This window comes from Phyllobates terribilis, unplaced genomic scaffold, assembly GCF_046119375.1.
Source record: "Phyllobates terribilis strain yellow unplaced genomic scaffold, ASM4611937v1 Scaffold_10__3_contigs__length_209671492, whole genome shotgun sequence".
Classification (NCBI taxonomy): domain Eukaryota; kingdom Metazoa; phylum Chordata; class Amphibia; order Anura; family Dendrobatidae; genus Phyllobates; species Phyllobates terribilis.
Genome location: NW_027362770.1, coordinates 83164672 through 83308850, shown reverse-complemented (window position 1 = coordinate 83308850; position 144179 = coordinate 83164672). Strand labels below are relative to the sequence as shown.

General features: G+C 47.0%; 1 protein-coding gene and 1 long non-coding RNA gene across 4 annotated transcripts; one reads left to right on the top strand and one right to left on the bottom strand.

Annotated features, from left to right (window-relative positions):
- Positions 1–42812: 42812 nt before the first annotated feature.
- On the bottom strand, positions 42813–56065 carry LOC141164136 (uncharacterized). The gene is made up of 3 exons (XR_012250841.1): positions 55289–56065; positions 55098–55196; positions 42813–43324 (listed from the first exon to the last, which is right to left on the bottom strand). It is a non-coding gene; the product is annotated as an uncharacterized lncRNA (long non-coding RNA).
- An 18303-nt stretch (positions 56066–74368) lies between these two features.
- On the top strand, positions 74369–131997 carry LOC141164418 (mitochondrial fission regulator 2-like). 3 transcript variants are annotated; one of them, XM_073649615.1, is made up of 7 exons: positions 74369–74489; positions 74653–74739; positions 93029–93127; positions 107781–107885; positions 112687–112901; positions 113005–113326; positions 129443–131996. In XM_073649615.1, exons 3-7 carry the CDS (start codon positions 93099–93101, stop codon positions 129747–129749), a joined length of 978 nt encoding a protein of 325 aa, XP_073505716.1. In that variant the 5' UTR covers positions 74369–74489; positions 74653–74739; positions 93029–93098; the 3' UTR covers positions 129750–131996. The 3 variants fall into 3 exon arrangements, with proteins under 3 accessions (XP_073505716.1, XP_073505717.1, XP_073505718.1); XM_073649616.1 differs by lacking the exon at positions 107781–107885 and having other exon boundaries at positions 129443–131997; XM_073649617.1 differs by lacking the exons at positions 74369–74489; positions 74653–74739 and having other exon boundaries at positions 93102–93127; positions 112665–112901.
- The last annotated feature ends 12182 nt before the right edge of the window (positions 131998–144179 follow it).

The window sequence follows — 144179 nt, the reverse complement described above, 5'->3', positions numbered from 1 at the left end:
AAAGACAATATCAATGACCCTTGCAAGAGCTGTGGAGTTGAGAGTGTTTTAAATTGACGGTTTTAATGCCCCTTGGAAGAGACGTGGAGGTCACAGTAGATAAACAAGACTGTTTTAATGGCCCTTGGAAGAGTGGTGGAGGTCGAAGTGGATTAAAAAGACAATGTCAATGCTCCTTGAAGTAGTGGTTGAGGTCTCAGTGGAGTAAAAAGACAATATCAATGCACCTTGGAAGAGTGTTGGTGGTTCCAGTGGAATGAAAAGACAATATCAATGCCCTGTGGAAGAGACATGGAGGTCACAGTAGCTTAACAAGATGGTTAAAATGCCCATTTGAAGAGTGGTGGAGGTCGCAGTGGAATAAAAAGACAATATTAATGCCTCTTGGAAGAGTGGTGGAGGTCGCAGTAAAATAAAAAGACAATAACAATGCCCCTTGGAATAGTGGTGGAGGTTACAGTGGAATAAAAAGACAATATCAATGCCCCTTGGAAGAGCTGTGGAGTTCACAGTGGTTTAACCAGAAGGTTTTAATGCCCCTTTGAAGAGTGGTGGAGGTCACAGTGGATTAAAAAGACAATATCAATGCCCCTTGGAATAGTAGTGTAGGTTGCAGTGGAATAAAAAGACAATATCAATGCCCCTTGGACGAGTGGTGGATGTTACAGTGGAATTAAAAGACAATTCCAATGCCCCGTGGAAGAGACGTGGAGGTCACAGTAGCTTAATAAGATGGTTTTATTGCCCCTTGGAGGACTGGTGAAGGTCGCAGTGGAATAAAAAGACAATATCAATGTCCCTTGGAAGAGTGGTGGAGGTTACAGTGGAATAAAAAGACAATAATAATGCCCCTTAGAAGAGCTGTGGAGTTCAGAGTGGAATAACCAGACAGTTTTATCGCCTCTTGGAAGAGACGTGGTGGTCACAGTAACTTATCAAGACGGTTTTATTGCCCCCTGGTAGAGTGGTGGAGGTCGCAGTGGAGTTAAAAAAGAATATCAATGCCCCTTGCAAGATTGGTGGAGGTTACAGTGAAATAAAAAAACAATATCAATGCCCCTTCGAAGACACGTGGAGGTCACAGTAGCTTAACAAGATGGTTTTAATGCCCCTTGGAGAGGGGTGGAGTGCGCAGTGGACTAAACAGACAATATCAATGCCCCTTGGAAGAGTGGTGGAGGTCGCAGTGGAATAAAAAGACAATGTCAATGCCCCTTGGAAGAGTGGTGGAGGTGAGAGTGAAATTACAAGACAATACAAATGCCCCTTGGAAGAGCTGTGGAGTTCAGAGTGGTTTAACCAGATGGTTTTAATGCCCCTTGGAAGAGACGTGGAGGTCACAGTAGATAAACAAGACTGTTTTAATGCCCCTTGGAAGAGTGGTGGAGGTTGAAGTGGATTAAAAAGACAATGTCGATGCTCCTTGAAGTAGTGGTTGAGGTCTCAGTGGAGTAAAATGACAATATCAATGCCCTGTGGAAGAGACATGGAGGTCACAGTAGCTTAACAAGACGGTTTAAATGCCCATTTGAAGAGTGGTGGAGGTCGCAGTGGAATAAAAAGACAATATTAATGCCCCTTGGAAGAGTGGTGTAGGTCGCAGTAAAATAAAAAGACAATAACAATGCCCCTTGGAATAGTGGTGGAGGTTACAGTGGAATAAAAAGACAATATCAATGCCCTTGGAAGAGCTGTGGAGTTCATAGTCGTTTAGCCAGAAGGTTTTAAGGCACCGTGGAATAGACGTGGAGGTCACAGTAGCTAAACAAGACGGTTTTAATGCTTCTTGGAAGAGAGATGGATGTCGCAGTGGATTAAAAAGACAAAATCAGTGCCCCTTGGAAGAGTGGTGGAGGTTACAGTGGAATAAAAAAACAATATCAATGCCTCTTGCAAGAGCTGTGGAGTTCAGAGTGGTTTAAATTGACGGTTTTAATGCCACTTGGAAGAGACGTGGAGGTCACAGTAGCTTAACAAGACGGATTTAATGCCCCATGGAAGAGTGGTGAAGGTCGCAGTGGAATAAAAAGACAATATCAATGCCCCTTGGAAGAGTGGTGGAGGTTACAGAGGAATATAAAGACAATAATAATGCCCCTTAGAAGAGCTGTGGAGTTCAGAGTGGAATAACCAGATGGTTTTAACGCCTCTAGGAAGAGACGTGGAGGTCACAGTAACTTATCAAGATGGTTTTACTGCCCCCAGGTAGAGTGGTGGAGGTCGCAGTGGAGTTAAAAAACAATATCAATGCCCCTTGGAAGATTGGTGGAGGTTACAGTGGAATAAAAAGACAATATCAATGCCCCTTCGAAGACATGTGGAGGTCACAGTAGCTTAACAAGACGGTTTTAATGCCCCTTGGAGAGGGGTGGAGTGCGCAGTGGACTAAACAGACAATATCAATGCCCCTTGGAAGAGTGGTGGAGGTTAGAGTGAAATTACAAGACAATGTCAATGCCCCTTGGAAGAGCTGTGGAGTTCAGAGTGGTTTAACCAGATGGTTTTAATGCCCCTTGGAAGAGACTTCGACGTCAGAGTAGCTTAACAAGACCGTTTTAATGCCCCTTGGAAGAGTAGTGGAGGTCACAGTGGATTAAAAAGACTATATCATTGCCCCTTGGAAGAGTGGTGGAGGTCGCAATGGAATAAAAAGACAAAATCAATGCCCCTTGGAAGAGTGGTGGAGGTCGCAGTGGATTAAAAAGACAATATCAATGCCCCTTAGAAGAGAGGTTGAAGTTGCAGTGGAATAAAAAGACAATATCAATGCCCCTTGGAAGATTGGTGGAGGTTAGAGTGGAATAAAACGACAATATCAATGCCCCTTGGAAGATTGGTGGAGGTTAGAGTGGAATAAAACGACAATATCAATGCCTCTTGGAAGAGCTGTTGAGTTCAGAGTTGTTTAACCAGACGGTTTTAATGCCCCTTGGAAGAGACGTGGTGGTCACAGTAGCTTATCAAAACTGTTTTAATGCCCCTTGGAAGAGTGGTGGAGGTCGCAGTGAATTAAAAAGACAATATCAATGCCCTTAGAAGAGTGGTGGAGGTCGCAGTGGAATAAAAAGACAATATAAATTCCACTTGGAAGAGATGTGGAGGTCGCAGTGGAATAAAAAGACAATATGAATGCCTCGTGGAAGAGACATGGAGGTCACAGTAGCTTAACAAGACGGTTTAAATGCACATTTGAAGAGTGGTGGAGGTCGCAGTGGACTAAAAAGACAATATCAATGCCCCTTGGAAGAGTGGTGGAGGTCGCAGTAAAATAAAAAGACAATATCAATGCCCATTGGAAGAGTGGTGGAGGTTACAGTGGAATAAAAAGAAAATATCAATGACCGTTGCAAGAGCTGTGGAGTTGAGAGTGGTTTAAATTGACGGTTTTAATGCCCCTTGGAAGAGACGTGGAGGTCACAGTGGAATAAAAAGACAATATCAATGCACTTTACAAGAGCTGCGGAGGTGAGAGTGGTTTAAATTGACGGTTTTAATGCCCCTTGGAAGAGATGTGGAGTTCACAGTAGTTTAAAAAGACTGTTTTAATGCCCCTTGGAAGAGTGGTGGAGGTCGAAGTGGATTAAAAAGACAATGTCAATGCTCCTTGAAGTAGTGGTGGAAGTCTCAGCTGAATAAAAAGACAATATCAATGCCCCTTGGAAGAGTGTTGGAGGTTACAGTGGAATTAAAAGACAATATCAATGCCCTGTGGAAGAGACATGGAGGTCATAGTAGCTTAACAAGATGGTTTTAATGTCCCATGGAAGAGTGGTGGAGGTCGCAGTGGAATAAAAAGACAATATCAATGCCCCTTCGAAGAGAGGTGGAGGTCGCAGTGGATTAAAAAGACAATATCAGTGCCCCTTGGAAGAGTGCTGGACATTACATTGGAATAAAAAGACAATATCAATGCCCCTTGGAAGAGTGCTGGACATTACATTGGAATAAAAAGACAATATCAATGCCCCTTGGATGAGTGGTGGAGGTTTCAGTGGAATAAAAAGACAATATCAATGGCCCGTGGAAAAGACGATGAGGTCATAGTAGTTTAGCAAGACGGTTTTAATGCTCCTTCGAAGAGTGGTGGAGGTCACAGTGGATTAAAAAGACAATATCAGTGCCCATTGGAATAGTAGTGTAGGTTGCAGTGGAATAAAAAGTCAATATCAATGCCCCTTGGACGAGTGGTGGATGTTACAGTGGAATTAAAAGACAATTCCAATGCCCCGTGGAAGAGACGTGGAGGTCACAGTAGCTTAACAAGATGGTTTTATTGCCCCTTGGAGGACTGGTGAAGGTCGCAGTGGAATAAAAAGACAATATCAATGCCCCTTGGAAGAGTGGTGGAGGTTACCGTGGAATAAAAAGACAATAATAATGCCCCTTAGAAGAGCTGTGGAGTTCAGAGTGGAATAACCAGATGGTTTTAACGCCTCTTGGAAGAGACGTGGTGGTCACAGTAACTTATCAAGACGGTTTTATTGCCCCCTGGTAGAGTGGTGGAGGTCGCAGTGGAGTTAAAAAACAATATCAATGCCCCTTGGAAGATTGGTGGAGGTTACAGTGGTATAAAAAGACAATATCAATGCCCATTCGAAGACACGTGGAGGTCACAGTAGCTTAACAAGACGGTTTTAATGCCCCTTGGAGAGGGGTGGAGTGCGCAGTGGACTAAAAAGACAATATCAATGCCCCTTGGAAGAGTGGTGGAGGTCGCAGTGGAATAAAAACACAATGTCGATGCCCCTTGGAAGAGTGGTGGAGGTTAGAGTGAAATTACAAGACAATACAAATGACCCTTGGAAGAGCTGTGGAGTTCAGAGTGGTTTAACCAGATGGTTTTAATGCCCCTTGGAAGAGACTTCGACGTCACAGTAGCTTAACAAGACCGTTTTAATGCCCCTTGGAAGAGTGGTGGAGGTAGCAGTGGATTAAAAAGACAATATCAATGTCCCTTGGAAGAGTGGTGGAGGTCGCAGTGGAATAAAAAGTCAATATCAATGCCCCTTGGAAGAGTGGTGGAGGTTACAGTCGAATAAAAAGACAATATCAATGCTCCTTGGAAGAACTGTGGTGTACAGAATGGTTTAACCAGACGGTTTTAATGCCCCTTGGAAAAGACGTGGAGGTCACAGTAGCTTATCAAGACTGTTTTAAAGCCCCTTGGAGGAGTGGTAGAGGTCACAGTGGATTAAAAAGACAATATCAATGCCCCTGGGAAGAGTGGTGGTGGTTACAGTGGAATTTAAAGACAATATCAATGCCCCTTGGAAGAGTGGTGGAGGTTACAGTGGAATAAAAAGACAATATCTATGTTCCTTGGAAGAATGGTGGAGGTTACAGTGGAATAAAAAGACAATATCAATGCCCATTGGAAGAGTGGTGGAGGTTCCAATTAAATAAAAAGACAATGCCCCTTTGAAGATCTGTGGAGTTCAGAGTGGTTTAACAATACGGTTTTAATGCCCCTTGGAAGAGACGTGGAGGTCACAGTAGCTTAAAATGACGGTTTTATGCCACAAGGAAGAGTGGTGGCGGTCGCACTGGATTAAAAAGACAATATTAATGCCCCTTGGAAGAATGGTGGAGGTCACAGTGGAATAAAAAGACAATATTAATGCCCCTTGGAAGAGTGGTGGAGGTTACAGTGGAATAAAAAGACAATATCAATGCCCAGTGGAAGAGATGTGGAGGTCACTGTAGCTTAACAAGACAGTTTTAATGCCTCTTGGAAGCGTGGTGTAGGTCGCAGTGGAATAAAAAACAATGTCAATGCCCTTTGGAAGAGTGGTGGAGGTTAGAGTGGAAGAAAAAGACAATACCAATGCCCCTTGGAAGAGCTGTGGAGTTAAGATTGGTTTAACCAGACGGTTTTATTGCCCCTTGGAAGAGAATTGGAGGTCACAGTAGCTTAACTAGACGGTTTTAATGCCCCTTGGAGAGGGGTGGAGTGCGCAGTGGACTAAAAAGACAATATCAATGCCCCTTGGAAGAGTGGTGGAGGTCGCAGTGGAATAAAAACACAATGTCGATGCCCCTTGGAAGAGTGGTGGAGGTTAGAGTGAAATTACAAGACAATACAAATGCCCCTTGGAAGAGCTGTGGAGTTCAGAGTGGTTTAACCAGATGGTTTTAATGCCCCTTGGAAGAGACTTCGACGTCACAGTAGCTTAACAAGACCGTTTTAATGCCCCTTGGAAGAGTGGTGTAGGTAGCAGTGGATTAAAAAGACAATATCAATGTCCCTTGGAAGAGTGGTGGAGGTCGCAGTGGAATAAAAAGTCAATATCAATGCCCCTTGGAAGAGTGGTGGAGGTTACAGTCGAATAAAAAGACAATATCAATGCTCCTTGGAAGAACTGTGGTGTACAGAATGGTTTAACCAGACGGTTTTAATGCCCCTTGGAAAAGACGTGGAGGTCACAGTAGCTTATCAAGACTGTTTTAAAGCCCCTTGGAGGAGTGGTAGAGGTCACAGTGGATTAAAAAGACAATATCAATGCCCCTTGGAAGAGTGGTGGTGGTTACAGTGGAATTTAAAGACAATATCAATGCCCCTTGGAAGAGTGGTGGAGGTTACAGTGGAATAAAAAGACACTATCTATGTTCCTTGGAAGAATGGTGGAGGTTACAGTGGAATAAAAAGACAATATCAATGCCCATTGGAAGAGTGGTGGAGGTTCCAATTAAATAAAAAGACAATGCCCCTTTGAAGATCTGTGGAGTTCAGAGTGGTTTAACAATACGGTTTTAATGCCCCTTGGAAGAGACGTGGAGGTCACAGTAGCTTAAAATGACGGTTTTATGCCACAAGGAAGAGTGGTGGCGGTCGCACTGGATTAAAAAGACAATATTAATGCCCCTTGGAAGAGTGGTGGAGGTCACAGTGGAATAAAAAGACAATATCAATGCCCCTTGGAAGAGTGGTGGAGGTTACAGTGGAATAAAAAGACAATATCAGTGCCCAGTGGAAGAGATGTGGAGGTCACTGTAGCTTAACAAGACAGTTTTAATGCATCTTGGAAGCGTGGTGTAGGTCGCAGTGGAATAAAAAACAATGTCAATGCCCTTTGGAAGAGTGGTGGAGGTTAGAGTGGAAGAAAAAGACAATACCAATGCCCCTTGGAAGAGCTGTGGAGTTAAGATTGGTTTAACCAGACGGTTTTATTGCCCCTTGGAAGAGAATTGGAGGTCACAGTAGCTTAACAAGACGGTTTTAATGCCCCTTGGAAAAGTGGTGGAGGTCTCATTGGATTAAAAAGACAATATCAATGCCCCTTGGAAGAGTTGTGGAGGTCGCAGTGGAATTAAAAAACAATATCAATGCCCCGTGGAAGTGACGTGGAGGTCACAGTAGCTAAACAAGATGGTTTTAATGCCACTTGGAAGAGTGGTGGAGATCGCAGTGGATTAAAAAGACAATATCAATGCCCCTTGGAAGAGTGGTGGAGGTTACAGTGGAATAAAAAGTCAATATCAATGCCCCTTGGAAGAGTGGTGGAGGTTACAGTCGAATAAAAAGACAATATCAATGCTCCTTGGAAGAACTGTGGAGTACAGAATGGTTTAACCAGACGGTTTTATTGCCCCTTAGAAGAGACGTGGAGGTCACAGTAGCTTATCAAGAATGTTTTAATGCCCCTTGGAAGAGTGGTGGAGGTCGCAGTGGTTTAAAAAGACAATATCACTGCCCCTTAGAAGAGTGGTGGAGGTTACATTTGAATAAAAAGACAATATCAATGCCCCGTGAAATAGACATGGAGGTTACAGCAGCTTAACAAGACAGTTTTAATGCCCCTTGGGAGAGTGGTGGAAGACGCAGTGGAATAAAAAGACAATATCAATGCCCTGTGGAAGAGTGCTGGAGATTACAATAGAATAAAAAGACAATATCAATGCCTCTTGCAAGAGCTGTGGAGTTCAGAGTGGCTGAAATTGACGGTTTCAATGCCCCTTGGAAGAGAAGTGGAGGTCACAGTAGCTTAACAAGACAGTTTTAATGCCCATTGGAAGAGTGGTGGAGGTCGCAGTGGAATAAAAAGACAATGTCAATGCCCCTTGGAAGAGTGGTGGAGGTTAGAGTGGAATTTAAAGACAATATCAATGCCCAGTGGAAGAGATGTTGAGGTCACTGTAGCTTAACAAGACAGTTTTAATGCCCCTTGGAAGAGTGGTGGAGGTCGCAGTGGAATAAAAAGACAATGTCAATGCCCCTTGGAAGAGTGGTGGAGGTTAGAGTGGAATAAAAAGACAATACCAATGCCCCTTGGAAGAGCTGTGGAGTACAGAATGGTTTAATCAGATGGTTTTAATGCCCATTGGAAGTGACGTGGAGGTCACAGTAGCTTAAAAAGACATTTTTAAAGTCCCTTGGAAAAGTGGTGGAGGTCGCAGTGGATTAAAAAGACAATATCAATGCCCTTTGGAAGAGTGGTGGAGGTTGCAGTGGAATAAAAAGACAATATCAATGCCCCTTGAAAGAATGATGGAGGTCGCAGTGGAATAGAAAGACAATGTCAATGCCCCTTGGAAGAGTAGTGGAGGTTAGAGTGGAATAAAAAGACAACACCAATGCCCCTTGGAAGAGCTGTGGAGTTCAGAGTGGTTTAACCAGATGGTTTTATTGCCCCTTGGAAGACACGGGGAGGTCACAGTAGCTTAACAAGACGGTTTTAATGTCCCTTGGAAGAGTGGTGGAGGTCGCAGTGGAATAAAAAGACAATATCAATGCCCCTTGAAAGAGTGGTGGAGGTTACAGTGAAATAAAAAGATAATATCTATGCCTCATGAAAGAGCTATGGAGTTCAGAGTGGTTTAACCAGATGGTTTTAATGTCCCTTGGAAGAGTGGTGGAGGTCGCAGTGCATTAAAAAGACAATATCAATACCCCTTGGAAGAATGGTGTAGGTTACAGTGGAATAAAAAGACAATATCAATGCCCCTTGGAAGAGTGGTGGAGGTCGCAGTGGATTAAAAAGACAATATCAATGCCCCTTGGAAGAGTAGTGGAGGTCGCAGTGGAATAAAAAGACAAAATCAATGCCCCTTGGAAGAGTGGTGGAGGCTACAGTGGAATAAAAAGACAATATCAATGCCCCTCGGAAGAGCTGTGGAGTTCAGACTGGTTTATCCAGACGGTTTTAATGCCCCTTTGAAGAGACGTGGAGGTCACAGTAGCTTAACAAGACTGTTTTAATGCCCCTTGGAAGAGTGGTGGAGGTCGCAGTGGATTAAAAAGACAATATTAATGCCTGTTAGAAGAGAGGTTGAAATAGCAGTGGAATAAAAACACAATATCAATGCCCCTTGGAAGAGTGGTGGAGGTCGCAGTAAAATAAAAAGACAATATCAATGCCCCTTGGAAGAGTCGTGGAGGTGACAGTGGAATAAAAAGACAATATCAATGCCCCTTGGAAGAGCTGTGGAGTTCAGAGAAGTTAAACCAGACGGTTTTAATGCCCCTTGGAAGTGACGTGGAGGTCACAGTAGCTTAACAAAACGGTTTTAATGCCCCTTGGAAAAGTGTTGGAGATCGTAGTGGATTAAAAAGACAATATCAATGCCTCTTGGAAGAGTGGTGGAGGTCGCATTGGAAAGAAAAGACAATATCAATGCCCCTTGGAAGAGTGGTGGAGGTCGCAGTGGAATAAAAAGACAATATCAATGCCCCGTGAAAGAGACGGATGTCACAGTTGCTTAACAAGACGGTTTTAATGCCCCTTGGAAGAGAGGTGGAGTTCACAGTAGATTAACAAGACTGTTTTCATGCCCCTTGGAAGAGTGGTGGAGGTCGAAGTGGATTAAAAAGACAATGTCAATGCTCCTTGAAGTAGTGGTGGAAGTCTCAGTTGAATAAAAAGACAATATCAATGCCCCTTAGAAGAGTGGTGGAGGTTACATTGGAATAAAAAGACAATATCAATGCCCCATGGAATAGACATGGAGGTTACAGCAGCTTAACAAGACAGTTTTAATGCCCCTTGGGAGAGTGGTGGAAGACGCAGTGGAATAAAAAGACATTATCAATGCCCCTTGGAAGAGTGCTGGAGGTTACAGTGGAATAAAAAACAATATCAAAGCCCCTTGCAAGAGCTGTGGAGTTGAGAGTGGTTTAAATAGACGGTTTTAATGCCCCTTGGAAGAGACATGGAGGTCACAGTAGATTAAGAAGACTGTTTTAATGCCCCTTGGAAGAGTGGTGGAGATCGCAGTGGAATAAAAATACAATATCAATGCCCCTTGGAAGATTGATGAAGGTTACAGTGGAATAAAAAGACAATATCAATGCCCCGTGGAAGAGATGTGGAGGTCACTGCAGCTTAACAATATGGTTTTAATGCCCCTTGGAAGAGTGGTGGAGGTTAGAGTGGAATAAAAAGACAATACCAATGCCCCTTGGAAGAGCTGTGGAGTTCAGAGTGGTTTAACCACATGGTTTTAATGCCCCTTGGAAGAGAAGTCAACGTCACAGTAGCTTAACAAGACTGTTTTAATGCCCCTTGGATGAGTGGTGGAGGTCGCAGTGGATTAAAAAGACAATATCAATGCCCCTTAGAAGAGAGGTGGAAGTCGCAGTGGAATAAAAAGACATTGTCAATGCCCCTTGGAAGTGTGGTGGAAGTTAGAGTGGAATAAAAAGACAATACAAATGCCCCTTGGAAGAGCTGTGGCGTTCAGAGTGGTTTAACCAGATGGTTTTAATGCCCTTGGAAGAGAAGTCGACGTCACAGTAGCATAACAAGACGGTTTTAATGCCCCTTGGAAGAGTGGTGGAGTTCGGAGTGGATTGAAAAGACAATATCAATGGCCTTTGGAAGAGTGGTGGAGGTCGCAGTGGAATAAAAAGACAATATCAATGATCCGTGGAAGGGACGTGGAGGTCACAGTAGATTAACAAGACAGTTTTAATGCCCCTTGGAAGAGTGGTGGAGGTCGCAGTGGAATAAAAAAACAATATCAATGCCCCTTGGAAGATTGGTGGAGGTTACAGTGGAATAAAATGACAATATCAATGCCCCTTGGAAGAGTGGTGGAGGTCGCAGTGGAATAAAAAGACAATATTAATGCCCCTTGGAAGAGACGTGGAGGTCGCAGTAAAATAAAAAGACAATACAAATGCCCCTTGGAAGAGTGGTGGTGGTTACAGTGGAATAAAAAGACAATATCAATGCCCCTTGGAAGATCTGTGGAGTTCACAGTGGTTTAACCAGAAGGTTTTAAGGCACCGTGGAATAGAAGTGGAGGTCACAGGAGCTAAACAAGACGGTTTTAATGCTCCTTGGAAGAGTGATGGAGGTCGCAGTGGATTAAAAAGGCAAAATCAATGCCCCTTGGAAGAGAGGTGGAGGTTACAGTGGAATAAAAAGACAATATCAATGCCTCTTGCAAGAGCTGTGGAGTTCAGAGTGGTTTAAATTGACGGTTTTAATGCCTCTTGGAAGAGACGTGGAGGTAACAGTAGCTTAACAAGACAGTTTTAATGCCCCTTGGAAGAGTGGTGGAGGTTACAGTCGAATAAAAATACAATATCAATGCCTCTTGGAAGAGCTGTGGAGTTCAGAGTGGTTTAACCAGACGGTTTTAATGGCCCTTTGAAGAGACTTGGAGGTCACAGTAGCTTATCAAAACTGTTTTAATGCCCCTTGGAAGAGTGGTGGAGGTCGCAGTGAATTATAAAGACAATATCAATGCCCCTTAGAAGAGTGGTGGAGGTCGCAGTGGAATTAAAAGACAATATCAATTCCACTTGGAAGAGATGTGAAGGTCGCAGTGGAATAAAAAGACAAAATCAATGCCTCGTGGAAGAGACTTGGAGGTCACAGTAGCTTAACAAGATGGTTTTAATGCCCCTTAGAAGAGAGGTGGAGGTCGCAGTGGAAAAAAAAGACAATATCAATGCCCCTTGGAAGAGTGGTGGAGGTTACATTGTAATAAAAAGACAATATCAATGACCCTTGCAAGAGCTGTGGAGTTGAGAGTGGTTTAAATTGACGGTTTTAATGCCCCTTGGAAGAGACGTGGAGGTCACAGTAGATAAACAAGACTGTTTTAATACCCCTTGGAAGAGTGGTGGAGGTTGAAGTGGATTAAAAAGACAATGTCAATGCTCCTTGAAGTAGTGGTTGAGGTCTCAGTGGAGTAAAATGACAATATGAATGCCCTGTGGAAGAGACATGGAGGTCACAGTAGCTTAACAAGACGGTTTAAATGCCCATTTGAAGAGTGGTGGAGGTCGCAGTGGAATAAAAAGACAATATTAATGCCCCTTGGAAGAGTGGTGGAGGTCGCAGTAAAATAAAAAGACAATAACAATGCCCCTTGGAATAGTGGTGGAGGTTACAGTGGAATAAAAAGACAATATCAATGCCCTTGGAAGAGCTGTGGAGTTCATAGTGGTTTAACCACAAGGTTTTAAGGCAACGTGGAATAGACATGGAGGTCACAGTAGCTAAACAAGACGGTTTTAATGCTTCTTGGAAGAGAGATGGATGTCGCAGTGGATTAAAAAGACAAAATCAGTGCCCCTTGGAAGAGTGGTGGAGGTTACAGTGGAATAAAAAAACAATATCAATGCCTCTTGCAAGAGCTGTGGAGTTCAGAGTGGTTTAAATTGACGGTTTTAATGCTTCTTGGAAGAGAGATGGATGTCGCAGTGGATTAAAAAGACAAAATCAGTGCCCCATGGAAGAGTGGTGAAGGTCGCAGTGGAATAAAAAGACAATATCAATGCCCCTTGGAAGAGTGGTGGAGGTTACAGAGGAATATAAAGACAATAATAATGCCCCTTAGAAGAGCTGTGGAGTTCAGAGTGGAATAACCAGACGGTTTTAACGCCTCTAGGAAGAGACGTGGTGGTCACAGTAACTTATCAAGATGGTTTTAATGCCCCCAGGTAGAGTGGTGGAGGTCGCAGTGGAGTTAAAAAACAATATCAATGCCCCTTGAAAGATTGGTGGAGGTTACAGTGGAATAAAAAGACAATATCAATGCCCCTTCGAAGACATGTGGAGGTCACAGTAGCTTAACAAGACGGTTTGAATGCCCCTTGGAGATTGGTGGAGTGCGCAGTGGACTAAACAGACAATATCAATGCCCCTTGGAAGAGTGGTGGAGGTTAGAGTGAAATTACAAGACAATATCAATGCCCCTTGGAAGAGCTGTGGAGTTCAGAGTGGTTTAGCCAGATGGTTTTAATGCCCCTTGGAAGAGACTTCGACGTCAGAGTAGCTTAACAAGACCGTTTTAATGCCCCTTGGAAGAGTAGTGGAGGTCGCAGTGGATTAAAAAGACTATATCATTGCCCCTTGGAAGAGTGGTGGAGGTCGCAATGGAATAAAAAGACAAAATCAATGCCCCTTGGAAGAGTGGTGGAGGTCGCAGTGGATTAAAAAGACAATATCAATGCCCATTGGAAGATTGGTGGAGGTTAGAGTGGAATAAAAAGACAATATCAATGCCTCTTGGAAGAGCTGTTGAGTTCAGAGTTGTTTAACCAGACGGTTTTAATGCCCCTTGGAAGACACGTGGAGGTCACAGTAGCTTATCAAAACTGTTTTAATGCCTCTTGGAAGAGTGGTGGAGGTCGCAGTGAATTAAACAGACAATATCAATGCCCCTTAGAAGAGTGGTGGAGGTCGCAGTGGAAAAAAAAGACAATATAAATTCCACTTGGAAGAGATGTGGAGGTCGCAGTGGAATAAAAAGACAATACGAATGCCTCGTGGAAGAGACATGGAGGTCACAGTGGCTTAACAAGACGGTTTAAATGCCCATTTGAAGAGTGGTGAAGGTCGCAGTGGAATAAAAAGACAATACCAATGCCCCTTGGAAGAGTGGTGGAGGTTACAGTGGAATAAAAAGACAATATCAATGACCGTTGCAAGAGCTGTGGAGTTGAGAGTGGTTTAAATTGACGGTTTTAATGCCCCTTGGAAGAGACGTGGAGGTCACAGTAGATTAACAAGACGGTTTTAATGCCCCTTGGAAGAGAGGTGGAAGTCGCAGTGGAATAAAAAGACAATATCAATGCACTTTGCAAGAGCTGCGGGGATGAGAGTGGTTTAAATTGACGGTTTTAATGCCCCTTGGAAGAGATGTGGAGTTCACAGTAGATTAACAAGACTGTTTTAATGCCCCTTGGAAGAGTGGTGGAGGTCGAAGTGGATTAAAAAGACAATGTCAATGCTCCTTGAAGTAGTGGTGGAAGTCTCAGTTGAATAAAAAGACAATATCAATGCCCCTTGGAAGAGTGTTGGAGGTTACAGTGGAATTAAAAGACAATATCAATTTCCTGTGGAAGAGACATGGAGGTCATAGTAGCTTAACAAGATGGTTTTAATGTCCCATGGAAGAGTGGTGGAGGTCGCAGTGGAATAAAAAGACAATATCAATGCCCCTTCGAAGAGAGGTGGAGGTCGCAGTGGAATAAAAAGACAATATCAGTGCCCCTTGGAAGAGTGCTGGACATTACATTGGAATAAAAAGACAATATCAATGCCCCTCGGAAGAGTGGTGGAGGCTACATTGGAATAAAAAGACAATATCAATGCCCTTGGAAGAGTGGTGGAGGTTTCAGTGGAATAAAAAGACAATATCAATGGCCCGTGGAAAAGACGATGGGGTCACAGTAGTTTAGCAAGACGGTTTTAATGACCCTTCGAAGAGTGGTGGAGGTCACAGTGGATTAAAAAGACAATATCAGTGCCCCTTGGAATAGTAGTGTAGGTTGCAGTGGAATAAAAAGTCAATATCAATGCCCCTTGGACGAGTGGTGGATGTTACCGTGGAATTAAAAGACAATTCCAATGCCCCGTGGAAGAGACGTGGAGGTCACAGTAGCTTAACAAGATGGTTTTATTGCCCCTTGGAGGACTGGTGAAGGTCGCAGTGGAATAAAAAGACAATATCAATGCCCCTTGGAAGAGTGGTGGAGGTTACCGTGGAATAAAAAGACAATAATAATGCCCCTTAGAAGAGCTGTGGAGTTCAGAGTGGAATAACCAGATGGTTTTAACGCCTCTTGGAAGAGACGTGGTGGTCACAGTAACTTATCAAGACGGTTTTATTGCCCCCTGGTAGAGTGGTGGAGGTCGCAGTGGAGTAAAAAAACAATATCAATGCCCCTTGGAAGATTGGTGGAGGTTACAGTGCTATAAAAAGACAATATCAATGCCCCTTCGAAGACACGTGGAGGTCACAGTAGCTTAACAAGACGGTTTTAATGCCCTTTGATGAGGGGTGGAGTGCGCAGTGGACTAAAAAGACAATATCAATGCCCCTTGGAAGAGTGGTGGATGTCGCAGTGGAATAAAAACACAATGTCGATGCCTCTTGGAAGAGTGGTGGAGGTTAGAGTGAAATTACAAGACAATACAAATGCCCCTTGGAAGAGCTGTGGAGTTCAGAGTGGTTTAACCAGATTGTTTTAATGCCCCTTGGAAGAGACTTCGACGTCACAGTAGCTTAACAAGACCGTTTTAATGCCCCTTGGAAGAGTGGTGGAGGTAGCAGTGGATTAAAAAGACAATATCAATGTCCCTTGGAAGAGTGGTGGAGGTCGCAGTGGAATAAAAAGTCAATATCAATGCCCCTTGGAAGAGTGGTGAAGGTTACAGTCGAATAAAAAGACAATATCAATGCTCCTTGGAAGAACTGTGGTGTACAGAATGGTTTAACCAGACGGTTTTAATGCCCCTTGGAAGAGACGTGGAGGTCACAGTAGCTTATCAAGACTGTTTTAAAGCCCCTTGGAGGAGTGGTAGAGGTCACAGTGGATTAAAAAGACAATATCAATGCCCCTTGGAAGAGTGGTAGTGGTTACAGTGGAATTTAAAGAAAATATCAATGCCCCTTGGAAGAGTGGTGGAGGTTACAGTGGAATAAAAAGACAATATCTATGTCCCTTGGAAGAATGGTGGAGGTTACAGTGGAATAAAAAGACAATATCAATGCCCATTGGAAGAGTGGTGGAGGTTCCAATTAAATAAAAAGACAATGCCCCTTTGAAGATCTGTGGAGTTCAGAGTGGTTTAACAATACGGTTTTAATGCCCCTTGGAAGAGACGTGGAGGTCACAGTAGCTTAAAATGACGGTTTTATGCCACAAGGAAGAGTGGTGGTGGTCGCACTGGATTAAAAAGACAATATTAATGCCCCTTGGAAGAGTGGTGGAGGTCACAGTGGAATAAAAAGACAATATCAATGCCCCTTGGAAGAGTGGTGGAGGTTACAGTGGAATAAAAAGACAATATCAATGCCCAGTGGAAGAGATGTGGAGGTCACTGTAGCTTAACAAGACAGTTTTAATGCCTCTTGGAAGCGTGGTGTAGGTCGCAGTGGAATAAAAAACAATGTCAATGCCCTTTGGAAGAGTGGTGGAGGTTAGAGTGGAAGAAAAAGACAATACCAATGCCCCTTGGAAGAGCTGTGGAGTTAAGATTGGTTTAACCAGAAGGTTTTATTGCCCCTTGAAAGAGAATTGGAGGTCACAGTAGCTTAACAAGACTGTTTTAATGCCCCTTGGAAAAGTGGTGGAGGTCTCATTGGATTAAAAAGACAATATCAATGCCCCTTGGAAGAGTTGTGGAGGTCGCAGTGGAATTAAAAAACAATATCAGTGCCCCGTGGAAGGGACGTGGAGGTCACAGTAGCTAAACAAGATGGTTTTAATGCCACTTGGAAGAGTGGTGGAGATCGCAGTGGATTAAAAAGACAACATCAATGCCCCTTGGAAGAGTGGTGGAGGTTACAGTGGAATAAAAAGTCAATATCAATGCCCCTTGGAAGAGTGGTGGAGGTTACAGTCGAATAAAAAGACAATATCAATGCTCCTTGGAAGAACTGTGGAGTACAGAATGGTTTAACCAGACGGTTTTATTGCCCCTTAGAAGAGACGTAGAGGTCACAGTAGCTTATCAAGACTGTTTTAATGCCCCTTGGAAGAGTGCTGGAGGTCGCAGTGGTTTAAAAAGATAATATCACTGCCCCTTAGAAGAGTGGTGGAGGATACATTTGAATAAAAAGACAATATCAATGCCCTGTGAAATAGACATGGAGGTTACAGCAGCTTAACAAGACAGTTTGAATGCCCCTTGGGAGAGTGGTGGAAGACGCAGTGGAATAAAAAGACAATATCAATGCCCTGTGGAAGAGTGCTGGAGATTACAATGGAATAAAAAGACAATATCAATGCCTCTTCCAAGAGCTGTGGAGTTCAGAGTGGTTGAAATTGACGGTTTCAATGCCCCTTGGAAGAGAAGTGGAGGTCACAGTAGCTTAACAAGACAGTTTTAATGCCCATTGGAAGAATGGTGGAGGTCGCAGTGGAATAAAAAGACAATGTCAATGCCTCTTGGAAGAGTGGTGGAGGTTAGAGTGGAATTTAAAGACAATATCAATGCCCAGTGGAAGAGATGTTGAGGTCACTGTAGCTTAACAAGACAGTTTTAATGCCCCTTGGAAGAGTGGTGGAGGTCGCAGTGGAATAAAAAGACAATGTCAATGCCCCTTGGAAGAGTGGTGGAGGTTAGAGTGGAATAAAAAGACAATACCAATGCCAGTTGGAAGAGCTGTGAAGTACAGAATGGTTTAATCAGATGGTTTTAATGTCCATTGGAAGTGACGTGGAGGTCACAGTAGCATAAAAAGACATTTTTAAAGTCCCTTGGAAAAGTGGTGGAGGTCGCAGTGGATTAAAAAGACAATATCAATGCCCTTTGGAAGAGTGGTGGAGGTTGCAGTGGAATAAAAAGACAATATCAATGCCCCTTGAAAGAATGATGGAGGTCGCAGTGGAATAGAAAGACAATGTCAATGCCCCTTGGAAGAGTAGTGGAGGTTAGAGTGGAAAAAAAAGACAACACCAATTCCCCTTGGAAGAGCTGTGGAGTTCAGAGTGGTTTAACCAGATGGTTTTATTGCCCCTTGGAAGACACGGGGAGGTCACAGTAGCTTAACAAGACGGTTTTAATGCCCCTTGGAAGAGTGGTGGAGGTCGCAGTGGAATAAAAAGACAATATCAATGCCCCTTGAAAGAGTGGTGGAGGTTACAGTGAAATAAAAAGATAATATCAATGCCTCATGAAAGAGCTATGGAGTTCAGAGTGGTTTAACCAGATGGTTTTAATGTCCCTTGGAAGAGTGGTGGAGGTCGCAGTGCATTAAAAAGACAATATCAATACCCCTTGGAAGAATGGTGTAGGTTACAGTGGAATAAAAAGACAATATCAATGCCCCTTGGAAGAGTGGTGGAGGTCGCAGTGGAATAAAAAGACAAAATCAATGCCCCTTGGAAGAGTGGTGGAGGTTACAGTGGAATAAAAAGACAATATCAATGCCCATCGGAAGAGCTGTGGAGTTCAGACTGGTTTATCCAGACGGTTTTAATGCCCCTTTGAAGAGACGTGGAGGTCACAGTAGCTTAACAAGACTGTTTTAATGCCCCATGGAAGAGTGGTGGAGGTCGCAGTGGATTAAAAAGACAATATTAATGCCTGTTAGAAGAGAGGTTGAAATACCAGTGGAATAAAAAGACAATATCAATGCCCCTTGGAAGAGTAGTGTAGGTCGCAGTGGAATAAAAAGATAGTATCAATGCCCCTTGGAAGAGTGGTGGAGGTGACAGTGGAATAAAAAGACAATATCAATGCCCCTTGGAAGAGCTGTGGAGTTCAGAGAAGTTAAACCAGACGGTTTTAATGCCCCTTGGAAGTGACGTGGAGGTCACAGTAGCTTAACAAAACGGTTTTAATGCCCCTTGGAAAAGTGTTGGAGATCGTAGTGGATTAAAAAGACAATATCAATGCCTCTTGGAAGAGTGGTGGAGGTCGCAGTGGAAAAAAAAGACAATATCAATGCCCCTTGGAAGAGTGGTGGAGGTCGCAGTGGAATAAAAAGACAATATCAATGCCCCTTCTAAGAGTGGTGAAGGTTACAGTGGAATAAAAAGACAATATCAATGCCCCGTGAAAGAGACGTGGATGTCACAGTAGCTTAACAAGACGGTTTTAATGCCCCTTGGAAGAGAGGTGGAAGTCGCAGTGGAATAAAAAGACAATATCAATGCCCCTTCTAAGAGTGGTGAAGGTTACAGTGGAATAAAAAGACAATATCAATGCACTTTGCAAGAGCTGCGGAGATGAGAGTGGTTTAAATTGACTGTTTTAATGCCCCTTGCAAGAGACGTGGAGTTCACAGTAGATTAACAAGACTGTTTTCATGCCCCTTGGAAGAGTGGTGGAGGTCGAAGTGGATTAAAAAGACAATGTCAATGCTCCTTGAAGTAGTGGTGGAAGTCTCAGTTGAATAAAAAGACAATATCAATGCCCCTTAGAAGAGTGGTGGAGGTTACATTGGAATAAAAAGACAATATCAATGCCCCATGGAATAGACATGGAGGTTACAGCAGCTTAACAAGACAGTTTTAATGCCCCTTGGGAGAGTGGTGGAAGACGCAGTGGAATAAAAAGACAATATCAATGCCCCTTGGAAGAGTGCTGGAGGTTATAGTGGAATAAAAAACAATATCAAAGCCCCTTGCAAGAGCTGTGGAGTTGAGAGTGGTTTAAATAGACGGTTTTAATGCCCCTTGGAAGAGACATGGAGGTCACAGTAGATTAAGAAGACTGTTTTAATGCCCCTTGGAAGAGTGGTGGAGGTCGCAGTGGAATAAAAATACAATATCAATGCCCCTTGGAAGATTGATGAAGGTTACAGTGGAATAAAAAGACAATATCAATGCCCCGTGGAAGAGATGTGGAGGTCACTGTAGCTTAACAATATGGTTTTAATGCCCCTTGGAAGAGTGGTGGAGGTTAGAGTGGAATAAAAAGACAATACAAATGCCCCTTGGAAGAGCTGTGGAGTTCAGAGTGGTTTAACCACATGGTTTTAATGCCCCTTGGAAGAGAAGTCGACGTCACAGTAGCTTAACAAGACTGTTTTAATGCCCCTTGGAAGAGTGGTGGAGGTCGCAGTGGATTAAAAAGACAATATTAATGCCTCTTAGAAGAGAGGTGGAAGTCGCAGTGGAATAAAAAGACATTGTCAATGCCCATTGGAAGGGTGGTGGAAGTTAGAGTGGAATAAAAAGACAATACAAATGCCCCTTGAAAGAGCTGTGGCGTTCAGAGTGGTTTAACCAGATGGTTTTAATGCCCTTGGAAGAGAAGTCGACGTCACAGTAGCATAACAAGACGGTTTTAATGTCCCTTGGAAGAGTGGTGGAGTTCGGAGTGGATTAAAAAGACAATATCAATGCCCCTTGGAAGAGTGGTGGAGGTCGCAGTGGAATAAAAAGACAATATCAATGATTCGTGGAAGGGACGTGGAGATCACAGTAGATTAACAAGACTGCTTTAATGCCCCTTGGAAGAGTGGTGGAGGTCGCAGTGGAATAAAAAACAATATCAATGCCCCTTGGAAGATTGGTGGAGGTTACAGTGGAATAAAATGACAATATGAATGCCCCGTGGAAGAGATGTGGAGGTCACTGTAGCTTAACAATTTGGTCTTAATGCCCCTTGGAAGAGTGGCGGAGGTCGCAGTGGAATAAAAAGACAATGTCAATGCCCCTTGGAAGAGTGGTGGAGGTTAGAGTGGAATAAAAAGACAATACAAATTCCCCTAGGAAGAGCTGTGGAGTTCAGAGTGGTTTAACCAGATGATTTTAATGCCCCTTGGAAGAGAAGTCGACGTCACAGTAGCATAACAAGACGGTTTTAATGCCCCTTGGAAGAGTGGTGGAGTTCGCAGTGGATTAAAAAGATAATATCAATGCCCCTTGGAAGAGTGGTAGAGGTCACAGTGGAATAAAAAGACAATATCAATGACCCGTGGAAGGGACGTGGAGGTCACAGTAGCTTAACAAGACGGTTTTAATGCCCCTTGGAAGAGTGGTGGAGGTTGCAGGGAATTAAAAACACAATAACAATGCCCATTAGAAGAGTGGTGGAGGTCACAGTGGAATAAAAAGACAAAATCAATTCCCATTGGAAGAGTGGTGGAGGTTACAGTGGAATAAAAATGCCCCTTGTAGAGCTGTGGAGTTCAGAGTGGTTTAACCAGACGATTTTAATGCCCCTTGGAAGAGACGTGGAGGTCACAGTAGCTTAACAAGACTGTTTTAATGCCCCTTGGAAGAGAGGTGGAAGTCGCAGTGGAATAAAAAGACAGTGTCAATGCCACTGGGAAGAGTGGTGGAGGTTACAGTGGAATAAAAAGACAATATCAATGCCCCGTGGAATAGACATGGACGTGACAGTAGCTTAACAAGACGGCTTTAATGCCCCTTGGAAGAGTGGAGGAGGTTGCAGTGGATTAAAAAGACAATATCAATGCCCATTGGAAGAGTGGTAGAGGTTGCAGTGGAATAAAAGGACAAAATCATTACCCCTTGGAAGAGTGTTGGAGGTTGCAGTGGATTAAAAAGACAATATCAAAGCCCATTGGAAAGGTGGTAGAGGTCGCAGTGGAATAAAAAGTCAAAATCAATGACCCCTTGGAAGAGTGGTGGAGGTTACAGTGGAATAAAATTACAATATCATTACAACATGGAAAAGTTGTGGAGGTCACTGTAGCTTAACAATATGGTCTTAATGCCCCTTGGAAGAGTGGTGGAGGTCGCAGTGGAATAAATAGACAATGTCAATGCCCCTTGGAAGAGTGGTGGAGGTTAGAGTGGAATAAAAAGACAATACCAGTGCTCCTTGGAAGAGCTGTGGAGTTCAGAGTGGTTTAAATTGACGGTTTTAATGCCCCTTGGAAGAGACATGGAGGTCACAGTGGAATAAAAAGACAATATCAATGCCCCTTGGAAGAGTGGTGGAGGTTGCAGTGGATTAAAAAGACAATATCAATGCCCATTGGAGGGGACGTTGAGGTCACAGTAGCTTCACAATACGGTTTTAAAGGCCCTTGGAAGAGAGGTGGAGGTCGCAGTTGATTATTAAGACAATATCAATGCTCCTTGGAAGAGAGGTGGAGGTCGCAGAGGAATAAAAAGACAATATCAATGCCGCTTGGAAGAGTGGAGAATGTTACAGTCGAATAAAAAGACAATATCAATGCCTCTTGTAAGAGCTGTGGAGTTCACAGTGTTTAACCAGATGGTTTTAATGCCCCTTGGAAGAGACGAGAAGGTCACAGTAGCTTAACAAGACTGTTTTAATGCCCCTTGGAAGAGTGGTGGAGATCGTTGTGGATTTAAAAGACAATATCAATGCCCCTTAGAAGAGTGGTGGAGGTCGCAGTGGAATAAAAAAACAATATCAATGCCCCTTGGAAGATTGGTGGAGGTTACAGTGGAATAAAAAGACAATATCAATGCCCCTTGGAAGAGTGGTGGAGGTTACAGTGGAATAAAAAGACAATATCAATGCCCTGTGTAAGAAACTTGGAGGTCACAGTAGCTTAACAAGACGGTTTTAATGCCCCTTGAAAGAGTCGTGGACGTCGCAGAGCAATAAAAAGACAATATCAATGCACTTGGAAGAGTGCAGAAGGTTACTATGGAATAAAAAGACATTGTCAATGCCCCTTGAAATAGCTGTGGAGCTTAGAGAGGTTTAAAAAGACGGTTTTAATGCCCCTTGGAAGAGTCTTGGAGGTCACAGTAGCTTAACAAGACGGTTTTATCCTAACCTCTGCAGCTAGACTAATTCACCTGTCCCCCAATTATTCCGCGGCCTCTCCTCTCTGTCAATCTCTTCACTGGCTCCCCATTGCCCAGAGAATCCAGTTCAAAACTCTAACCATGGCATACAAAGCCATCCACAACCTGTCTCCCCCATACTTCTGTGACCTAGTCTCCCGGTACTTACCTGCACGCAACCTCCGATCCTCACAAGATCTCCTTCTCTACTCCCCTTTTATCTCCTCCTCCCACAATCGTATACAAGATTTCTCCCGTGCATCCCCCCTACTCTGGAACTCTCTACCCCAACACATCAGATTCTCGCCGACCGTGGAAACCTTCAAAAGAAACCTGAAGACCCACCTCTTCCGACAAGCCTACAACCTGCAGTAACCACCGCAGCACGACCAGCTCTACCCTCACCTAATGTATCCTCACCCATCCCTTCTAGAATGTGAGCCCTCGCGGGCAGGGTCCTCGCTCGTCCTGTACCAGTCGCTGACTCGTTTTGTTAAGATTATGTAAATGCTTTTGTTATGTATATCCCTATCACATGTAAAGCGCCATGGAATAAATGGCGCTATAATAATAGATAATAATAATAATAATAATAATAATAATAATAAAAAGACAATATCAATTCCCATAGGAAAAGTGGTGGAGGTTACAAGTGGAATAAAAAGACAATATCAATGCCCCTTTGATGAGCTTTGGAATTCAGAGTGGTTTAACCAGATGGTTTTAATGCCCCTTGGAAGAGACGTGGAGGTCATAGTAGCTTAATAAGATGTTTTTAATGCCTCTTGGAAGAGTGGTGGAGGTCGCAGTGGTTTAAAAAGACAATATCACTGCCCCTTAGAAGAGTGGCGGAGGTTACATTGGAATAAAAAGACAATATCAATGCCCCGTGGAATAGACATGGAGGTTACAGCAGCTTAACAAGACAGTTTTAATGCCCCTTGGGAGAGTGGTGGAAGACGCAGTGGAATAAAAAGACAATATCAATGCCCCTTGGAAAAGTGCTGGAGGTTACAGTGGAATAAAAAACAATATCAAAGCCACTTGCAAGAGCTGTGGAGTTGAGAGTGGTTTAAATTGACGGTTTTAATGCCCCTTGGAAGAGTGGTGGAGGTCGCAGTGGAATAAAAAAACAATATCTATGCCACTTGGAAGATTGGTGGAGGTTACAGTGGAATAAAAAGACAATATCAATGCCCCGTGGAAGAGATGTGGAGGTCACTGTAGCTTAACAATTTGGTCTTAATGCCCCTTGGAAGAGTGGTGGAGGTCGCAGTGGAATAAAAAGACAATGTCAATGCCCCTTGGAAGAGTGGTGGAGGTTAGAGTGGAATAAAAAGACAATACAAATTCCCCTAGGAAGAGCTGTGGAGTTCAGAGTCGTTTAACCAGATGGTTTTAAAGCCCCTTGGAAGAGAAGTCGACGTCACAGTAGCATAACAAGACGGTTTTAATGCCCCTTGGAAGAGTGGTGGAGTTCGCAGTGGATTAAAAAGACAATATCAATACCCCTTGGAAGAGTGGTGGAGGTCGCAGTGGAATAAAAAGACAATATCAATGCCCCGTGGAAGGGACGTGGAGGTCACAGTAGCTTAACAAAACGGTTTTAATACCCATTGGAAGAGTGGTGGAGGCTGCAGGGGATTAAAAAGACAATAATAATGCCCATTGGAAGAGTGGTGGAGGTCGCAGTGGAATAAAAAGACAAAATCAATGCCCCTTGGAAGAGTGGTGGAGGTTACAGTGGAATAAAAAGACAATATCAATGCCCCTTGGAAGAGCTGTGGAGTTCAGAGTGGTTTAACCAGACGGTTTAATTGCCACTTGGAAGAGACGTGGAGGTCACAGTAGCTTAACAAGACTGTTTTAATGCCCCTTGGAAGAGTGGTGGAGGTCGCAGTGGATTAAAAAGGCAATATCAATGCCCCTTAGAAGAGAGGTGGAAGTCGCAGTGGAATAAAAAGACAATGTCATTGCCACTTGGAAGAGTGGTGGAGGTTACAGTGGAATAGAAAGACAATATCAATGCCCCGTGGAATAGACATGGACGTGACAGTAGCTTAACAAGACGGCTTTAATGCCCCTTGGAACAGTGGTGCAGGTTGCAGTGGATTACAAAAGACAATATCAATGCCCATTGGAAGAGTGGTTGAGGTAGCAGTGGAATAAAAAGACAAAATCAATGCCCCTTGGAAGAGTGGTGGAGGTTACAGTGGAATAAAAAGACAATATCAATGCCCCATGGAAGAGTTGTAGAGGTCACTGTAGCTTAACAAGATTGTCTTAATGTCCCTTGGAAGTGTGGTGGAGGTCGCAGTGGAATAAATAGACAATGTCAATGCCCATTGGAAGAGTGGTGGAGGTCGCAGTGGAATAAAAAGACAAAATCAATGCCCCTTGGAAGAGTGGTGGAGGTTACAGTGGAATAAAAAGACAATATCAATGCCCCTTGGAAGAGCTGTGGAGTTCAGAGTGGTTTAACCAGACGGTTTAATTGCCACTTGGAAGAGACGTGGAGGTCACAGTAGCTTAACAAGACTGTTTTAATGCCCCTTGGAAAAGTGGTGGAGGTCGCAGTGGATTAAAAAGACAATATCAATGCCCCTTAGAAGAGAGGTGGAAGTCGCAGTGGAATAAAAAGACAATGTAATTGCCACTTGGAAGAGTGGTGGAGGTTACAGTGGAATAAAAAGACAATATCAATGCCCCGTGGAATAGACATGGACGTGACAGTAGCTTAACAAGACCTCTTTAATGCCCCTTGGAAGAGTGGTGCAGGTTGCAGTGGATTATAAAGACAATATCAATGCCCATTGGAAGAGTGGTTGAGGTAGCAGTGGAATAAAAAGACAAAATCAATGCCCCTTGGAAGAGTGGTGGAGGTTACAGTGGAATAAAAAGACAATATCAATGCCCCATGGAAGAGTTGTGGAGGTCACAGTAGCTTAACAAGATTGTCTTAATGCCCCTTGGAAGAGTGGTGGAGGTCGCAGTGGAATAAATAGACAATGTCAATGCCCATTGGAAGAGTGGTGGAGGTTAGAGTGGAATAAAAAGACAATACCAGTACTCCTTGGAAGAGCTGTGGAGTTCAGAGAGGTTTAAGTTGACGGTTTTAATGCCCCTTGGAAGAGACGTGGAGGTCACAGTGGATTAAAAAGACAATATCAATGCCCCTTGGAAGATTGGTGGATGTCGCAGTGGATTAAAAAGACAATATCAATTGCCCTTGGAAGAGTGGTGGAGGTCGCAGTGGAATAAAAAGACAATATCAATGCCCCGTGGAAGGGACATGGAGGTCACAGTAGCTTCACAAGACGGTTTTAATGCCCCTTGGAAGAGAGGTGGAGGTCGCAGTTGATTAAAAAAACAATATCAATGCCCCTTGGAAGAGTGGTGGAGGTCGCAGTGGAATAAAAAGACAATATCAATGCCGCTTGGAAGAGTGGTGGATGTTACAGTCGAATAAAAAGACAATATCAATGAGTCTTGTAAGAGCTGTGGAGTTCAGAGTGTTTAACCAGATGATTTTAATGCCCCTTAGAAGAGACGAGGAGGTTACAGTAGCTTAACAAGACTGTATTAAAGCCCCTTGGAAGAGTGGTGGAGATCGTTGTGGATTTAAATGACAATATCAATGCCCCTTAGAAGAGTGCTGGAGGTCGCAGTGGAATAAAAAGACAATATCAATGCCCCTTGGAAGATTGGTGGAGGTTACAGTGGAATAAAAAAACATCAATTCCCCTTGGAAGAGTGGTGGAGGTTACAGTGGAATAAAAAGACAATATCAATGCCCTGTGTAAGAAACTTGTAAGTCACAGAAGCTTAACAAGACGGTTTCAATGCCCCTTGGAAGAGTCGTGGACGTCGCAGAGGAATAAAAAGACAATATCAATGCACTTGGAAGAGTGCAGAAGGTTACAATGGAATAAAAAGACATTGTCAATGCCCCTTGGAAGAGATGTGGAGCTCAGAGCGGTTTAACCAGACGTTTTTAATGACCCTTGGAAGAGACTTGGAGGTCACAGTAGCTTAACAAGACGGTTTTAATGCCCCTTGGAAGAGTGGTGTAGGTCTCAATGGAATAAAAAGACAATATCAATGCCCCGTGCAAGGGACGTGGAGGTCACAGTAGCATAACAAGACGGTTTTAATGCCCATTGGAAGAGTGGTGGAGTTCGCAGTGGAAAACAGAGACAATATCAATGCCCCTTGGAAGAGTGGTGGAGGTTACAGTCGAATAAAAAGACAATATCAATGCCTCTTGGAAGAGCTGTGGAGTACAGAGTGGTTTAACCGGATGGTTTAATGCCCCTTGGAAGAGACGTGGAAGTCACAATAGCTTATCAAGACTGTTTTAATGCCCCTTGGAAGAGTGGTAGAGGTCGCAGTGGAATAAAAAGACAATATCAATTCCCCTTGGAAGAGTGGTGGATGTCGCAGTGGAATAAAAAGACAATATCAATGCCTCGTGGAAGAGACTTGGAGGCCACAGTAGCTTAACAAGATGGTTTTAATACCCCTTGGAAGAGAGGTGGAGGTCGCAGTTTAATAAAAAGACAATATTAATGCCCCTTGGAAGAGTGGTGGAGGTTACAGTGGAATAAAAAGACAATATCAATGACCCTTGGAAGAGTGGTGGAGGTCGCAGTGGAATAGAAAGACAATATTAATGCCCCTTGGAAGAGTGGTGGAGGTCGCAGTAAAATAAAAAGACCATATCAATGCCCCTTGGAAGAGTGGTGGAGGTTACAGTGGAATAAAAAGACAATATCAATGCCCCTTGAAAGAGCTGTGGATTTCACAGTGGTTTAACCAGAAGGTTTTAAGGCACCATGCCGCTACTTTCTCTCAGTGGGAGCCCGCCAGAAACGGGGGGCCACTGGTTGAGGTCGCCGGCCCTGGAAGTCTCCAAAGTCGCAGCTATTCTATCCCAGGGGGGCGGAGAAGGAAGCGTGAGGCTGTGTAATGTTGTACCATCTTGGGTATTTGCTGGGACTGTTCTGTGTGTTTATTGTCCGCTTTGTGGTTCAATAATGTATTGCCACACTTTTTACCCTCACCCTACATTGTCTGAGAAGCGTTACGCCCACATAAGATCCCGGGTCTTCACACAGACTACCCTGCATTGCAACATTTCATCAAATTTTCTTTGTCATCCACGACCCGGAAAATTAGCTATAGTGCCATGGGTTATAAACCTCTTGATTATGTTGCACACCATGGACAAAGGAACATCAATCTGGAGATTGTAGATCATTTTCAAAACAATTTTGGTTCTCAAGTCCTCAGACAGTTCTCTTTCTGCTCTCAATGCTTAGTGTGGCACACAATGCAAAGACTGAGGCAACTTCTTCCCTTTTTATCGGTTTTCAGATGTGATTTTCATATTACCCACACCTGTTACTTGCCATATGTGAGTGTGAACGAGAGTCACATGCTTGAAACAAACTTGTTTACCCACAGTTTTGGAAAGGTGCCAACAAATTTGTCCGTCCCATTTTTGGGGGTTTTATGTGAAATGATGTCCAATTTAACTTTTTTTTTTTCTTTTTTTTTTTTTTGTTGTTCCAATCCACACAAATGAAGTACACATGTGTATAACAAAACATGTGTAATTGCAATAATTTTCTGGGAAAAATACTAGATTTTCTGGGACAATGTCAAGGTTGACAACACTTGCAGCCATGACTGTATAATGAATATAATTTCTCTGGTTACCTAGTTAGACTACCTATCTCACCCTTTCCGATCTATGTATATGCATACGGATATTGAAGATAGAAAGATTTAGGGAGTAAATAACATGGAAAATGCATTTAGTTAACATATAGATAATACAGTGCTGGCCAAAAGTATTGGCACCCCAGCAATTCTGTCAGATAATACTCAGTCTCTTCCTGAAAATGATTGCAATCACAAATTCTTTGGTATTATTCTCTTCATTTAATTTGCTTGCAAGGAAAAAACACAAAAGAGAATGAAGCAAAATTCAAATCATTGATCATTTCACACAAAACTCCAAAAAAGGGCCGGACAAAAGTATTGGCACCCTCAGCCTAATACTTGGTTGCACAACCTTTAGCCAAAATAACTGCGAACAACCGCTTCCGGTAACCATCAATGAGTTTCTTACAATGCTCTGCTGGAATTGTAGACCATTCTTCTTTGGAAAACTGCTCCAGGTCCCTGATATTTGAAGGGTGCCTTCTCCAAACTGCCATTTTGAGATCTCTCCACAGGTGTTCTATGGGATTTAGGTCTGGACTCATTGCTGGCCACCTTAGAAGTCTCCAGTGCTTTCTCTAAAACCATTTTATAGTGCTTTTGGAAGTGTGTTTTGGGTCATTGTCCTGCTGGAAGACCCATGACCTCTGAGGGAGACCCAGCTTTCTCACACTGGGCCCTACATTATGCTGAAAAATTTGTTGGTAGTCTTCAGACTTCATAGTGCCATGCACACGGTCAAACAGTCCAGTGCCAGAGGCAGCAAAGCAACCCCAAAACATCAGGGAACCTCCGCCATGTTTGACTTTAGGGACTGTGTTCTTTTCTTTGAATGCCTCTTTTTTTTCCCTGCACACTCTATGTTGATGCTTTTTCCCAAAAAGCTCTACTTTTGTCTCATCTGACCAGAGAACATTCTTCCAAAACGTTTTAGGCTTTCTCAGGTAAGTTTTGACAAACTCCAGCCTGGCTTTTTTATGTCTCGGGGTAAGAAGTGGGGTCTTCCTGGGTATCCTACCATACAGTCCCTTTTCATTCAGATGTCGACGGATAGTATGGGTTGACACTGTTGTACCCTCGGACTGCAGGGCAGCTTGAACTTGTTTGGATGTTAGTCGAGGCTCTTTATCCCCCATCCGCACAATCTTGCGTTGAAATCTCTCGTAAATTTTTCTTTTCCGTCCACATCTAGGGAGGTTAGCCACAGTGCCATGGGCTTTAAACTTCTTGATGACACTGCGCACGGAAGACAAAGGAACATTCAGGTCTTTGGAGATGGACTTGTAGCCTTGAGATTGCTCATGCTTCCTCACAATTTGGTTTCTCAAGTCCTCAGACAGTTCTTTGGTCTTCTTTCTTTTCTCCATGCTCAATGTGGTACACACAAGGACACAGGACAGATGTTGAGTCAACTTTAATCCATGTTAACTGGCTGCAAATGTGATTTAGTTATTGCCAACACCTGTTAGGTGCCACAGGTAAGTTACAGGTGCTGTTAATTACACGAATTAGAGAAGCATCACATGATTTTTCAAAGGGTGCCAATACTTTTGTCCACCCCCTTTTTTAGGTTTGGTGTGGAATTATATCCAATTTGGCTTTAGGACAATTCTTTTTGTGTTTTTTTCATTGAAGACAAATTAAATGAAGAGAATAATATCAAAGAATTTGTGATTGCAATCATTTTCAGGAAGAAGCTGAGTATTATCTGACAGAATTGCAGGGGTGCCAATACTTTTGGCCAGCACTGTAGATAGCTAGATATGTAGAGATAGATACTAGAAATTATATCTATCTCCGAGGAGTTTGTGAGTTGTTTAAATACCACCATTCTGATGGAAAAAAAGTATATACATAAAAAGGGGGGCCATTGCGAAATTTGGTAAATAGTGTGGACACTGGATTAAATGCCCAGCGGTAGTGTTGGAGGTATTAGCAAGAGATGTCATATTTAACTTACTTCTCCTTTAAAAACGAACCAATATTTCAGATCTGAAACACCTTACTGTATGTTCCTCATGTTTAAACTGTTGTCTAGTTATTGTACTCGATATATTAAAATGTGAGTTCAGATAAGTGAGAGGGAAGGGTGTGAGGAATCCTATGACAGGCATTGTATTCCTGTCATAAACAATGATTGATACAAAATTGTACTCAATTTGTTGGGATTATATAATATGATTATTTTATCAACCAATTTGTAAGATGCAAAAGTTTGCCCAATAAAAATGTTTTTGATAAATTAAAAAAACGCAAATCTGATTTTGTCCCCACAGGCGTCATTTTTGTATCATCGGCGTCTCTGCATCCTGATAGGCAGAGACGCCGCCCCCCTTACCACTGCGCTCCTGGCCCGGCGTCTTCCTGCTCCCCTGCTGCCGCTGTCGGCGCGCGCAGCTTCCTGGGCACTGTGTTTAGGGCGCGTGCGCTTCCTCCCTCTTAAAGGGGCCGAGTGCCGTTCTAAAGAGTCCCCGGCCAATGACCGAAGGACCTCTCATATATAAGGCACCTCCTCCAAAATGGAGGTGCCAGTGCAAGGTTGTTGCTCTGTGTACTAAACTCTGCTTCAACCCTCAGGTCCCGCTGCCAGTCTGACTACCAGTCCAGTCCGCTAGCCTGACTACCAGTCCAGCCCGACAGTCTGCTTACAGCCCAGTCCGCCAGTCTGTCTATGGGCTTGGCCAGTCCACTTATACGGAGCCTTTACCTGCTACCTGTCTCCGCCAGCTAGTATACACTCCAGCCCAACAGTCTGCCTATGGTCCAACCCGCCAGTCTGTCTATGGGCTTGGCCAGTCTGTTCACCCGGAGAACTTACCAGTAACCTGTGGTGTCTGCCAGCCAGCCTACCTGGAGGCATTACCTAGAGGGGGCTCTGCACCCGGTGGTCATCTACACTGATCACAAAAACCTGGCCTATTTACAAAACGCTCAAAGACTCAATCCGCATCAGGCCCGGTGGTCTCTGTTCTTTGCCTGTTTCAGCTTTACCCTACATTAATACCCTGCGGACAAGAACGTTAAAGCCGATGTTTTATCCCTATCTTTCCTGTCCTCCGATCAAGAGGAGGAGCCTATGTATATCATCGATCCTTCCAAAGTGATGAATGTGGCTCCGTTGGACCTGTCTCGTCTTCCATCCGGTAAGACATTTGTAGCGGTTCCGGATCGTAAAAAGGTTCTTCACTGGGGCCATTCATCTAAACTAGCCGGCCACGCTGGCCAGAGGAAGACCTTCCGGCTCATTACCCAGCATTACTGGTGGCCTTTCCTGCGCAAGGAGGTTGTAGACTTCATCACGGCCTGTTCATCCTGTGCCCGCAACAATGTTCCAAGACATCTTCCAGCCGGCCGTCTACTGCCTCTTCCCGTACCTGCTGCCCCGTGGCAACACAATGCTATGGACTTTATTACGGATCTCCCTGTTTCTGCCGGTTGTGCTATCATTTGGGTGGTCGCTGACCGCTTTTCTAAAATGGCGCACTTTATCCCTCTGCCTGGTCTCCCGTCTGCATCTGTGCTGGCTAAGGACTTCATCCATCACATCTTTCGTCTCCACGGCCTACCCCTCCACATTGTGTCTGATCGCGGGGTCCAGTTCACTTTGCGCTTCTGGAGAGCTACGTGCAAGCTGCAGGATGTCTCCCTGGATTTCTCCTCTGCTTATTATCCTCAGTCCAATGGCCAAGTGGAACGTATCAACCAGATCCTTACCAGCTTCCTCCGGCACTTCGTCAACGCTCACTATACCGATTGGGTAGAGCTTCTACCATGGGCCAAGTTCTCCTATAACAACCATGAGAGCGAATCTTCTTCTAAGTCCCATTCTTTGTGGTCTACGGTCAACACCCCGGATTCAGTTTCCCGTCTCAGCTTCAGTGGACAATCCTGCCGCGGAGTCTCTGGTCAACGAATTTTCTACCATTTGGGAGGACACTAGATCCGCAATTCTTCAATACTCCGAGCGGATGAAGAGACATGCCGATAAGAGACGTCTGGATCCGCCTCAATTCCGTCCAGGAGACAAGGTTTGGCTCTCATCCAAACATGTTAGTCTCAAAATACCCTCATATAAGATGGGTCCGCGGTTCATCGGTCCGTTTGAAGTCCTCAAGCAAATCAATCCAGTGGCCTGCAAGTTAAAACTCCCAGCCACCTTACGGATCCCCAACTCCTTCCACGTATCTCTCCTCAAAGCAGTTGTTCTTAATTCTTTTTCAGACGATCCAGGTACCACCCCAGCTGCGGTCTCCGCTGAGGACGTCTATGAGGTAGAGAACATTCTGGCCACCAAAAGGGTAAGAGGAAAAACCTTTTTTCTGGTGGATTGGAAGAGGTTTGGCCCAGAGGAGAGGAACTTGGGACCCCAGGGAGAATATCCACGCCCCTCTTCTTCTTAAAGAATTTCTTACAGGCCTAAAAAAGAGGGGCCGTAAAGGAGGAGAGTGCTGTAGCATCAGTGTCTCTGCCCCCAGACAGATAGAGACGCCGTCCCACCTTACCGCCGCGCTCCTGGCCCGGCATCTTCCTGCTCCCCTGCTGCTGCTGTCGGCGGGCGCATCTTTCCGGGCACTGTGCTTAGGGAGCACGTGCGCGCTTCCTCCCTCTTAAGGGGGCCACGCGCGCCGCTCTAAAGAGTCCCCGGCCAATGACCGAAGGACCTCTCATATATAAGGCACCTCCTCCAAAATGGAGGTGCCCGTGCAAGGTTGTTGCTCTGTGTACTAAACTCTGCTTCAGCCCTCAAGTCCCGCTGCCAGTCTGACTACCAGTCCAGTCTGCCAGCCTGACTACCAGTCCAGCCCGACAGTCTGCTTAAAGCCCAGTCCGCCAGTCTGTCTATGAGCTTGGCCAGTCCGCTTACCCGGAGCCTTTACCTGCTACCTGTCTCTGCCAGCCAGTACACACTCCAGCCCGACAGTCTGCCTATGGTCCAACCCGCCAGTCTGTCTATGGGCTTGGCCAGTCTGCTTACCCGGAGGACTTACCAGTAACCTGTGGTGCCTGTCAGCCACCCTACCTGGAGGCTCCTGCCTGTTAAATGTCGTGCCCACCAGCCTGGCTCCCTGGAGGCTCCTGCCTGTTACCTGTCGTGCCTACCAGCCTGCCTACCTGGAGGCGCCTGCCTGTTACCTGTCGTGCCCACGAGCCTGCCTACCTGGAGGCTCCTGCCTGTTACCTACCATGCCTACCAGCCTGTCTACCTGGCAGCTCCTGCCAGTTACCCGTGGTGTCCGCCAGTTCGTCTACCCGGACCACCTGTCAGCCTGCCTGCCGTACTCATCTGCTGTACCTGTCAGTCCCTGCCATCTGACTGTGGGAGTCACCTGCTCTCATACAAGGTCTGGCCCAGAGTGGCACCTGGTCCCTCTGCTCGGTCCCTCCCTGGTCACGGAGTCGATTGAGCCGCCGTGCGACCTTGGTCAGTCCGAGTTGATACTTAGTTACGCCCCTCTGGTCCCTCCTTGCACCGCAGCACAGAGGTTCCACCACCCGGATCCGTAACAATTTTCATCAGTATTACAAAGCCAGGATCTCTTTAAACAGACTGTCAGCACAGAATGACTGTCCAAACTAAATCCTGCAGCTCAGTGCTACACGGCGGAGCCAAACATTTAAATACACCTTCCCACCTGCTTGTTTTCTCTCAATATCCAGCCTCATGTTCTTTGATTCACAACTCTGGCATCGTAGATCCAGAGAAGGATGAAGATAGAGGAGCAGGTGAAAAGGTGCACTGAACTGATAGGCCACGCCAAGGGTACAGCATGCTGTGTTGACAGAGTCACTTTAAAAAAAGACGTTTTTGCTTCTTAAAAACCTACTCCACAGCTGCAGTTTAAAAAGTACTAAATGAATCTCTGACACTGCTCTCGGTGTTTGTTATTGTCTACAATGCTGACATCACGCCCAGGGCCGGCGTCAGCACCCGGCGAACCCGGGCAAATGCCGGGGCCCTGAGCAGGCAGAGGGGCCCACTGGCGGTCGCGCACCCCGCTGGGCTATGGGCGGAGGAGAGCGGTGTCAGCGCCCGCCCTTCTCCGCCGCTTGCTCAGGGCCCCGGCAGCTGGATACTTACCTCTCCCCGTGCCGCGTCAGATCCGCTGTCTTCCTGCTCTGCGCTCCCTGTGACGTCTCAGGTCAGAGGGCGCGGTGACGTCTTTACACCGCGCCCTCCCCTGAGCCGTCACAGGGAGCGCTGAGCGGGAAGACGCTGACAACGCTGGAGTTCGGACCCGAGCAGCGGGCAGCAGGGAGCAGGTGAGGAGAAGGGAGGTGAGTATTTGATTTTTTTTTTTTTATGTATGGAGGCATGGGGCAGTATAAAGAGAAGGGGGGGGAGGGGGTGGCATCCTCCATGGAGCATTATAAAGAGAGGGGGGGGCATCCTGCATGAGGCATTATAAAGAGGGGGGGGTGACATCCTGCATGGGGCATTATAAAGAGGGGGGGGACAGCCTGTATGGGGCATTATAAGGTGGGGAACAGCCTGCATAGTGCATTATAAGGGGGGGGGGCAGCCTGTATGGGGCATTATGTGGGGGGTAACAGCCTGCATGGAGCATTATAAGGGGGGGACAGCCTGTATGGGGCATTATGTGGGGGGTAACAGCCTGCATGCAGCATTATATGGGGGCCAGTATCCTGTATGAAGCGTTAAAAGGGGACCGGTATCCTGTATGGAGCGTTATAAGGGGACCGGTATCCTGTATGGAGCGTTATATGGGGGCCAGTATCCTGTATGGAGTTTTATAAGGGGACCAGTATCCTGTATGGAGCGTTATATGGGGGCCAGTATCCTGTATGGAGCTTTATAAGGGGACCAGTATCCTGTATGGAGCGTTATATGGGGGCCAGTATCCTGTATGGAGTTTTATAAGGGGACCAGTATCCTGTATGGAGCGTTATATGGGGACCGGTATCCTGTATGGAGCGTTATATGGGGGCCAGTATCCTGTATGGAGTTTTATAAGGGGACCAGTATCCTGTATGGAGCGTTATATGGGGGCCAGTATCCTGTATGGAGCTTTATAAGGGGACCAGTATCCTGTATGGAGCGTTATATGGGGGCCAGTATTCTGTACGGACCTTATATGGGGGCCAGTATTCCGTATGGAGCCTTATATGGGGGCCAGTATTCCGCATGGAGCCTTATATGGGGGCCAGTATTCTGCATGGAGCCTTATATGGGGGCCAGTATTCCACATGGAGCCTTATATGGGGGCCAGTATTCCGCATGTAGCCTTATATGGGGGTCAGTATTCCGTATGGGGCCTTATATGGGGGCCAGTATTCCTTATGGGGCCTTATATGGGGGACAGTATTCCGTATGGGGCCTTATATGGGGGCCAGTATTCCGTATGGGGCCTTATATGGGGGCCAGTATTCCGTATGGGGCCTTATATGGGGGCCAGTATTCTGTATGGAGCGTTATATGGGGGACAGTATTCTGTGTGGAGCGATTCACCGGTTTCTGAGCTATTGTGGAATTTACAATAGATATCACTCATGTAATGTAAGAAGTGAAATCTTTGCATTGTACTATATATAGTTGACGCGCCCCCTGGGCCTGTGCTGCTGCTGCTGTGCAGGGGGAATACCCGGAGCCGGATCGCTGGGGGTTGTAGTTCTCCGTGGCGGTGACCCGGTCCGTGCCCAGGGTGGTCAAACCAGTGGCAGTCTAAATGTTGTAATAAGTGTCCGACTACGCCACCCGTGGATTGCGGTCAGTGGGGACCGCCGCTGCGCTGCCGACCGCTGAGGCTGATGTTGTTTGCGCAGCTGAGTATGGGATGACTCCCCACGGGAGGAGTATTGCCTCAGGGCAGCTAATGTGGAAGATGATGGGAGTGATGGTGTGAGTGTCCCAGTGCTAGTGGTGCTGGAGCGGCAAGGAATCACAGAGACGTGTGGTGCAGTTTCCAAAGCTTTACTCACAGTTGTTGCTCTGGTCACTTCGGCCAGCAGTGACTGCCCGAGCCGTGCTGCGTCCACCAGGTGAGGGACTCGGTCAACTCCCAGGCAATTCCAGAGTGTGGCTGAAAGCTCCCCTCTCTTCCTTTCTACTGGCCGTCCCCACCAGTGACCCACCTTTGTCCAGCTTCCTCGGGCCTTCTGTTGGTGAAACCTCTCTCCGGTCTCCCTGACCCTATGCGGTATGCCTTTCTGGTGGATGTAGTGAGGGGTCGCACCAAGATGTGGTCACAACCTCCGGTTTTGGCTGAGGATTAGTCGCCTCCACCAATTCGGGTTCCGGTACCCTGCTCTGCCAACCCTTCACCCAGTATCTCCTCTGGGAATATGGGGTTCCTTCTGCCTTCGTGTCTCTGGGCCTTTCTTTGTGTTCCTTGCCTCCTTTCTCCTCCGTTTCAGTTCCTTTCTTACTTTCCTTCCTGTTCCTTCTCCTTTCTCTTTCTGCTGTTTCTGGCCTCCACTCCAGGCCTGCCTCTGGAGCTGGGCCCAGACTGAGCCACAGCTCCCTGTCAGCTCTCTCTGGCTGAGCTCCTCTCTGAACTGACCACTGACCTAAGATAGTGCCCACCTTATATACCTCCTTCTGACACCCGAGCCCAGGTGACTAGCAACCAATGGGCTCCTACCTATGCCCAGAAACCCACCCCTATCTGCTCCTACACCACTGGGTTTTCCTCCCCCTCCCTCCTCCAGCCAGGAACAGAAGCTGTCGTGCCTGCACTCTGTCTAGTGGGAGCACCGTTGGTCTGTTCCTCGGAAATGGGGTGTGTGTGGTGCATGCAGCCTACTGAGCCCCGGTCCACACTCCATCCTTACCCGGGAGTGGAATATCACACCTCTGGTTCGAGGTGCAATACCCCTGTAGCAGCCGAGTCCTCGGGGTGCTACATATATATTTCTCCGCCGTATCTCTGCATCATGAATCATGGTATGTGTTAAAGGGGCCCACTGAGACTCTTTCGCCCGGGGCCCAGAAAAACCTGGAGCCGGCCCTGATCACGCCAACAGCACAGCAGTCAACTGAGCACAGCGAATCCGCCTAGAGTTGACCAAGATCAACAGTGGAGCTTCAATGCGGGGAGTCAGAGAAATTCGAGTAAAGAACAGGCTTTTTAACAGACTGCAGACACTGGACAAAAGGTTTTCCAAAACTCGAAAAATGTCTTAACATGACAATGACATTTAAGGGGTTAATAGCACTGCTTTTTAATGGATTAAAGGTGCGAGAAAAATCAGCCCCCCACCCACTCTGAAGGACCTGCCACCATCATCTTCTACTTTATATAGTCAAAAGGTAATAAAAGTTAATACACACAGGTGCATCTCACTAAATTAGAATATCAAAAAGTTAATTTATTTCAGTTCTTCAATGCAAAAAGTGAAACTCATTATATAGAGTCTTTACAAACAGAGTGAGCTATTTCAAGAGTTTATTTCTGTTAATGTTGATGATTATGGCTTACAGCCAATGAAAACACAAAAGTCATTATCTCAGTAAATTAGAATACTTTATAACAAGAGCTTGAAAAATGATTTTAAAATCCGAAATGTTGGCCTACTGAAATATATGTTCAGTAAATGCACTCAATACTTGGTCGGGGCTCCTTTTGCATCAATGCAGTGTGGCATGGAGGTGATCAGCCTGTGGTACTGCTGAGGTGTTATGGAAGCCCAGGTTGCTTTGATAGCAGCCTTCAGCTCGTCTTCATTTTTGGGTCTGGTGTCTCATCTTCCTCTTGACATTACCCCATAGATTCTCTATGGGGTTAAGGTCAGGCGAGTTTGAAGGCCAATCAAGCACTGTGATACTGTTGTTTTTAAACCAGGTATTGGTACTTTAGGCAGTTTGGACAGGTGCCAAGTCCTGCTGGAGAATGAAATTTCCATCTCCAAAAAGCTTGTCGGCAGAGGGAAGCATGAAGTGCTCTAAAATTTCTTCGTAGACGGCTGCGCTGACTTTGGTCTTGATTAAACAGTTTGTGGAAACTTCACACTAGGCCTCAAGCAGCTTGGATTGTGTACCTCTCCACTCTTCCTCCAGACTCTGGGACCTTGATTTCCAAATGAATATTGGAACTCTGGGACCTTGTGGAGTGTGTCAATGACTGCCTTCTGGACATGTCAAGTCAGCAGTCTTCGCCATGATTGTGGAGCCTACTAAAACAGACTAAGGGACCTTTTTAGATGCTTAGGAAGCCTTTGCAGGTGTTTTTGTTAATTATTTTAATTTATTGAGATGACTTGTGTTTTCATTGGCTGTAAGCCATAATCAACATTAACAGAAAAACACTTGAAATAGATCACTGTTTGTAATGACTCTATATCAGACCTGGGCAAAGTGCAGCCCGCGGGCAACATCTGGCTGTTCAGTCCGGCCCGCAGACTGAGAGCTGAAGGACTAAAGCAGTGGCCCATGGACCGCACCATACCTGCCCCCTGCTGTCACCGCTGCCTGACCGTGTCTTCATGTGCGCACCGCTGAGTGCATTGGTATAGGAGGGGCCTCCAGCCCCTTCCCCCGCCAATCAGCGTGTGAAGCAGCTGACGCGATGACATCATTGCAGGAGCAGAGGCACAGCACCGGGGGAATGGGAGCAAGGTGAATATGTGTTTTCTTAATGTGTATGGGATGTTTGGCAGGACATGGGCAGGCTATGGGGGGTCTGCTGCAGGACATGGGCAGGCTATGAGGGTCTGTTGCTGGACGTGGGGAGGCTATGGGGCTCATACGGTATATAGAAGGGGTTGTATTCGTGTTCAAACGGTATATAATGGGATGTCAGCATACTTCTGCTCAATATTAAGTCATGCAATTAATATTAATCTAATAATTATAATCAATATATTGATATCAATATGGAGCAAAATTAATTTCAGCCTATTGGTTCGGCCCTCCACAACCATCAGTCTTATGTGGCCCCTCGGGAAAATGAATTGCCCACCCCTGCTTTATATGGTATATGAGATTCACTTTTTTTCATTGAAGAACTGAAATAAATTAACTTTTTGTTGATATTCTAAATTTATTGAGAAAAAAATAAACAAATAGGAAAGGGAAAAGAAGGGAAAAGGGTGTGAGTAAAAGTGAAATTCTTCATTAAATATTAATATTAAAACCTAGTAGATCATTATAATGGATCATGATTATATAAATGGCGTCATGATCCACTAAATTCCTGATAGAGTCAGACAGTAAATCAAATTATTAGTAAAATAAGCCCCTAGCCAATGTCCCTTATAATTGATGGCTGGGTTTATGCTTACAAAATAGATGCCATAGATTATATCAAAAGTGTGCTGAATTGTACTAGTATCCTCAGCCAGGAGAGATTTTATTAAATAAAGGCTCATATGGCCAGTGTGAATTCAATAGTAAAAAATTATCCTAGCCCATTGGATACACTCCCAATATTATATAAGGTGACATCAAAAGTGTGGCAGGTCTAGTAGATATAAGTGTAATGGGCCCTTGTACAGAGGTTATCAGGGCACTGATCAGGGAATTTAGTGGATCATGATCCATTATACATCCCTAATGGGATGTATGATTTACTAGGTTTTAATATTATTATTTAATAAAGAATTTCACTTTTACTCACACCCTTTTCCCTTCTTTTCCCTTTCTTTTCCCTTTTGGTGGTGTTCACCTTTGTGAGTACTGTCTGATGAGATCAGACAATACTTTGATTATAAATTGATTGAGATACACCTGTAGTTGGCTTCTTTTTTTGCAGCTATAACAGCCTCCATTGTCTGTGAAGGCTTTCTACAAGATGGTAAAGTGACTATGGAAATTTGTGGCCAATACACCATTTGTGAGGTCAGGCGCTGATGACTGATGGGATGTTTTGGTTTGTCGGTGCTGTGCCAATGCTTCACTTAGTTGATTGATAAGTTTTGAGTACAGGAATTTGAGTTGTTTGCACAAAGCCTTGACCTCAATCTATGTCATTTTGGACCTTGGTTTTGGCACAAAGCTACAGACATCTTCAAACTTATATTGAAAATTCTGTAAAATGCAACTGTACCTTTCACTGGAAATAAAGGGAGTCCAGCCCAAACCCTGAAAAGTACCCAAATCATATTATACCTAGTCTCTCAAATTTGACAGTCGCCAGTAAAAGGTTTAAGTAGGTGATGTGCGCCAGGATTCGTCCATCAGACTGGCTTATAGTAACACGATTGATCTCTTCAGAGGAAGTTTCCACTGTTTGAGCTGTCATGCTTCTACACCACTCCAGCTGCCGCATGGGTGTAGCTCATAAAATCCTTCTAGGACCTATATTAAGTTGTTATCTTGACCAGTTTAGAAAATAACCAGCTCTTAAGAATCTACATCTCCTCCAAAATTGTTTCCCTTTATTCTGCACCAATTTTACATAGTATACATAGTAACATGGTAACATAGTTTTTAAGGTTGAAGGAAGACTAAGTCCATCTAGTTCAACCCATAGCCTAACATGTTGATCCAGAGGAAGGCAAAAAAAAAATGTGGCAAACACTAAACTCCGCATTGGGGAAAAAAATTCCTTCCCGACTCCATACGACAATCAGACTAGTTCCCTGGATCAACGCCCTATCAAGGAATCTAGTATATATAACCTGTAATATTATACTTTTCAAGAAAGGCATTCATGCCCTTCTTAAATTTAATAGTGAATCACTCATTACAACATCATGTGGCAGAGAGTTCCATAGTCTCACTGCTCTTACAGTAAAGAATCCCCATCTGTGATTATGATTAAACCTTCTTTCCTCCAGACGTAGAAGATGCCCCCTTGTCCAAGTCTCTGGCCTCAGAGTAAAAAGATCAGTAGAAAGGTCTTTGTACTGTCCCCTCATATACTTGCACATAGTAATAAGATCACCCGTAAGCCTTCTTTTTTCCACACTAAATAACCCCAAGTGTAATAACCTGTCTTGGTATTGCAGACCCCCCAGTCCTCTAATAACCTTGGTCGCTCTTCTCTGCGCCCTCTCTAGTTCAGCTATGTCTTTCTTATACACCAGAGACCAAAACTGTACACAGTATTCTAAGTGTGGTCGCACTAATGACTTGTATAGAGGTAAAATTATGTTCTCCTCATGAGCATCTATGCCTTTTTTAATGCCTCCCATTATTTTATTTGCCTTTGCAGCAGCTGCCTGACACTGGCCACTAAACGTCAGCTTGTCGTCCACCAATACACCCAGGTCTTTTTCAGTGACAGTTTTGCCCAGTGTTTTACAATTAAGCATATAATTATACATTTTATTTCCTCTGCCCAAGTGCATTACCTTACATTTATCCCCATTAAAGCTCATTTGCCATTTATCAGCCCAAGCTTCTAGTTTAGATAGATCCTCCTGTAATATAAAATTGTCCTCCTCTGTATTGATTACCCTGCAGAGTTTAGTGTCATCTGCAAATATTGAAATATTACTCTGTATGCCCCCTACAAGGTCATTAATAAATATGTTAAAAAGAAGGGGGCCCAATACTGACCCCTGTGGTACCCCACTATTAACTGAGGCCCAGTCTGAGTGTGTTCCATTAATAACCACCCTTTGTTTCCTATCACTGAGCCAATTCTTAACCCACATACATATATTTTCCCCTATCCCCGTTGTTCTCATTTTATGTATCAACCTTTTGTGTGGAACCGTATCAAAAGCTTTTGAAAAGTCCATATACACAACATCCACTGCATTTCCTTGGTCCAGTCGAGAACTTGCCTCCTCATAAAAACTGATCAGATTAGTTTGACAGGAACGGTCCCTTGTAAACCCATGTTGATATTGGGTCATGAGGTTATTCTTCTTCAGATACTCTATTATAGCATCTCTTAGGAAACCCTCCAGGATTTTACCCACAGTAGAGGTTAAGCTTACTGACCTATAATTTCCAAGTTCAGTTTTTGTCCCCTTTTTGAATATTGGCACCACATTTGCTATACGCCAGTCCTGTGCTACAGACCCTGTTATTATGGAATCTTTAAAGATTAAAAATAATGGTCTATCTATGACGTTACTTAATTCCTGCAGTACTCGCGGGTGTATCCCATCCGGGCCCGGGGATTTGTCAACTTTAGTGGTTTTTAGACGCCGCCGTACTTCCTGCTGGGTTCAGCAAGTGACATTTAATGAAGAATTTTTGAGAGTTCTTCCCCATTTACTGTTGAAATGGTTTCTGCTGAATGTCTTAACACTGTTCTTCCAATTAAATTTCTATTCTGATGAGCTGTAACACACTTGGGTTCCGCCGCTAACAAAATGCACCAATCCAAATTATGAATCATACATGAACAATGCCAATATTTTATTAATATGCTGAGAACAGACATGCATACAGAACTGACATCAGACTGCACAGTACAGTAATAAGTGCTAGAAGAGCAATACATTGCTAACCTGAGACAATGGCATCATGTACAATAAGAACATAGATCCTTAAAGTGGTTTTATACTAGTTTAATAGGGGCACATTTTTTTTGCACAATACTGGTCTGTGGGTCTAATGACTTTAATAACAGCACGAAGAGAACGTGACTTTAGACTGAAGTCTCACTACATGGATAACATACTTTTTTTTTTCTTAAAATAATCTTACAGAATGCTACCACTAATTTCCAAGAATCTTCTAGCTATAAGAATACTAAGGAGGACCCTGCTGTGTATCTCAGATTCAGGTAGTCTCTTGTTAAAAATGAATGGAAAGATAAGGAAACTTCTAGTGTTCTGTTCATCTGTAAGGAGATCACATATAAAATACATATAGGACGATATGTACACAGTTCTCCGGGTAGTAACACAGTTGAACGTTTCCTGTACGTCACCAATAAATAATAACCAGCTTCCTTGGATCTCATCCTTTGCTGCTGGATGAGCTAGAGCTTTTTCTAGATCTTTCTGAGGACTTTACTCTTCCAGCAAATAGTCTGGCAAGCACTGGCTCTTTTCCACTTGATTGTTCGTAGTTAGCAGCGGTACATAAACCTACGCAAATGGAGCACAGAAGACAGTGATCACACATGGGAACACTCACTCTGGTTTTACTAGAGCAACTCGGTGTCCAGGTACCAGACCAAGCAAATGAACTAAAGCAGAAGTCACATGCGATCTTATGGCAACCTGCCTGTGGTTTTTGTCAGTCAAACCACATCTCTAAAACAGCACAACAGTAAGTTGCACAAATGTTTTTGGCTATGTGAGCAGAGTTGCTGGCTAGCCCAAGCCTAACTGTTTTAGATACCAAACCATCAGCTAAAAATGTGTTTGAGCGTACCTCTTTACCATAGTCATTCTTGATCACCTGCTGTGCCTTCAGAACTTTTGTTTCTGCGATTGCCGAGGTTAAACATTGTGAACAAGAACAATTGTGTAATCCATCTACATTTGTGGCACCCTGCTGTTCACAGGTACCACAGGACCCAAAAGGGCGCATGGACGGACTTCTCCACAAGAGGCCCTCAATACATACAGACACCTCCACCATTCCACCTCATACCACCAGAGGGAGCCCTGTTAGGGATATATATACTGGAGGGTGGAGTTAGGTAGTCAGAGTGTGCTGACGCTAGGAGATCAGCGAAGAAGCAGCACGCTGGCTGCTGTGCTGAGGCAAGCCAAGGCCTACAGCACGTGCTGAAGCCTGAGGGGGCCCTGAGTGTGGCCGGAGGCAAAGCAGAGAGAAGTGATAAGGGGGCAGAGGAGCATCATAGGCTCACCCCAGAATACAAACTTGACACCGGGTCCGCGCCTACAGGGTCCTCTACACCCAGTAGGGATTACCGGCATACCAGGAGGACTACAAGTACTGGTCGACCTGACGCTAAATCCATTTACAGGACTAGGAACCACGAAGGCCCCAGCGTCCAGGGATCGTGGTAGCCAGAAGAAAGTCCTACTACCAAGCCGACAGGTGAGAGAGTGAAACAGCATAGAAGCTAGGCCCAGTTGCAGGCTGGCCAGGAGCTTAGAGAGAGGAAGAAACAGACCAGGAGGCCTTATACCCGCTCACTGGGGAGAGTCCAGAAGTGCACCCTTCCTACCGAGTACCCTGGACCGTACCTGTTATTTACACCAGTAAAGGTACAAAGTGAATCTCCTGTGTGCGTGTCCGTCATTCCCCGTGATCCGACCTGGCCCCCTCTCACCTGCATCCCTAGCGAGCTGGACAGTCTGCGCTCTGAAGTGCGTCAGTTAAGTAAAACTCTGACCACTGTCCTGAGCGCCCTGCAGCTACAGACAGAGCCCGAGACGGATGGAAGGATCCTACTCGCCGACAGCCCTGAGGATGTCCCCTGGATGAGGAGAAGAAGGAGGACAACACCACCCCGTGGGAGGACCAACGATCAACGTCGCCCTCCAAGAGAATTCGTCTGCTACTGTTGCCACAAGGCAGGCCACCCCGCATGGACCTGTAATTTAAACGGGTCGAGGGCCGACACCCAGGAGTAGACCGACCAGGCCCATCAAGCTGGTACTACCGGTTCGTGGGAGGAAGACCTTTCCTGTCCATTGTGCTGGACAGCATCGCAACACCTGCCCTACTGGACACCGCATCACAGGTAACCATCATACCTGATGTCCTCTACAAAAGGTACTGGTCCATAGATTAACTCCACCCGCCAAACCCAAACCTCTCTGTGTATGCCTCCAATGGCCTTCCTCTTAGCCTAGTCGGGGTTAAGGACGTGACAGTGAAGATGGGAAGAGCAGAACTAAAGGACCAAGGACTGATTGTAGTAGAGTCTAACCCTGGCGATACAGACTTATATATGATACTTGGTACAAATGTTGTTGTTAATTGTTTGGGAGAAGTGTTGTTCTTACTCCAACAGATGGCTGACACTGCCAAACCAGGGAAGAGGAAGGTGCTCCAGAAAGAAATTTGAGCCCTCCTGTACCAGCAACAGGTAAAACTAACAGGTGGTGAAATTGGTATTGTACGGGTGACAGACCCGATACCCATTGTGATTCCCCCGCTAAGTGAAATGCTGATTTGGTGTAGGGCAGCAATAGGCCTCAGGGGACAGAACTACCAGGCGGTAGTAGAGCCCGTTAACTCAGAACACAGACCTAACTGCTAGAGGGGTAGTTGATGTGCACAATGGAAGGGTGCCCGTACGCCTCCTAAACTATGGGGGGGGGGAAGAAGTCAAATTGCCACGATATTCCACTGTTGCCAGATTGTATACTGTGAATAATGATGCTATACACACAGTGGAACCCTTGACCCCACCAGACACGGTGGAGGACAATGACTCCAAAGCTCAGCTGGAGGAATGGTGTCAGCAGCTCCATGTTGGAACTGACGCCACTCCTGTCCATCAAAAACACGGTGTCTACAGGGTGGTTCAGGAATATGAACAGGTGTTTAGTAAACACTCAATTGATTTTGGAAGGGTCAAAGGGGTACAACATCACCTACCCACAGGTAATCATCCACCCATCAAGGAGCATTACAGACTCATACCACCAGCGCATTACCTGAAAGCGAAAGAAATGTTGCATGACATGAAAAGGGCAGGGGTAGTAAGGGATAGCTGTAGCCCCTGGGCAGCTCCCCTGGTCCTGGTCAGGAAGAAGGATGGTATCATGAGGATGTGTGTAGATTACAGGCAAATTAATTGAATAACACATAAAGATGCATACCCTTTGCCCTGTATAGAGGAATCCCTGGCGGCACTAAAATCTGCCAATTACTTTTCCACATTGGATCTCACTAGTGGGTACTGGCAAGTCTCTGTTGCTGAGGAAGACCGGGAGAAGACAGCTTTCACCGCCTCTATGGGATTATGCGAGTTCAACAGTATGCCGTTTGAACTCTGCAACGCCCCTGGAACGTTCCAGAGGTTGATGGAGTGTTGCTTAGGACACCGGAATTTCGAGACAGTGCTGCTATACCTGGATGACGTTATCGTGTACTCAAAGACGTATGAAGACCATCTGAAGCACCTGGCGGAGGTATTTGAAGCATTGTCCCGGTATGGGATGAAACTAAAGCCTTCCAAGTGCCACTTGCTCAAACGGAAGGTTCAGTACCTGGGGCACATAGTCAGCTCAGAGGGAGTAGCACCAGACCCGGAGAAGGTCACTGCCATCCAGAAGTGGCCTGAACCGAGAAACATCAAGGAAGTACGTCAGTTTCTGGGACTGGTCGGGTACTACAGGAGGTTCATAAAGGACTACACCAAAAAGGCAGCACCTTTACAAGATCTCCTAATAGGACAGTCCAAGAGAGGTAAAAGTCCCCCATTCCAGTGGGGCAAGGAACAGACTGAATCCTTTGCAGTGATGAAGGAGATCCTAACTGGTGAAGAAATCCTGGCTTTCCCTGACTACAGCCAACCTTTCCTGTTGTACACCGACGCCAGCAACGAGGGACTGGGAGCTGTGCTATTCCAGAAGCAAAACGGCAGATAAAAGGTAATTGCCTATGCCACCAGGAAGGTTCGCCCTACTGAGAGGAACCCGGAGAATTACAGTTCCTTCAAGCTGGAGTTCCTGGCCTTGGTCTGGGCTATCACTGAAAGATTCAAGCATTACCTAGCCTCAACTAAATTTACAGCCTTTACTGACAACAACCCCTTGACACACCTGGAAACAGCCAGGTTGGGAGCCATGGAACAGCGTTGGGTGGCCAGATTGTCGAATTACCAGTTCACAATCAAGTACCGGGCAGGTCACAAGAACACCAATGCTGATGCCTTGTCAAGAATACCCCACCAGTCAGACACCGAGGATGAAGTGGAGGATCTCGAAGAAATTGAACTACCTGCTTTCCACAGAAATGGAATGGTCCACGAGCAGCGCGCCTCCAGAAGATGTCGTGGTAAGACACTAAACCCTTTACCTCATCACAACTGGAAGGAAACCCAGGACAGTGACCCGGTTGTCAGCCTCATCAAAGGACTGATAACCCAAGAAGGTACTCACCTGGAGAAGGATGCTCCTCCACAAGCCAAACAACTGTGGAATGAGAGAAGCCGGCTGTTCATCTACAGAGAGAAGCTGTGCAGAAGGTATGTCAACCCTAGAACCCATGAAATGGCGTGGCAGATTGTAGTACCCAGGACAGACATCCAGATGGTGTTAGAGGCCTACCAGGATCAAGCAGGTCACTTTGGCTGGAAGAAGCTGGAAACCCTGCTGAAGGACCGGTTCTATTGGGTTGGAATGCGGAGCTCCATAGAAAGGTGGTGCCGGAATTGTGGACCCTGTAGCCTCAGAAGGAAAGACTACGGCGGCCAGAAAGCACCCTTGCAGTCCATCAAAACAACCCAACCACTGGAGATTGTCGCTCTGGATCACGTCAAACTGACACCCAGCAGATAAGGCTATTCCTATGCACTGACTATGGTGGATCACTATTCCGGGTTCCTGGTGGTAGCCCCTGTCAAGGATCTGACAGCAGAAACTGCAGCAAGAACGTTCCAAGCCTACTTCTGCAGACCCCATGGATATCTGGAAAGGTGCTCACAGATCAAGGCCCTGCCTTTTTGAAGTCGAGCTATTTAAAGAATTCTGTCACCTGTATGGATGTAAGAAGATCAGGGCTACGCCGTATCACCCTCAAACCAACGGTATGTGCAAGAAAATGAACAACATAGACCTGTTGAAAATCTTACCTTTGGAAGAGAGGAACCAGTGGCCAGATAAACTACCTGACCTGGTAGACCTGTATAACCACATACCTGTGAGTTCTACTCATGAGAGCAAGACCTGGAAAATTGCCCATGAACCTGGAACTCGGAGTGGTAGAACCTACTGCAGATATGTCCACTGAAGACTGGGACACAAGTCGGCAAGAGCAGTACAGGAAAGTACAGGCCTGTGTCGAAGACAGTCTAAACAGAGTAAGGGAAAGGCAAGAAGAACAGTACAATAAGCATGCACCAGCAGAACCCTTGGCACCTGGAGAAATAGTGCTAAAGCGGAAGAGAAGAGGTCACAAGCTCGATGACCAGTGGGAAAGAGAGCCCTACACTGTGTTAAATTGCAGATTTGACAACAGCAAAACCTGCCTGATCAGCAAAAATGGAGGTTAGACAACCGCAACAGTTTCAAGATATCACTTGAAATTGTGCCCAGGTCTACTGAAGACACAGGGGGAAGAAGTACCTCTTATAGTGACGTGCCCCCAGGGCCGTGGGTCACTCGGTGCCGGGCCTATAGATGCTGGGGAAGGGAAATGTCACAGTGGCGGCGGCCCGGTCCGTGGCCCAGGGCGGTCAACAAAAAGGGGAAGGAAAATATTTTTATATGGGATTTGTAGTTCTTAGGAAGTGTTCGTCATGCCACCTGTGGTTTCTGGTAATAGGTACCAGCGCTGCTTCAGACCTCTGGGGCGGTTGTTAGAGCAGCTGGGTTGGAACGGCTCCCCACAGGTGGAGCGGGCCCCAGGGCAGTGTAGTATTGATGGTGGTGATGCTGGGGCTAGAGGTGCAGGAGAGATGGCGCAGCAAAAATAACTGACTGAGGCAGTGGAGTGCAGTCATCCGAGTTTACTCACAGTTCTGTTTAAGTTCCTCAGGTACACTGTACGGGTGTCAGCCTCTTGCGTCGTACTGCGTCTACCAGACAAGGGGTTCAGCACTTTCTCAAGTATATCAGGAACGCTTGACGGAACCCCGCTTTCTTTATGTTCCTTACTAGACCGACTTCCCGCGCTGGGTCTTCTCCCTCCTGCCCTGCGCTTCCCCACACACAGTCCCGATCGGGTGCTCTGAAGTCCTTCTGGGCAACCTGGAGTTCCCGTACCTACTTGATGCCCTTCACAGTGACTAGGTTGAGACTGTGGCAACTGCACCATGGAAGTGCAGAAGCCTCCGGTTTTCCAGCCGAGACCTAGAGTAACACTGCTGGTCCAGGGACCGGTTCCCTTCTTGTGGCCTGATCCCTCTAACACTTGGCAGATTCGGGCGTACGGGTGCCGTCCTGCACTCACCGTACCCCCTGGGATCCCTTCTGTTACCGGAGCCTTCCTCCTCTGCTCCCCTCCTGGGCCTCTTCTTACTAGGCCCCACTCATGGAGCAGAGCTCCTGAAGAGACTCTGCTCCCCTCTTCTCCTTTCACTGAGTCCACACTCACTAACTAACTAACTAACTAACTCTTTCTAAGATGGCCCCCCTTTATATACACCTCCTCTATAAGTGCTCCACTGTTCTGCATCCTCCACCTACACCCACTACTGGTACCCTCTCTCTTTGGTTCACCTCACTCCATCCAAGGACAGGGCTCAGCAGAACACAGTGCATCTTGCCCTTCCAGCCGGCCTGGAGCAGTGTAGTGTTGAATGCGGGTGTTGGGGTTCCGGGCAGCACTCCCTCCTTACCTGAGAGAAGGAGACACCACATCTCTGGGTGAGGTGCAGTACCTCTGTGGCGACTGAACCCTCAGGGGCGCCACACTAGCATTGGAAGAGCCCAAGGAAGATGTAATTCATACAGTTCTAGGAGACTTCCCTGTGGACTCTCCTCAACTTGATGGAGCAGTTATCATACCAGTGATACACTTCTATCAGCAACCAAAAGAACCTCCACCACAAGTAGAACCTGTAAGCGCCCTAGAAGAACCTGCTCAGGAACAGGAAGAGTCCCCAGTAAGAGGAGGGTCACCAGTTGAAGCAGAGCCTGAAGGCCCAGTAAACAGTGCACTTGCCAGTCCTATAGAGAGATTGAGGCATTTCTATAACTTACCTACATGTAGATCTGATAGGTTAGCAGATAGTGCATACACAGACACCAGTATCACTCCAGTGCTACGAAGATCCACATGCAGCACATAAGGCCAAATCCATGCCAGGTTTAGGGATTAAAATACAAAATGCCTAAAGTGTAAATAGTTACCCAGTTGGGTATTGCCTACTATTATTTATTGTGTGAACTGAAAAAGTTATATATGTGTGTTGCCCAGTTACCCATAAGGGTATAAAGACTTGTAGGCTGAGGACTGTGAGCAGCCAAAAACTGTCATGTAAATAGTTGCACTTATTAAAGTGCCCTTATTGATTGTATGCAACAGATGACCACTGAACAAATACCCGTTTGGCGTGGCGGAAGACGTGGTCCAACGTCGGATCACCTATGCCCTGCAGCCACGCCCAGGGCCTATGTTGAGGGTTTTCGGACAGGTCCCTCATGCTGCTCGATTTGCATCTTTATCAGTGAGATGGACACCTGTTTTATGGAACTCACTGTAACTTTAAGAAAATATATTATTGTTATTATAATTGTCATTGTTGTAACCTGTTACAAAATGCTTCAGTCCAGGAGTACTGAATTTTACTAGGGGGGAACGTGGCACCCTGCTGTTCACAGGTACCACAGGACCAAAAAGGGTGCATGGACGGACTTCTCCACAAGAGGCCCTCACTACATACAGACACCTCCACCCTTCCACCTCATACCACCAGAGGGAGCCCTGTTAGGGATATATATACTGGAGGGTGGAGTTAGGTAGAGAGAGTGTGCTGACGCTAGGAGATCAGTGAAGAAGCAGCACTCTGGCTGCTGTGCTGAGGCAAGCCAAGGCCTACAGTACGTGCTGAAGGCTGAGGGGGCCCCGAGTGTGGCCGGAGGCAAAGCAGAGAGAAGTGACTAGGGGGCAGAGGAGCATCATAGGCTCACCCCAGAATACAAACTGGACACCGGGTCCGCACCTACAGGGTCCTCTACACCCAGTAGGGATTACCAGAATACCAGGAGGACTACAAGTCCCTGGTCGACCTGAAGCTAAATCCATTGACAGGACTAGGAACCATGAAGGCCCCAGCGTCCAGGGATCGTGGTAGTCAGAAGAAAGTCCTACTACCAAGCCGACAGGTGAGAGAGTGAAACAGCATAGAAGCTAGGCCCAGTTGCAGGCTGGCCAGGAGCTTAGAGAGAGGAAGAAACAGACCAGGAGGCCTTATACCTGCTCACTGGGGAGAGTCCAGAAGTGCACCCTTCCTACCGAGTACCCTGGACCGTACCTGTTATTTACAGCAGGGAAGGTACCAAAGTGAATCTCCTGTGTGCGTGTCCGTCATTCCCCCTGATCCGACCTGGCCCCCTCTCACCTGCATCCCTTCCTCCACACTGCCCTGGGGCCCGCTCCACCTGTGGGGAGCCGTTCCAACCCAGCTGCCTTGTCAACCGCCCCAGAGGTCTGCAGCAGCGCTGGTTACCTATTACCAGAAACCACAGGTGGCGTCACAAGACAAAACTGCTAACCGCTCTATCAAGTGACAAAGCCCCTTTTCAAGAGAGACCCCAGAGTACGGGCCCGGGAGCCGACTGTCATGACATCCTACAACGAAGGTAAATGCCCGGGTACCGAGTTCTCCCATATCCCCCTGGGCGAGTCACATTCATGGGGAGAGGGTGCAAAAAGAAAATGACAAATGTTGTAAGAAGATTACTGTAACCATGACGACTTCCTAACACACTTCAGATCTGTAGAAGCTGAAATATTACGTAAGAGGACATACCCCACTAGAATATACACTCCCCAACACTGAAATTGCAACACTAAGAAGGAATAGTCGTAGAATTATGGAAATCACAGGATTGACAGATATGTTAATGATATGCAAATTAAACAATGGACAGGACATCACCAGGACCCATGCTGCTCATGCCATTTTGAGAAACCTATGAGGCCTAAACATGCTGCAATGGCCTGCAGGGTCTCTGGAAATGTCTTCCATCGATCACATCTGGGATGTCATTGTCTATTACAAAGGGAGCTGCCAGCAGCGGATCTTGATGATTTGAGTGCCTAAGTGTATTCAGCGTAACAGAACATTTCTTAGACAACCATTAATAACTACCCTGATAGCAGCTGAGGTGTGTAATTGTATTTCTGCATGTGGCACTCATACTCCATGCTGAATAAATCGAGCGGTTTTGAAAAATTTGCTTCCATTTTGTCAACATGTGCTAATAACATATCTATCCATCCTGTGATTGTCATAATTCCATGACTTTTCCATCTTTGTTTTGCAATTTCAATGCTGAATGCATAGAACTAGCTAGCAGATCGACTGTGCCTCTTGTCAGAGCTTCCTTTTCTTGCTTGCTAAAATGTGCACAAATAACACAATGTTAATTTCTGTAATTAAACTGATCAATTGGTAGAGTAAGGCTATGTGCACATGGAGTATTTGTAACGTGTTGAAACACTCGCCAAACAACGCGTAGATTATTTTCTTGTAGCAGCTTTGAATCATTTCGGCAGAGGTATTTTCCTAAGTTTTGCAGTCTTTTGATTGGATAGCGCTTAGTTTGGAGTGATTTCCATCAGGAAACGCTTACAAAGAAGTGAGATGCACTTTGTTTCCCACCAGGTGTTTTTTAAAACCTGAAGAGGAAAAACATGTTCAAAAGACTGAACATATGAACAGCAAGTTGTTTTACTATACAAATGAAACTCTGTGTGCACATACCTTAAAGTAAACCTGTCACCTGAAAAAGCAGTATAATCTGCAGGCATCATGTTATAAAGCAGGAGGAGCTCAGCAGATTGATGTATAGTGCTGTGAGAAAAGACTAGGTATAACCTGTGTTTTCATCATTTAATACTCTGCTCTTTCTGGCATGTATGGTCCAGTGGGCGGGGCTATCAATAACTGACAGCTATCTGTGTATAAGTGTGCATAGAGAAATAACTGTCAGTCACTGATAGGACCGCCCACTGGACCGGAAGTCCCGGAAGTCCCAGAGAGAGCAGAGCTATAAATAAATGAATAAATCACAGGTTATACTGAATCTTTTCTCACAAAATCACATATCATTCTGCACACCTCCTCCTTCTCTATAACCTGGTGCGCTCAGATCGCATTGCATTTTCTTTTTCTTACAGGTTCACTTTAAGTGTTTTGTATTCATAACGCACCTGTTTTTTGAAGGATACCATTATTTCCACATGGCAGAACAATGAGAATCTGAATTCGACAAGACAGTATCATGTCGTTTACAGCTAGCTGTCCGCTCTTCTGACATATCTCCATGCTGCATAAAACAAGTCCCATAACTCTGCATTGTGCTATATTTCTATTAATCTGACTACTGTACATGGTGTACGACTCTTGGTAAGTGGGCAGAGTCAAGTGTACGCAAGCCAGTTATTCATACATTTGTTAAAGGACTACTGCGCTAGTGTACTGAGTTCAGGAAAGATACAAGAGGATTGGTTGATAAAAGCGGTTTATTAAATTTAAAAGTAAAAATTCATAGAAAGCAATAATTAAAATTCATAGATAGGGATGATAAATTGCATGGGCAGAGGGGAGGGAAGGGGAATCTTGGCTGGGGAATTTTTTGCTGTTGAGAATATGAGGTACCACTGTATTGAGGGTTGAGGTTCACTTTAGTGGGTCTTTCTGAGTGATCCAAGGCGTGTGGATACTTGTGAAGGGTATATACAATTGCTATAATATGCTGCTTCAGATGAGTTATCAGGTTACCTTTTTAGGAAGTGGACCGTATATACCTGGAGCACAATTAGGTGGTGTGTATGTTCTATTTGAGAGTAGGTAGGCGTCTCTGGTCAGCTGTATACAGGGCGACCAGCTGAAAGGGAAAAAACAACTGGATTAAGGGACGTTGTTTGGCCCCTCTTTTATCTTAGTACAATTGACGCGCCCCCTGGGCCGTGGGGTACACGGCAGCCGGGCCTCTGGTTGCTGGGGGAATATCACGGTAGCTTGCCCGGTCCGTGACCCAGGGTGGTTAGTAAAAGGGGGAATAGTTTATAGGGGATTTGGGAAAGTGTTTGTGATGCCACCTGTGGAATGCAGCTAAGGGGTGCTGCCACTGCGGAGGAGTCCTCTGGAGTTGGTGTGATGGCAGCAGGGATGGTGCGGCTCTCCACAAGTAGAGATAGCTCCAGGGCAGCGTTGGGTGTAATGGATGGTGGTGCAGGGGACAGACGGCAGGACGGTCCCGGAGGAAAGACGGACACTCACACGGGGGTAAGCTTCAGTACCTTTACTGGTGATGGTGCAGGCACGGTCCAGGGTACTCCGGGCGAAGGGCGCACTTTTGGACTCTCCCCAGTGAGCGGTTATAGGGCCTCCTGATCCGTGGCTTTACTCGCTAAGCTTCTGACCTGCCTGGAGCTAGGCCTAGCTTGGTTACTGTCTCTCTTTGCACCTGCTGACCTGGTGGTAGGGCCTTCTCTTGGAGATCACTCTCCTTGGATGCTGGGGCCTCCGTGACTCCTAGCCCTGGTACTGTAATCAGCGTTTGGTGAACCTGGGAACTGTAGTCCTCCAGGAGTTCCGGTGGTTCCTACTGGGTGTAAAGGGTCCCTGTAGGCGCGGAGACGGTGTCCGGTATATATATCGGGGTGAGCCTGGTATGCTCCTCTGCCCCCTCACTACTTCTTCCTTCTCCTCTCGCCTTCGGCCACTCAGGGCCCTCACTAGGCCTTCACACGTGCTGTAGGCCTTGGCTTGCCTAAGCACAGCAGCCAGCGTGCTGCCTCTTCGCTGCTCTCTGAGCGTCAGCACGCTCTCAGCTCAACTCTGAGCTCTGTCCCTCTCTATGTCTGAGTAGGACCTGTCTGAACTCACTTCAGACTAAAACACAAACTGAGCTGCCTGGCTCCACCCTCCCTATATATATATCCCTAACGGGCTCCCTCTGCTGGTGTGAGGTGGTAGGGTGGAGATGTGTGAATGTGTGAAGGCCTCTTGTGGAGAAGTCCATCCATGCACCCTTCTGGGTTCTGTGGCACCAATGCGCAGCAGGGTGCCACACAGTAAATCTAGATAATTACCTGTTTTAGTTGGCTGAAGAGTGGGTTTTGATTATTGATCCTGGTGTTCCGGGGAGCCACTTGTGTTTGTATGGCTAGAGAGGTAGTTTACTGTGGGGACTAAATGGTAACATTAGGTATGATCTGGACAAATAGACATGTACCTGACAAAACATATAATACACAAATTGCGATAGGGTAAAATACGTTACCAGTAAGGAAATGATGATTGATTAGGTGAACTCTATTTGGTTCAGTTCTACCCAACGGCTTGTTCTATGGTAAGTATGACTACTTCGGTCACAGTTTAGTCCACAATTTCACTGTGTTAACCTGTAGGGACTTGAAGTGAGTTAATTAGTAAGGGTATATTTATCCCTCGTACTGATGTTATATAGTTTATAAAATATAGAATAAAATTACCACTGGCTGGTTTAGGTGGTAAATTTAATTATACTAGGGGGGCTGGTTGGCCGGTGTATTTTGGCTGCAGGATTCCTGTTCCTGTTAGTCTGAGGTACAAACGTTGGTTGGCTATTCAGTTTTAGAATTAGGCATAAGAATTCCCTGTAGTGTCCAGAGAGCCTTTTGGCTCTATAGTGTGTACCATAGGCGGAAGTTCCTATATAGGCAGCTGTCTTGAAAACATTGGTGAGGCAGTGCGGTACCTTAAGTAGTTATTGATCCGTGGTGTTGCGGCTTTCCTCCTGATGCAGTGCAGAGGTGTACTGCTGGCAGAGCAAGGCAGGAGCTGGTGGATGTCGGAGTCCAGGCCGGAGACTCCGGCATCAGCGTGCAGCGTCCGGAAGTAGAGTGGCGTCTGTGTATAAGGACCTGTGTAGCGTCAGGTCTTAGTTGGTCACGTGACCGAAGTTGAAGACGGAGAGCAGGGAGGACCAATGATCCATTACCTATGGGGTATATGGTGCCCCTCACTTCTTGCTGCAAGTAATACTGACTATATCCACCAGCACCCCTAAACCCCACTTTCTTTCTCTACATAGTTATTAATACATATTTCTAGAAGTGTTTATTTAATAAAAAATAGATCTAGATAGAAAAAAAAAAACCTATTGGAAGATCAGGTTTTCTTTGTCTGTCAGGTCGAATAATGCTATTAACCTGCAGGTTAGCAGGTGCCCAGCGGCGGCGAGTCTCCCAGGAGAATATGAACTTTATTTCTCCCCGATACTGGCGACTTTCAGTCATGCAGGTGTGGCACCCCAGGGGTCTGGTTGCCGCAGTGGTAGAAATACCTTGTCTGAGAGCGAGCATGGGTTTTCCTGGTCAGGAACATTATTGCATGCCACACCTCCTGCCCCAGTCCAGGGAGGGGAGGAACCTGCCCTTTATAAACTGGAGCTGGGGCGGGGTTAGTCTAGTCTAGTCCAGAGAGAGGGACAGAGCAGCAGCAAGGAGCTCTGTAGGAGCCAGGAGCTGAAGACCAGGGACTGGAGCCGCGGAGCTCGTCCTGGCAGAAGACGCAGAGAACCGGACACCGGAGTCCGAGGCTGTGGGGATTCTACACCCAGCAGCAGAAACCACCTGGCAGGGGATTTCAGGTCCTCTGGCCATAGAAAGGCCAGACGCTAAGTCACACGCAAGGGACAGGCACCGCCATCGAGGAGCGGAAGTCAACAAAGGCCCCAAGTCACCAGCCATACGGGTGAGCACCACACGGTACACTCAGGGACGTGGGCTACTACACGACTACAGCAGGGTAGCCAGGAAGAGTGCAGTCAGATGGGAAGGCCTACACCTCCACCTGGCCAGGGGGACTCTTGTTCGCTCACAGAGTGACCAGGCCTCTAATGTTAGCCAGTACTCCCGGCAGGGCCTTCTTCCTTACCAACAGTAAAGACCCTGAACTGCACTGCACGGACTCTGAGTCATTTCTGCTGCGCCCATGTACCACAACCCTCACCATCTACACACGCTGCCCTGAGGCTATACTCCTCCCGTGGGGAGTTATACTACCCTTTGCTGCGCACACAACATCAGCCTCAGTGACCGCAATCCATGGGTGGCGTAGTCGGACATTTAAACATTACAAAACCAAGTTAACAGATCCGCCACTGGTTTGACCACCCTGAGCCACGGGACTGGGTCGCCGCCACGGAGACTACAACCCCTAGCATCACACAGAGATCCGGCTCCGGGTATTCCCCCACACACGGCCCAGGGGGCGCGTCAACTTTGGCGTAGTCAGCAGGATTTTGTGCCCGCAACCACCGGGTACTGCGTGCCTGAAGAAAGACTGTGATACTTACCGTGGTGAAGTTTCCCGCCATCCGCAACCATTTTCCCACCATCCGCAGCCATTTTCCCGCCATTGGGCGCCATTTCCGGGACGCCGCGCTGGAAGAAGTGGGGCGTGGACACCAAAAGCGCGCGAGAGCTGAAGCCCCACCTTACGCACTGACGCTGTGCAAGGTCCTGGAAGGAGCCCCGCGGACGCCGACATCACCAGCGCGCGACGCAAAGTCCTCGACCCCCGACGATCGACTGCGGAGCCGCGGCCTACAGAGAAAAAGCAACGAAAGGTAGGCCACGGTTAACTAGGGGGGAGGAAGACACCAGGAATGGAGGGAGCTCCCACCGCCAGCGCGGCTGCTGCCGCAGTGATGCCTTTCACGATGCCGTATATCCCAGGAGCGGCATGGTTACCCCAGTACTCAGGGGAGTCGCATACCCTGAGTGACTTTAAAGAAAGACTGTATAGCCTATTCAAAGTATACCCCCTGTCCGAGGAACAAAAAGTGAGCATCCTGACAGGTCAGTTAATCGGGGCAGCCCAAAGAGAAGTAAAGTCCTGGTCAGCCAGGGGAAAGGGGACTGTAAAGGAAATACTGGCCCGTCTAAAGGACACTTTTGATACCCGCACCTCAGCAGAGATCAAGTTAAAATTTTATGGATGCAAGCAACGGGCACAAGACAGTATACGGGACTATGCTTTCAATTTGCAGGAGGCCCTGAGAGCCATTAAGCAGGCAGACCCTGACAGTGTGCAGAATGAGGATAAGCTGTTGACTGAACAGTTCATTGAGGGTCTACTGTCCAGCGCCCACCGAACCCAGTTGCGTGTTATTTCCCTCCAGAACCCTGATTTAGACTTTGCGCAGTTTAAAGACAGGGCCATCTGGGTGCTCCGAGAACCGGCACCAGGTGGCTCTGTAACCCACAGGCGCCCTGCTATCACCTACCACCAGGAGGCGGCGCCCTTGTCTGCAGAGCCTGTGGGAGCTGATGCACAGGCTTTGGACAAAACCCCGGCTGCAGATCTGCACCATCAGGTCCAAGAACTGACCAAAAGCGTTGCCGCGCTAACCAGAACTGTGCAGTCTTTACAGGTGTCTTCCCCAGGAAAGATCCAGCCGGCTTCCAGTCTGGAGGATGTCCCTTGGAGTCGATGGAGGAGGATCCCATCATCCAGAGGAAGGCCAAGCAACCGCTACGACCAGGACGGACAACCCATCTGCCGCCGCTGCAACCAACCAGGACATATGGCAAGGTACTGTCATTTAAACGGGCCCAACATGGGGCAGAGGGCCGACCCCCAGGCATAAGATCTTCAGGCCCATCGAGCTGGCGTGATAAGTACGTAGGGGGACGACCGGTTTTACCCGTGGTGCTGGATGGCATCCCTATGAGTGCACTACTGGACACCGGGTCACAAGTAACCACCATCCCCTATGTGCTCTTTAAGCGGTACTGGAATGACTCGGATATTACCCGCTACCCAGATGACGATTTGAGCATCATTGCCAGCAATGGTCAGCCCGTACCGTAGGTGGGATTCAAGGAGGTGACCATAAAAATTGGTAAAGTTGGACTGCCAGCGCAAGGACTGATTATTGTGGACATTGACCGTCGTGAAAGCCACCCTAAGATAACCTTGGGTACTAATGTTATTGAAAATTGTCTTGTAGAGATAACTGTCATATTACAGCAGCTTGCGATGAACGCCAGCTCCAGCCAGCAGCGTGTCTTACAAAAAGAGATCAGAGCCCTGATGAAAAGGCAACAGGTAGAACTGTCTGGTGGTGAGATTGGTAGTGTTAGGATGAGCGACCCGTTCCCTATCGCCATGCCCCCAAAGAGTGAGATGGTGATCTGGTGCCGGACTGCAATCGGGTTAAGAGAAAGGGACTACCAAGCCATGGTAGAACCTGTCTACTCAGACAGTAGGCCCACCATTTTGACAGCATGGGGGGTGGTCGATGTACCCCATGGGGGGGTACCCGTCCGCATCCTAAACATTGGGGAAAGAGAAGTATACTTGCCCCGGTATGCCACACTAGCCAAATTGTTCACTGTTAACCAAAATGGCCGTGGAACCTTTGCCTCCATCTCAACCAGAGGAGGGTAACGGCTCCAAGAAACAAATGGAGGACTGGTGTCAGAAGCTGCATGTGGGCACCAACTCCACTCCCTCACACCAAAAACAGGGAGTCTACCGGGTGGTGCAGGAGTACGAAAGGGTCTTTAGCAAACACTCGCTAGACTTTGGGCAAGTAAAGGGGGTAGAACATCACATCCCCACGGGAGACCATCCACCCATAAAGGAAAGATACCGACCTGTACCCCCTGCACACTATCAGAATGCCAAGGGAATGTTGCGAGAAATGAAGGAGGCTGGGTTAATCAGGGACAGCTGTAGCCCCTGGGCAGCTCCACTAGTTCTTGTGAAAAAGAAAGATGGCACTATGAGAATGTGTGTCGATTACAGAAAGGTCAACCGTATCACACACAAAGATGCGTACCCGTTACCTAGGATAGAGGAATCTTTAGCTGCATTAAAGTCTGCTAACTTCTTCTCCACTTTGGATCTTACTAGCGTGTACTGGCAGGTTCCTGTAGCAGAGGCTGACAAGGAGAAGACCGCGTTCACCACCCCGATGGGTCTCAGCGAATTCAACTGTATGCCGTTCGGGCTCTGCAGCGCACCAGGAGCCTTCCAGCGGCTGATGGAGTGCTGCCTAGGGCACAGGAATTTTGAGACGGTCCTGCTCTACCTAGACGATGTCATCGTGTGTTCCAAAACATATGAGGACCATCTGAAACACCTGGCAGAGGTGTTTGACGCCCTGGCAGGCTACGGCCTAAAGGTGAAACCCTCCAAGTGTCATCTACTGAAACCAAAGGTACAGTACCTGGGACATGTGGTGAGTGCTGACGTAGTAGCTCCAGACCCTGATAAGATCACAGTGATTAAGGACTGGCCAAAACCCTCCAGCATAAAGGAAGTGCGGCAGTTCCTCGGGTTGGTAGGCTACTACCAAAGATTCATCTCCGGGTTCACCAAGATGGCAGCCCCTATGCAAGATCTCCTGTTGAGTCAGTCAAAGACCAAGAATCAGAAGCCGCCCTTCAGGTGGGACAAGCAGGAAGAGGAGTCTTTCCGCCAGCTGAAGATGGCCCTCACGGAGGATGAGGTCCTGGCTTACCCTGATTACGGCCAGCCTTTCATCCTCCACACAGACGCCAGTAACGTGGGGCTGGGAGCCGTACTATCCCAGATGCAACAGGGCAGAGAACGGCTAATTGCTTATGCCAGCAGAAAGGAATCCTGAAAATTACAGCTCCTTCAAGCTAGAGTTCCTCGCGGTGGTATGGGCAGTGACAGAGCGCTTTAAACATTACCTTGCCTCTTCCAAGTTCACCGTGTACATGGACAACAACCCGTTGACACACCTGGACACTGTAAAACTTGGTGCCCTGGAGCAGAGATGGGTGGCCCGCCTACCCAACTATGAGTTCACCATCAAATACCGGGCGGGACGCACAAATGCGAACGCAGACGCCCTGTCCAGGATGCTGAACTTGCCAGACGGGTGGAAGATCCAGAAGAACTGGAAGAGATTGAACTCCCTGCGTTCCACCGTCGTGGGATTACCCAGTATTCCCACCGTGTAAGGGACAGGCACTCTGCCACGTTCAATCCCTTACCCCACTACAGCTGGGAGGAGACGCAAGACAGTGACCCAGCCGTCCACCTGGTAAAAGAGATGCTGACACAGGCTGGTGCCCGCCTTGACCCAGACGCTCCGGAAGAAACCAAACAGCTGTGGAAGGAGAAGAGTAAACTGTTTCTCTACAAGGGGAAGCTGTGCCGGAGGATTGTCAACTCCCGGACACATGAGCTGACCTGGCAGGTAGTGGTCCGGAGACGAGACGCGGCTATGGTCCTGGAGGCATACCACGACGGAGCAGGGCACTTTGGATGGAAGAAGTTGGAGTTCCTGTTGCGTGAATGGTTCTTCTGGGTAGGCATGAGAGGGGCAAGATAGATGGTGCAGAGACTGCGGCCCGTGCAACCTGAGAAGAAAGGACCATGCCAGCCAGAAGACTCCCCTGCAGTCCATCATTACCAAGCAGCCACTAGAACTGGTAGCCCTGGTCCATGTGAAGCTGGCTCCAAGTAGGTCCGGGTACGTCTACGCCCTCACCATCGTAGACCACTACTCTCGGTTCCTGGTGGTGGTCCCTGTCAAGGACTTAACAGCTCAAACAGCAGCCAGAGCCTTCCAGCAGCACTTCTGCCGTCCACACGGGTATCCGGAGCAAGTGTTGACTGATCAAGGTCCAGCCTTCGAAGCGGAGGTCTTCCAGGAGTTCTGCAACCTCTATGGCTGCAAGAAGATAAGGACAATGCCCCATTACCCCCAAACCAATGGATTGTGTGAGAAGATGAACCAGGTGGTGATAGACTTGCTGAAAACGTTGCCCCTGGAAGAATGCAGTCTGTGGCCTGAAAAACTGCCTGATCTGGTGGACTTGTATAACCACATCCCAGTAAATTCCACCAACTGCACCCCGGCTTACCTAATGAGAGCAAGACCTGGTAAGCTGCCTATTGACCTGGATATGGGAGTCCTGACACCTGAGGACACCTCGCCAGAGGCAGACTGGGATACAGAACGGCAGCAGCAGTACCGGAAAGTGCAGGAGAGTGTTGAGAGAAGTCTGTCTCAAGCAAGAGAAAGGCAAGAGAGGACTTACAACCAGCATCCTCCCGCTGCTCCCCTGGTGCCTGGAGAGCAGGTCTTGAAGAGGAAAAAGCGGCTCCATAAGTTGGATGACCAGTGGGAGAAAGACCTGTACACAGTACTGCCCTCAAGTCATGAAAATCCGAAAGTGTGCATTACCAGTAAGGATGGAGGAGAGACCACAGCCACTGTCTCCAGAGACCACCTGAAGAAGTGTCCCGAGCAGCTGCAAAGCACTGATGAAGACCAAGATAGCCCTCAACCCGCAGAGGAAAGGGAAGAAATGGTCAGTACAGTACTCGGAGAATTTCCCCGGTTCTGGACACAGATTAACAACGCTATTGTGGTACCCGTCCTTACCTTTCTCCAGCCAGCCCCTCAAGGGCCTACAGAAGAGCAAGTAGTGTTGGGAGAGCAACCGGCCCCGGAGGCAGAAGATTCCATATCAGCAGCCCAGGAGAATCAACCCTCTGCTAGTAGTGAGCCTGCCGTGCCCGTGGTATGCCAAAGAGTATGCAGAAAGCTGCCCAGCCTACCCGTAACATCCCCAAACACCTGTAGTGCAGACACTAGCGAGCCCACTACACAAGGGGTGGAAATAGGGGACCCAGAAAGAACACCACCAGATAGTGTGTTACGTAGGTCAACCAGGAGCACTAGAGGTCAGAGGCCCGCTTGCTGGAGAATCTAGAAAAAGAAATGATAAATACCTGTATTTTGCAAATGTTAAAATGTTTTATGTTTGTTACCCGAATACTAATTATGTTTCTCTAGTTACCTGACAGGGTTTATGGACTGACAGGTTATAGACAATGAATAACCGGATCTGTACCTTGTAAATAGTTGCACCTGTTAAGTGCCCCCTTTATGCCAGACCACAGAACAAAAACCCGTGGAGGTGGCTGAAGACGTGGTCCAACGCCAGATCATCTATGCCCTGTAGCCACCCCAGGGCCTACGTGGAGGGTTTGGGACGGGTCCCTCAAAATGCATCTTTGGTGACATGGACACCTGGTTACGGAAGCGCCGTGACCTATAAAAACTGAACTCCTTGTACATATGTTGTTGTGTTATTGCTTATATATGTTGTTAGAAATGTGTTTAGTCTCGGAGTACTAAAATTTACTAGGGGGGAATGTGGCACCCCAGGGGTCTGGTTGCCACAGTGGTAGAAATACCATGTCTGAGAGCGAGCATGGGTTTTCCTGGTCAGGAGCATTATTGCATGCCACACCTCCTGCCCCAGTCCAGGGAGGGAAGGAACCTGCCCTTTATAAACTGGAGCTAGGGCGGGGTTAGTCTAGTCTAGTCCAGAGAGAGGGACAAAGCAGCAGCAAGGAGCTCTGTAGGAGCCAGTAGCTGAAGACCAGGGACTGGAGACGCGGAGCTCGTCCTGGCAGAAGACGCAGAGAACCGGACACCGGAGTCCGAGGCTGTGGGGATTCTACACCCAGCAGCAGAAACCACCTGGCAGGGGATTTCAGGTCCTCTGGCCATAGAAAGCCCGGAGGCTAAGTCACGCGCAAGGGACCGGCACCGCCATCGAGGAGCGGAAGGCACCAAAGACCCAAGTCACCAGCCCTACGGGTGAGCACCACACGGTACACTCAGGGACGTGGGCTACTACACGACTACAGCAGGGTAGCCAGGAAGAGTGCAGTCAGATGGGAAGGCCTACACCTCCACCTGGCCAGGGGGACTCTTGTTTGCTCACAGACTGACCAGGCCTCTAATGTTAGCCAGTACTCCCGGCAGGGCCTCCTTCCTTACCAACAGTAAAGACCCTGAACTGCACTGCACGGAGTCATTTCTGCTGCGCCCATGTACCACAACCCTCACCATCTACACACGCTGCCCTGAGGCTATACTCCTCCCGTGGGGAGTTATACTACCCTCTGCTGCGCACACAACATCAGCCTCAGCGGTCTGCCCCGCAGCGGCGGTTTTCAGTGACCGCAATCCACGGGTGGCGTAGTCGGATATTTAAACATTACAAAACCAAGTAAACAGATCCGCCACTGGTTTGACTACCCTGAGCCACGGGACCGGGTCTCCGCCACGGAGACTACAACCCCTAGCATCACACAGAGACCCGGCTCCGGGTATTCCTCCACACACGGCCCAGGGGGCGCGTCACAGGCGTTACTGGAACAATTACAGTCACTACTCACAGCATTAAGAGAGATGGCATATGCCCGTATTCAGCAATGCATCAGTGCAAAGCTAGTTGTCAGTCAGTGCCGGGGCCTGGACACAGCCACTCCGCTCAGTGCTGTGAGCAGTGACTCATTTCTACTAATACACCTGCATGACTGAAAGTCCCAGGCTCCTGGGAGAAATAAAGTTACATTTTCTCCTAGGCAAGCACTTTCAGCACTATGGCAGGGAACCTTCATAACAATATTAACTTGAAGATTAACCCTATAGCTGCAGGTTAATAGCAACACTGGACAAGACAGCTTCCGTAACTAACACTATTCTATCTGTGAACCCTTTCTATGAAAATCCAGTTCATTTCTTGCACCCTTTTAAAAAGTACTTTTTGTCAGATTTACTTTTAAAACCAGATGAAACAGGACACATGATAAAGGCTACAAGAGCAAGCTCCAGATGGATCATTTACTTTTCACAATAAAAGGTACAGCAAAAGGATAGGCATCCTGTTTTGACAGGTTTTTTTTTTTTCCAATTTTGGCGAGGAGAAAAAAAAAAAAAAAGTTGAGTGAAGTTTCATAGACTAGGTTGTTAAAGGGGTGCTCCAGGAATGTAATGAAATCGCAATCACAATTCAAACACAGCATGTCCTAGTCACATGTCAGGAAGAGCGAAGAAATCGAGAGAAGAGAATAGAAAGAAAAAAGAAATCTTCTTGGCTGACTGAATACAAAGGATATTCGTATGCAGTCTCAGTCATCTGTGCTCAGTCAGCTGAAGAGAAGATTTTCTTCTTCTTCAGTCACAGGCTTCCCCTCAGATCATGTAAGTATGTGTGCGTACGATACAGCTTCTGACAGTTGACACACAGGTCTCAGAAGCAGTGTTTTTTTCAGAGTGCAGCCAGTCCTGACGAGTAGAAAGGGTTGCATTTAAATTATGTGACGGGGCCATTTTATTACGTTCTTGGAGGAGAACCCCTTTAAACAGAAGCTTGCTTACTGGATTAACAAGCATCAAGCTTACTCAGATGTACCGTATTTTTCAGACCATAAGACGCACTTTTCCCCCCCAAATTTGGGAGGAAAATGGGGGGTGCGACTTATGTTCCAAACGCTGCTTACCTGCGGTGGTGGTGGAGCGAGATAGCGGGGCCTCCCTCCTTCAAGAACCCGGTGGTGGTGGTGGCAGCAAAGGAGGTGAGATGCTGCGGGTGTCTGGCTGGGGGCAGACGCGGTTTGGACTTGATACGGGAAGTGTCTGGCTTTGGGCCCTGTGAGCGGCACAGGTTTCCAGTGTGCACGGTCATCTTCCTGAAGCTGTGATCCGCAGGAAAATGGCCACCCGAGCCGGCGCATGCGCTGACTTGAAGCTCAGGCAGCCATTTTCATGTAGATAGCAGCTTCAGGAAGATGGCCGCACACACCGGAAACCTGCGCCGCTCACCTGCCCAAGCCCGCAGCTAGACACTGCCTGCATCCAGTCCATCCCGCACCTTCTCCCAGACAGAAACTCGCAGCATCTCACCTCCTCCTCCTTTGCTGCCGCTGCCACCACCACCGGTCCCCAGGCAGGCCTCAGTGGCGCGCAGCCACGCCAGATCGCCAAGCCCCGGGCCTCAGCCAGGCCACCAGCCATGGACCGGGTCTCAGCCAGGCCCCCAGCCATGGACTGGGCCTCAGCCAGGCCCCTAGCTATGGACCGGGCCCCAGACATGGATCGGGCCCCAGCCAGCCACCGGGCCCCAGCCAGCCACCGGGCCCCAGCCAACTCTTCTGCTGCAGGGCAGTGCAGGGTTGATGGTAATGCTGGGGGTTGTAGTGCAGGAGAGATGGCGCAGCGAAAATAACTGACAAAGGCAGTGGAGTGCAGTCATCCGAGTTTACTCACAGTTCTTTTTAGGTTCCTCAGGTACACTGTACGGGTGTCAGCCTCCCGCGTCGCACTGCGTTTGCCAGACAGGGGTTCAGCACTCTCTCTAGTATATGAGAAGCGCTTAACGGGACCTCATTTTTGTATGTTCCTTTCTTGACCGACTTCCCGCGCTTTGTCTTCTCCCTCCTGCCCTGCGCCTCGCAAACAAAGTCCCGAACGGGTACTCTGAGATCCCGGACCTACTTGGTGCCCTTTTCGGTGGCTTAGATGAGAGTATGGCAACTGCACCTTGGAAGTGCAGAAGCCTCCGGTTTTCTGGCTGAGACGTGGAGTACTCGGCCAGTCCAGGGACCGGTTCCCTTCTTGCGGCCTGATCCCTCTGACACCTGGCAGATTCGGGTGTACGGGTGGCCTCCTGCTCCTTCCATACCCCTGGAATCCCTTTCCTTACTGGAGCCTTACTCCTCTGCTCCCCTCCTGGGCCTTCCTTACTAGACCCCACTGTGGAGCAGAGCTCCTGAAGAGACTCTGCTCCCCTCCTCTTTCTTGCTTCCTCTCCGACTGAACTGAACGCTGTTTCTAAGATGGCTTCCCTTTTTATATCTTCCTAAAGTGCTCCCCTGAACTACGTCCTCCACCCACATCCACTACATGGTTCCCCCTCTCTTTGGTTCCCCCTTCTCCAGCCAGGGACGGGGAAGCAAAACAAGTGCATAAGGCCCTTCCAGCCGGCCTGGAGTAGTGTGGTGTTGAGTGCAGGTGTTGGGGTCCCGGGCAGTACTCCATCCTTACCTGAGAGAAGGAGATACCACACCTCTGGGTGAGGCGCAGTAACTCTGTGGCGACTGAACCCTCAGGGGCGCCACAGAGGGCCCTGCAATCCAGCTCCACCGCAACTCCCCGCTGCTGGAGCACCGGATTCCTGAAGGACCCTGCCTCCTGTGACCTTCGCTCCACTGCCCCCCAGATAAGATACTGTACCTATTCAGACTATAAAACGGACCCCCATCTTATAAAAATATATTTTTTTCTATATTCCACCCCAAAATTTGGGGTGCGTCTTATAGTCCGAAAAATATGGTATATGCCTCATAATAAATTTGGCACATCTTGTGCTGCAGGTGCGCCAACACAAACTCCAACATTTATGAACTGACTCAAATTTCCGCTACAATTTACATCAATCCCTCCCACTAAAACCCACCACACTCTGTTTTATGAAAATTGGTGCGACAGCAGTGTAATTTTTTTTCTCCACAAAACAGCAATCCCAAGTTAAAATATTTTTTCATTTTTTCCTACCTCTGTGACCAGGTCTGGCTTCACTCGCACAGTGCACCTTCTGATTGCTGTCTGAAATGTAAAGCTGATGACACCTTTCACCTTTAATAATGTTTCTTAACATAGGTATTTCCTATCCTGAAAGTCCATAGTGGTCACTTCTTCCTACAAAAAAAAAAAAAAATTAAACAAAATAAATTAGGCAGAATTTTGCAGCTTAATATTTACCTGAATAGAGAGATATTTTAAGCCATTCTTTAAAAAAAAAAAATCTTGGACGCCCTTTTAAAAAGTGGATCGAAGCTATAATAAGTTCTGTGTGCAGTATGGCAATATCAAACAGATGACCCTTACCAGATCATCAAGTCCATGGATGTGGAGTGTTATGGTTTCGGCTCTTTTGTTTGCACTTGAAATGAAGAACTGTAGGTTGTTTTGCTTGTTCTTGGTTTCTGGTGTAAGCAAGTGACCTGGCACACCTAATGACACGTGAATCTGATGGGCGAGTACTTTGCTACGATTATTCATGTCACTGAAAAAAAATAGAATTTATCCATATATCACAGGAGAGCTCTGTTGTCTTCTTGTTCTGGAAAAGGTCACTATAAAAAGTACTGATTAAAGGGGTTGTATCATCCTCTTTCTTCAGGAGTGCGCCACCTCTCGGCCTCCTAGCTTCCTAGGGAGCAGTGCTCTTCTGAAGACTGACGGTTCTTTCCAGCGGCATGACTGAGCAGCTCACCCAAAAAACACACTTTCCGCATTGGAAAAGCCGCCATCAGTGCAGCCTAGGAAATCGGCCACTGCAGAAGTGGACAATAACAATAAATAAGTAAATTGCAAAGTTGCCCTGATTTTACAAGCACTTTGCAATATTAACTTGCAAATTTGAGACAACCCCTTTAATAAACATTAAAGAGTTTATTATTATTTGTCTGGCTGTTTTTTTCAGGAAAGTTGTGTCCCAAGGTGCAATTTGTTGTGAAACAAAGAAACTGTGCTTTACTTACTGCTGAGTCGAACCATGGCTCTTATTTTATTATTTGGAGCACTGATATCACGACGACAATGCTGCAGGAAATCAGTGAGGTCAGCGGCTCATGCTGTCTACAAGGACAAAGCCGCTGAGGTCACTGATTGGCTTCAGCACTGCCGACGTGATGACGGCACTGCAGACAATGACAGACACCCGGAGAAGCAGCACTCAGCACTGGATCCTTCGAGGATGCATAATACAGTTCGTTTTTATTACAATAAATTGCGTGTAAGGACAACTTTCCTGAAAATGGAAGACCCCTTTAAATATTACAAAATGGAAAATTGTTCTAGATACACAACACCCGCTTGTCTAGTGCACACACTAGAGCTAATGGTGGACTACATTTAATTCATGACAATTTGTATGAAAAATATGAAGATCATCAAAAGACTGGCTACAGAGAGAGTTGTCCAAACAAGGATACATATGCCAAGGCATACAATGCAGTGAGGACTACCCAAAAACACAGGCCCATGTGCCCAGACATCCAGGGCATTACAGTGACAGCATTTCTGCTGGATGTACACTCACTTTGTACGGACACCACTACTACCAGCTAATACTTCACGACAGCTGTACACAAGCTCAGCCCCAGCATTACACGCAATGAGTTTACCTGTTCTTAATGTTCTTCAGGCTCACCATCATACCTAGCTCACTCCTCGGTCTTTTACAGTGATTAGGATTTTCACACAATTAGTGAATTGCCTGTAAAAGATGTAATACCGTTATATAGAAAATTGGCTTCAAGGGTGAAAGTTATAGTGTTCCCCCAATTATGTTCTATTTTATGTAACTAATGAATGGCCAATTCTTTGTTACCACAAATGAATCCTGAGCAGGCTTTTCAATAGTAAAGGGGGCCTGTCATTCGATTCATGCTGCTCGAACCACGGGCAGGATGAATCAGAGCCTGTCTGTGCGATTGCAGACAGGTAGGTTTGAAAAACCAGGCGGAGACTATTGGGAGAGACCCAGCTAATTTGATGATGTACTCAGCTGGCTTCTTTCCGCCCCACTCCAGATGACTGAGGGAGTCCCTTATCACATCAGACTAATCACATCTCTCTCCTTATGGTTCCTGGACGTCATTTAAAATTATATTTTCTCGGAAACAAGAGAGGGTCAAGAGGAAAACATACTTTGCAGCAATCATGCACAGGGCTGTGGAGTCGGTAAGCCAAACCTCCAACTCCACGACTCCGACTCACTCCCTTATACATGGCTCATGTTTAAGTGATAAATTTACTGTAGCACAGATTCATCTCAGCTAAAAGTCTAGACCCTTTGATCAGGAATAGGACAGACATTTATAGGACATTTCATAACTTTCCCAAATTCTTATGAAAAATATTCCCCACAAACTACATTGAACTACTGTACCCAATTTATTATATGTTTTAGGTGACTCTTCGTCTTCCTTTCCTGGGGCGGTCCTCATGTGAGCCAGTTTCTTTGTAGCGCTTGATGGTTTTTGCAACTGCACTTGGGGACACTTTCAAAGTTTGCCCAATTTTTCACGCTGACTGACCTTCATTTCTTAAAGTAATGATGGCCACTTGTTTTTCTTTACTTAGCTGCTTTTTTCTTGCCATAATACAAATTCTGACAGTCTATTCAGTAGGACTATCAGCTGTGTATCCACCTAACTTCTGCACAACACAACTGATGGTCCCAACCCCATTTATAAGGCAAGAAATCCCACTTATTAAACCTGACAGGGCACGCCTGTGAAGTGAAAACCATTTCCGGTGACTACCTCTTGAAGCTCATCAAGAGAATGCCAAGAGTGTGCAAAGCAGTCATCAAAGCAAAAGGTGGCTACTTTGAAGAACCTAGAATATAAGACATATTTTCAGTTGTTTCACACTTTTTTGTTAAGTATATAATTCCACATGTGTTAACTCATAGTTTTGATGCCTTCAGTGTGAATGTACAATTTTCATAGTCATGAAAATACAGAAAAATCTTTAAATGAGAAGGTGTGTCCAAACTTTTGGTCTGTACTGTATATGGAGATGCTATCTGCTGTTATTACTCCATGGTGATGGTTCCTCTGTTTCTATATATATTTAAAATCAATGATTTTATTATGTGTAATGTTGGATCTATTTTGGGGGTCGCTATGTGGGGAGGGTCATTTTTTAGCTTCACATATTATCTGCACTTACCCCTGTTGTGTGCCTAATTGATTATCTGTAATAAATTTGTTATAACTTTGTCTTTTTTCCCTGTGCTCTCTATGTCTATTTGACGATGGAGCCTATATTGTCCATAATATGGTAGTATTGAGTATAACATTATATGTAATGGTGATTTAAAATATACATTAGAATTGTGGTGTACATACTACTTTTTCCATGAATTGTGCTATTTTACATTGTTAATGTGGTAAATGACTATTCTAGCTGCAAAAGTCTTGTTTTTATTGCAATATCTACATAGGTGAATAGAGGCCCATTTCTAACAACCACCACTCCAGTGTTTTAATGGTACATTGTGTTTGCTAACTGTGTAAGAAGGCTAATGGATGTTTAGAAAACCCTAGAAAACCCTTGCACAAGTATGTTAGCCCAGCTGAAAATGGTTTGGCTGATTTGAGAAGCTATAAAGTTGACCTTCCATTGAGCTAGTTGAGAATCTGGAGCATTACATTTGTTTGTTCTATGAAACTCTCAAAATGGCCAGAAAAAGAGAACTTTCATGTGAAACTCGACAGTCTATTCTTGTTCTTAGAAATGAAGGCTATTCCATGTGAGAAATTGCCAAGAAACTGAAGATTTCCTACAATGGTGTGTACTACTCCCTTCAGAGGAGAGAACAAACAGGCTCTAACCAGAGTAGAAAGAGAAGTGGGAGGCCCCGCTGCACAACTGAGCAACAAGACAAGTACATTAGAGTCTCTAGTTTGAGAAATTGACGCCTCAAAGCTCCTCAAATGGCAGCTTCATTAAATAGTACACGCAAAACGCCAGTGTCAACGTCTACAGCGAAGAGGAGACTCCGGGATGCTGGCCTTCAGGGCAAAGTGGCAAAGAAAAATCCATATTTGAGACTGGCTAATAAAAGGAAAAGATTAATATGGGCAAAAGAACACAGACATTGGACAGAAGAAGATTGTAAAAAAGTTTTATGGACAGACGAATCAAAGTTTGAGGTGTTTGGATCACACAGAAGAACATTTGTGAGATGCAGAACAACTGAAAAGATGCTGGAAGAGTGCCTGACGCCATCTGTCAAGCATGGTGGAGGTAATCTGATGGTCTGGAGTTGCTTTGGTGCTGGTAAAGTGGGAGATTTGGACAAGGTAAATGGGATTTTGAGTAAGGAAGGTTATCACTCCATTTTGCAACGCCATGCCATACCCTGTGGACAGCGCTTGATTGGAGCCAATTTCATCCTACAACAGGACAATGACCCAAAGCACACCTGCAAATTATGCATGAACTATTTAGGGAAGAAGCAGGCAGCTGGTATTCTATCTGTAATGGAGTGGCCAGCGCAGTCACCAGATCTCAAACCCATTTATCTGTTGTGGGAGCAGCTTGACCGTATGGTACGCAAAAAGTGCCCATCAAGCCAATCCAACTTGTGGGAGGGGCTTCAGGAAGCATGGGGGGAAATTTCTCAAGATTACCTCAGCAAATTAACAGCTAGAATGCCAAAGGTCTGCAATGCTGTAATTGCGGCAAAAGGGAGCATTCTTTGACAAAAGCAAAGTTTGAAGGAGAAAATTATTCTTTCAAATAAAAATCATTATTTCTAACCTTGTCAATGTCTGGACTATATTTTCTATTCATTTGGCAACTCATTTGATAAATAAAAGTATGATTTTTCATGGAAAACACAAAATTGTCTGGGTGACCGCAAACTTTTGAACGGTAGTGTACACACACACACACACAGACACACACACAGACACAGACACAGCCCCTCTGCAGAATATAAACCAGAATGTAAACCTATATTTCTCTGCGGTATCTGTGCATCATGAATCATTGTATGTATTAAAGGGGCCCACTGAGACTCAAAAACCTGGAGCCGGCCCTGTGTGTGTATGTATTTTACACAGGAGCAGTGTGTGTGTATATATTTTGCAGAGGGGCTGTGTGTGTGTGTGTGTGTGTGTGTGTGTGTATTTTGCAAGTCTCCTGTAATGTCCACACCTGCCCCAGGTTAAATCTCTGACTGACGCAGCGCTCTGACTGGCGCAGCGCTCTGACTGATGCAGCCCCCTGACTGATGCAGCGCTCTGACTTACACAGCGCTCTGACTGATGCAGCCCCCTGACTGATGCAGCCCCCTGACTGACACAGCCCCCTGACTGATGCAGCGCTCTGACTGATGCAGCGCTCTGACTGACGCAGCGCTCTGACTGATGCAGCGCTCTGACTGACACATCGCTGTGACTGACGCAGCCCCCTGACTGATGCAGCGCTCTGACTTACACAGCGCTCTGACTGACCCAGCCCCCTGACTGATGCAGCCCCCTGACTGACACAGCCCCCTGACTGACACAGCCCCCTGACTGATGCAGCGCTCTGACTGATGCAGCGCTCTGACTGACGCAGCGCTCTGACTGATGCAGCGCTCTGACTGACGCATCGCTGTGACTGACGCAGCCCCCTGACTGACGCAGCCTCCTGACTGACACAGCCCCCTGACTGATGCAGCGCTCTGACTGATGCAGCGCTCTGACTGACGCAGCGCTCTGACTGATGCAGCGCTCTGACTGACGCAGCGCTCTGACTGGCGCAGCGCTCTGACTGACGCAGTGCTCTGACTGGGGCAACGCTCTGACTGACGTATCGCTGTGACTGACGCAGCCCCCTGACTGACGCAGCACTCTGACTGACACAGCGCTCTGACTGGCGCAGCCCCCTGACTGATGCAGCACTCTGACTGATGCAGCCCCCTGACTGACACAGCGCTCTGACTGACACAGCCCCCTGACTGATGCAGCGCTCTGACTGACGCAGCGCTCTGACTGATGCAGCGCTCTGAATGACGCAGCGCTCTGACTGACGCAGCGCTCTGACTGGTGCAGCGCTCTGACTGACGCAGTGCTCTGACTGGGGCAACGCTCTGACTCACGTATCGCTGTGACTGACGCAGCGCTCTGACTGACGCAGCCCCCTGACTGACGCAGCGCTCTGACTGGCGCAGCGCTCTGACTGACGCAGCGCTCTGACTGACGCAGCCCCGTGACTAATGCAGCGCTCTGACTGATGCAGCCCCCTGACTGATGCAGCGCTCTGACTGACGCAGCGCTCTGACTGACGCATCGCTGTGACTGGCGCAGCGCTCTGACTGATGCAGCGCTCTGACTGGTGCAGCGCTCTGACTGACGCAGCCCCCTGACTGACGCAGCGCTCTGACTGACGCAGCGCTCTGACTGACGCATCGCTGTGACTGGCGCAGCGCTCTGACTGACGCAGCGCTCTGACTGACGCAGCGCTCTGACTGACGCATCGCTGTGACTGGCGCAGCGCTCTGACTTTTATATGTATGTGCACAGCGCTGACCCACTACCCGCGTCACATGACTATGGGAGACATACAGGGGCCAGGTGGTAGACTTTTGGCTGGTGTAGAAATTAAAGTTTTGCCCTTTTTCCATCACAGGTGAGAAAGGCTGCAGAGTCCGGCTCCACAGTCAGGAGCCATCATAGGAGCACACAGGATGCAAAGTATGCTGGCCCTGTGACGCAGGAACACTTCCATGGAGCCAGAGGCTGGAGCTCGTAGAGACCGCGGCGGTGAGCCCTCCAGCACCCGGCCACCCCCCATGTATACACGGCCACTTACACCTCACCGGCCACTCAGCTCTCCTGGACGCAGCACGTACACCGGGGTCACACAACAACCTCTCCAGCCTCAAGCACACGGCGACCGTTACCTAACCCCGCCCACAGCGACACCTGCAGCTGATTGGCTCTGGAATCTGTCACATGTCTTCACACAGCTGGACGTAATCTCACAGCGCTGGGTTTGAATGAGTCTCGTCCGTTCTCCTCGTCCTGTCCCGGAGCTGCGCGGAGACACCGAGAGCTGACACTACCCCCGGGCGGACACGGTGAGTGACGTCCTGTGCTCCGTACATACCGGGGCCTGTTTCCGGCCTAAAGTGGCTGATCACAGAGAACAATAGCTTGAACGTAAAGTGACTGATACCAGAGAGCACCAGCAGGCATAGATTGCTGCAGCCAGGTCAGTGAGCTTTCATTGTTGTTTTCCAGGAGGAAGGAATCCTGTGTCCGCCATCACCTCTGCAGCTGGAGCTGATCCACCAGCTGTCGGAATACCTGGGAGTGCCCACTGAGCAGGTGAGTGGTGATCGGGCCTGGGACTGGCGCACATGTATAGGGGCTCCAGCCTTATGTTGTACTTTATATATGGTACCAGTGATTGCTCACTGACACCCCCATGTTCCTTCATATCGCTACCCGTAGCGACCACGCACCAATGGCAGAAAAGGAGAAGTGACCTCTCCAGCAGGACAGGGGGGCATGGGGGATTCATAGCTGAGTATACTCAGGACATACAGTACAGACCAAAAGTTTGGACACACCTTCTCATTTAAAGATTTTTCTGTATTTTCTTGACTATGAAAATTGTACATTTACACTGAAGGCATCAAAACTATGAATTAACACATGTGGAATTATATACTTAACAAAAAAGTGTGAAACAACTGAAAATATGTCTTATATTCTAGGTTCTTTAAAGTAGCCACCTTTTGCTTTGATGACTGCTTTGTACACTCTTGGCATTCTCTTGATGAGCTTCAAGAGGTAGTCACCGGAAATGATCTTCCAACAATCTTGAAAGAGTTCCCAGAGATGCTTAGAACTTGTTAGCCCTTTTGCCTTCATTCTGTGGTCCAGCTCACCCCAAACCATCTCGATTGGGTTCAGGTCTGGTGACTGTGGAGGCCAGGTCATCTGGCGTAGCACCCCATCACTCTCCCTCTTGGTCAAATAGCCCTTACACAGCCTGGAGGTGTGTTTGGGGTCATTGTCCTGTTGAAAAATAAATGATGGTCCAACTAAACGCAAACCGGATTGAATAGCATGCCGCTGCAAGATGCTGTGGTAGCCATGCTGGTTCAGTATGCCTTCAATTTTGAATAAATTCCCAACAGTGTCAAAAGCAAAACATCCCCACACCATCACACCTCCTCCTCCATGCTTCACGGTGGGAACCAGGCATGTAGAGTACAACCATTCACCTTTTCTGCGTCGCACAAAGACACAGTGGTTGGTACCAAAGATCTCAAATTTGGACTCATCAGACCAAAGCACAGATTTCCACTGGTCTAATGTCCATTGCTTGTGTTCTTTAGCCCAAACAAGTCTCTTCTGCTTGTTGCCTGTCCTTAGCAGTGGTTTCCTAGCAGCTATATTCCGATGAAGGCCTGATGCACAAAGTCTACTCTTAACAGTTGTTGAAGAGATGTGTCTGCTGCTAGAACTATGTGTGGCATTGACCTAGTCTCTAATCTGAGCTGCTGTTAACCTGCGATTTCTGAGGCTGGTGACTCGGATAAACTTATCCTCAGAAGCAGAGGTGACTCTTGGTCTTCCTTTCCTGGGGCGGTCATCGTGTGAGCCAGTTTCTTTGTAGCGCTTGATAGTTTTTGCAACTGCACTTGGGGACACTTTCAATGTTTTCCCAATTTTTCACACTGACTGACCTTCATTTCTTAAACTAATGATGGCCACTGGTTTTTCTTTACTTAGAATTTGTATTATGGCAAGAAAAAAGCAGCTAACAGTCTATTCAGTAGGACTATCAGCTGTGTATCCACCAGACTTCTGCACAACACAACTGATGGTCCCAACCCCATTTATAAGGCAAGAAATCCCAGTTATTAAACCTGACAGGGCACACCTGTGAAGTGAAAATCATTTCTGGTGACTACCTCTTGAAGCTCATCAAGAGAATGCCAAGAGTGTGTGACGCGCTCCCTGGGCCGTGGGGCACCCAGTGCCGGGCCGGTAGATGCTGGGGGATGTCACAGTGGCGGTGACCCGGTCCGTGACCCGGGGCGGTCAATAAAAGGGGTTATTGATAGGGGATTTATAGTGACTCTATAAAGTTTGTGACGCCACCTGTGGTACGCAGCTAAAGGGAGCCACCGCTGTGCAGCAGGTCCTCTAGAGCTGATGTTACTGAAGCAGGGATGGTGTGGCTCTCCACAGGTAGAGCTTAGCTCCAGGGCAGTGTAGATGTTGTTGTAGGTGATGCTGGGCGTTGTAGTGCAGGGGTTGATGGTGCAGTAATAAACACAGAGGTAGTGTAGTGCAGTCCTCAGGGTCTTTACTCTCGGTTGTTGCAGTTCAGGTTACAGGTACCAGTGTAACTTCCCTCGACGTGCTGCGCTTACTCAGGGAGGGGTTCAGACCACCCCCAGGTAACTTCAGAGTACTTAACAGAACCCCCTTCTGTATGTTCTCTCTCTCTCTGGCCTTCTCCCTGCACCTCACACCTAGTGCCCCCAATCCGGAACCAGCGGGCCTTGGCGGGTGACATCTGTTCCATTCCCTGGGTCCTATATGGCTACCTTCTCGGTGAGACTGGTGTGGACTTGTGGCTACAGGACATAAAATACTGTAGCCTCCAGTTTCTAGTTAGGCATAGAGTCCTCTGCTAGTTGAGGGATCGGTTCCCTTTGTACGGCCTGACCCCTCCACCGCCTGATAGATTCGGGCGTACGGGTGGCCTCCAGCACTGCCCGTACCCCTGGCGTCCTTTCCTTATTCCTGGAGCCTTTCTCCTGCTCCTCTCTCCTTTCCTTTCAGTCCTGGGCCTCTCACCAGGCCCTCCTCCTGAGCAGAGCTCCTACAGAGCCTCTGCTCCTTCAACTTCTCCTCCTCTGACTGAACCTCACTTCACAAGATGGCTCCTGTTCTTATATCATCTCTCCAGTGCTCCCCTGAACTGCTTCCTCCACCCACACCCACTACATGGTTCCCCCTTACTGTGGTCCCCCCCCCCACTCCAGCCTGGGACCAGGGACTGTGCTCTCCAGTAGGAGCAATCTCGCCCTGCCCTCTGTACTGGAGTAGTGTAATGTTGGATGCAGGTGTTAGGGTCCCGAGCCGTACTTCTTCCTTACCTGAGAGTGAGACACCACACCTCTGGGTGAGATGCAGCACCTCTGTGGCGACCGAACCCTCAGGGGCGCCACATACCCCCCTGGTAAAACACAGCACGTCCGCGGGCTGGAACAGAGTAAAAAACAGGGTATTTTTAAAGACATGCAAAATTTTGGAATGCATTTGTGGCGCCCCTGAGGGTTCGGTCGCCACAGAGGTACTGCACCTCACCCAGAGGTGTGGTGTCTCCCTTTCTATCAGGTAAGGAGGGAGTATTGCACGGAACCCCAACACCTACATCCAACACTACACTACCCCAGGCCAGCAGGAGGGGCAAGACGCAATGTAGTTTTCTGCTGAGCCCTGACCCTGGCTGGGGTGGGGGGAACCCAAAGTTAGGGCGAACCAGTAGTGGGTGTGGGTGGAGGAGGTAGTTCATGGGAGCACTTATACAGTAGATATATAAAAGGTAGACATTTTAGCATTGGGGAGTTGAAGAACAGTGTGTGGTTGAGTAGGAACAGTCCGGGAGCAGAGTCTCTTTAGGAGCTCTGCTCCACCACAAAGGGCCTAGGACTGAGGCCCAGGAGGGGAGCAGGGAGTAAGCTCCGTTCTATAGAAGGGATCCTAGGGGGTACGGCGAATGCAGGCGGCACCCGTACACCCCGAACCTGCCAAGCGTCAGGAGGATCTAGGTCGCAAGAAGGGGACCGGCCCCTGGCCCAGTCGTGCAGCTTCAAGCCTCGGCTGGAAAAACCGGAGGCTTCTGGCTTCTATAGCCACAAGCCAAACCCTCACTTCAATCCAAAGTAAGGTCAAGCAGGTCTGTGCAACTCCGACGGACAGGGGGGACCTCGCAGCACCCGAACAGGATTCACAGTGGCAAGCGCATGGCAGGAGGGAGAAAGACCCAACGCGAAGTCAGTCTAGAAAGGTACATAAGAAAGTGGGGTTCTGCCAGGTACACCCAAGCTGCCTGAGGAAGGACTGAACCCCTGCCCGGTGAACGCAGAGCGACGCGGGAGGCTTGCACCAGTACAGTTCACCTGTGGACTGTCTAAGAACTGTGAGTAAATCTTGGATGACTGCACCAAATTGCCTCCGTCCCTTCCTTTCACCAGCGCCGTTTCCCTCCCTGCACTACAACGCCCAGCGCACCTGCATTTATTCTACACTGCCCTGAGGCCTGCTCCACCTGAGGGGAGCCGTTCCATCTCAAGCTGCCCTAACACCTGCCTCAGAGGACTGTCGCAGCGCTGGTGATCCTCACCAGACACCACAGGTGGCGGCACGACATATCCCCTATAAATATCCCCCTTTTGAGTGACCGCCCTGGGCCACGGACCGGGCCAGCCACCGTGATATCCCCCAAGAGCAGCCATAAGGCCCGGCTGCCGAGTACCCCACGGCCCTGGGGGCGAGTCACATTCACATAGAAGATTATGAATATAACATTTCTTCCCTTTATGGGAGGCACATTTCTTGAACGTTACTGGTTGTCAAAACATTATAAAACACTTTTAATAACATTCTTCAACAAGTTACAGCACGATCTGTAACCGGGTGTCCATTTTCTTTAGTAAGGTGCTATTCAGTGAACATGAGGGACCCGCCCGAAAACCCTCAACGTAGGCCCTGGGCGTGGCTGCAGGGCATAGATGATCCAGGTGTTGGACCACGTCTTCGGCCACGCCAAACGGGTTTTTGTTCGATGGTCTTTTTACATAAAACCAATAGGGGGCACTTTAATAAGTGCAACTATTTACACTGGAAAGTTCTTCGGTTATTCACCGTCCATAACCTGACAGTTTTTGTACCCTTTCCAGGTAACTGGATAAACACACTCACATCTCAAACTTGCAGTGTCTCTGCCATACCCCTACGGGTAACTATATACTGTTCAAGTTCCAGCTACTGTGCTCAGTAGTGGTGTTCCCTCCTGGGAAGCTCTTGTCCACTATAGGCTGGCCCAGCCAGGTCATCAGCGCTGTAGGATGAGGAACTGCTCACTTTCCCCACCCTGTAGACATTCAGGGCATACCAGTTCCTCTCACATCTATGCCTGGTGTAGGTGATGTAATCATCCGGGTACAAGTTCCGATCCGGATGTCCTTCTTTAAGGTGGGACTCCACGTCCCTCTGATTCACGAAAAGGTCCGTCTTGGCCTGTGGATCCCGGATGAAACCCCATCCTCCATGCTGGTTGAACTTCACTACGGTCCCTTCGGCACGGGGACCTTATGCTGACTTCCTGTCCTTGCGGGCCCTGGCCTTCTCCTCCATGTTCCGGGCCTCCAGTCTCTCCTAACGCACCCGCCGGATGTGGCACTCCTTCTCGAGCTGCTCCACTTCCCTCTTGCAGTCCTCTCTTCTGCGGGCAGCCTCTGCTTTTGTTTCTCGGGGAAACCCCATGAGGTCTTCCCCAGGGTTATCCCAGTCAAATTGATCCTCCTCACTTCGGGAGACGGCGGGGGGTGGGGGAGCTGGTAATAGTGGGAGCCGCTGGTCTTCCACCTCTGCGGTCCAATCCCAGGGTCGGCGTCCGTACACCCACTCGGGTGTCTGGGTAAGCGGTTCCCGTAAGGGGCCCAGGAGCGGGCCGGTGTTGCTGGTGCCCAGAGGTGACGGTCCCGAGCCCCAGAGGACGTCTAGGGCGTGCGCGCCCGGGGACAGATGACCTGGAAGGAGGGCCCGGAACGGGTCCGCGTCTTCCGCGCCCGGGGGCGGAGGGCCTTGCTGGGGTGTCAGGAGCGGATCTGCATCAGTAGCGCCCGGGGTCGACGGTTCCACCAGAGGGCCAGGAGCAGGTCAGCGCCTCTAGCGCCCGGGACAGGGAGGCTCCTCTTACCTGCTCCCGCGGCCGCTCTTGCGCTGCACTCTGCCTCCTGGTGCTGGTCCGGATCCGCCAAGGCTGGGGCGCTGCCTGTGCTTTGCAGCGCTGGCTGCTGCCGGTTCGCCATCCTCTCTACTATCTCCTTTTTCCAGCTGGCGATGGCATCTTGCTGGGCCCTCTCCATTCTCCCGGTCAGGTCCTCCATCCCGGCATAGAGGAACTCCGAATCCTCCCGGCAAACTACCTCCTCCAGGGTGAGGGGTGCCTCAGGTCGTAGCAGGCCGCTGGCAGGGACTCCTGGTGCACTTCCCTTCATGTTGCCTGCCAGGTGCGGTCTGTCTAGACTGGTCAAGACCACACCCTGTCTCCCAGTTTTCTTCTCTCCTCTCCCCTTTCTGGGGCGGTCCCATGGCTGCTTGCTGTCGGCCACACCCGGAGGTAGCCTCTCCATATATGGCTACCTTCTCGGTGAGACTGGTATGGACTTGTGGCTACAGGACATAAAATACTGTAGCCTCCGGGTTCTAGTTAGGCATAGAGTCCTCCGCTAGTTGAGGGATCGGTTCCCTTTGTATGGCCTGACCCCTCCACCGCCTGATAGATTCGGGCGTACGGGTGGTCTCCAGCACTGCCGTACCCCTGGGGTCTTTTCCTTATTCCTGGAGCCTCTCTCCTGCACCTCTCTCCTCTCCTTTCCTTTCAGTCCTGGGCCTCTCCCCAGGCCCTCCTTCTGAGCAGAGCTCCTACAGAGCCTCTGCTCCTTCCACTTCTCCTCCTCTGACTGAACCTCGCTTCACAAGATGGCTCCTGTACTTATATCATCTCTCCAGTGCTCCCCTGAACTGCTTCCTCCACCCACACCCACTACATGGTTCCCCCTTACTGTGGTCCCCCCCCACTCCAGCCAGGAACCAGGGACTGTGCTCTTGTGTCACCCTGGCCTGGATGCCACAAAATCTAATAAAGCTGTGTCTTTAGAGCAAGGGGGAGGTTCTCTAGTCAAGGGAACATTAGCATGCAATACCTCCTGTCTCAGGCCAGTAGGGGGAGCCGGCTGCCCCTATAAAAGCTGGAACTGGGGGCAGGGTTAGGGAGAACTGGACGACCTGTCTCAGGACTGAGAAGCATCCCAGAGCAGAGAGGGACAGTTGTATTGCACCCTAAGAGGAAGTGTGGCGGTAGGAGAGCCACAAGCCAGAGACAAGAGGCGAAGTGAGCCTGTCTTGGCAGATAAAGAACTCAATTTACCAGACTTTGGTGTCTGAGGCTGTGAGGATTCCACATTCTCCAGCAGATAACCAGTCCGCAGGGGACTGTAGGTTCCTTGGCCTAAGACGCCTGAATGCCCTGCCACAACAGAAGGGACCAGAAAAGCCGTACCAGGCCGGGAACAGAAAGGAACCCACGTCGCAGGCGATACAGGCGAGAATACACGGAAAGCTCGGAAACGTGGGCTGTTACCCTATAAGGAGGAGATAGCCAGAAGGAGCACAGAAAGCACGGTAGGCCTACACCCTCACCCTGACCAGGGCCAATTTCCCAATTGCTCTCAGACATCCAGGTCCCCTCCTAGCCGGGACTGTTTATGGGTCAGTTTACCTGTTCTAGTAAAGACCCTGGACTGCAACCTGTTGTCTGTGTGCTCCTTCGCACCTCCAGCACTACCGGTACTGGGACTCTCACCACCATCACTCCCACCATCCATTATACTGCCTGGGGCCGCACTCTTCCCGTGGGGAGTCACACTACCCCAGCTGCACACCTCATCAGCCCCAGCGGTCTGCATGCAGCGGCGGTTCCTAATAACGGCAATCCACAGGTGGCGTAGTCGGACATTATCAATAGTGCATAGCAGACTATCACTGGCCTGACCACCCTGAGCCACGGAACCGGGTAGCCACTACTACCCCCATCGTTCCCCTGTTGCCCGGATCCGAGTGCCCCACGGCCCAGGGGGCGAGTCAGCTTTGGCGTAGTCGGCAGGATTGCAACCAACCCACCACAAACGGGTATTGCGTGCCTAGAAAAGACTTTGCACTTACCTGAGTGAAGTTTCCCGCCATCCGGAACCGTTTCCCACCATTTCCACACCGTCTCCCGGCATCTTCCATCGGTTCCCGCCATCTTCAGCCGTTTTCCCGCCATCGGACGCCATCTTCAGGACGCCGCGCGGGAAGAAGAGGGGCGTGGACGTCCAAACCGCGCGAGACCTGAAGCTCCGCCCCACGCACTGACGCTGCGCAAGGTCCTGGAAGGGAGAGAGAGCGACGCTGACGTCACCAGGACGCGACGCAAAGTCCTCGTCCGGAGCAGCACCAGCGGAGCCGCGGCCTACAGAAGAGGATCGTCGGAAGGTAGGCCACGCTTGACTAGGGGGGAGGAAGATGTCGGACACGGAGGCGCCCACTACCACCAGCGCAGCTGCAGCAGCGGTGATGCCATTTTCCCTGCCCTACATTCCTGGAGCGGCCTGGCTGCCTAAGTATTCAGGGGAGCCCCATGCCCTAACTGACTTTAAGGAAAGGCTGTACAGTTTGTTCCAAGTTTACCCCCTGACAGAGGAACAGAAGGTCAGCATACTAACAGGGCAGTTAAATGGCGCAGCCCAAAGGGAGGTAAAATCATGACCCACTGAGGAGAAAAGGACCGTGAAGGGTATTCTGGCCCGGCTGCGGGGTACCTTTGACACACGTACCTCTGCTGAAATTAAAATGAGGTTCTATGGATGTAAGCAGCGGGCACAGGACAGCATCAGAGACTATGCCCTAAATCTGCAGGAAGCCTTGAGGGCTATCCAACAAACTGACCCTGGCAGTGTGCAGGAAACGGATAAGCTACTAACAGAACAATTCATAGAAGGTCTGCTGTCTAGCGCCCACAGGGCCCAACTGCGCCTCATGTTCTTTCAGAACCCTGATCTGACCTTTGCCCAATTTAAGGACAGGGCCATAAGGGTGCTCCGTGAACCTGCAACCAGTGGCGCTATAAACCCCCGGCGCCCTGCTCTCACCTACCACCAGGAGGCGGCGCTGTCCTCTGTGGACTCCGTGGGGGCTGAAGCACAGGCCCTGAGCCAAGCCCCGTCGAAGGATCTACACCACCAAGTCCAGGAGCTGACCAGGAGCGTTGCTGCATTGACCAGGACCGTCCAGGCATTACAAGTGGACCCGTCAAGACCCATTGAGTTGGCTTCAAGTCCGGAGGATGTCCCGTGGTGTCGACAGAGGAGGATCCCGTCGTTCCGAGGGAGGCCCACAGACCGCTACGCGGAGGATGGACAGCCCATTTGCCGTCGATGCAACCAGCCCGGACACATTTCCAGGTACTGTAATTTAAACGGGTCCAACCTGGGGCAGAGGGCCGACCCCCAGGCATAAGATCACCAGGCCCTTATAATTGGCGTGATAAGTACTTTGGGGGGCGCCCGGTTTTACCCGTGGTGCTGGACGGTATCCCTATGAGCGCCTTGCTGGATACTGGGTCGCAAGTAACCACTATCCCTTATGTACTTTTTAAGCAGTATTGGACTGATGCTGATATCACACGGTATCCAGACAGTAACTTGAGCATCATCGCCAGTAATGGCTTACCCGTGCCGCAGATGGGGTTCAAGGAGATGACCATTAAAATTGGTAAAGTTGAACTACCAGCACAGGGAGTGATTATTGTGGACATTGACCGTCGTGAAAGTCACCCTAAAATAACTGTGGGTACTAACGTGATTGAAAATTGTCTTTCAGAGGTAATTGTAATTCTACAACAGGTGGCGGTGAATGCTAGTTCCAGCCAACAGAGAGTCCTCAACAAGGAGATAAAAGCCCTGATGAGACGGCAGCAGGTAGAACTATCTGGTGGTGAGATCGGTAGCGTAAGAATGAGTGACCCATTCCCAATTTCCATGCCTCCCAAAAGTGAAATGATGATCTGGTGTCGGACTGCAATCGGGTTGAGAGGTAGAGACTACCAAGCCATGGTAGAACCCGTGTACTCGGACAGCAGGCCCACCATTTTGACAGCCCGGGGGGTGGTTGATGTCCGTCATGGGAGGGTGCCCGTCCGCATCCTCAACATTGGGGAGAGGGAAGTACACTTACCCAGGTACGCTACACTCGCCAAACTGTTTGTTGTGGAACACAAAGCTATCAGGGCCGTGGAACCCTTGCCTCCATCTCCACAGGCGGAGGGTAATGGCTCCCAGAAACAAAAGGAGGACTGGTGCCAGAAACTCCATGTGGATGCTGACTCCACTCCCCTGCACCAAAAACAAGGAGTCTACCGGGTGATACAGGAGTACGAGAGAGTCTTTAGTAAGCACCTGCTAGATTTCGGCAGAGTAAAAGGGATAGAACACCACATCCCCACAGGGAGCCACCCACCAATAAAAGAGAGACACAGGCCTGTACCCTCTGCACATTATCAGAATGCCAAGGGTATGCTAAGAGAAATGAAAGAAACTGGGGTCATTAGAGATAGCTGTAGCCCCTGGGCAGCCCCCTTGGTTCTAGTGAAAAAGAAAGACGGCACCATGAGAATGTGCGTAGACTATAGACAAATCAACCGTATCACCCATAAAGACACATACCCGCTGCCTAGAATAGAGGAGTCTTTAGCCGCACTAAAATCAGCTAACTTCTTTTCTACTTTGGACCTTACTAGCGGGTACTGGCAGGTTCCTGTGGCAGAGGCTGACAAGGAGAAGACCGCCTTCACCACCCCGATGGGACTGAGCGAATTCAACTGTATGCCTTTCGGGCTCTGCAACGCACCAGGGACCTTCCAGCGGCTGATGGAATGCTGTCTAGGGCACCGAAACTTCAAGACGGTCCTCCTTTACCTGGACGACGTGATCGTCTATTCGAAGACCTACGAGGGCCATCTAAAGCACCTGGCCGAGGTGTTCGAAGCCCTGGCAGGCTATGGCCTGAAGGTGAAACCATCGAAGTGTCACCTGTTGAAACCGAAGGTCCAGTACCTAGGGCACGTGGTAAGTGCGGAAGGAGTAGCCCCCGACCCTGACAAGGTCACGGCAATCAAGAGCTGGCCAAGCCCCTCGAATATCAAAGAGGTGAGACAGTTTCTCGGGTTGGTAGGCTACTACCGAAGGTTCATCCCCGGGTTCACTAAGATGGCAGCTCCTATGCAGGACCTCCTGATTGGACAGTCTAAGTCCAGAAGTCAAAAGCCACCCTTCAAGTGGGATAAACCAGAAGAGGAGTCCTTCCTCCAGATAAAGATTGCCCTCACAGGGGATGAGATCCTGGCTTACCCTGATTATGGCCAGCCTTTCATTCTCCACACAGACGCCAGTAATGTGGGACTGGGAGCCGTACTGTCCCAAAACCAACAGGGCAGAGAAAGGGTGATCGCGTACGCCAGCCGGAAGCTGAGGCCCACCGAGAGGAACCCGGAGAATTACAGCTCCTTCAAGCTAGAATTCTTGCCCGTGGTGTGGGCCGTGACGGAACGCTTCAAGCATTACCTGGCCTCTGCAAAGTTCACCGTGTACACGGACAACAACCCGTTAACACACCTGGACAATGCAAGACTGGGTGCCCTAGAACAGCGGTGGATGGCCCGTCTCTCCAATTACGACTTCGTGATCAAGTATCGGGCAGGCAAAACCAATGCCAACGCTGATGCCCTATCGAGAATGCCTCACTTACCTGAAGGTGACGAAGACCCAGAAGAGCTGGAGGAGGTAGAACTCCCCGCGTTTCACCGGTATGGAGCCGCTCAATACTCCCACCGCGTGAAGGAGGAGGATCTAACAACCATGATGATCAATCCCCTACCTCACCACATCTGGGCCGAGACCCAAGATAGTGACCCTGCCATCCGCCTGGTGAAAGATCTGCTGACCCAGGAAGATGCCCGCATAGATCCGGATGCTCCAGAGGAAGCCAAGCAGCTATGGAAAGAGAAGAGCAAGCTGTTCCTCTATGAAGGCAAGCTGTGCAGAAGGATTGTCAACCACCGGACGCACTAGCTGACCTGGCAAGTCGTGGTCCCAAGGCGGGTTGCAGCTATGGTCCTGGGGGCTTACCATGACAGAGCGGGGCACTTCGGTTGGAAGAAACTGGAGTTCCTGCTAAGAGGATGGTTCTTTTGGGTCGGCATGAGAGGGGCTGTAGAGAAGTGGTGCAGAGACTGTGGCCCTTGTCACCTAAGGAGGAAGGACCGTGCCAGCCAGAAGACACCCTTGAGGCCCATCATCACCACGCAGCCTCTTGAGCTGGTAGCTCTGGACCACGTCAAATTGGCTCCAAGCCGGTCAGGATACATCTATGCCCTGACAATCGTGGACCACTATTCCCGTTTTCTAGTGGTAGTCCCGGTGAAAGACTTGACAGCCCAAATGGCGGCCAGAGCCTTCCAGCAATACTTCTGCCGTCCACACGGGTATCCGGAACAGGTCCTGACAGACCAGGGTCCAGCGTTCGAAGCTGAAATCTTCCAGGAGTTCTGCAACCTCTATGGCTGTAAGAAGATTCGTACAACGCCTTACCACCCACAAACCAACGGGATGTGTGAGAAAATGAACAATATAGTCATTGATCTCCTGAAGACGTTGCCCCTGGAGGAACGCAGCCTGTGGCCAGAAAAACTGCCGGACCTGATAGACTTATACAATCATATCCCGGTGAATGCTACCAACTGCACCCCGGCTTACCTGATGCGAGCCAGACCAGGTAAGCTGCCCGTAGACCTGGAGATGGGAGTCCTGACGCCTGAGGACACCTCCCCGGATGCGGACTGGGATACGGAAAGGCAACTGCAGTACAAGAAGGTACAGGAGAGTGTGGAGAGGAGCCTGGCCCAGGTGAGAGAACGGCAAGAAAGACTCTTCAACCAACACGCCCCTGCTGGTCCCCTAGAACCTGGTGAGCAGGTCCTGAAGCGGAAGAGAAGGCTACATAAGTTGGACGACCAGTGGGAAAGGGAACCCTACACCGTACTGCAGTCTGATCACGACAACCCGAAGGTGTGCGTGATCACCAAGGACGGAGGTGAAACCACTAGCACCGTCTCCAGAGACCACCTCAAAAGATGCCCCGAGCAACTCCGTAGTGCAGAAGAGGATCAGAGTGACCTTGAACCCGCAGAGGACAAGGAAGAAATGATCAGCACCGTTCTCGGAGAGTTCCCTCAGTCCTGGACTCGCATAAATGATGCCATAGTGGTACCCGTCCTGCATTTCCTGCAACCGGCACAGCAACAACCAACACCAGAGCCGGAAGGTGAAGAGGAGCAAGCGGTTCCAGAGGCAGAAGAGCCTGTACTAGCAGCCCAGGAGAGTCAACCCTCTGCTGACATTGAGCCTGCCATGCCTGCGGTAAGCCAAAGGGCCCGCAGACAGCTGCCTGCCCTACCTGTACACCCAGCTGGTAGCTGTACCCCTAACGCTAGTGGGGAAAGTCAGGTCAGTCCACCACCAGACAGTGGGTTAAGGAGGTCAACCAGGAGCACAAAGGGGCAGATACCCGCTCGCTGGAGAAAACTGTAAATAACCTTGCTGCCAAATGTTGAAATGTTTGCCAAGTTACCTGCATGATTGTTAATAGTGTATTTCAGTTTCTTGCAGTTACCGTACGGACTCAAAGGTTATGGACTTTTTTATAACCGGGACCATGTATGGACTGCGTTCGGAGCCTAACCCAGGAATGAACTAAGACTGTAAAGGATTTGGGGTAGGACAGACCCCCCCATCTGGTTAAGGCTCCCCGTTGTGCTGGTGATATGGACACCCGGTCACAGACCACACTGTGACCTTAAGAACTCAATCTGTGTGTCGTTTGTCTATTAATGTTTTATAGTCATGTATATTATCTTTGTTTATTGTTTAGTCCCGGAGTACTAAATTTTACTAGGGGGGAATGTGTCACCCTGGCCTGGATGCCACAAAATCTAATAAAGCTGTGTCTGAGAGCAAGGGGGAGGTTCTCTAGTCAGTGGAACATTAGCATGCAATACCTCCTGTCTCAGGCCAGTAGGGGGAGCCGGCTGCCCCTATAAAAGCTGGAACTGGGGGCAGGGTTAGGGAGAACTGGACGACCTGTCTCAGGACGGTGAAGCGTCCCAGAGCAGAGAGGGACAGTTGTATTGCACCCTAAGAGGAAGTGTGGCGGTAGGAGAGCCACAAGCCAGAGACAAGAGGCGAAGTGAGCCTGTCTTGGCAGATAAAGAACTCAATTTACCAGACTTTGGTGTCTGAGGCTGTGAGGATTCCACATTCTCCAGCAGATAACCAGTCCGCAGGGGACTGTATGTTCCTTGGCCTAAGAAGCCTGAAGGCCCTGCCACAACAGAAGGGACCAGAAAAGCCGTACCAGGCCGGGAGCAGAAAGGAACCCACGTCGCAGGCCATACAGGCGAGAATACACGGAAAGCTCGGAAACGTGGGCTGTTACCCTATAAGGAGGAGATAGCCAGAAGGAGCGCAGAAAGCACGGTAGGCCTACACCCTCACCCTGACCAGGGCCAATTTCCCAATTGCTCTCAGACATCCAGGTCCCCTCCTAGCCGGGACTGTTTATGGGTCAGTTTACCTGTTCTAGTAAAGACCCTGGACTGCAACCTGTTGTCTGTGTGCTCCTTCGCGCCTCCAGCACTACCGGTACTGGGACTCTCACCACCATCACTCCCACCATCCATTATACTGCCTGGGGCCGCACTCTTCCCGTGGGGAGTCACACTACCCCAGCTGCACACCTCATCAGCCCCAGCGGTCTGCATGCAGCGGCGGTTCCTAATAACGGCAATCCACGGGTGGCGTAGTCGGACATTATCAATAGTGCATAGCAGACTATCACTGGCCTGACCACCCTGAGCCACGGAACCGGGTAGCCACTACTACCCCCATCGTTCCCCTGTTGCCCGGATCCGAGTGCCCCACGGCCCAGCCCTGCCCTCTGTACTGGAGTAGTGTAGTGTTGGATGCAGGTGTTAGGGTCCCGAGCTGTACTCCTTCCTTACCTGAGAGTGAGAGACCACACCTCTGGGTGAGATGCAGCACCTCTGTGGCGACCAAACCCTCAGGGGCGCCACATGTGCAAAGCAATCATCAAAGGAAAAAGGTGGCTACTTTGAAGAAACTAGAATATAAGATATTTTCTGTTGTTTCACACTTTTTTGTTAAGTATATAAATCCACTTGTGTTAATTCATAGTTTTGATGCCTTCAGTGTGAATGTACAATTTTCATAGTCAAGAAAATACAGAAAAATATTTTAATGAGAAGGTGTGTCCACACTTTTGGTCTGTACTGTATGTAAAATACAGCAAAAACCCTTTACCAGGTCCACTGCCCTGGCAATAAGCTGTGTAAGAAACTTTGTAATGTATTTGAGAGAAAAGTGCTTCTTTCTCCACTTATGAGCCACTTCATCTCCTCCCCCTTCCTCCTAAAGTTATCATACTGTTAAAGGCATTATCCAGGACTATATTATTTTTTTTACAGCAAGCAGGCAGGTAGTTACTAAGGGGTCACAGACCAATTCTGCGGCAGCTGCTTCTCTTCCGCTCTGCTCTGTTGACTACTCACACTGTGCTGACAGCCGGCTCCTCACTGCCTAACTGCGGGAATCCAGCTGTCAATCAGCATGACGTCAACAGTCAACATAGCAGCCCGGAAAAAGAGGTGCTGTGTTGACCTGGAGCAGCTGAATCGCCGACAGGAGCGGTCGGTGACTGCTTTGAGCCGGCGCCGGATACAACAAGCAGATAGTTAGCAACTACCTGCTGATAGCAACAAAATAATTTAGTCCTGGATAAACCCTTTAAATCTGTCTCAGTGAAAACAAGACAGACTGATAGCTCACTGAGGGATCTGATTACAGCTGTCTTTTAAAGTCTATGGAAAGGGAAGATCTGAGAAAGAACCAGAGACACGCATAGACCCGTGCTGCTGCTTGCTTTCTAGGAAGTGTATAACTAAACTTAGGTAAAGGCCTGTCAGCCATCACTAAGTGTACATCATGGGGTGGCGAGGGTCTCATGAAGACAACCCCCAACCATGTGGCTTTTCTGGCATATAGATGTTATAGGCGACAGGGAGCACCCTGTATGTGCCAAAGTGAAGAGCCAATCCGTAAGAAGGACTCTGCGCTGGTGACTTGTGTGATGTTCACCTGATTGTCCTCTGCTGCCCAGGAAATATCTGACTGTCTGTAGCTTCCTCTGCTCTTCTCCCACACTCCACAACCATTCTGATACAGTGTCATCCTATGGAATTCACCCTAGTGTGTGTATGAGACAGGGAAATTGGATTGTGAGCCTCATTCAGACAGGGACTAATGAGTGATGGCATATGCATTCAGACTGTCCAGCATATTAGAGCCACTTCCTTCAGTGTTTGAGACTGAGTACAGGGCAATATCTCCATAGTCACCACTCTATTCAACCTCCTCACCATGGAAGGAGAAGGGGTCACTGGACCCCTGTTCTGAAGATCAGTAGGTCCCCAATAATCAGACATTCTTAAAGTTAATTTCCAGCTTTCTATTTTTCATATATTTCACCCTTGTTAGTTATAAGTAAAGTGTGCGCATTAATTTACCTACCGGTTGTCATCTTCTACCGTTTCCAGCACCGCTCAGATACTCTCCTGTCTCATGTGAACGGAGATATCACTAGCCGGATCACCACAGCGTTTCTTTGTCTCTCACTTTCTCAATATAAGTTTGAGGTTCGGCGTGAAGCTCTCATAGACTTACATTAAGAAAGGAACTAAAGGTCTGCGGTGTGAGCCAGTAAGGGAGAACTGTAGTCACATGATACAGGGGAGAACTGGAGCAGCGCTGGAAACGGCAGAAGACAGCAATCAATAAGTATTTAAGATGCACATTACTGATAACTAAAAAAAGGGTGAAATAATAAAAAAAAACCAACTACAATTTCTGGAGTGGGAATTCTTGTACAGTGGTGGCCAAAAGTATTGGCACCAGTGCAATTCTGTCAGATAATACTCAGTTTCTTCCTGAAATGATTGCAATCACAAATTCTTTGGTATTATTATCTTCATTTAATTTGCTTGCAAGGAAAAAACACAAAAGAGAATGAAGCAAAAATGAAATCATTGATCATTTCACACAAAACTCCAAAAATGGGCCAGACAAAAGTATTGGCACCCTCAGCCTAATACTTGGTTGCACAACCTTTAGCCAAAATAACTGCCGCTTCCGGTAACCATCAATGAGTTTCTTACAATGCTCTGCTGGAATTGTAGACCATTCTTCTTTGGCAAACTGCTCCAGGTCCCTGATATTTGAAGGGTGCCTTCTCCAAACTGCCATTTTGAGATCTCTAGACAGGTGTTCTATGGGATTCAGGTCTGGACTCATTGCTGGCCACCTTAGAAGTCTCCAATGCTTTCCCTCAAACCATTTTATAGTGCTTTTGGAAGTGTGTTTTGGGTCATTGTCCTGCTGGAAGACCCATGACCTCTGAGGGAGACCCAGCTTTCTCACACTGGGCCCTACATTATGCTGCAAAATTTGTTGGTAGTCTTCAGACTTAATAATGCCATGCAGACGGTCAAGCAGTCCAGTGCCAGAAGCAGCAAAGCAACCCAAAACATCAGGGAACCTCCGCCATGTTTGACTGTAGGGACCGTGTTCTTTTCTTTGAATGTCTCTTTTTTTTCCCTGTACACTCTATGTTGATGCTTTTTCCCAAAAACCTCTAATTTTGTCTCATCTGACCAGAAAACATTCTTCCAAAACGTTTTAGGCTTTCTCAGGTAAGTTTTGGCAAACTCCAGCCTGGCTTTTTATGTCTCGGGGTAAGAAGTGGGGTCTTCCTGAGTACAGTCCGTTTTCATTCAGACGCCGACGGATAGTACGGGTTGACACTGTTGTACCCTCAGACTGCAGGGCAGCTTGAACTTGTTTGGATGTTAGTCGAGGTTCTTTATCCACCATCCGCACAATCTTGCGTTGAAATCTCTCGTCAATCTTTCTATTCCGTCCACACCTAGGGAGGTTAGCCACAGTGCCATGGGCTTTAAACTTCTTGATGACACTGCGCACGGAAGACACAGGAACATTCAGGTCTTTGGAGATGGACTTGTAGCCTTGAGATTGCTCATGCTTCCTCACAATTTGGTTTCTCAAGTCCTCAGACAGTTCTTTGGTCTTCTTTCTTTTCTCCATGCTCAATGTGGTACACACAAGGACACAGGACAGAGGTTGAGTCAACTTTAATCCATGTTAACTGGCTGCAAGTGTGATTTAGTTATTGCCAACACCTGTTAGGTGCCACAGGTAAGTTACAGGTGCTGTTAATTACACGAATTAGAGAAGCATCACATGATTTTTCAAACAGTGCCAATACTTTTGTCCACCCCCTTTTTTAGATTTGGTGTGGAATTATATCCAATTTGGCTTTAGGACAATTCTTTTTGTGTTTTTTCATTGAAGACAAATTAAATGAAGAGAATAATACCAAAGAATTTGTGATTGCAATCATTTTCAGGAAGAAACTGAGTATTATCTGACAGAATTGCAGGGGTGCCAATACTTTTGGCCACCACTGTATAGGCGTGAAATTTCCTTTTATAGGACAATCCCTGCACTGATAATTGTCAGCCGCCATGGTTGTATTTCTGATCTTAGTGACTACTGATGATCTCAATATTGTTTGTTTTTGCCCTTTAAAAAGAAAAATTCTATTCTCTTTTTCCCAGCTAGTGCCAGTATGGGAACGGTTTACCCGCAGACGGAGTTTTGTACGTGCTATTGCAAGTCGTCTTCCTCATGTGCTATTTGAAGAAATTGATATGCAGGTATAGTAATGAATGCTTTATCTTTTAATGCCAACATCTAGAAAATTATGGGGGCAATTCATCGTTCCTTCAATGCCGTTTCTCTGGTGCCAAAAATTAAAAATAAATTTGAAGCAGGGTGTATTTGTGCAAAAAATGTGGTGACATCTTGCCCGCTCTGGCACTTTGTTAAATAGTGGGGCATGGATAACTTACTGTAATGTACCCCAGATACGTAATGTCACTATATAAGCTAAATTAATTGCAATAGCTAGCAGAATAGGGACCCCCTTTGTGTCTGAGCAAAAGAACCACGTTGCCCGAGCTGGCACATGCATTACACGGGGAAGGGGGTTTAAATGGCCATAGTATAATGCTACACTTACCCATTGGTGGCTACATGCAGCTTCGCACAGTGAAGAAATGTTTCAACAACCAACATAAAAATGTGGCCCTATGTTTTAGCGTCACATGCATGATGGCACAGCAGGTAGGTCCTGGCCAGTGTGGTATTGTTATGTCACATGAAGGTTTGCATGCAGGTACCAGCTTTCAAGAGCTGGGAATGCAGACAGATTTTACAATGCAATGCACGGAAAAATGTAAAGTATTAAAGTTTTTTTAACTTTTTTTTTTTAATATTTAATTTGTGTTTTAATAGTATAAAATAACTAAAATAAAGTTCTGATATTCCCAACCATTAAGTAGTAGGGATAGAGTTGCTGATATTTGCCAAAAAAAACTAATGTAGTGTTAACTGGCATTATGACTGCAGTAAATATGGGGGATCTGCTCCATGTGTCTGACACCCCCCCCTTCCTTCTGAGTGTTTGCAAAAGGATAAAGGAGGATGAAGTTTAGGATCACAGTCCAGAGACCTTTAGTTTTTGACCACAATGTTATATCACAGATGATACGATTAGATACATGGCTCTGCAGACTGCATCTCACAAGATAGGATTAGATACATGAACTTTATGACACATAACATTAGGTATATGCAGGGCCGGCTCCAGGTTTTTCTGGGCCCCGGGCGAAAGAGTCTCAGTGGGCCCTTTTAACACATACACGATTCATGATGCAGAGATATGGGGGAGAAATATATATATAGTACACAGGGCCCAGCCTGCCACCTCATCCTTCACATATGCAGACATGCGCACACACACGGTACGCAGACATATGCGCGCACACACACGGTATGCAGACATATGCACGCACACACACGGTACGCAGACATATGCACGCACACACGGTATGCAGACATATGCACGCACACACGGTACACAGACATATGCACGCACACACGGTACGCAGACATATGCACGCACACACGGTACGGAGACATATGCACGCACACACGGTACGCAGACATGCACGCACACACGGTACGCAGACATATGCACGCACACACACGGTACGCAGACATATGCGCGCACACACACGGTACGCAGACATATGCACGCACACACACGGTACGCAGACATATGCACGCACACACGGTATGCAGACATATGCACGCACACACGGTACGGAGACATATGCACGCACACACGGTACGCAGACATGCACGCACACACAGTACGCAGACATATGCACGCACACACGGTACGCAGACATATGCACGCACACACGGTACGGAGACATATGCACGCACACACGGTACGGAGACATATGCACGCACACACGGTACGCAGACATGCACGCACACACAGTACGCAGACATATGCACGCACACACGGTACGCAGACATATGCACGCACACACGGTACGGAGACATATGCACGCACACACGGTACGCAGACATATGCACGCACACACGGTACGGAGACATATGCACGCACACGCACGGTACGCAGACATATGCGCGCACACACACGGTACGCAGACATATGCACGCACACACAGTACGCAGACGTATGCACGCACACACGGTATGCAGACATATGCACGCACACACGGTACACAGACATATGCACGCACACACGGTACGCAGACATATGCACGCACACACGGTACGGAGACATATGCACGCACACACGGTACGCAGACATGCACGCACACACGGTACGCAGACATATGCACGCACACACGGTACGCAGACATATGCACGCACACACGGTACGGAGACATATGCACGCACACACGGTACGCAGACATATGCACGCACACACGGTACGGAGACATATGCACGCACACACACGGTACGCAGACATATGCGCGCACACACACGGTACGCAGACATATGCACGCACACACAGTACGCAGACATATGCACACACACGGTACGCAGACATATGCACGCACACACGGTATGCAGACATATGCACGCACACACGGTACACAGACATATGCACGCACACACGGTACGCAGACATATGCACGCACACACGGTACGGAGACATATGCACGCACACACGGTACGGAGACATATGCACGCACACACGGTACGCAGACATATGCATGCACACACGGTACGCAGACACACGCACGCACACACGGTACACAGATATGTACACATACAGACATACACACATTTTTACACAAATTCTTAAAAACATATATAAAACAGACAAATATATATACACCGTTATACACACTGACATTCACATACATGCACTCACACAGACCCATTACAAATATTTTTAATATGGGGATTGGGGAAGCTTCACTCACCTGTCCCCGGTCCAGTGTCCTGTCCAGCAGATCTTCAGGTATGGGGCAGTGCAGGGCCCCCGGCGTGTCACAGACATCATGGCCCTGGACCATCAGAGGGGCCCACTTGCGGTCGGGTCCGGGTCGCTCCCCCCCATCTGTGCAGGACCTCCGACGGTGCTTGATTGCCGGCACTCCCCCAGACATGGCCGCGCGCTGTGCGGCAGTGTCTGCTAATAATGACAGGAACGACACACAAGCACAATTGAAGGTGCAGTGCCGTCGACCCTTCCGTGTCATTACTAGCAGACACAGCCGCACAGCACGCGGCCATGTCTGGGACTGGGGGAGTGCCGGCAATCAAGCAGCGCCTGCGTCACTGAACAGGTGCCGAGGAAGTGGCCAGGGCCCTGACAGTGAGTGGGCGGTGGGCCCCGACAGTGAGTGGGCGGTGGGCCCTTCTGATTTTCCAGGGCCCCGGCACTTGCCCGGGTACGCCGGGTGCTGACGCCGGCCCTGGGTACATGCCTTTGTGGAATGTATGACATGATATGATTACGTACACAGCCCAGCAGACTGTACTACACATGATAGGATTAGGTACACAACTCAGTGGACAATTACTGCGGTCAGTGTAGATGACCACCAGGTGCAGAGCCCCCTCAAGCAAATAGCGCCACTCCTCCAGCGCTAATTTGATGGCCAGCAGTTCTCGATCTCCTATGGAGTAGTTGCGTTCGGACGAGGAGAAGAGCTTGGAGAAGAAGCCGTAGGTCACCATTCGCCCGGACGAGGATTTCTGGGTGAGCACTGCTTCGGCCCCAGAGGAGGAGGCATCAATCTCCAGGAAGAACTGCTTGTTGCAATCCAGACGGTATAGCACAGGAGCGGAGGAGAAAGCTTGTTTAAGGGAGACGAAGGTCTTCTCCTCCTCGGAAGTCCATTTCCTGGGATTTGCTCCTTTACGAGTGCGCGCAGAGATGCGAGCAGTCCGGGAGGAGAAATGAGGAATGAAGAGGTGGTAATAGTTTGCGAAACCCAGGAACCGTTGAATCGCCTTCAACCCCTCCGGTCGGGGCCACTTTAAGACGGCAGACACTGTCTCTGGATCCATCCGCAGTCCGGTCTCGGAGATGATATAACCCAGAAACGGCAGGAAGGTCTGCTCAAAGAGGCATTTCTTGTATTTAGCATACAGGCGATTCTTCCGGAGCCTCAGCAGAATCTGACGAACATCCCTCCGGTGTGAGGGCAGATCCGTGGAGAACACCAAGATATCGTCCAGGTACACCACCACGCAGGAATACAGGAGATCTCGGAAGATGTCGTTAACTAGCTCCTGGAAGACGGCTGGAGCATTACAGAGACCGAAGGGCATCACGCGGTATTCGTAGTGACTGTCCCGGGAGTTGAATGCCGTCTTCCACTCGTCTCCCTGGCGAATCCGGACTAGATCGAGCTTGGTGAAAATCTTTGCGCCTTTTAGGCGATCAGACAGCTCCGAGATGAGAGGCAGGGAGTACTTATTTTGATGGTAATCTGGTTTAGACCCCTGTAGTCGATACAAGGACGCAGAGAGCCGTCTTTCTTCTCGACAAAGAAGAATCCTGTTCCAGCTGGAGAGGTGGATTTCTGGATAAATCCCCTAGCAAGATTCTCCTCTATGTACTCAGACATAGCACGGGTCTCGGCCAGAGACAAGGGGTAGATTCGCTCGCGGGGAGGTGAAGCACCAGGTACTAGGTCGATGGGGCAATCATACGGCCTATGAGGTGGTAGTGTCTCCGCTTCCTTTTTGTCAAAGACGCCCACATAGGACCAGTAGGGAGCCGGCAGGCCAGTTAGGTTAGCTGGATTAGACGGGGGTCAAGCAGGATGAACCATGAGTCCTGTCTGGTTCCGGCATTCCTGACCCAAACGGATCACTTCACCAGATCTCCAATTCAGGACGGGCTCATGTCTCTGTAACCAGGGCAGACCAAGCAAGAGGAGATGAGAGAGACCGGACAGCACATGAAAGGAGATCTTCTCCGAGTGCAGCATTCCCACCTGAAGAGTTACAGGCTCAGTGTCAAGCCAGATGGTTTCCAGGATAAGCTTCCCATCCACAGAGGAAACCGCCAAAGGTTCAGCCAGATGTATGGTAGGAATCTGATAATGCTCCACAACGGCCTGTTGAATGAGATTCCCAGCGGCTCTGGAATCCAAATAGACAGTATAGAAGAAGCAGGTCTCACCACTGGTGACAGAAACGGACAGAGTCAAGGACGGAGAGGAAGAACTCTTGCCTAGGACGAGCAGTCCTAGACACTGGAGTTTCCCTGTCTCACCGGGCAGGAACGGATCAGATGCTCTATACTGCCACAGTAGAAGCAACGCCCCTCGGCGCGGCGTGTCTCCGGGCGAGACTTGACCATCTTGATTTGGTCACTTTGCATTGGCTCTGGAGAAGACACCCAGGGATGGCTGGTTGAGAGACTGAGTTTTGGGAGGTTGGATCGAGACGCGGAGGTCTTCTCTCCCAGGTCGTCTCCTTAGCACGCTCCAGAAAACGGATGTCAATCTGGGTAGCTAATGACACCAGGTCGTCCAGGGTGGGAGGTATGTCATGGCCTGCTAGCTCATCCTTGATCCATCCGGAAAGGCCTTCCCAAAAGGCGGACACCAGTGCCTCATTATTTCAGGCCAGTTCAGATGCGAGGGTACGGAAACGCACGGCATACCGTCCCACAGAGAGACTCCCTTGACGGAGTCGGAGAAGTGAGGAAGCAGTAAAAGATCTTCGTCCAGGTTCATCGAACACCTTCCGGAAAGCCGCGAGGAAGGCCTGGAGATTGGACACCAGAGGATCCCCTCTCTCCCACAGAGGGTTAAGCCATGCCAACGCTTCTCTGGTGAGGTGAGACATGACGAATGCCACCTTGGCCCGGTCGGAGACGAACTGGTGTGCCAGAAGTTCAAAGTGCAGCGTGCATTGATTTATGAAGCCCCTACATAGGACAGGGTCACCATCAAAACATGGAGGCGCAGAAAGCCAGGATCCGAAGCCAGGTGCCATAGCGCCACTGGGTTGAGGTGCTGCCGGAGTGGGTGCCCCTCGGTTAGAGACGGACACAGTTGGGGTGGACAGCGTGTCCAGGCGGGAGTTGACTGTCCGCAGATAGAACAGGATAGTTTCCTGTTGGGATCTCTGACGAGAGACCTCCAGGTACAGGTCTGAGAGAGAAAGGAGCCTGGGGGCCACCGGATTCCATGGCCTGTGCAAACTGTTACGGATTCGTGTGGTGGAACCTCTGTGCTTTGATGCAAGGAGGGACCAGAGGGGCGTAACTAAGTGCCTACTCGGACCGACCCAGGTCACACGGAGGCTTAGTTGACTCCGTGAACCAAGGAGGGACCGGGCAGGTGAACCAGGTTCCACTCTGTGACCAACCTTGTGTGAGAGCAGGTGACTCCCATGGGTCAGGTGACAGAAGCTGACAGGTACAGCGGATAAGCACGGCAGGTAGGCCGGCGGGTGATCCGGGTAGACAAGCAGGTGGGTATGGCAAATAGTCAGACAGGTGCTCCGGGTAAGCAAGCAGGCGGACACGGCAGGTAACCTGGCAGGTGCTCCGGGTAGGCAGGCTTGCGGGCACTGGAACCTGAGGGCTGAGGAGAGTGTTGGTGTGTGACTCAGCGTGGTCTCCAATAAGGCCTTACCCTGGGAGATGGGGGACTCGGAGTCGGGTCCTGTGATGTAGAGATGGGGTGCAGCCGTGGCCCGGACCCGACCCGTGCCCAGGGCCGTCACACTAAAACAAAGAGATGGGCTTATCCGGGTTGAGTGGCTGATCTCGACTACGCCACCTGTGGCACCTGGTGAAGGCCACCAGCGCTGCTGCAGTCCGCTGAGGCATGGTGTTATTGCAGCCATGGTTGTTACTACTCCCCACAGGCGGAGCAGGGCCTCAGGACAGAGGGACAGGACGACAGGGGTAGTAGTCCAGGGGAGTCTAGTGCTGCGTAGTGTGGTGTAGTGCAGAACAAAGAGTCCGGAGGCCATAGGGGTGAACTTCCAAGGCTTTACTCACTAAAGAGATGGCAGTAGGAAGGCGACTCCCTGCTCCTCGCGGAGTCCTGCGGTCACCAGAGACAAAGAGGGTCCGACAACCTCCGAGTAAGTCCAGTGTCAAATCAGGACCCTACACCAGAGTGTTCCTAGACTTCAGACCGGGTCCTTTCCTGTCTGTGTGTAGATAGGCCTTGTCTCCCTCTGAACTCCTCTCAGAAAAAGGGTACGGGTGGCAGCGCCATTCCTTCCGTTACCCGGTGGGATCCTCAGGGCCTACCGGGCTTTCCCGACCAGGACGTGGAGTAGCAAGGTCAGGTGTCGGGGACCGGTTCCCCTCTTGCAGCCGGAATCCCACTGAATAGAACAGGTAGGCGAGGACAGGTGGCGTACTCTGCTCCGTCTGCATCCTCCCTGGGATCCATTTGCTGTGGAGCTACACTCTTAAGCTCCGGGCCTTCTTGGTCATGGTCCTTGACCGGGTTGAGACATCCATTATCTGCAACCTGCCCCTCGACCCAAGGCTAAGGTACGAGGGCTGTGTCTCCGTCCTCTGCAGGCCCACACAGGATCCACGCTCAGGGAGGGAGATCACAATACAAAGACCCAGAACCAAAATGGCTTTTTTTTATTAAATATGAAATTTACAGTGTCACCAAAATGTGAGTCCTCCATCCTCACCCATTAAATGGTTCCCCTATCTCTTGGTTCCCCAGTCTCCCTGTAACCAGGAGGGCAGCACCTGGTGCAATCTAGTCCCCTCTGGTGGGAGAAGTGTGGTGTTGGATGTGAAGGAAGGTTCCTGACCATCGCACTGTTCTTACCCCAGAGGAGAAACATTACACTCCATTAAAGAAATGCAGCATCCTTGTGGTGGTCAAACCCTCAGGGGCGCCACATTGGCACACAAACAACAACCTTGCACAGGCACCTCCATTTTGGAGGAGGTGCTTTAAATAGGGGAAGTCGTCCAGCCATTGGCCGGGGACTCTTTAGGACGGCGCGTGCGCGGCCCCTTAAAAAGGGAAGGAGGGCGCGCGCCCTAAGCACAGTGCCTGGGAAGCTGCGCACGGTGCGCACCACAGCAGCAGGGGTGCAGGAAGACACCGGACCGGGACCGCGGCGCTGATGGGAACGAAGTCTCTGCCCGGCAGGAGGCAGAGATGCCGATGCTACACTTTGTTCTACCTGCTCGTATTCAGTCATAGGGGTGTGATTCTCACATTCAGTCATGGGCAGCACCGCATTCAGTCACTGCTGAAACCACCCATGTATTTGAATATTGCAAGGTTGTGTATAGATCGGAGGTGATTTTTTGTGCTCCTCACTTTAGCCACGCCGCTCTAGACGCTTCACTGCTGAGGAGACTAGATCGGAGTTGCTGGAGTGAGGTCCTCAAAAAATCCCCTCTGATGTAGACAGTTCAGCACTGTCACCACTAGACCGATGTAGACAGTTCAGCACTGACACCACTAGATCGGAGTTGATTCAAGGATCCTTATACTCACTGCTGTCTAGTCGCCTCTACTGGCTTTTTAATGTTTTTCTTATGCTTTTTTATGCATTTGCTCATGTGATGTTTGCTCCATTAAAAACAAATCAAAAATGATTTTTTACACTGTTATATAATTTATGTATTTTTACACTGTTATATATTTTATGGATTTGGGCAAAATTCTTTTTTTTCCTGATTAATGAAACTTATATTTTTATTGTTGCTTTATGTAATATAAAAATTCCCCTTATCGCTGATTGTTCAGTTTTGCCAGAATGTGACTTCTCCCATTTGTCCACAGTCCTGTCCGCAGCACCGACATTGTGAAGAGTGGAGGGAGCTCCACGGGGAGAGGCGTAAAAGAGCGCCCCCGACAGTCACCATAATGTACAACATGGAAGTGACAAATTATTACAGGAATGTCTAAGGTCACTGGAGAACTGTTATAATTTATGCTACTTTTGAGCTGTGCATTCTGATGATTCTGCCGGCTGCTTCGTCACTGGCTGAGACTTGTGGACATACAGGAAAATTTGAATTCTAACAAAACTGAACAATCAGAGCTGTGTGTAATTTTTTATATTACAGAAAGCGATAATAAAAAAACCTCACTTTATTAAAAAAAAAAAAATTCACAAAGTGGCCGAGCTTTCTCCCTCTCACAAAAAAATCACCTCCAATCTAGACACAACCTTGCCGGGAGCAGTATTCAAATACATGGGCAGCGCCAGCAGTGAGTGAATGAGGTGCTGCCCATGACTGAATAGCAGGATCACACCCCTATGACTGAATACGAGCTGCTAAGACAAAGTGTATATAAAGTTCATCATTATGCTACCATCGATTTTAATGCAAAAAGCTTGTTAGTGATGCACATTGCATCACTAACAAAGCAATGGGGGCAGTATACATAGCAACTAGGACGTGACAGGTTCCCTTTAAAATACAACATTTTATTTTGTTTTTAAAAGTAAATTATTATTATGAATTATATAATCATTAATACAAAAATAAAAATTGTGTCACATTCCTTTTAAATAGGACCTTTCACAAATTGAAAACAAACCTGTCCGCAGGATTTTGCTAAGTAAACTTCAGGCAGTGTCATGTTGGGGCTGCTGCACTGATTAAAATGATACCTGAGGTGAAGAAATCCGTCTTGTGGTTCTTGTGTAATCATTGTTTGCAGTTTTGAGTTAATGAGATTCTTGTGCTCTGGGGCGGGACTGTAGGCCGGGTCTTATCCTGATACTCTGGGCCAGATTAGCAAGAACAGATCTGCCCACAGGCCGCCCCAAAGGACAAGTATGTTCTGTATCATAGAGACAGCCAGAAAGAGAGACAGATAGGGGCGGCCTGTAGACAGGGTTTTATCTTGCTGATCTGGCCTAGAGCACCAGGATAAGACCCTGCCTACAGTCCTGCCCCAGAGCACGGGCATATCATTAACTAAAAACTGCAAACACTAATTACACAAGAACCACAAGACGGATTTCTTCACCTCAGGTATCATATTAATTAGTGTAACGGCACCAGCATGACAACGCCTGTAGTTTACCGTATATACTCGAGTATAATACGAATTTTTCAGCATTTTCATTCTCTTTAGTAGTGGGCACGGTACTAAAGAGAATGAATATTCACTCTTCTTCTCCACACTGCGAGGCAGTGAGAGGGATCATATGCGAGGGACGATATGTGTCTCCTAGGATGTGCATAGAAGCATTTTGAACCCGCTGGAGTGCATGGCAATCACAGACATAGCTGTGGTTGCAGTGCAGGATAAAAGTAAAGTTTGAACTTGGTCAAGCTTTTGGCTAAGTTAGATTTAAGAAAACCCAGCATGGGCTTTTATTCTTGGAGTAGACTACAGGATGACAGTGGGTCGGTCCACTCCCTCCAGCCCGGGTCTTGCATGTGGCTCATGTCCACAGTTCTTATTTAAAAACCTGCAGCAAAGGTTTGGATGTGTCAGTGTTTTGTCTACAAGTTGCAGTGCAGCTGGCTTTGTAATACAGGCCTGTGTGAAGCTGAGCACAGAGCCAAGAGAAGCAAAACTCCTGGCACTCCTCAGCGTGACACGTCGGTGCCGTCGCCCACGGTAACGGGTTTGGAGAAAGACTGTGTTACGACCCAGCTGTGATCAGGAGGATACCGTTTACCTTTACTTTGTGAGTTTGTTAAGTATAAAGACATTTAAGTTAAACTTTACTGGGTCAGTGCCTCATTACCGCACAGTGTGAATACCACCGCAGTACAACGCACATAGTCCCGGTGTGGAGAGGAGTGAACATGCCGGCAGCAGCAGCTCACATCAGCGTCTGCTCAGATGCTGACATGAGCTGCTGCAGGAGAACAGGACGCAGTGCTGGAGTAGAGGTGAGGAAGGAAGGTGAGTATAAGTGTTTATTTTTTTATGTGTACGGTGATGGGGCCATGCATATTAGGATTGGCGGATGAGGAAACCATACATACTAGGATTGGGGGATGAGGGGGCCATGCATGCTAGGATTGGGGGATGAGGGGACCATGCATACTAGGATTGGGGGATGAGGGGGCCATGCACACTAGGATTGGGGGATGACGGGACCATGCATACTAGGATTGGGGGATGAGGGGGCCATGCACACTAGGATTGGGGGATGAGAGGGCCATGCATACTAGGATTGGGGGGTGAGGAGGCCATACATACCAGGATTGGGGGATGAGGGGGCCATGCATACTAGGATTGGGGGATGAGGGGGCCATGCATACTAGGATTGGGGGATGAGGGGGCCATGCATACTAGGACTGGGGTATGAGGGGGCCATACATCCCAAGATTGGGGGATGAGGAGGCCATGCATACCAGGATTGGGGGATGAGGAGGCCATGCATACCAGGATTGTGGGATGAGGAGGCCATGCATACCAGGATTGGGGGATGAGGAGGCCATGCATACCAGGATTGGGGGATGAAGGGGCCATGCATACCAGGATTGGGGGATGAAAGGGCCATGCATACCAGGATTGGGGGATGAGGAGGCCATGCATACCAGGATTGGGGGATGAGGAGACCATGCATACCAGGATTGGGGGATGAGAAGGCCATGCATATCAGGATTGGGGGTGAGGGGGCCATGCATACCAGGATTGGGGTTGAGGGGGCCATGCATACCAGGACTGGGGATGAGAGGGCCATGCATACCAGGATGGGGAAATTTACCAGTAGCTGCTACATTTCCCACCCAAGGCTTATACTCGAGTCAATACGTTTTCCCAGGTTTTTTTTTGTAAAATTAGGTGCCACGGCTTATACTTGGGTCGGCTTATACTCGAGTATATACGGTACTTAGCAAAATTCTGCTGACAGGTTCGCTTTAAGCATGATAAACTCTAGATTCCTGCATGTAATGGCAGAAATTTAGATGAAAAAGTTACATTTTATAATTTTTCTTCTTCTGCACTCTGTTGTGGAGATATAGGGTGCCACAATTTCTGGTGCCAATTTTCTTCTCATTCAACTTGACGTTTCATTTTGTTCAACTCTGTGGACATGTACTTTCAACCCACTATGAAGCTGTTCAATCATAAAAGGAATAAAATATAGCTTTTATTAAATATAGTTTAAAAAACACACATATGTACATATCCAGCACAGTAGACATGAAAACACATTGTTAGCAAATGTGTCCACAATCACAGCACAAATACACAAAAACAGAAATGAATGTACCAGCCTATATTGTCTGCATGGACGGAGTAACAGGTTCAGTACAAATGGAAACATACGATTATACAGAAATAAATGTACACCAAGACCATATATATCAGAAAACATAATCAAATATTATTAATTACAACAATACAAAAAATATATAAAACATGTTAAAAATGGGAAACCACAAGATAAGATCCCTATAAACCATAGAAAGCTATGATACCAGCAGGAGATGGATAAGTTAGACATATGTGGAATTGAGAAATAATCTAGATCATTTTCATGGAAAAGGCTGTTGTTTCATACTACTGCTGGGATTGTGGCGCCATCTTGTGGTTTCCCATGTTCAACATGTTTTAATAATTCAAAATGTTTTTGCATTGTTGTAATGAATACAATTTGATATGTATTTTGATATATAATATATGGCTCTGGTATATATTTATTTCTGTATGATTGAATGAAAACATATTGGTAGGTGAACCAACTGGGACCCTAGTTGTCATGGATGACAGAGTGGGCCAAAAAGAGAAGCTGTCAGCACAAAATTGGAATTTAAAGTAAAGACATACTTTAGATGGTGCTGTAATATTGATTAAATTGATACCTTTGGTGAAGAAAGCCGCTTTGTTGTTCTTCTTTAAATCACCACGTCAGTGTTTTTTTTTATTACAGCGCTGGAGTGGTGCTTCTAATCTAAGGTCCCTGCCCCCAATCTTATTGTTACCAGCCGCCGTCTTCACCTTCTATGAGCGCCGCTCCAGTCGTCTTCTGCAGTTTGTGACCTGCCGGATCGCTCCAGTGTTTGCTGGACAATCCGGAGGTCAATTTTCAATGCAAGATCTTATGACTATTACCTTTTGACTTCCGATCAGTCAGAAGTTGCGGTCACAAGGTGGCGCAGCGGGACTAGAGCAGCGTCGATGAAAGGTGAGGACGACGGCGGGTAAGTATTATACTAGGGTCAGGGACCTTAGATTAGCACTGCAATAATAAAAACCTGCTGGAGTGGTGCTTTAATCCCCATTTGAAGTTTTCTTCTAATCAGATCTCGTTCACAGGGGCTGGACTGTACACTCTGTCTTCTCCTCCCTGTCTGTGATTCCCGGCCCCTCTGGTCTGTGAATAATAGGACCCTGCTTTTTCAGTGACCTTCCTGCTCTTTTCGAAATCTCGCACCATCATTACCATGGGCAGCGAATGCGCAGATTGAGTTTTCAGCTCAATGACATCTTTTAGAGATGACTACATGCGCTGCCCATGGCAATGATAGAGCCATGTTATTGTAGGTCAGCCGGGAACTTAATCTGCGCCTGGGGTAGGGCCTTCCATTGCAAAGACAGTGTGAAATCTCAGCAGAGCAGGAAGGTGACTGAAGAATCACTACTCTGACAACCCCTTCTCCATCACTATGTTTCCCCAAAATATATTAACCCCTTCATGACTGGAGCATTTTCCGTTTTTGCGTTTTCGTTGTTTGCTCCCCTTGTTCCCAGAGCCATAACTTTATTATTTCTCGGTCAATATGGCCGTGTGAGGGCTTATTTTTTGTGGGACAAGTTTTACTTTTGAACGACATCATTGGTTTTATCATATCATGTACTGGAAAACGGGAAAAAAAATCCAAGTGCTGTGAAATTGCAAAAACAGTGCAATTCCACAGGTTTTTTTATTTTTTTTTACCACGTTTACTGAATGCTAAAACTGACCTGCCATTATTATTCTCCAGGTCATTACGAGTTTGTAGACACCAAACATGTATAGGGTCTTCTTTATTTAAGTGATGAAAAAAAATTCAAAGTTTGCTAAAAAAAAAAAAAAAAAAAAAGGCACCATTTTCCAAGACCCCTAGTGTCTCCATTTTTTGGGATCTTTGATCGGGTGAGGGCTTATTTTTTGCGCGCCGAGCTGATGCCATTTTGGGGTAGATCCAATGTTTTGATCGCCTGTTATTGCATTTTATTGCAATGTTGCGGCGACCAGAAAAAACGTAATTCTGGCGTTTAGAATTTTTTTCTTGTTACGCCGTTTACCGATCGGATTAATTTTTTTTCATATTGATCGGGAGATTCTGAACGCGGCAATACCAAATATGTGTATGTTTTTTTTTGTTATTTTTTAATTGTTTTATTTTAAATGGGGCGAAAGGGGGATGATTTAAACTTTTTTATATTTTTTTAACATTATTAAAAGTTGTTTTTTTTTTACTTTTTGCTTGCTTCAATAGTCTTCATGGGAAACTAGAAACAGCACTTGCCTGATCGGCTCTGCTACATACAGGCAATGAGCAGATCGCCTCTGTGTAGCACAAATGCTCACTTGCTATGGGCTCATAGCAATCTGGCCATGACCATCACTGGGGTCATGCCAACCAATCGGTGATCCATGATCATGTAAAAGACGCGCTTCCGGCGTGGTTAAATGGCGCTGTCAGAGATTGACAGCAGCATTTAGCTAGTTAACAGCCGCGGGTGGATCGCGATTCCACCCGCTGCTGTTGCGGGCACATGTCAGCTGTATGGATGAGGTTGATGATCCGGGGGTTATGACGTGGTGTGTACTATTACGTACCACGTCATAAAGAGGTTAATAACCTCTATACTCACCTCTTGGTGTCGGCATTAGCTCTCCCGGGGCTCCTGTAACATAACTTCATTCCCACAGTCCTGACCGAAATGTCATGCCCACTGAGAAGGTCAGAACTGTGCCAGCGTGGTCACTTGACTGTGCCGACTTCTCCCTAACTGTATGTTTTTCTGGCTTATTCCTCTGTAGGGTATCCAAATTTTGGAGCGTAAGACATATGGCTGGACCCGTAGTGTGGTTCAAATTATTGGAACATTACTGCCATTGGAATCGTGCCCTCGACCTCATTTCCAGGTTGGTGCACTTCTAAGTCATGTGAATCCACAGTGTATTAAAATGAACCGGTTGTGTGAAAAACCGCTATTAACCTGCCGATATGGGTTTAATCTGCAGGGAAATAGCATTCTGACCATGTGTTGCCACTGCACTAGGAGCCTGTCTGCCGGGAGGAAATTAACTTTATCCCCCGGAAGCCTCCCGCTTTCAGTCATAGGGGTGTAAACTGTAACAATGCGTGCCCAGGATGGGTTGCATTTTGAAATATGTAAAGGCGGCCATCTTGGATAACTTTTTTGGAAAATCCTTTTAAATGGAACTTATCTGGCCAAATCACTGACTGTGGCCTCCAATGTGAAATCAAGCAGTGATGTCAACACTTGTGAATTATTAGGTAGCATCATTATTCACAGTAGAGGCTAAAGCGGATCTATTCCTCCTGCTGCTGAGATCTCACACTTCTCAGTACAAGCTGCAGCTGCAAGTCAGGTTGGGTGGAGATTAAAAACACTACAGCTTCTGAGCTCTCTAACTCTGTAGGTGGACTCATAAAAATGACCATCCTATTATATCAGTATCATACAGCCATTCTGACCTGTTTCGCTAGGTTTAAGCCATCTATCTAACAATGTATATGATTTGAATTGTGGAATCCGTTGACAGATTCACTGTAAAGAGGACACACCACTCTTTTTTTGCATATACCACTCTTGTTCTCAGTATCTGTCATCACGAATGTCCAAGAGGTTCCAGAAATGAATCTAAAGGTTTGCCATCCCTTATGATTTCATGCCTATACTTGTGGCATCACCACTGTTTGTGGAGCCTTAAAGGGAGTCTGTCGGAAGGATCAACCAACCTAAGCCGTCTATGTGGCGTGTAGGTCATAGAAAGTTGAATACAATGATACCTTCATGTCTGCGATCTGATGTCTTATTCCAGAGAAATTCACATTTTCTTAATATGTAAATGAGCTGTGGGTCGGACGTGGATCTCCCTGAGAATCTGCCTCCAGAGTTTATTGAGCTTATTTTAAATGAAAGGACACATTACCAGTGTGAGAGATGTAGATCAGGAGAGCAGACTGTCAGTCATTACATGTCTCACACTGGTAACAGAACCTTTCATTCAAATTGAGCTCTGGAGTCAGATTCTCCAGGAGATCTATGTTGGGGCCATGATTAAGAGCTCGTGTAGACCGTTGTGCTAACATGTTTTAAATTTTACTTTTTCATGTTTTAATCTACAAATAAATGTGATGTTTTAATGAATTTTGTGGTTGCTGGATTTTCCACTTTTTTTCACAGCTCATTTACATATTAAGAAAAATGTAGATTTCTTTGGAATAAGCCATCAGATCGCAGATATCAAGGTATCAATTTAGTTAGCTTCCTATGACGTACATGCCCATATAGACGGCTTTGGAGGGTTGATCCTACTGACAGATTCCCTTTAAATGGTACAGTGATAAAGTGTAGTTAGATTATATATATATATATATATATATATATATATATATATATATATATATATATATATACACTGTGCAGACCAAAAGTTTGGACACACCTTTTCACTTAAAGATTTCTCTGTATTTTCATGACTATGAAAATTGTACATTCACACTGAAGGCATCAAAACTATGAATTAACACATTTGGAATTATATACTTAACAAAAAAAGTGTGAAACAACTGAAAATATGTCTTATATTCTAGGTTCTTCAACGTAGCCACCTTTTGCTTTGATGACTGCTTTGCACACTCTTGGCATTCTCTTGTTGAGCTTCAAGAGGTAGTCACCGGAAATGGTTTTCACTTCACAGGTGTGCCCTGTCAGGTATAATAAGTGAGATTTCTTGCCTTATAAATGGGGTTGGGACCATCAGTTGTATCGTGCAGAAGTCTGATGGATACACAGCTGATAGTCCTACTGAATAAACGGTTAGAATTTGTATTATGGCAAGAAAAAAGCAGCTAAGTAAATAAAAACGAGTGGCCATCATTACTTTAAGAAATGAAGGTTAGTCAGTGCGAAAAATTGGGAAAACTTTGAAAGTGTCCCCAAGTGCAGTTGCAAAAACCATCAAGCGCTACAAAGAAACTGGCTCACATGAGGACCGCCCCAGGAAAGGAAGACCAAGAGTCACCTCTGCTTCTGAGGATAAGTTTATCCAAGTCACCAGCCTCAGAAATCGCAGGTTAACAGCAGCTCAGATTAGAGACCAGGTCAATGCCACACAGGGTTCTAGCAGCAGACACATCTCTACAACAACTGTTAAGAGGAGACTTTGTGCAGCCGGACTTCATGGTAAAATAGCTGCTAGGAAACCACTGCTAAGGACAGGCAACAAGCAGAAGAGACTTGTTTGGGCAAAAGAACAAAAAGAATGGACATTAGACTAGTGGAAATCTGTGCTTTGGTCTGATGAGTCCAAATTTGAGATCTTTGGTTCCAACCACCGTGTATTTGTGCGACACAGAAAAGGTGAACGGATGGACTCTACATGCCTGGTTCCCACCATGAAGCATGGAGGAGGAGGTGTGATGGTGCCAGGGTGCTTTGCTGGTGACACTATTGGGGATTTATTCAAAATTGAAGGCATACTGAACCAGCATGGCTACCACAGCATCTTGCAGCGGCATGCTATTCCATCCGATTTGCATTTAGTTGGACCATCATTTAGTTTTCAACAGGACAATGACCCCAAACACACCTCACTGGCCTCCACAGTTACCAGACCTGAACCCAATCGAGATGGTTTGGGGTGAGCTGGACGGCAGAGTGAAGGCAAAAGGGCCAACAAGTGCTAAGCATCTCTGGGAACTCCTTCAAGATTGTTGGAAGACTACCTCTTGAAGTTCATCAAGAGAATGCCAAGAGTGTGTAAAGCAGTCATCAAAGCAAAAGGTGGCTACTTTGAAGAACCGATTATAAGACATATTTTCAGTTGTTTCACACTTTTTTGTTAAGTATATAATTCCACATGTGTTAACTCATAGTTTTGATGCCTTCAGTGTGAATGTACAATTTTCATAGATTTCTGAGGCTGATGACTCGGATAAACTTATCCTCAGAAGCAGAGGTGACTCTTGGTCTTCCTTTCCTGGGGCGGTCCTCATGTGAGCCAGTTTCTTTGTAGCGCTTGATGGTTTTTGCAACTGCACTTGGGGACACTTTCAAAGTTTTCCCAATTTTTCGCACTGACTGACCTTCATTTCTTAAAGTAATGATGGCCACTCGTTTTTCTTTACTTAGCTGCTTTTTTCTTGCCATAATACAAATACAGTCTATTCAGTAGGACTATCAGCTGTGTATCCACCAGACTTCTGCACAACACAACTGATGGTCCCAACCCCATTTATAAGGCAAGAAATCCCACTTATTAAACCTGACAGGGCACACCTGTGAAGTGAAAACCGTTTCTGGTGACTACCTCTTGAAGCTCATCAAGAGAATGCCAAGAGTGTGCAAAGCTGTCATCAAAGCAAAAGGTGGCTACTTTGAAGAACCTAGAATATAAGACATATTTTCAGTTGTTTCACACTTTTTTGTTAAGTATATAATTCAACATGTGTTAATTCATAGTTTTGATGCCTTCAGTGAGAATGTACAATTTTCCTGGTCATGAAAATACAGAAAAATCTTTAAATGAAAAGGTGTGTCCAAACTTTTGGTCTGTACTGTATATATATATATATATATATATATATATATATATATATATATATATATATATACACACACACATATGTATGTGTATGTGTATGTGTCTATATAATATATGTATATATACATATATGTGTGTGTAGACACTGGTTAGGCTGCTACTGTAACGGCTTGAATATATATGACATTGATCAATTATCGTTATGGCCTCTGTTAGGTAATTACATAGATGATGCTCAGTGACGATAGTCAATGGCCCAGTAATACAATATGGGAGAAGAAAGGTGACACTCACCATAAGGGTCTTGGTATCTTTATTGGCTAAAAAATAGCAGCTGACCTGTTACAGGAGAGCGTGGGTGCACGCAGGTGCCGACCATTTCCTGTTATTGTGCGCTTCATTTGGTGTGACTAATAAGACAAATAAATATACCAAGATACTTCTTACTTCTGGTGAGCTCTGATTGTCTTCTCCCAAATTGTATGAGCTCAGTCTAACCCAACCTGCACCCAGAGCTGTGGAGTCCATTTTCGTGGAGTCGGAATCTGTATAAAATGTACCGACTGCGACTCCTAACCTAAAATATATAATAAATTGGGTACAGTAGTTCAATGCAGTTTGTGGGGAATATTGTTTCATAAGAATTTGGGAAAGTTATGAAATGTCCTATAAATGTCTGTCCTATTCCTGATCTAAGGGTCTAGACTTTTAGCTGAGATGAATCTGTGCTACAGTAAATTTATCACTTAAACATGAGCCGTGTATGAGGGAGTCAGAGTCATGGAAATTGAGGAGTCGGAGGTTTGGCTTACCGACTCCACAGCCCTGCCTGCACCATTGATTTACAGCTTTCTGTCTACACTGTGCATAGACAACGCTGACAGCGGAGAGGGACATGGTTAGCCAGAGCTCATGAATATTAAGGACTGCATAGCAGGAGCTGATCATTGAGAGGACTAGCAGAGCTGAAGAAGATAACACAATTATTTATCAAAACTACAGCAAAGAGCCCAGTAACATCACTGGATTCGGGGTCTCGGCCCCCACATCATGCTGCTCTCAGATGAGGTAGCATAAACCTGGTGACAGATTCCCTTTAGTAACTACTACTTTTTAATGGTTCTTTAGTGACAGTGACCTTTTTCATCAGACACGATCTTCAATCCAACAAGTCCATGGACCCGAATAATTCAGACTCAGGATTTCTGACTATGATGTCGGCCAAGAGAGTGTGTGAAAAGAGTCTCCTTCCTGCAGACGATCATGCCTTTCAGAAAATCGCAGCTTTGGAAGATGAGCTGCTGCAGCTGAGAGCACAGATTGCTGCCATTGTTGCCCTACAACAGTCACAAGCCGCACAGTCTCGTAAGCCATTGTTTTTGTAATCCTTATTAATCACTTAATGGGTTAAACAGGTCAAGCTTTTGCTATGTATTTGGTATGATTTGATCTTGTCTTTTTTTCTCAGATACAGAATCACTGTACTCATTTGGCAGCCCACGTAATGCCCTCCCACCCCCATCTTCAGCTTCTACACCACTTTCCGCACAGTTCTTACAATGTACAACCCCAGTAGCTCCGCTGCCCCTTCCTCCTCCTCCTCCTCCACCACCCCCAGTCCCATCTACCCAACTAAAATCTGCACTTGATCTTATAAGAGAATGTAAAGGGTTTCACAAATGCAGCCCGACGGAAAGCGAGGCTTCAGAGAAAGGCAGTGTGGATCAGCTCCCCAGTATGATGGATGTGTTAAAAGGCATGAATTCCATCAAGCTTCGGGCGGTCGAAAGGTAAGATCATTTTATAGATTTTCTTTAAATACAGTATATATTTTTTATTACAGACATGCGTGAAATAGAATGAAGGAGAAAACTGTATATAAAAAAAAAATCTGGCTCTGAGCCCGCATCTTTCCCCGCACATGACTGCTGATCTTGATGCGCCCATGGTGTTGGGGGACGACTCGGCGCCCGGGCCTTGCTGTTAGATTTGGGGGATGTCGCGGTGGCCAGCTCCCGAGCCCGTACCCTGGGGTCACTCTTAAAAGCAAAGGAATGGGGGAAAAGGTGTATGGGATAAGGGAAAGTTTGTGACGCACCCGTTGGGTCTGGTGGGAATCACCAGCGCTGCTACAGTCCTCTGAGGCCGGTGATCAGTCAGCTTAGTTGGGTGCGGCTCCCCACAGGTGGAGCGGGGCCTCAGGGCAGCATAGGAGAAGGGATGCAGGACAGAGGGGACCCAGCCGGGTCAGGAGAAGAATAGGCACACTCACAACAGTTCACTTCAGTACCTTTACTGGTGGTGTTTCAGGCACGATCCAGGGCACTATAGGGTGAAGGGTGCATTTCAGGACTCTCCCCAGTGAGTGGGTGTGGGGCCTCCTGTTTCTTGCCTTTTCCTGATAAGTTTATGACCTGCCTGAAGCTAGGACTAACTTGGTCTCTGTCTCACACCTCCTGACCTGGTGGTAGGGCCTTCTGATAGAGATCACACTCCCTGGTCTCTTGGGCCTCTGTGATTCCTGACCCTGGGATAACGGTCAGATTCTGGTGTTCCTGGGACATATAGTTCGCCAGGGGTTCCGGTTGTTTCTGCTGGTTTTAGAGATCCTTGCAGACACGGACCCGGTGTCCGGTAAATGGTTTTGGGGTGAGCTGGCTAAGCTCCTCTGCCCCCTATGTAGCTCGCATACTCCACTTGCCTTCGGCCGCGCTCGGGGCCCTCACTAGGCTTCACACTGGCAGTAGGCCTCGCTACTCTTCACCGCTCTTATGGCGTCGGCACGCCGTAGGCTCACTAACCTGAGCTCACTGAGTCTGTGCTGGACTGACTTTCTCACAGGCTTCACTCTCTGTGGACTCCAGAATTAGACTAACTGCCTAGCTCCACCTTCCCTATTTATATCCCTAAAGGGCTCCCTCTGGTGGTCTGAGGTGGAAGGTGGAGGTGTGTGAATGCTATGAGGGCCTCTTGTGGAGGAATCCGTCCATGCACACCTCTAGGATCTATGGCACCAATGCACAGCAGGGCGCCACATTCCCCCCTAGCAAAGCTCAGTACTCACGGACTGAAGTACTTTTTATAACAACAATAACAATAACTCTTCCCTTTATGGGAGGCACTTTGCTTGAACGTTACATATAAAACATTATAAATAATAAATAGGTACGTACAATTCAATAAGCAACCTCAGAATTCAAGTCTCTTCCTGTGAGGTTCCCCGACAGTATGTCCATCTCACAGGGTAGAGTACTTGGTAGCTTGAGGGACCTGTCCAAAGCAAACCCTCCACGTAGGCCCTGGGGTGGCTGCAGGGCATGGCGATCCTGAGTTCGACCTCCGCTTGTGCCACCCAGACAGGTTTTTCTTCTGAGGTCACCTAAAGGGGCACACCAGGGAGTGCAATTATTTACTGCAACAGTTTTTGGGCTGCACATAGTCCTCAGCCACAAAGTTCTTTATGTACCCTGGCGGGTAGTTAGAGGCAAACAAGAAAAGTGTCCATTTCACTTAGATTGTCCATTAAAAGGCAAAACACAAGTGAATAGATACATATACATGAAAATACACAATATAATACCCCAAGGGCAACTATCTACACTGTCAGTGTTATGATCTGCTACAAGCACTAAGGAAAGACAGGAGATCTGTCCCTACAATAGAACTAAGCTGGATCCCTACGATGTAACGGGGAACCTGATCCTGCGATTAGACCCGCTAAAGTCCTCGGCTAGTCTGAACGAAGTCCTATAGATGTGAGGGAGGGATCCCTATAAGAACTAGGGACTGGGAAAAAGATGGACACCTCCTAGCAGAAATTGTAGCAGAAATAAGACACACAAACAACATAGAACATAGAGGTCCGAAGACCCAGCAAAACCAACTGAGAAAGGCAAAAGAGCACCAAGCTAGTTCAAGAGTAGAAATTACAATGAAGTCCAGCAAGGCTAGGAGGGCGGAGCAGGACTAAATAGGCAAAAAAGGTCATGTGACCAGCAAGATAGATAAAACCTAACAGGAGAGTTCTAACAGTACCCCCTCTTCTAAGAGGATCCTCCGGATCCCCTAGGCCCAGGCTTATCAGGAAACCTCCTGTGAAACGCTCTGACAAGTCTGGAAGCAGAAACATCATCCGCCCTCACCCATGAGTTATCCTCGGGTCCGAAATCCTTCCAAGCGACGAGATATTGCAAACTCCCCCTATACCGTCTAGAATTTAGGATGCGGGAAATTTCATATTCCCCGTCCTCCACCACCGGAGGAACAGTGGCAGAGGCGTCACCATCCGACACATCAGCTCTTTTCAACAGAAAAACATGAAACACCGGATTAATCTTCCAGGAGGTAGGAACCTCCAACTTAACAGCAGATTGGTTAACTATCTGAAGCACCTTAAAGGGCCCTACAAACTTGGGACCCAAACCATGTCACCAATAGCAAACGAAACCTCTTGCCGTTTCCTATCAAAGTACCTCTTAGATTTTTTGTTAGCCTCCTGAAGATTAGCACGCACATCCGTCCAAACTCTCTCCAAATCACCGGAAAAAATTCTCCTCAGGCACAGTCGATACCAATTTGGAGAATGACCCAAAAGACGGATGTCTCCCAGAACAGCAAAAAAAAGGCGAACACCCAGCAGAAGAGGATGTATGGTTGTTAAGAGCAAACTCAGCAAGTGGCAAAAACTCAGACCACCCCTCTTGATTGTCTGCCACAAAGCAACGCAAGAACTGCTCAACATCCTGGTTCTTTCTTTCTGTCTGGCCATTAGACTCAGGATGATATCCGGATGAAAACGACAAATGAACTCCCAACCTGTCACAAAAGGCACGCCAAAAACGAGCCACAAACTGAGGTCCCCTATCAGAAACAATGTCAGTAGGAACGCCATGTAGTCTGACAATTTCCTTGACAAAAGCCTTAGCGAGTGTCTTAGCGCAAGGCAGTTTGATGAAGGGAACCAAGTGACACATCTTGCTAAAATGCTCCACGACCACCTAGATGACCGTGAAACCCTCAGAGGGGGGAAGGTCAGTAATAAAGTCCATAGCCAGATGTATCCAAGGTGCACTAGGAACCTCTAGAGGGCAAAGCAACCCCGCAGCAGGAGCATGCGAAGACTTAGATCTAGCACACACAGTACATTGACGCACCCACTTAATGACTTCCTTCTGCCATCCAGGCCACCAAAAACTGCGACCCACAAGTCTGTTGGTCTCAGAAATTCCTGGATGACCTGCCAACCGAGACTCATGACACTCAACAAACAAATCTCTCCTAAAGGTCCTAGGCACAAACAACCTCCCATGGGGAGTGTTAGATGGGGCATTCTCCTAAGCTTTAAGAATCTCATCCTCCAAAATGGAGTCCAAAGCATCAAAAACAACACCTTCTTGTAAAATGCTCTCCTCCTCCTCCTCAGCACCGACCATGGGAGAAAAGCTGCGAGACAACGCATCAGCTTTAACATTCTTGGTACCCAGGATGTAAGTAACGGAAAAATTAAACCGCGAGAAAAAAAGTGCCCACCTAGCCTGACGGGCATTCAAGCGCTTGGCAGCATCAAGATAGATCAGATTTTTATGATCAGTGAAAACCTGAATGGGAAATTCAACACCTTCCAAGAGATGACGCCAGCGTTCAAATGCGAGTTTAATAGCCAGCAATTCCCGATTACCAATATCGTAATTAAGTTCAGTCTCAGAAATTTTTTTTGAAAAAAAGGCACAGGGATGTACTCCATCCTAGTTTTCCTGAGACAACACCGCACCGACCCCCACAGAAGAAGCATCAACCTCAACCAAAAACGGCTTAGTCACATCAGGCTGCATAAGGATGGGAGCAGAGGTGAACCTCTCCTTTAGAAACACAATAGCTTCAATGGCCTCAGAAGTCCACTGAACTGCATTAGCACCTTTCCTGGTAAGATCGGTCAGTGGTTTGACAATAATAGAATTTTTTTTTTATGAATTTTCTGTAATAATTGGCGAAACCCAAAAACCTCTGTATTGATTTCAAACCAATAGGCCTAGGCCATTCCTGCACAGCTTGAACTTTAACCGGATCCATCTCAAAACCTTCACTGGAGATAATGTAACCCTAAAAACTAATTCTCTGTACAGCGAACTCACATTTCTCTAGCTTAGCAAAAAGCGAATTGTCCATTAATAACTGTAAAACCTCACGTACGCTCCGCCAATGAGACTCCAGCTCCGGCGAATAAATCAAAATGTCATCCAAATACACAACCACATTTTTGCCGATCAAAGGTCTAAGGATGTCATTAATAAGATTCTGAAAAAATGCTGGAGCATTGGTAAGACCAAAAGGCATAACCAGATTCTCAAAATGACCCACAGGAGTGTTAAAAGCAGTCTTCCATTCATCACCCTCCTTCATGCGCAACAAATTGTATGCCCCCCGGAGATCAATTTTAGAGAACCACTTGGCCCCCACTAACTGGTTAAACAAATCATGAATCAATGGCAGTGGGTAAGGAATGCGTACAGTAATTTTATTAATCTCACGAAAGTCCAGACAAGGACGTAAACCGCTGTCCTTTTTTTTAACAAAAAAAAATCCAACAGCCACAGGAGACTTGGAAGGCCTAATGTGACCGGCGGCCAAGCTTGTCTGTATGTATTCCTCCAAAGCCTTTCTCTCAGGAATAGTAAGATTAAATAAACGACTTTTAGGAAGAGTCGCTCCAGGGACAAATTCAATGGTACAATCATAGTCTCTATGGGGAGGCAAAATTTGCGATTCTTTCTCAGAAAAAACTTTCCAAAAATCCTGAATAGGTACAGGTAATTCCCCTTTATCCACAGCAGCAATGCGCCCGTTACAACACTTGTCATAACACTTAGGGCTCCAAGACTTAATTTCATTGGTAGACCAATCCAGTACAGGATTGTGCAATTTTAACCAGGGTAACCCCAACACTACAGGAGAAGGCAAATTATTTAATACTACCAAATCCAAATTCTCTTGGTGAATACCATTAATAGTGAGGGGAAATTCACAGACCTTGTGAGTAACACTCTTTAAGGGAGAGCCATCGACAGAAACCACGGCAATAGGGGATGACAAAGGTTTGGGTTTTAATTTAAGTTTTTCCAAGAACCCCCCATCAATCACATTCAGAGTACAACCACAATCCACAAATACCCGAAATTCAATTAATTCTTCCTGAGCAGTGGTAGTAGCAGAAAGAAGTACACCCTTAGTATTTAAACAGGCTATACGGGCATAACTGACCTTTTTTTTTCTTTGTTCACACGAAGCACACAGTTCCTAATGAAATGGTCAGACCCACCTCAATAAAAGCACAAACCTTCAGAAAATCTGCGGTCTTTTTCCTGAGAGCGGGGTGACATCGCCCCAATCTCCATCGGCTCTCCAATGTCAGTACAGACCCTCTCAAGACTCGGAGCTGACATGGCAGAGGTTTTACTCTCATTAACCCTTGCACGCAGTCTCCTGTCCACCCGTATAGCTAATTGCATTGCCTCCTGCAAGTTTCCAGGTGAAGGATAAGCAATCAGCAGATCCTTAACCCTTTCCCCTAGCCCCGCAAGAAACAAACTTTTCAAAGCTGAATCGTTCCACTCCACCTGTGCAGACCACCGACGGAAGTGAGTACAATAATTTTCCACATTACCTGATCCCTGCCTCAAACGTCTTAATTCAGACTCAGCAGATGAGACACGATCAGGATCATCATACAACAACCCCAAAGCAGAAAAAAAACTATCCACTGATCTAAAGCACGGATCACTAGGTTGGAGAGAAAAGGCCCATCCCTGAGGTTCTTTGAGCAAAAGTGACATTATGAACCCTATGCGCTGTGATTCATCACCAGAGGATCTGGGTCTTAAACGAAAATACAATAAATAAGCATTTTTAAAGGAAAAAAAATCTTGTTGTTCACCAAAAAATAAATCAGGCAAACGTACCTTTGGCTCTACAAAATGTGCTCCAGAACAGCTACTCACGTGTTGTTGGAGCTTGGCCACCTCCAGAGAGAGTCCCTGCAAGCGTTGAGCCAAATCCTGAACCGAGACCATGATGGAAACTGGAGGTCTTTCCTTAGAGAAATTTTTTGGGCTGGACTTACTGTTATGATCTGCTACAAGCACTAAGGAAAGACAGGAGATCTGTCCCTACAATAGAACTAAGCTGGATCCCTTCGATGTAACGGGGAACATGATCCTGCGATCAGACCCGCTAAAGTCCTCGGCTAGTCTGAACGAAGACCTATAGATGTGAGGACGGGATCCCTATAAGAACTAGGGACTGGGAGAAAGATGGACACCTCCTAGCAGAAATTGTAGCAGAAATAAGACACATAAACAACATAGAACATAGAGATCCGAAGACCCAGCAAAACTGACTGAGAAAGGCAAAAGAGCACCAAGCTAGTTCAAGAGTAGAAATTACAATGAAGTCCAGCAAGGCTAGGAGGGCGGAGCAGGACTAAATAGGCAAAAAAGGTCATGTGACCAGCAAGATAGAAAAAACCTAACAGGAGAGTTCTAACATTCAGAGTTTCCTTCTTTACTCTCTGTATCTGACAGGGGTCTGACCTCGTGTGCTACGTGTCAACCTATGTGGTACTGGGATGCGTGAGGCACTAGTATTTGCACTACCTCCCATTCTGTCAGCTCTAAGTGTTGGGGAACTGCAGGGTTGCCTTAACCTGTCTACAGGACTGGCAAGTATACCATTGGCTGGGCCTTCTTGCTCTGCTCCAATCGGGGATCCTTCTTCCGGGGATTCTTCTTGAGCAGGCTCTTCTGAAGCACTTACGGGCTCTACTTGCTGTGGAGGGTCTTCTGGCTGTTGAAAGAAGTGGATCACAGGGATTATTACTGCTCCTCCTAGTTGAGGCCAATCTGCCGGTAAATCTCCTGTCAGTATGGAGTACTGCTTCTTTAGGCTCCTCCGGTACGGTGAGAGGCACTTCTTCTTGCGGCTTTAGCAGGTCTGGACACAACTTCAGATGATCTCTAGATACCGTTGCAGTCGTCATTCCTCCGACTCTACTAATTAGGCAGGTCTTCTTGTTATCAAATCTTGAATTTAACACAGTGTAGGGTTCTCTCTCCCACTGGTCATCAAGTTTGTGGTTTCTCCTTTTCCTCTTTAACACCACTTCTCCTGGTGTGAAGGGTTCTGCGGGCGCACTTTTATTGTAGTGGGCTTCCTGCTTGTCTCTTACCCCAGTGAGACTGTCTTCGACACAGGCCTGTACTCTTCTGTACTGCTCCTGTCTGGTCGTGTCCCAGTCCTCAGTGGACCTATCTGCTTCCGGTTCTACTACACCAAGCTCCAGGTCCATGGGCAACTTCCCGGGTCTTGCTCGCATGAGATATGCTGGAGTACAATTGGTGGAACTCACAGGTATGTGGTTGTACAGATCTACTAGGTCAGGTAGTAGGTCTGGCCACTGATTTCTCTCCTCTAGTGGTAAGGTCTTCAGCAGGTCAATGACGATGTTATTCATCTTTTCACAGAGACCGTTGGTTTGGGGGTGGTACGGTGTTGTCCTGATCTTTTTACACCCGTACAGATGGCAGAACTCTTTAAACAATTCGGTCTCAAAGGCTGAGCCTTGATCTGTCAGCACCTGCTTCAGGTGTCCGTGGGGCCTGCAGAAGTACGCCTGAAATGTCTTCGCCGTGGTTTCGGCCGTCAGATCCTTGACGGGGGCGACCACCAGGAACCAGGAGTAGTGATCCACCATGGTCAGGGCATAGGAATATCCTGACCTGCTGGGTGACAGCTTGACATGATCCAGGGCTACGATGTCTAAGGGACGAGTCATCTTCATGGGTTGCAGGGTTGCCTTCTGGCTGCTGTAGTCTTTTCTTCTGAGGCTACAGGGTCCACAATTCCGGCACCACCTCTCAATGGAACTGCGCATTCCTACTCAATAAAACTGACACTTCAGAAGGGTTTCTAGCTTCTTCCAGCCAAAGTGCCCCGCCTGATCGTGGTAGGCTTCCAACACCATCTGGATGTCTGTCTTGGGCACCACTATCTGCCATACCATCTCATGGGTTTTGGGGTTGACGTACCTCCGGCACAGCTTCACCCTATAGATGAACAGCCGGCTCTTCTCATTCCACAGCTGCTTGGCTTGGAGAGACGCTTCCTTCTCCAGGGAGGAACCTTCCTTGGTTATCAGTTCTTTGATACGGCTGACAACCGGGTCGCTATCCTGGGTCTCCTTCCAGCTGTGGTGATGCAGGGGGTTTAATGTCTTACCACGTTGCCTCCTGGAAGCTTGTTGCTCGTGGACCACTCCATTCTGATGAAAGGCAGGTAGTTCAATCTCCTCCAGGTCATCCACTTCTTCTTCAGTATCCAACTGGTGAGGCATCCTGGACAGGGCATCGGCGTTGGCGTTCTTGCAGCCTGCCCGGTACTTAATAGTGAATTGGTAGTTTGACAGCCTAGCCATCCATCGTTGTTTCATGGCTCCTAGCTTGGCTGTTTCTAGATGAGTCAAGGGGTTATTATCAGTGAAGGCAGTGAACTTATTGGAGGCTAAGTAGTGCTTGAACCTCTCGGTGATGGCCCAGACCAGGGCCAGGAACTCCAACTTGAAGCTGCTATAGTTCTCTGGGTTCCTCACGGTCGGGCGGAGCTTCCTGCTTGCATAGGCGATCACCTTCTCTCGGCCATTCTGCTTCTCACTCAGTACAGCTCCTAATCCTTCATTGCTGGCATCAGTGTACAGCAGGAACGGTTGGCTGTAGTCAGGGTAAGCTAGGATCTCTTCGCCGGTCAGGATCTCCTTCATCACCTCAAAGGATTCAGCTTGCTCCTTTCCCCACTGGAACGGGGGGTTTCTGCCTCTCCCGGACTGTCCTACCAGGAGATCTTGCAAAGGCGCCGCTTTCTTGGTATAGTCCTTCACAAACCTCCGGTAATACCCGATTAGTCCCAGGAACTGACGTACCTCCTTGAGGCTCTTCGGCTCCGGCCATTTCTGGATGGCAGTGACCTTCTCCGGGTCTGGTGCTACTCCCTCTGGACTAACGATGTGCCCCAGGTACTGTACCTTCCTCTTGAGCAGGTAGCACTTTGAGGGCTTCAGCTTCATCCCATACCGGGACAGCGACTCAAATACCTCCGCCAGGTGCTTCAAGTGGTCCTCATACGTTTTGGAGTACACTATCACGTCGTCCAGGTATAGTAGTACAGTCTCGAAGTTGCGGTGTCCCAAGCAGCACTCCATCAATCTCTGGAACGTTCCGGGGGCATTGCAGAGTCCAAACGGCATACTATTGAACTTGCAGAGTCCCATCGGGGTTGTGAAGGCCATCTTCTCCTGATCCTCCTCAGCAACAGCTACTTGCCAGTACCCACTAGTGAGGTCAAGGGTGGAGAAGTAATTTGCAGACTTTAAGGCAGCCAGGGATTCCTCTATACGAGGTAAAGGGTATGCATCTTTATGTGTAATGCGATTTACTTGTCTGTAATCTACACACATTCTCATGCTTCCGTCCATTTTCCTGACTAGAACTAGGGGAGCTGCCCAGGGACTACAACTATCCCTTACTACCCCTGCCTTCTTCATGTTGTGCAACATCTCCTTCTGGTAGTGTGCTGGTGGTATAGGCCTGTAACATTCTTTGATGGGTGGATGGTCACCTGTGGGGATATGGTGTTGAACCCCCTTAATCCTCCCAAAGTCAAGTGGGTGCTTACTGAATACCTGCTCGTATTCCTGAACCACCCGGTGTACACCCTGCTTCTGATGGGCAGGAGTGGTGTCTGTCCCAACATGGAGCTGTTGACACCAATCCTCCACCTGGGTTCCAGGGTCATTATCCTCCACTTCGTCTGGTGAGGTTAAGGACTCCGCCGTGTGTAAGGAGTTGTTATTTACTGTGTACAGTTTGGCAACAGTGGCGTAGTGTGGTAATCTAATCTCGTTCTCCCCATAGTTTAGGAGGCATACGGGCACCCTCCCATTGCGTACATTCACTACCCCTCTGGCAGTCAAGAGTGTAGGTCTATGTTCCGAGCTAAGGGGCTCTACTACCGCCTGGTAGCTCCGTACTTTGAGACCTTTTGCTGCTCTACACCAAATCAGCATTTCACTCATCGGGGGGATCACAATGAGTACCGGGTCTGTCACCCGTACGTTACCAATTTCACCGCCTGTTAGCTTTACCTGTTGCTGGTACATAAAGGCTCAGATTTCTTTCTGCAGTGCCCTTCTGTGCCCTGGTCTGGCAGTGTCAGCTATCTGTTGGAGCAAGAACAACACTTCCCCCAAACAGTTACTAACAATATTAGTGCCAAGTACCATATACAAGTTTGTATCATCAGGATTAGTCTCTACTACAATTAGTCCCTGGTCCTTCAGTTCCACTCTTCCCACCTTTACTGCCACATCCTTAACCCCGACTAGGTTAAGGGGGAGGCTGTTTGAGGCATAGACGGAAAGATTTGGATCTGGTGGGTGAAGTTCGTCTATAGACCAGAACCTTTTGTAGAGGACATCAGGCGTGATGGTTACCTGAGATCCTGTGTCCAGCAGAGCGGGTGTCGCGATGCCGTCCAGCACGATGGACAGGAAAGGTCTTCCTCCCACGAACCTGTGGTACCAGTTTGATGGGCCTGCGGGGTCTACTCCTGGGTGTCGGAACCTCGGCCCCAGGGTTTTCTCGTTTAAAGGAAAGCTCTGAATAGCGTGACCTGTCTTGTGACAGCGGTGGCAGACAGGGTCCCTCGGCGGGCAGCGTTGGTCGCTGGTCCTCCCAGGGGGTGGCATTGTCCTCCTCATCCTTCTCATCCAGGGGACATCCTCAGGGCTGTCGGCTAGCAGGATCCTTCCTTCTGCCTCAGGCTCCGTCCTCAGCTGCAGGACACTCAGTACAGTGGTCAGGGTTTTGCTCAGGCGGCACACTTCAGAGCGCAGGCTGTCCAGCTCACTAGGGGACGTTGCTGGAACCTTGGCTTCAGCAGCCACCGGGGAAAAGGTGGATGCTGCAGGCACTGGGGTGGCCCCACCCTGGTAACATTGGATAGCAGTTGTTTCCAGGGGCTGCAGTCCTTTTATAGCCATGTCCTTAAGGGTGTCAAAGGTGCCATCTGGATGATCCAGGGACCACCAACGCACAGTCCTGCTCTCCTCTTGGGACCTCAGTCCCTGGATAAACTGTTCCTTCAGCATTTTATTTTCATCATTGAAGCTGGTTGGACTAACCTGTTTCAGAGCTCGCAGGGCCCCTTGTAAATGCCAGGCATAGTCCCGAACACTGTCCTCCGGTTGCTGAGAGCAGTTGTAGAACCTCATCCGGAGGTCTGTCTCAGTACAATTCTCAAAGACAGTCTGTAACTTTTTAGAGATTGCGGACACTGACTCCTGGTCTGCGGCCGACCAGCTTTCTACTTCTCGCTCCGCAGCATCGGTCAATTGTCCCAATACAACATCAGCTCTTTGCTTGCCTGTCATAGAGTACATGTCCAGTATACCGCATATTTTCCTTTTGAATCCAGACAGGGTATCTGGTTTGCCGCTGTACTGGGGGAGCCACTTCGCTCCAGGGATGTACGGTAGGGCCATGGGTATGACAGGGGTTACAGGCCCTGCTGGTGGAGCGGCTGCTTCGGCCTGCTCGGCGCCGAGCACGGGTTGGACATCAGGGCCATTAACCGGTACTCCGGCGTTGTGCTGTTCTTCGGACATTCTGGCGCCCCCCTAGCGAACCGTGGCCTACCTTCTTTTCTTTTCTTCCGGTAGGCCGCAGCTCCGCAGGTGATGGTCTTCTTCAGGACCTTGTGTGACGCCCTGCTATGCATGAGTGCCACAGATCCTAGAAGGGTGCATGAAAGGATTCCTCCACAAGGGGCCCGCACAGCATACACACACTTCCACCTTCCACCTCAGACCACCAGAGGGAGCCCGTCAGGGATATAAATAGGGAAGGTGGAGCTAGGCAGTGCAGTCTGGTCTGGAGTCGAGCCTGTGAGAAGCTGAAGTTCAGTGCTGTCTGAGAAGAGTTACCTCAGGGGACAGAGCCAGTTCCAGCTCTTGCAGTTGTTAGCCTGCAGTGCAGCGCAGTCCAGACTCGCCTAGCTCAGGTTAGTGAGCCCAAGGCGTGCCGACGCCATAAGAGCGGTGAAGCGCGGCAAGCTGCCGTTAGTGTGTGTAGCCTAGTGAGGGCCTCGAGCGAGGTCGAAGGCGAGTGGAGAGTGAGTAACATAGAGGGCAGAGGAGCTTAACCAGCTGACCCCGAAGCATATACCTGACACCGGGTCCGAGCTTACAGGGATCTCTATGACCCAGTAAAGCACAACCGGAATCCCTGGAGAACTACAGGTCCCAGGAACACCAAAGAGCTGATACGTAACAGAGCCAGGAAACGCATAGACCCCGTAAGCTGGGAGCGTGTACTTCAAGAGAAGGCCCTACCACAAAGTCAGCCGGTGCAGGACAGAGACAAAGTTAGGCCTAGCTCCAGGCAGGTCAGAAACTACTACGCAAAGGCAAGAAACAGGAGGCCCTATATCCGCTCTCTTGGGAGGATCCTGAAATGCACCCTTCACCCTACAGTGCTCCGAGACGTGCCTGATTTCCCATCAGTAAAAGGTACTGAAGAGAACTGTATGTTTGCCTGTCTTTCCGTAGGCCCGGCTGGGCCTCCCTGTCCTGCATTCCCCCTTCATACGCTGCCCTGAGGCCTAGCTCCACCTGTGGGGAGCTGTTCCATCAAGCTGCCTTATCACCGGCCTCAGTGGGCTGCCGCAGCGCTGGTGCTTCTCACCAGATACCACAGGTGGCGTCACGAACTTTTATATAATTATAAACCCCTTTTAAAAGAGAGGCCCAGGGTACGGCCCCGGGAGCCGACTACCGCGACATCCCCCCATAAACCAGAACAACTAGGCCCGGGCGCCGAGTCATCCCCATCCTCTGGGCTATTCATCTCTTGCGTCGCTTGCGTCCTACGTCAGAGCGCTCACTGAGGCTCCTTCAAGGACCTGGCGCTTCCTGGTATGACTTCGAGGCGTGGGGTGTGTCCGGGGCTTCGCGCGCTTCAGCAGGTACGCCTCTCAGTTTCCCGCGGTTACGCCCTTCTTCCCGCTCGGCGGCACAACAATGGCGGCAATCTTTCACCACAGTTAAATACACAGTTTTTATTAAAGGCGCACAGTACCCGGTGGCAACGGGCACAACACTCCGTTGTTGCAGTGGGCACGGGATCCTGTTTGTGATGCCAGGAAGAGATGACGCGCCCAGGGTGTTGGGGGACGACTCGGCACCCGGGCCTTGCTGTTAGATTTGGGGGATGTCGCGGTGGCCGGCTCCCGAGCCCGTACCCTGGGGTCACTCTTAAAAGCAAAGGAATGGGGGAAAAGGTATATGGGATAAGAGAAAGTTCGTGACGCCACCCATGGTATCTGGTGGGAATCACCAGCGCTGCTACAGTCCTCTGAGGCCGGTGATCAGGCAGCTTAGTTGGTGCGGCTCCCCACAGGTGGAGCAGGGCCTCAGGGCAGCGTAGGAGAGGGGATGCAGGACAGAGGGGACCCAGCCGGGTCAGGAGAAGTATAGGCACACTTACAACAGTTCACTTCAGTACCTTTACTGGTGGTGTTTCAGGCACGATTCAGGGCTCTATAGGGTGAAGAGTGCATTTCAGGACTCTCCCCAGTGAGCGGGTGTGGGGCCTCCTGTTTCTTGCCTTTTCCTGATAAGTTTATGACCTGCCTGAAGCTAGGACTAACTTGGTCTCTGTCTCGCACCTCCTGACCTGGTGGTAGGGCCTTCTGATAGAGATCACACTCCCTGGTCTCTTGGGCCTCTGTGATTCCTGACCCTGGGATAACGGTCAGCTTCTGGTGTTCCTGGGACATATAGTTCGCCAGGGGTTCTGGTTGTTTCTGCTGGTCCTAGAGATCCTTGCAGACACGGACCCGGTGTCCAGTAAATGGTTTTGGGGTGAGCTGGCTAAGCTCCTCTGCCCCCTATGTAGCTCACTTACTCCACTTGCTTTCGGCCGCGCTTGGGGCCCTCACTAGGCTTCACACTGGCAGTAGGCCTCGCTACTCTTCACCGCTCTTATGGCGTCGGCACGTCGTAGGCTCACTAACCTGAGCTCACTGAGTCTGTGCTGGACTGACTTTCTCACAGGCTTCACTCTCTGTGGACTCCAGCCTTAGACTAACTGCCTAGCTCCACCTTCCCTATTTATATCCCTAACGAGCTCCCTCTGGTAGTCTGAGGTGGAAGGTGGAGGTGTGTGAATGCTATGAGGGCCTCTTGTGGAGGAATCCGTCCATGCACCCTTCTAGGATCTTTGTCACCAATGCATAGCAGGGCGCCACAATCTCATGAGCTGTCATGTGCCCCTAACAGCCGTCGGCGGATCCGAGATAACCAGTTAAATATCACAGTCAATCACTGGCAGTGGCATTTAACACACACCTGCCAGAGGCTCGTCACAAGACACACCCATAGGCGCCCCTGTCATGTGATTGCGGGGTGCCAACGTGTTGTCATGACAGCGGGGGGTCTGCAGAAGACCCCCGTGGCTGTCATTGTAGATCCCCTGTGGCCGGCATTCATAGGAAATTGTGATTTCTGCTATACATAGCAGTGCTGAAGCCCTGCTATGTGTAGCTTAGGTGAAAAGATTATTGCAGCTTCAAGTCTCCTAAGGGGGCTATTGCAGTCAGTAAAAAGTAAAATAAAAAAAGTAAAAAAAAAAAATAAAGGTTTAAATCACGCCCTTTTGCCCTATTGAAAATAAAATCATTAAAAAATATACACATATTTGGTATTGCTGCGTTCAGAAATGTCCTATCTATCAAAATATAAAGTAAATTAATCAGATCGGTAAACGCCGCAATGAGAAAAAAAATCTAAACTCCAGAATTATGTGCGGTTTTTTTGCCTCTGCAGCTTTGCAATAAAATAAAATAACAGGCGATCAAAACATTGTATCTACCTCAAAATTATATAACTAAAAACGTCAGCTCAGGGCGCAAAAAATAAGTCCTAACCTGGCCCCAGATCCCGAAAAATGGAGACACTTCGGGTCTCGGAAAATGGCGAAATAAGCGATTTTTTTTTTCTTTTTTCTTACAAACTTCTGATTTTTTTTCACCATTCAAATATAAAAGAACCTATACATGTTTGGTATCTATGAACTCGTACTGACCTGGAGAATCATAATGGCTGGTCGGTTTTAGCATTTAGTGAGCATGGTAAATAAAAAGAACAAAAACAAAATACAATTGTGGAATTGCACTTTTTTTGCAATTTCACCACACTTGGAATTTTTTTCCCGTTTTCCACTACACGATATGCTAAAATAAATGGTGTTAATCAAAAGAACAACTCGTCCCACAAAAAAGAAAGGTACATTGACAAAAAATAAAAAACGTATGGCTCTGGGAATAAGGGGAGAAAAAACGAAAGGGCTGTACCCTTCTCTGGAAGTCCCACATATAATAATGTAGCAATGGTGTGAATGCTTGAGAAGGCTCAAAAATAATGTGTCTCTTCCAAGCCCCATTCATGGTGGGGGTCTTCCATGCGGACCTCCTGCGACCCGTGGATAGGTGATAACTTGCAAAGTTAAAATTAACTAATGCAAGCATGATTTCAATAATGATGTTAGATTTAACATTTCAGAGTAGTCTGTCCCTAATTATAAATATGCTGTATTAGCCCCACTAATAGGATCTTAGACAAGTCTTTTCCGAAAATGGATAGCAGGTGATTGATGCATTTTTGTAGAAAAAATCTGTAAAAAAATCTTATTAGACATAGCAGCAATGAATGAAAAGTGGTTTGTATGAAGAGCTAAGTTATAGCCTGTCAGCCCGTCTGTTACAGAATGGCAGTGATGTTTATGTTCACCGCTTTTTCACTTTAGATCCCCTGGTGGGAAACCCTCAACCAGGAAAGACAAGAAGAAACGTTCACTTAATGATCCCACAGACCCTGCAGCCATTATAGCCAAAGCCTGGAAGCATAAGTTTGCGCACAGAAATGGTGATGACGCTGTCAATAAAGAAAATAGATCTCATGACGAGTCTCCGTTCTCCAGCCCCAATAGTACTGTTTGTAAATCTTACATGACTGACCAACCAAAAATCAGGCTTATGAAAGATCATGAATGGGAGGTTTGTTGCTGGATCTTTAAAGGGTTTATCCAGGACTATTTTATCTTTTTACTATAAGCCTAAAAACTAACAGGCAGGTTGTTACTAACAGAGGCAACTACCTGCCTGTTGTATCCGGCGCCGGCTCGGAGAGGTCATCGACCACTGTCACCAGCGATTCAGCTGCTCCAAGTCAACAGAGCAGCTCTTCTTCTTCCAGGCTGCTCTGTCGACGGGGCGTTACTGCCGATGTTAGGCAACTTGTGAGTCGGCTGCCAATCAGCATGACGTCGGTGACACGCCCCTGGGGCAATGGGGTACTCGGCAGCCGGGCCTATGGATGCTGGTGGGGGATATGTCACAGTGGCTGGCCCGGTCCGTGGCCCAGGGCGGTCAACCAAAAAGGGGATAGTAACTTGGATAGGAAAAATAAAAATAAAGTAAATAGTTCGTGATGCCACCTGTGGTAGCTGGTAATGATTACCAGCGCTGCTGCAGACCTCCGGGGGGGTGATGGGATGGTAGCTGAGGTGTTTCTGCTCCCCACAGGTGGAGCGGACCCCCGGGGCAGTGTGGAGTTTGGTGGGTGGTGATGCTGGGGCTTGTAGAGTGGTATATGGGTATTGTAATATGTCACCACATTTAAAGTATTAAGATAAACGTCCCTGACGCGCGTTTTGCCGGGGTTACCGGCTTTTTCTAAGGGCCCATATACCACTCTCTGTCATGCTGTGTGCCGTCGCTATCTCACTTCAATTTCCACTCTGCCGGCTTAATATATAAAGTGGCATTGACCACGTGCAGATAACCTGCACGCCACCTGAGTGAGAATGCTGTGGGGGAGATAGGGTGCTCTGACCTCCATGTGCTTAAGCTAATGATACAAACTGGCGGTTGACCGCATCCTTAATCTCTGTAATTAACAACAGTGATTGTAAGCAGACCATCCGCACACAGCCAGAACGAACACGCTGCGGGAGAGACAGAGCACTTTTATCTCTAGGGGCATGATTTAGTAGACCAGCGGTATTAACCGCTTACATTACCCATATGAGATTAATGCTTGGCTCTTAGATGTAAGCTCAGCCATAATAGCTGTTGCTTTAATGCCACCTGTAGCAGTGAGATTGAACAAGCATAACATTTATATCTCCCTATGCAATACTCTTACTAATTTACTTACAGCTTAGAGAATGTAAGAAGCCACAAGAGGCTCACTAATGGAGAATAAATGATCACTCCTCACATTTCAACAGTATCCCGTATATGGAATCAATAATAACAAAATTATCTGACAGAGAGGGTTGGGATATTTGGGATATACAACTTATAATACCCAGCCAACAATTATAGGGACATTGGCTGTGGACAATTTATCTCTGTGTCCTCACATTTAAAATAGGAACTTTTGGGCTATAACTGCATAAAATTATATAGTAGTAGCCCTATATACATCCTTAGATGTATGATAATTCATTTACAAATAACTTTTTATTAAACAAGAGTTTTTAATTATACTAATAAAAGCTAAATTTTATTCACACATCTTTCCTTTCTTCATACCCTTTCCAATTTATATTAGCTATTTGAATCAGTGGTGACCACTAGTGTGAATTTTGACCATTATTCTAATCAGTATTCTATGTAATCTGGGTATAAAGGCACCCTGTAGGCGCGGACCCGGTGTCCGGTTTGTATCTTCGGGGTGAGTCTTATGATGCTCCTCTGCCCCCTCAACTCCTCTCTCCTTTCTCCTCTTGCCTTCGGCCACACTCGGGGCCCTCAGAACTCTGCAGCAGACACGCTGCGTCTTCGCTGCTCTCAGCGTCAGCACGCTCTCAGACTCTGTCTCAGTCTGACTCCTTACTAACTGAACTGCCTGGCTCCACCCTCCATAGATATATCCCTAACAGGCTTCCTCTGGTGGTGTGAGGTGGAAGGGTGGAGGTGTTTGTATGTAATGAGGGCCTCTTGTGGAGAAGTCCGTCCATGCACCCTGGATCCTGTGGTACCTGTGCGCAGCAGGGTGCCACATCGGCAGTCACGATCCATCAAGAGACCAGAGCGGAAGAGAAGCCGCTGCTCTGTAGACATGATATCAGCAGAAGCCGCTGAATCGCTGTGACCGCTCTGTGTAAGCAGAGATTGGTGCCAGGCACAACAGGCAGGCAGTTAGCAACTATCTACCTGTTAGTTCTTAGGTCAATAGTAAAAAAAAATAAATAGTCCTAGATAACCCCTTTTAACATTATATACTTGCCAGCAATTATCTATTGTGTGACGTGGTCATAAGACTAAGTAAACTGAGTAACCTGGTCTATTACTGTATAACAAGGTCTATTACTGTATAACATGGTCCTTGACTGTATAACATGGTCTATTACTGTATAACATGGTCTATTACTGTATAATATGATCTATTACTGTATAACATGGTCCTTGACTGTATAACATGGTCTATTACTGTATAACATGGTCCTTGACTGTATAACATGGTCTATTACTGTATAACATGGTCCTTGACTGTATAACATGGTCCTTGACTGTATACCATGATCTATTACTGACCAGGGATAAATGGGGTTGTCCGTGCTTTTATACTTTTTTATTTGAAATATGGTTTCTAATGTTGGGGGCACTAGCTACAGGTATAGACCCTAATTGCTCTATAGGGGTTGTCCATCAATAAAGACAATTTTTTTTTATTACTTAAATGCATGCATTTTTAGCTAAAAATAATTTTTTGTAATTGGATTTGATTAAAAATTTTGAACTGTTTGCCTTTTGTAGTCTCTATCTTGCACTGTCTAAGAATCCATCAGTGAGCTTATTATAACAGTTCAATAGGAGAGAACTGTTATAACAAGAGAAGGAGAGTAACTTTTTTTATGTCTTTTTCTGACCTCATCTCAGCTGGTTTAAGACCACTGACCACATCAAAGTTGAATGTGCAGGGAAACAAATAGTCTCTAAAAGCCAAATGGTGCAATATATTTAATGAAACCAAAATGCACAAAATATATCTTTAAGTCCACATAGGTGTAACATGCACCAATTGGCAGAATGGGGAATTTTTTATCCCCAATGGTGAACTTTTATCCCTATTACAAAATATGTGCCGCAGGTCAGATGCATGACCGCTGGGAGTCTACCGGAAAAAGCCGAGCAGCCACCTAGGGAATGAATGGAGCAGCTGTCAAGCATGTGCCTTTGCTGAAGCATTTGTCATCGAAACCAAGTTTTTACACTGTTGAAACTACATAGTAAAAAAAACATAGTTCTTATAGATGCTATATAACCCTTTTAAGGCAACCCACATACTCTAAAATCTAGACCTTTATTGGGTAGAAGTGTTTTAACTAATTGAATCGTTGACTGATCCTTCACGATTTTCCCAGTGTATATATGAATGTATATCTGTTTCTAACTTTTCCTATGTTCTTCACTTGTAGTTTGGGCGCCACCTGCTAAATCCTATTAGGAAAATAACACAGAAGGAAATTACAAGAAAGCAAGTCCATGTCTGAGTTGATGGACATGTTTCAGAGGTTTTTGGGAAAAGCATGTGAAAATTTGACAATTACTCCGAATAGCCTAATGTAACAAGCTGCTCCTCTTTTTTCATTTATTCCTTAGGATTGCCATTGGAAGGTTTATCTTACTGTACAAGTCTCATGGTTCCACCGTAACACGATTCGTTGGGCAATTTCAACATATATTTTTTTAATTGCTTAAAATAACATTTTGATAAGTACTATTATTAAGTGGCTAAATCATAAATGTTTGGGTCAGCTTCCACCAGCCAGAAGAAGGTCCTTTGTGCTCTTCTACAACCATAATGCGTACTTACTCTTTAGTCCTCACACACAGTCTCATCTTTTGGTGTGATACAACACTCCGGTATGCTCGGTGGTCAAGTTCTAGTGGCTACTGTACCACGGCAGGAGACACTTGGGCATGGGTCCTATTCCATATCAGAAGGTCATACATGAGGGAGCACACAAGTCTAGGTACACTATAAACCTGCAGCAAAAAAATAGAGGAGCAGACCAATGACTCTATTAGACCCAGACTTCATTGAAGTGACATCATAACCTCTGCTTCTTTATTCCCCAGGTTAGAGCAGTAACATGGGATCCCACGTTTTTCCAATTTCTGGATGTCTTGACAGAGGCACAACCAGATATTTATCTCATATGTTATGGATATGTCACTTTTCTCAGTTCCCTTTTACCATGACACAAAGTCATGCTACTAGTTTTGTAACATACTGGGGCCATTCATTATTTAACTCTGGTCTATCAAATGCTATTTCCCGGCTGCTTTATGCAATATAGCTACATAACACCAAAGGAGATAACAAAATTTGGTACATACTATACATAGTATTTTTTTTTATTAAAATGCAGTGTATTTGAGATTACAAATAATTTTTGGGTTTCATTGTTCACCGTTTGGCTTTTACAGGCTGTTTGTTTCCCTGCACATTCAACTTTGATGTGGTCTGTGGTCATAAATGAGCTGACAGGAGTTCAGAAAAAGACCGATTAATAAAGCTCTATAAACTCTCCCATTAAGACTTTTAGAAAGGGCTTACTGATGATTCTCAGTTAACTCATTCTGCAGCCAGCAACAGACAGTGCAACACAGAAGCAAATGGTACAATTTTTTTAGTAAACATAATTGCAAAAATGATTTTTAGCCTCAAATACATGCATCTAAGTAAAACAAAAAATACCCTAAATTGCAGACAATCCCTTTAATTAGTTTGGCAAGACTCTAAATGGAGATGGGGAAGGTGTAGTGTGAGTACATAACTAACCAGAGTAAAAGCCACATGCAGTTGATAAATATGTGTGGAAAACTCTTAAAATAGCAAAGGAAAGCCTGCATAGGAAAACCCTTCCATGGCAGGTGAAGCTTCATGGGTACTGTTATATGTAGACCGAGATGATGACATTTGAAGGTCCTGTTAGTTGCTGATTTTAGTAATGAATAAATACTGTGCATGTAGAATTGCACTTAAAAGGAGTTCTCCAGGCATATAATAAAATTGTCCCCATCACATAATTCAAACGCAGCCCGTCCTAGACACGTGTCAGGACGGGCTTCATTCTGAAGAAACACTACTTCTGAGACCTGTGTCCCAACAGACAGGAGCTATATTGTAAGCACACAATACCTCTGTGATCCAAGGAAAAGGGTGTGACAAGAAGAAATCAATCTTCTGGGCTGACTGAGCACAGTCTCCACCCTCAGTCCCTTGTGCCCAGTCAGCCAAGAAAATTGATTTATTCTCTCATATGCAAATTGCCTCTTCAGAATAAAAGAGGACTTGTACTCTATAGCGCCACCTGTTGGAAGCAGCAATCCTACAAGTCATAATCAACCCTTTAACGAGTCGTGCAATATGACTTAGGATAAAAGCCAAATCAGAATCTCAATTTGCAGACACGGTGTTTCGGGCTGTTGGCCCTCATCAGTGGAAAGTATGAGTTCTGATTTGGCTAGGTGAGAGGCTCTGGACTGAGGTCTAAGGGGTAGCGTTTCTCCTTATGGAGAGTGACACACCAGCTCTGGCACGGCAAGGTAAGGAGGCTTATTCGCCGTGCAATTCTCTCACATACTTCTCCTCGGCTCACAGAGGTACATGTGCTTACGATACAGCTCCTCTGACATTGAGACACAGGTCTTTGGAGCAGTGTTTCTTCTTCAGACTGCAGCCCATTTTGACGCGTGACTAAGACGAACTGCCGTTTGAATTATGTGACAAGGGACATATTAGTGCATTCTTGGACAAACTCTTTAAAGTGCATTACTTGCATTGTTAAATGCTGCCTTCTTATTCTCCCTCAAGCAGTCTGTTTTCTTTTTAGCATGTCCATTCTTGTATAGCTGATAAACCTGTGTTGGAAGGACAGACAGGTGACTGGACCGATGAAACATATGAATTCTTACCAGGTTTTGCTAGCTAAAAATCGATGGCTGTGTTCCATGCAAGAACCCATGCTTTTATATGCTTTTCCTTTTAAGTCTACGTTCCCACAATGAGTTTTTGGTGAGTTTTTGATGTTGCAGATGTGATTTTAACTTTTTCTAGGCTTTACATTTGCAATCAGGGAGAACCATGAGATGCTGCTTTGTTTTATCTGCTGCTCGTGTTCACAGGAAATGATGTACATTCTGCTATTTAGTATATAGTTTTTAAAATAAATTTGTTTTCACTTCCAACTTCTTTTGACCTCTTTTTTCTTAATACATTAAGTGCAAAGTTTCCACCAAACCAAAGGAACAGAGAAATAGGCAATTACTGCTATGGTGTAGGTGTGAGCCAATGAGTGGCAAAAGGGTATTGATAGAAGTTGTCTGTCCAGTTTCCATAACACTGGCTAACACCACCTAAAGTAATAGCAATGCTAGATATTAATGATGGTAGGTGTGTGTCCAGTTTACATAATTCTGGCTCGTACAATGCTATGAAGTCTACTTCTACCGGTAGCAGCTATATACAGTACTGGGTCAAAAGTTTGAACACACAAAAAAATCGCCCAAGTTTTCTGGATTTTTGATACATTCGTCTGTCCCTGGCCTTACTTTAATGGCCACTATACACATCCTTGGCATTCTCTCAAGACCTTCTTTAGGCATTCACATGGAACGGCTTCCAATAGTCTTGAAGGAGTTCTCAGAGGTGCTGAACACTTGTTGGTTGCCTTATCTTCACTTTTCTGTCCAACTCATCCAAAACCATCTCAATTGGACTGAGGTCCTTCTTCTTGGTCACATAGCTTGAAGTTTTTTTTGTTGTTTTTTTTTTGGGGGGGACTGGTCATTGTCCTTCAGTCTGAATCTACAACGTGCCCATTGTAATAAGAACAATTTTGACCGGTTTTATTTTAATGGTGACATGCATCAGTCCAGTTTATAGAATACTGGCTCACAATGTGCTCTTTAAGCTGCTTGACAGCTGCCACCAAAATGTGAAGATCCTTGGTCTTCCGTGGGCATAACGCTACTCAGACAACACAGGGTGAGGGTAAAACAGTGTGGCAATATTTTATTGAATCACAAAGTTGACATTAAACACATAGAACAGCCCCAGCAAATACCCAAGATGGTACAACATTACACAGTCCTCACACGTCCTTCTCCGCCCGCCTGGGATAGAACAGCTGAAACTTTGGAGACTTCCAGGGATGACTACTTCAACCAGTGCCCCCCCGCTTCAGGCTGGCCCCCAGAGAGAGAAGGTAGCAGCAAGCTTAGAAAGCTAGCAGTCCATCGAGATCCAAGACCAGGAGGGTCCCAACCTGGCCTCTCCTCAAGTTTCCATGGGGCCACATGACCGGTGGGTCCCAATCTGGCTTCTCTGAATGTCTCTGTGGGTTGCAGGCAACCGGTAGGTCACTCCTGGCAACTCCAAACAACATATCCATGGGGCCAGGTGACTTTTTTGTCCCAACCCTTGTCTCCCCAAAATGTATCCATGTCTCTCTGATGGTCAATGGAGCAGATCCGAATCTTTCCAGTCAGGACGAATACCCTTAAACTAGAATCATAGAATACAAATCTGTGTCTCTTTGGGTGCCATGCTACTTTCCTGAAGGATGTCTCTCATTCTCTTTGTAAAGTCTTTCTGATGCTCCTTGACACTCTGCCCCAAGTCTGACAAAAAAACATGTATCTTCTGCTTCTCTGGGCTCAGCCCCCTGAATGACAGAACTGCTCTCATTCTCCTCCCCCAAAGCTAAGTGTGCATTAGTGGAGGTATCTTTCTCAGGTGACCTCATCACCTGGGTCTACATGTGAGACTCCCTGTGGTGAAGGCTCGGCCGGATCTTTTTTCAAGACTTACACAATGGGGCTAGACTATTTTTTGAACAATGGTTAGATGCTCCTGAGGTACTAATGAGATTAGTAGAATGCAGGACACTTTACAAGTTAAATTAGTGTACATAACCTGATAAGCAAGCAGAACATTAGAAAAACACAGCCAGCAATCTCTAATAAAACACAATAAGGTATTTCTCTTGGATTAACAAATCTAATCGTCTGGCTAATTAAGATTTTAGGCTGTATTATCACAGTCCCCAATACAGATTCCTAGGTAGCCCATTAGTAGCAGTGTGTGAACAAAGTTTTGCTGATATGCAGCATTCACATGTACAGAAAAGATGACAAGCGACTCGTCAGATGTATAGTATTGTATATAGAGATGAGCGTTGTTCGACTCGAATTGTTCGCCAATCTCAAATTCGAGCTGTTTTGGGCGGTGTTCGAGCCGTTCGGCGAACACGAACGATTTGAGAAAAATTCGGCTGTTCGAGGTTATGTTCGATAACTGTTCGTGCACCAAAATCATAACTGGATTTTTTCTCAGTAATGATGAAAATTAATGTTAATACGCAGTTTGAGTGTACAGCGGGGCGGGGGGAGGGACAGGGGATGGATCTCTGCAGGAATAATGAAGATCTCCATTTTTTTTTCTCTTTCCCGCATTTACAGTGGGGAGGTGCAATCTGTCAGCCTATCAGCAGCGCACACACGGAGCGAAGTGCTTTTTTTCACACAAGCAAGGGCATGTGTCATTGGCAGTGTATGTCACATGTCCTTGCCCTATAAGACCAAGCCATTTTCCCCGTCGCCACCATTTTCTCACTGCTGCAGATGCGTGTTAGACGGCACCGCTGTTGCTGTGTGCGCTATACCTTGTTAATTTCAAGCCAATTTTCGCACAAATCTACAGATAGCTTGGGAGTAGGGAATAGTTGTGATTGCAGTCCTTTTAAGGACTAGGTTACAGCATTTCCTACGACTTTTATCAGGCAGGTCTGTGCTCTTAAATAGATAGATTGTGGGAGTAAAGACTAATTGTAATTGCAGTCCTTTTCAGGACTAGGTTACATCAGTTCCTATCAGTTTTTGCCAGGCAGGTCTGTGCCAGTGCTGTGCAAGTTTTTTTCACAGCATTTGGCTGAATCTAGCAAAGCTAATCCTTTTTGGCCTATTGCAGAGTGTGTTAGTCAGTGGAGTAGCCTATCTGTGTTGCAAGATATACCACCTGTGTATAGAATAGCAATTTTTTTACTGCACCTAGTGAAGTAAAATCTTTTGGGCATAGCATCATTCTATTAGTCCATCTATACTGACCTCCATCAGGTTGCAAATTGAATATAATTTTTTTCTGCATCTAGCTCTGAAAAAATATTTGGCCTTCTAGCAGTGTGTGGGACTTGGTCTATTAGTCCATCTATACTGACCTCCATCAGGTTGCAAATTAAAAATAATTTTTATCTGCATCTACCTCTGAAAAAATATTTGGGCTTCTAGCTGTGTGTGGGACTTGTTCTATTAGTCCATCTATACTGACATCCAGCAGGTTGCAAACTGAATATAATTTTTTTCTGCATCTAGCTCTGAAAAAATATTTGGCCTTCTAGCAGTGTGTGGGACTTGTTCTATTAGTCCATCTATACTGACCTCCATCAGGTTGCAAATTAAAAATAATTTTTATCTGCATCTAGCTCTGAAAAAATATTTGGCCTTCTAGCAGTGTGTGGGACTTTCTCTATTAGTCCATCTATACTGACCTCCATCAGGTTGCAAATTAAAAATAATTTTTATCTGAATCTACCTCTGAAAAAATATTTGGGCTTCTAGCTGTGTGTGGGACTTGTTCTATTAGTCCATCTATACTGACCTCCATCAGGTTGCAAATTAAAAATAATTTTTTGTCTGCATCTAGCTCTGAAAAACTATTTGGCCGTCTAGCAGTGTGTGGGACTTTCTCTATTAGTCCATCTATACTGACCTCCATCAGGTTGCAAACTGAATATATTTTTTTTCTGCATCTACCTCTGAAAAAATATTGGGCTTGTAGCTGTGTGTGGGACTTGTTCTATTAATCCATCTATACAGACCTCCATCAGGTTGCAAACTGAATATATTTTTTTCTGCATCTACCTCTGAAAAAATATTTGGGCTTCTAGCTGTGTGTGGGACTTGTTCTATTAGTCCATCTATACTGACCTCCATCAGGTTGCAAACTGAATATAATTTTTTTCTGCATCTAGCTCTGAAAAAATATTTGGCCTTCTAGCAGTGTGTGGGACTTTCTCTATTAGTCCATCTATACTGACCTCCATCAGGTTGCAAACTGAATATATTTTTTTCTGCATCTACCTCTGAAAAAATATTGGGTTTCTAGCTGTGTGTGGGACTTGTTCTATTAATCCATCTATACAGACCTCCATCAGGTTGCAAACTGAATATATTTTTTTTCTGCATCTACCTCTGAAAAAATATTGGGCTTCTAGCTGTGTGTGGGACTTGTTCTATTAATCCATCTATACAGACCTCCATCAGGTTGCAAACTGAATATAATTTTTTTCTGCATCTAGCTCTGAAAAAATATTTGGCCTTCTAGCAGTGTGTGGGACTTTCTCTATTAGTCCATCTATACTGACCTCCATCAGGTTGCAAATTAAAAATAATTTTTATCTGCATCTAGCTCTGAAAAAATATTTGGCCTTCTAGCAGTGTGTGGGACTTTCTCTATTAGTCCATCTATACTGACCTCCATCAGGTTGCAAATTAAAAATAATTTTTATCTGCATCTACCTCTGAAAAAATATTTGGGCTTCTAGCTGTGTGTGGGACTTGTTCTATTAGTCCATCTATACTGACCTCCATCAGGTTGCAAACTGAATATAATTTTTTTTCTGCATCTATCTCTGAAAAAATATTTGGCCTTCTAGCAGTGTGTGGGACTTTCTCTATTAGTCCATCTATACTGACCTCCATCAGGTTGCAAATTAAAAATAATTTTTATCTGAATCTACCTCTGAAAAAATATTTGGGCTTCTAGCTGTGTGTGGGACTTGTTCTATTAGTATATCTATACTGACCTCCATCAGGTTGCAAATTAAAAATAATTTTTTGTCTGCATCTAGCTCTGAAAAACTATTTGGCCTTCTAGCAGTGTGTGGGACTTTCTCTATTAGTCCATCTATACTGACCTCCATCAGGTTGCAAACTGAATATATTTTTTTTCTGCATCTACCTCTGAAAAAATATTGGGCTTGTAGCTGTGTGTGGGACTTGTTCTATTAATCCATCTATACAGACCTCCATCAGGTTGCAAACTGAATATAATTTTTTTCTGCATCTACCTCTGAAAAAAATATTTGGCCTTCTAGCAGTGTGTGGGACTTTCTCTATTAGTCCATCTATACTGACCTCCATCAGGTTGCAAATTAAAAATAATTTTTATCTGCATCTACCTCTGAAAAAATATTTGGGCTTCTAGCTGTGTGTGGGACTTGTTCTATTAGTCCATCTATACTGACCTCCATCAGGTTGCAAACTGAATATAATTTTTTTCTGCATCTAGCTCTGAAAAAATATTTGGCCTTCTAGCAGTGTGTGGGACTTTCTCTATTAGTCCATCTATACTGACCTCCATCAGGTTGCAAACTGAATATATTTTTTTCTGCATCTACCTCTGAAAAAATATTGGGCTTCTAGCTGTGTGTGGGACTTGTTCTATTAATCCATCTATACAGACCTCCATCAGGTTGCAAACTGAATATATTTTTTTTCTGCATCTACCTCTGAAAAAATATTGGGCTTCTAGCTGTGTGTGGGACTTGTTCTATTAATCCATCTATACAGACCTCCATCAGGTTGCAAACTGAATATAATTTTTTTCTGCATCTAGCTCTGAAAAAATATTTGGCCTTCTAGCAGTGTGTGGGACTTTCTCTATTAGTCCATCTATACTGACCTCCATCAGGTTGCAAATTAAAAATAATTTTTATCTGCATCTAGCTCTGAAAAAATATTTGGCCTTCTAGCAGTGTGTGGGACTTTCTCTATTAGTCCATCTATACTGACCTCCATCAGGTTGCAAATTAAAAATAATTTTTATCTGCATCTACCTCTGAAAAAATATTTGGACTTCTAGCTGTGTGTGGGACTTGTTCTATTAGTCCATCTATACTGACCTCCATCAGGTTGCAAACTGAATATAATTTTTTTCTGCATCTAGCTCTGAAAAAATATTTGGCCTTCTAGCAGTGTGTGGGACTTTCTCTATTAGTCCATCTATACTGACCTCCATCAGGTTGCAAATTAAAAATAATTTTTATCTGCATCTAGCTCTGAAAAAATATTTGGCCTTCTAGCAGTGTGTGGGACTTTCTCTATTAGTCCATCTATACTGACCTCCATCAGGTTGCAAATTAAAAATAATTTTTATCTGCATCTAGCTCTGAAAAAATATTTGGCCTTCTAGCAGTGTGTGGGACTTTCTCTATTAGTTCATCTATACTGACCTCCATCAGGTTGCAAATTAAAAATAATTTTTATCTGCATCTACCTCTGAAAAAATATTTGGGCTTCTAGCTGTGTGTGGGACTTGTTCTATTAGTCCATCTATACTGACCTCCATCAGGTTGCAAACTGAATATAATTTTTTTCTGCATCTAGCTCTGAAAAAATATTTGGCCTTCTAGCAGTGTGTGGGACTTTCTCTATTAGTCCATCTATACTGACCTCCATCAGGTTGCAAATTAAAAATAATTTTTTTTCTGCATCTACCTCTGAAAAAATATTGGGCTTCTAGCTGTGTGTGGGACTTGTTCTATTAATCCATCTATACAGACCTCCATCAGGTTGCAAACTGAATATAATTTTTTTCTGCATCTAGCTCTGAAAAAATATTTGGCCTTCTAGCAGTGTGTGGGACTTTCTCTATTAGTCCATCTATACTGACCTCCATCAGGTTGCAAACTGAATATATATTTTTTCTGCATCTACCTCTGAAAAAATATTTGGGCTTCTAGCTTTGTGTGGGACTTGTTCTATTAGTCCATCTATACTGACCTCCATCAGGTTGCAAATCGAATATAATTTTTTTCTCCATCTAACCCAGCCAATAGTTTTGGCCTAATACCACAGTTTGGCCACTCAGCTCTGCTCAGTTCCCATCCATTGTTTTTTTGTGCAAACAACTCCAGAGTTGTGAATTAGTTAACCACCAAAATGAGTGGAAAAAGGCCTGCTGCTGGTGGAAAGGGGAATAGGCGTGTTGGGAAGGGGAAAAAAGGTTGTGTCCGTGGGGTAGGTGTTAAAGCAACAGTAACATCTGCAGAAGAAAGACCATCTTCCAGCCAAACTAAAATGTCTACTTCTTTTAGCGGACAATGTGATAAGATCCCTTTCTTACGGCAACGCCAATCGCTACAAATTCCAGATGAGGCACTAAAACAGCAGGTGCTTCAACGGATATCAAGTGCTCCTTTAAGTGGGCTCTCCTCCACATCAACTTCAACATCACAAATACTCCAGTCCTCAAAGGTGTCACCCCAATCGCACTTGCTTCCTCACAGCTCCCAAATCTCCAGCTGCCCGTCTGAGTATGAGGTAGAACAGATGGTTGAGTCTGCAGAGCTGTTTACTCATACTATAGCCTGGGAATCAGAGGTCAACTCCAGCGCTTCTGTGAATCCAGACGAGGAAATGATCTGCACTGATGCCCAGAATCTTTATGAGTCGGATCCAGGACCAGACGCAGAAGGTTCTGACCATAATGTAGACCCTCATTCCCAAACTGTAACTCCTGTTGGTGGAGACAATGAGGAAGACGATGATGAGACTCAAATACCTGATTGGAGCGACAACTTTAGTTTTTTGTCAGGGCAGGAACAGGTTGGCTCTGAGGACGACGGGTGTGATAACGCACAGGGTGATGATGATGAGGTTGGAGATCCCACTTACTGTCAACCCACAGTCAGCCAAGAGATAAGGTCAGCAGAGGAGGTGGAGGAAGATGCTAGTGACGACGAGGTCAGGTTGCGCCTTCCTGGACAGAGACGTAGTACTGGAAGCACGTCAACAACTGCATCCTCAAACACAACTCTGCCTCTCACCACTAGTCGTGGTGGCTCTTCAGGTCGCATGGGTGCTAAGCCTTGCATAGCCTGGGCATTTTTTCAGATCGATAAAGATGACCCAACTCGTGTTATCTGTAACATTTGTCAGCAAAAGCTAAGTAGAGGCCAAAAAATACATAGTTTGAGTACTTCATGCATGAACCGGCACATGGACATGAAGCATAAGTTGCAGTGGGAAGCTCAGTGTGCTACAATGCGGCCTAGCCGGCCGGGCCAACCACCGTCTGCCATATCTTGTGCATCCGCGGCCTCTTCATCCTCTGTGACTGGGGGGACAGCAGTCACACCTGTTTTGGGGCGCAGATCTGCCACCTCTTTACCTGCAACAGCCAGCGTGATTGGCAGGTCATCATTTTCTTTGGAGGTGGTAACACCAGCTGGTGTTGAGCGCTGTCTGACATCGATAGCACCAGCTTTGGATCAAGGCAACCTAACATGTCCGCCTGCATCTTCCTCACAGACTGGCAGTTTGCCGGGGACACCCTTATCAACCCCGTCTAAGCACAATAGCCAGCCCTCGGTCCCTCAGATGTGGACAAGTAAAAGACCATTT

Excerpts from the sequence above, each read along its gene's own strand:
- LOC141164418 (XM_073649615.1), top strand. The coding sequence starts at position 93,099 with ATGTGCTATTTGAAGAAATTGATATGCAG. Across the intron at positions 107,886-112,686 it reads GCCCTCGACCTCATTTCCAG|ACACGATCTTCAATCCAACA; the intron begins GTTGGTGCACTT and ends CTTTTTCATCAG. Across the intron at positions 112,902-113,004 it reads GTCACAAGCCGCACAGTCTC|ATACAGAATCACTGTACTCA; the intron begins GTAAGCCATTGT and ends TTTTTTTCTCAG.